Below are 144,179 nucleotides of genomic sequence, written 5' to 3' on the forward strand. Positions count from 1 at the left end.
GCCCTCTATGTGAGAAGCATCGCATTTATGTATTTAGTTTGCATTCCGTTAATGCTTCATTTTCAGCTTTGTTGATCGCTGTTTTAAAATATGAATACTCGTACATGAGAAACAGTTCAAAATTTGTATCTCACACATAAAAGTGATTCCTCAAGATTTGTTGTGAAGAGAATGGCGGAGTTGCGTAAGTCAGCTCATTGAATAAAATGTTAATTGAATGTGGCTTTTCTACCTTATAAGCATGCTAAGGAAATGTGTGATTAGTCCAATCTCTAATCTTGTTCAATAATCCATTTAAACTAATATTAAAGTAGCTTAGTTACTTTGACACAATCTAGCCATAAATATTCGGTGTCAAAATATCTCTCAAGTTATCTGCATTCATCTTTCCAGATGAGGGCCAGTCATCGGATGCCGCAAGAATGCGTGGAACATCAGCAATATTTCTCTGTCTTCTGCAATGTCTGCTAAGCCTGAGTTTTACAAGCCACTCAAGCAGCTCTTTACGCAACAAATTCATTAATTAATCGGATGAATTCCAGTATTTTCTTTACAATATTAGTGTTCAGTAATAATTATTTCAAATCTGATTAAAACCAAACATGGTGGATGGTCGTACGAAGCAGGATTCATTTATTACTGAAAGAAAACGATTGCCATTTCCGTTTAGGTGTTCATGGAAGTGACAGCGATTAAAGTTTTAGTCGTGAACGTGAAATATTTCCACTTACAGAGAGAATATACGGAGTAGCATTTACGCACTGCACTGCCATTTTACTTAACGAGAGGCTTTAGAAACTTCGATTTTAATTTCGCTAAAAGGGTGGTCGTTATGCGCATTATGCAGGCGTAAGCACAGCGCGTTTATTCCATTGAACTTCTAGAGCGCTTTAATATTAAGTTTTCCAAATAACGTGAGCGAAATCCCCCCCAAAAAACTATAAATGGTATCACAGCACTTGATAGTGAATCCATTTTATCCGATGGAAAGTTTTTTTAAAAAGAGAGTGTTGTTAAATTTTAGGAATTCATTACTTAGATCATGATGATCAAAAACTACTCATGAAAATTGTACCGCCAATTTGATGAATCTTATTTATTTTAGCACGGGCATATGCAAGTACGATGGTTGAAATGTGTAAATTTGAAATTTCCTAATATTAATTTTGAATCATTATGAAACTCGAGATAAATCTACGACGGAAATATTTAATAACGTAAACAGAAGAAATGAATAAAGTAATTTCACTGCTAATTTCATTCAAAAATCGGAAAAACGATTTCATCTTGCGCACCAACTTTATTCATTTATTTACTGTGTAACTGTTTTTACGTTTTTCATTTGCACGTTTGTCAAGTCCCGTGCCATATTGTATGATCAACTGTTCAGCTTGTTAATTGGAAAACATGAAGAAAAAAATAAATAGCAATTGGTACTCTAATAATTCGTAGGTTGGAAATCTATAGGGGCAATACGAGTGCCAAGTATGAGTTCTCAAAAAGCTGATAATTTTATGTTGTAAATAAATATTATTACCAGCAGAGATATTCGCTCAATTGTAAATAATCTCTGCTGTAGACATAAAATACCTTTGTGTGGAACGCAGCGAGCTTGTACAAAAGAGTCACTCTAATTGAGCTAAAAATGGAACTGAACGTCAGTGTCTCAAATAGTACATCGAACTGTTTGGGTTGTGTTGTTTTAGAGGTTAAGTTTATTCACATAAAAAGGTAGTGTTACATTATATTGCACTGAATATTTCTAGTTGCATTATTTAATTTTCTTCGTATAGTATAATTAGCTCAACGCGAGTGTTCATCAAAGAGAGTTTCAATTTACCGCCTAATTTATGAATTATTTGTTTTATGAAATGAGGAAAAATGAAAATACAAAATGGCACACTCGTGAGGATTGAATAATTATCGAATTGCCAACAAATATTCATCCGTATAAAAGGCATTTCTTATATTCCTTTTTAAATGTCGTCTCGAATCGTTAAGATTACACCCTTTCAACTTACTGCTACTATTGCTGAATGAGTGAATTTATTTATTTTTATTTTATTTTTATCAGACGGATAGGTGTTTATTGCACTCATCAACTTATCGCATCGTCACTGCTGTGAAGATCATCAGATAAAGGATCAAGAACCAATATCACATTGAGTACCGATTTCATACCAAGATGAAGCCAATTTTACAGCGATGCCGCGATATTGTATAATTTTCTTCATTTTTAGCGCCTTTTCTCATTTATGGAAAAAATGCCCTATTGTGCTCGTCATGTCCGTCCGTTTGTCCGTGACTTCACGTTTTCGTCGACGATAAAATGAGCTCTCTGTCACTCACTGCAGTGAGTACTGAGTTATATTTTTTCACGTATTGAAGAGATATTAATTGGTTTATTTAACAATTCTGATCGTGGCCGTGTTGGAATGAATTAGCTTCAGATAAAAAATTGGATTCAAGGCTTTTAATTTTTCACATGGAAATTATTTGTAAAGTTTGTAATGAAATCACCAAATGTAGGTTTTTCAATAATTGAAACTAATATTTATTCCAAAATTGCTTTACTGAAGTGATGAGCGACATCGAAAATAAAGAATTGCAGACCATTAGAGATGCATGTAATGAATGTGAAGCAATTAACAGCTGTGAAAATCACACATTTCTGAAAGTGGAATATCTAATTTTTTAAGCTCGCACTTTCATTTCAGCGAAATTTTTTAATACTTATATATATAGAAAGAATTTTTATTGCAGTCGAAATTGAACTCATTCCAGCAGCACGACGCAAGTAGGAACTAATTTAGGTGACAAATTGGTTTCTCCAAGCTGAAGATTTAATTTAAATAATTCTCAGATATATTTACTCTAACGATTTATCAAGAAATAATCAAATTCGCTAGTTTATTGGACTTAGTTCGGCAAATAATTTCTTTCGTTCTGTTTTTTTTTCAACGCTCCAGTAAACCTAATTGTGATTTAAGTTGCCGAAATTAAAGCTAATGCTAAACATGAACTCAAAATTATTGTAAGCAATAGTTGACAACGTCAAGTATTGATTCCTATATACCTTAGGTGATGACAAATTTCATGGTGTAACGACAAGATCGTGTTTGACATCGTCACTTGAGTGTCAACTGGAATTGATGTCTTGCTCAACGGCCAGTATTAAGTATTCTGTCATGAATGTTGAATATATGTTGAATCATCGAAGATATATTCTACTTCGCTTTGTCTTGGAACGTTCCGAAGTTGTTGCAAATATTGGAAAAAGCAACGTCGGCCATCACCAAAACATGTTTACTGCACGACGGCGCTGCAGGAAACATTTTAACTGCTCGAAGGCTATCGCGCTGCATGTTTAGTGAAATTATCTCGAGTCAAGACACGTTTGGATGAAGGCAGTGTAGATTATTCCGTTTGATCATGACACGATGTAATTATATCCACGCTGAAATGAAGCTCGGAAAATTCCATAATTAGTCTCAGCGTCTCGAGAGGCTTCTCACTTACAAGCGCAATAAAGTGAATAAAAAGCGCATAATTTTTGTCATCAATTTTCTATAGAATAAATTGCCGGTTTTAATGAGTTGTCAACAAATATTGATGACATTCTTCTTTTGTGAATACTTGAATTATATTGTAATAAAGAACTCCTATTTATCATTACTTCTCATTATAATTGAAACCGATCATCAATAACAACAGGCAGCGATTGTTTATTTTTTGCCATATGTATATCCTTTGCATGAATTTAATTAAAGCAATTAATTAAGCAGCACATATAATAAAAGCTAAAGTATTATTATTATCATTGGAGGTATACGCTGCGATTAACTCAGTTGATGAAAGAATTGATATTATTTTAACAAATTTGTATTCGTCTTCTTAATCATAACTTGGAATATTTTGCTTGAAGCATTTTTGTGATGAAACCGATGTCTCACCGAAATTCTTGATATAGTTATTTCATACGTCAACATGTTATGTAAATGTTTCATTATATGCACTTTTGACTAATATTTGCACTCGACGTGATCTGTCATATTTCATGTACAATGAAACAAATTAAAAAAATTGTTTTGTTTTTCTTGAGCCCCTTTAACGTACGCAGCATAAAATATTTAAGAATTTCATCAGTCTGGGTGTTTGTGTGACGAAATGCAGCGAATTTTGCAAAAAATTTAAGAGCGGCCTTATTATACGAGGATATTATGCAAGAAATAAAAAGTCTAATAATAAAATGAAGTGATATAAAGAATATAGAATTTAATAACAGAAGCATTAGAATATCATGATAAGAGAGTTACAAGCAAATAATAAGTATGATTATAAAAAATTTTAAATTCCAGAAAAACTCGGCCCTGGATAACAGTTCACTTTTTAATTACATGGTCTGCCACAAGTTTTACAGAAAAACATTCATGTGATTTGGAGTCGTTACATTCAACTAAATCGCGAGAACTGCTTTGGAAATTTATTATAATTTCTTTATTATTAAATTTATTGAAAATTTGAAATCGAAGTTTTCAGCTGGAATGAAAATTGCTGTCGTCGTTATCTAGAATAAAAAGAGAATTGGGGTCACTGTTTGAATTTGAATGGAAATGAGCTTCTCTTTATCAGTATTCTTGTCTAATAGTCATACTGATTACTAAAGCTTATTTTGAAGGTTTTTGGTTTTATTTTGTCTGGGTTGTTTCATTAGTATTAAGAAGACTCTTCCATATCAGTATTTTTAAGACAGGACTACAAATTTTCTATGAATTATGACATTATGAATCCATGAATCCAATCTCCCATGAATATATGAAATGAAACCAAAAAATTTATGAAAAACTTGTATTACGCTGAGTTCAAAGTGCATCAACAGAGAATAATGCTATTTTAAGAGCAATTAGATAATATAACTATTCTATCTACAGTGATAGATTGGAAAGAGAATGTTGACGAAACATTATAAAGATCATTAATTATAATTATGAGGTTATTTCATTAATTCCCTAACTCTTGAGATTAAAAGTACCGTTCGCGTCAAAATCAGCACATGAACCAAATAAATGCGCGAAAAAGTTTCGAGACAACTCCAAAGATAAAACATGTGAAAATTCCTGAAATGATGAACCCAGAAGTACCTTCGAATATTGCGCTAAGCCTTGTGGCAGGACAGGAAAAATTTGTTGAACTATATTTTCTAATTTAGATGAAACAAAACTTTGTCGGAATAAAATAGGCTCTTCAACCAAGGCATCAAAACTTTTTCTTAATTACAACGCTGCAGGACTTGGAAATAATTTCATTATAAGCCAAAATCCATCTTCATAAGTGCTTAGTTATTGTTTTCAGTGGTTGGAAATCAAAAATATATTCTGCAAGAATCACGTATATACATTCTATTCAAGAAGCTATGTAATGGTCGCTGTGGCGAGTTCAGCAAGTGGTCGCTATAACTTTCATGTTGAGATTGTAACAATTTTTATGTATGTATATGCAGCAGTCAGATTATTATCGCACATCAACAATCCAATTATCTTACAAACGCGTTCATATGACCCAGTATAGGCTGGTGGATTCTTTGATGTATCGTCAGCGATGCAGTGAATCACAACCTAACTATTTAGGCAGGGATAGACGGACTGACACACTCCATCATGCAGCATCAGAAAAAATATAAAATATATAAACATTTCCTATATATGTACCTCAAATTTAACGCATCACTGTAAATGTTAAATCTTGACAATTAGAAAATCCGCAACTAAAAGAAACGAGAAGCGATTTAAAATAAAAGATACACTGCAAAGTATTCATGGATAATTAGGTACGCCAAAAATAAATTTATAAATGCCGAGCCTTGCCTAGTGAAGCAGATTTGGCTTGCCGAGATTGAGGCTTGGTGCCGCCCATTGCCATGCGAGGGACGACGTGTGAAGAGCACCCGACGGCCGCTTGACTGGACTAAACTGCCTCATTGGGGCCTTCCCCACAGCCTTCTCACTCGCCATTTTCATCGCTACATCATTTCCCCCTTTACACGCCTCTTCACTTCGCCTTTCAATCCCCACATATTAGCCATTTCTATTCCTTTCATTTGCCCCCTTTCACTATTCTAGCACATCCTCTTCACTATCCTCTCACTTCCTCCCCTTAACTTTCCCTCAGCTCGCCATTTCGCTATAGTCACTCCATGCAGTCGCCCATTCACTCACTCATTTCCACTCACCCCTTCACTTGCTCTTCTAATCGCGTAGACACTCACACTCATCACTCCTTGATCGTCTCTATCTAAATTTGCTTCTTAGTGCATTTTCTCATTTATGGAAAAAAAGCCGCTATTGAGCTCGTCGTGCCCGTCCATCCGTCCGTGACTTCACGTTTTCGTCGATTTTAAAAATACTTCAAAACGTGTCGTAATTTTGAAAATGCGCTCTCTCTCATTGCACTGCAGTGAGTACTGATCTAATTTTTTTATTGCGCATGCTTTTATCATCCTCACCAGTCTTCGTCGTTTCTTTCCATGTCTTCGTCGTTGCTTTCCATCCCATTTTGTTTCCCATTTTGTCTATTCATCTCTCGTTGCCCCTCAACCATTTTCGTCGCCCTTCGTTGCCCCCTCATCACTCATTGTCATCCCTCGCCGCCCTCCACTTCAGTCCCCGCTCTCGGACAACAGTCGAAGGCCGGAGTGTTTGCGGCACACGCGGATGTCCGCACTTCGTTTTCTCAAGGATTTTAGGTCCGCAATTCAGGGTCCTCCGTAATTTTATCACGCAAAGACGAAATTCAGTTCACGGCAGCTTCATCAAATGTTGGGACGATTGCTTAAAATTTATTTCAGGTCGGAAATTTTAAAAGGAGATAAAGAGTAACAACAGACTCGCCTGCATCGAGAATATGAAGGATTTCTCACTTTTCACCGGAAGCTTGCTTGAATTTACAGCATATTTGGTTATTCAATAATTTAGTTCTGTACGAAAGCGCTTTACGCATTTCTGATGACGAATTTTACGGTGTGGAACAAAATTTATGAGAATCTACAAGGCGAAAAAAATTTAAACAAAATATACAAGACAAAGTCATCAACTGCTGATAATAATTTTAATCGTTGGAGAAAACTTGGAAAATACTTTACACAATTTTTAAATCAGTTTTTGTCTATGACATTACAAAACTTATAAGAATCACATAGGCTAATTGTTTCTACAAATTGTTTATGTATATATATAAATCTAATATCAATTCGGCACATCTGGTAAAATTAATCCCGAAAAATTAGTACGTTCAACGCCTGAAGGCCTACATTTCGGTAAAATAAATTAAACAAAATCCTGTTCATCTTAAAACAAATAATGAACGCCATATAATGAATACCTGTAAAAGATACAATAGCACGACTTCACCAACCGCGCATGAAGGTAAACTAAATATAACATTTCGGAGTGCATTTAAAATATCTAAATACTTGGTTAGACATGTAGATTTGCGAAGACGTAGATAAATTTGCGGCTTACACAATCACAATCAATTTGCATAAAACTTTTATAGCTAATAATGTGCAAGCTTTTCGATCTGTAGTCTAGTTATGAAATCGAAAAAGTTATCGACAAAAATTCTCTCTTTTACATTTGTAATATCCTAATTATTCGTATGCTCCATTATCTGCCAACTGAGAAAGAAAATAAATTTAAAATTATTTATTCTTTTCAACCGCGAGTGAAAATAAGAAAACCAATAAAATAAATTATCTGACACTTTCACCCTTGCGAAAATAGCTTGAAAATTATTTCTTATTCTCAACCAGTAGATAAAAATAGAAATAAAATAAATGAATTGACAGTTTTACCCTTAATTTCGTTGGACTCCAGAGTGTTTTTCTTACACCAGCAGGAGTCCGAAGGCAGAATCAGCAAGGACGAAATGAGCGTCGCAAACATCGCAGTTTCCTTGCAATTCTCGAGGGGACAGCGAGACTTGCAATTCATTAATGCATATCTTAGGCACGGTATTTTTACAAGCCTTAATTGCCGTCAGGGGGAAAATGCGAGATGGGCGAGCTGATAAAACGGCGGGTCTAATTACCAAAAGTGTTCGTTCAAATCGTTGCATGTTTCAACGAAATTTTACTGAGATGTGGACGAAGAAAAATGATAAATGATTTATTTGTTGGGAAAGAATTGCACGCTGCAGATAATTCGACGCAGGACATTAGAAAAAAATGTGAAAATTTTTATAAAATTTTCCAGATATTTTTCAGAGATTGAATTAGCTAAAATTCTACTATTGGGTGCTAGCGTACAAATCACTGAAATCGACAACTACATATTTTTCAGCATACAATTTCTCCATTGACTTCATACCATTAAAATTTGCTAAAAAATTTGCATAACATAATTACGGTAAGTTAAATTCAATACTTTACCAGATTTTTATAATAATCAATGATTTATAGATCTCTCAATAACTGCCAGACGAAGGATCATCAATAATTAAATATAATCAGATGGAAACGAAATTATAGGAGTTCCTGTTGCACGATGAATTGCATCAAATTAGAACTTTGAATCATAAGGTTCCGTATCTTCGAATTTCCTCGAGAAAAATTTAATTCTATCAATAAAAAATTTTGTGTAACTACAAGAGTAAACTGGGAAATCATTCGAGATAACAATATTGATTTGCAATAATTGAAACTTATTTTACCATGCCGAGAGTGAAACGAATTCTCGGCAGCTCCATCATGTGTATATAGCTATTGAAATATCAGCTGTTTCATTTGAAGTATGAATGAGTAATAGAGTAAAAGCTGTACAACAGTCAAATGAAAATAAAATTTTCAGTAAAATTGCATTGAATTCAGAGCATCCAGTAAATTCAGCATCCAGGAAAGCGTCTGATACACGGTGTGGAAGAACCTCTTGACACTTTGAGAATTCCGACATCGCAAAAATAATTTTTCGATGAATTAATGACAAACTCATCAGAAGTGTATCCTCGTATAGACTTTTTAACTTGAAATTAATTTACTGACTCTAAAAATTAGTCCGTAACATGAATTACCAACGACATTTTCTTTTCTTTTGTTGTATTTACGTGAACGATGGATTCGAGTGCACGGAATATTTCGTGTACGTCTCGGAAATGAGTGCGGAGATGAACCTTTAGTGTGGTGTTGCTGGCCAAGCTTTGATCGAACGTCTCGCGTAGAACATCCCATGATTTAAGCTGAGCTTTCTCGCCACCATGCAAGTCTGAATCCATGCTGATTTGAGCAGGAGGTTTAAGCATATCCTTCTTATATACATTACAATATTTCCCTTGTAAACACAGTGGTAATTTAAATAGATTCAAACTGTTTCCATTTTGGAAGCACTATAAATTTAGAAGACACACAAAATTTTTGTAAATGAAAAATGACAAATGAAAAGTAAGTTAACTATCTTAAATCAACCGACTATTATTGAGAATGCTCCTCTTTACAATTTCACGAGCCCAGTATCATTTTAAAAAAATTTCTTATGTTAGTTGCCATTAGAAATGTTCATCGACGTGAAAGAAAAAATAGAAATGTTCATGGCGTTGCTCTATGCGTGCTAATTCGTGAAAAAATGCCAATTTTACAACAGGTTTCGCTCACGAAAACATTTTTGCATAACAATGGACAACGCAGGCATTCAAAAAGGAAGATTCAAAACGACCACTACAGAAGATCACAAAGACCCAGGATGAAAATCCAAGCTTACTTATCGGTGGGCGTTCGTCGGCCATTCGTAGGCCGCCGATGGGATGGCGATCATTTTTAATGGAGGTCTGCAGTAGCAACAATCAAGTTTTGCTCCAACGCGTTTTTTCGCACATGAAAAAATATTCAAATTTTCTACCCAGAAGATAAGGCTTCACAATTGTAAGCACAAGCACTATGATCATTCTGTAAGGTGCCATCCGGCTGTCAGCAATGCTGTTGCAGATCAAAATTCATGACACCATAATTCTGAATGAGATCCAGCATTTCACGCAACAATCCTCGAACGCGTTTTCATTTCTTGTTTCTATTGTGGACTCCTAGGATAAAAAACGCAAATGTTTGCTCCACAGTTCGTTTTATTTATTTAAAAAAATCATTTTCATTTTCTGCTCTTCAGCACCGCTTGTGCCGTCTCTGGATTCTACGAACTCCAACCAAAGAGCCTCATTTATATTACGATCAGAGAACCAATTTCAGACCTCGCCGAGGCAGATTCGTAAGTGGGAAGCCGAGCCGTATTTATGGACGAGATGTGTTTCGACAGACCGAAGTCTCCTGAAAAATGGACCCACCGATCTCCATTCGAATCACCAGATCCGGCGATCAAGTGAAACGTTGCGTTCCCATTTGCTTCCAAGTCGTGACCAGTCAAGTAAATCTGAGTTTGAGACATGCATGTACATGACGCCTAGAGAATAGCATCAGCTTCGAGCGAAACAAAAATTTTTCGACGACTTGCATAATTATGGAATTGTGGTTCATTACGAATCGTGAGATTGTTTTTAAGTAAATTTGAGATATTGATTTGCTAAATTTTCCCAAGAATCTGTGACCGGAAACGCAAAAATTAATCCAGGCCTCACAGTTTTTAAATGTCCACGAGCTTTGTTTTCAGGTTTGAATTGGCTAAAGTTTCAAAAATTTGTGCTGATGGTGTGAAGAAATTATATGGTGTCGTAAAAAAGTAATAAATTTCAAATAATTTCTCCGATAACAAGAAATATAATCAAAACGTTTAGTTTCTTACATCTCGGTATATTCTAAAATTTTAATTAAAGAAAGCGACAACTTTGAATAAGTTCAAAGGATACACGCAAATATTGGTTTGTCATGATGACTTAACTACTACTGACATAATATTTTTCCATACCTTAACTTGAAAGGTAAATAATAGGATTAAATTAACACGTTCCAGAGAGAAATCTTGCTTTGCGCACAACTTTAGAATAATTAGTGCTCAATTGATGTCGAATTGAATCAAGTACATTGAGGGCTTTCAGTCCTTAAGAGATTTAATAACACGCGAATTTATTCACTATATTCAAAATCATTGCTCATTTATCTATGGGTTAAATTTTTATGTGAAAAGCTTTTTAAATTTAATAAAACCTGCCAAAACATAACTCGTATACATGATCAACCATATTAATATAATTTAGCATCATCAAAGTATTTTTTCGATAACGATTGAAGTTGCAATGGACGTCCATTGCTTTTCATGTAAACGGATATATGATATCATTTGTTGTGCCAATGAATGACAGCCATTAGTTTGAAAAATTACTGGACAAACTCTTTCGGAAAAAAGCCCATTATCAAATGAACTGGGATAGCAAGAGAAAGACTTCACTAAACAATATTTATTTAAGCAATCAAACGTTGATGCCTCAGTTGACTGCTCACCAATTTACTATACATAAAATAATTAACAATCCGAGATTGCGGATGGTTTCTAAAAATGTTATCTATAGGATTATGAGGCTAACGTAACTGTAAGTCCAATACTGAAAATTAAAAAACCAGTCACCGAACGCAAAAAGTGATCTTTGATCCTAAAAAATCTTTCAGCAATTCATCAGAGATATTTTTTGCAAAATTATGCCGTGTCATTGCAGGATCAAAATACACAAATTACTATTTTCATTTAATAGTATAATGTTGTTTTTAATCAATTTCAATATTACTTAAAAGTGGATAATTTTATTAAGAGCCGAGGCCAAAACGCCTTTCTTTCCTAATCCTAACCCTAATCCGCTGAAAAAATGACCAAAATTCATTTCTCAAACACCGCTCAGGAATACATTTTGACTAGTAATAATCATTCGATCAGTCTTATATACACAAAAGTTGACCATTAATATTTGCCTTTATCAAACAATTGTTTCGATGATATTTGAAAAAAATATAGTCCTGGTGCACTTTACAGATTTAATTTCTTGCATATTATATCAGTACACATAATTAAGGAAAGATTTTTGATGAATAGAAGTTATGGCTATGGCGTAAATCATTTCTGACTTTTACAAAATAATCCTTTTATACACAGCTGCAAAATCTGCATTTTGTTTCAACTTTTTACATTTCACCGCATTTCATCTTAACGAATAACATTATCAAATCAAGAATATACATTTTTCGACAGAGGTTTTCAAAAATTTTAAAATTGTATTTCTTATTTGGAACATTCGATCGAAAGCTTATAACTCTGATGGCTATAATAAAGACTACAGGTCTGTGAAAATAGAACACATCCAGTAAATGATTTGAAGCAGTTTTGTTAATTTTCGAATCAACAAGCGCCCCAAATGGCGAGGCTTTATCTTCTGCATTTGAAAAAGCTGTTTCCAACCTCTAAGCCAAATAAATTCTTCGTTTAAACTATTCGCAAAATGATCTAAGGGTTTCGGCCTCAAGCATCATTCAAATGAAACACTCAATATATAATACAACTGGTATAAACGTACGTATAAGTAAATTGTGTTATAAACGGCGTAACATTTCTTCAAAAATGTATACACCAAGCACTCCTTTTTATCGTGTAAGGCATATGACATGATATTTTTTAGAGCTCGATTCCTATTACCGGTATTCGGCACGAATCGCAGCTCCGAAAAAGGCCGTGTTCCGAAGAAAGGACCGTAGTTTCCAAAATACCAACCAAGCGTTCACAACCTCAAGCCACAAGATGAAAAGTCTTAAATAATTTAAGTATATCAGCTGATTAAAGCATGGGTTGATGGAATCCGTCATAAAACTTCAATTGCGATAAAAGAAAAGATTTCGAGAGTTTCTCAATGCTCTTTTGCACAAAGATGCTTGAGTAGAGGATAAAAGTGTCCAACGCATTTCGATGATGACCTGATAATGATGACGGTTCGATTGGCAGTTATAATTTTTAGAAAATACTTGTTGTAACAGTTTTAAAATCGTTCCCCGTCGTTCGTACTCTATTAGGAAGAGAAATTTTATAATTGATTAGCACTCTAAGCAAAAAAGAAGCTCGGAGGGAAACCCTGGTGATGCAAGGGATAAAAATTCTTTCTACTCATTAGATTATTAATTTAAAATGTAAAACAAAGTAAAAATTAATGACGGGCCATGCAGACTAATTCACTTCAAACTGTGTGATGTCGTTAAGGCATCAAAAAAATTTGCTCTATTATTAAGACATCTAATATAAACCTAAAACAAAGTTACGAGATAAAATGGAACTTCTACCAGACAAATGTCTACAAAGTTGTGCACAACCATCACATTGAATCCAACTATTGATCGACACGCAATTTCACATGTTAGATTAGGAATCAGATAGCTTTTGTTTTGAATTAGAATTTGGAGAACCAGATTCTTGAGGAGCTTTGGGCGTTCTTTTTACGAGAATACTTTTAAGTTCAATGGAATTTGGGGTTCCACTTCCAGCACTGCTTAAGCTCGATGTCGGACTGCAGACACTCGGTGCTGACGCTGGTCCAGCAGTCCGGGATGATGGAGGCACGATGCCTACGTGCAAAGGTATTGAGTTTGTTTTACCCGAGGACTGTCGCTTATCATAAGCCGACGTGGTTTTCAGTGCACTTTTCAAAGGTCTTTCTAAGGTACTAATGTCATTTCCAAATTTAGGCTTTTGACGCTTGATAGTTCCTGTGTTTTCTGTCTGATCGAACATTGCTGCGGATGAAGAAGAGGAAGTCGTAGGTGAGGGCAAGGGCTTCGTTGGAGACTCAGGAAAAATAGGTGACGAGAAAGATGTTGTAGGTTCAATTTGTAGGAGGGAAGGTGTTAGGGGAATTTGGTGTGCAGGTACAGGAGGAGGAACAGGTGATACTGGAGACATTCGTCTTGAATCGAGTATCACTGGAGGTGTAACCCGACCCAAAACGGGGTCGCGCCATTTGCCGAATGAAGCCAAAGGCCCTCGTGGACCTCGATTATCGCCAAAAGTTAGGTACGGTTGTGTTGGGGAGAGTGGCAATGGTGATTCAGAATTGCCACGAGAATTCGGTACTTGGTACGGCGCTTGGAATTTTTGGTATTGGTCATAATCATGCCCATCGATTTTGTTAAGCACTCGTGGGTTTATTGCGTGAGGTACCATTGTGGGACCGTACATCAACCCAGGGGCCCGGGCAGGGGCCTCGCCTCCTCCCATGCTGTAGAATGGTTCCGAGCCGCTGTGTTCGCAGGAGTCTGGTGATGTGCGAGAAGGCGGTCCAACGGTGTTTCTGTAGATGTCCTGGAGCTTCTCCAGCTCTTCCAAGTCCCGTGAAGTCAGAGATGTCGATCGCAGTGGAGGAGGAGGGCGAGATCGTGGTAATGTGGAGGACTCAACGAGGTGTGGCTCTGTTGTTACCTTCTGGAAGCTTCTCTTGCGCATTGCCGGTTCTTTCTTGCTTTCATTTTCTACAACAACACTGTCTTGTGCTTTAGGACAATTTACAGGGTTTATCGTATCTTCAGAAGCTGCCCACCCGTAGTTAACTGTGGGTAGGCTTTGGCTGCATGCATTTCTTTTTACATTTTTCGTCGTCCCATTCTTAACGGAATTTCGGGACGTTCCACTTCGATTAGATGTTCGAGATGAACTACTTTTTACCGAAGACTTGGAAACTATAGAAGATGTACTGCGATTAAGATTCTTATCATGAAGCTCAGGAACATCATTGAATTTAACCGAAGGATGCCTGGATCGCGTAGATCCTCTCTTTTCTTCACTCTCCGTCTCTTGCTGCCCCAGCTCGGAGTAAGTTGAATGGTTACTTTTGTTTCTCCTGTGACCTCTAAAATTGTCATTTTCTATTTTGATTTCAGTAGTTTCAGAATTTTCTACTGAGTCTGCACTTTGGCTTCGTTTCCTTTTACGAGATGAATCTCTGGATAATGAAGATGTCCTGGAAGCGCTCTCACCAACGCCGTTGCTGTCACTGGAATTTTTGTCAAGGCTTCGTTTTTTCCTACGGGCCTTCCTTTCTGCATCCAAAGTCTCATTGAAATCTATCAGGTCGACTGACGAGATTTCTGAAGGGTTCACCGAGACTGCCGAATCTGTGTCCTTAATTTCCTCAGTCACGTTGCTGAGTTTATGTTTTCTATAATACATCACGATCAGACCCATGATCACGCAGTTCACGCAAAAGATGAGGACACCGATAACGATGACCATTTGAAATGGGGTTCCTGCCAACGGAACTTCAATTTCTTCAACAGATTCTTGGGCTGTCTCTTCCTCTTTGTCAGATACTGGAAATACAGGCGTCGGCGTTGGCTTCGTTGGCACTGGTTTGATAACTCGAGGGCCAGACTGATAATAATCGGTTCGAGGCGTCGTTTTGACTGGGGCAAACATCTCAGGAAATTCCGGGGCCACCTGCGATCAAGATGAAAGTTTGTGACCATATTCGTAACAGTTAGTTATTTGAGAACTGTTACTTAAATTCGTTGATCACGCATCACTAACCCATATAGTTCCAGTCCCATTTGGAAAAGAGTTGAAGATTCGTCACTGCGAGCATTTAATTATTAACAGTTATTCAATTTAAACTTTTTTAGATTTTTTTTATCAAAAAGTTGAGTTTTGTTATGTGAGAAAATTTCACATCATCCTCATCATGAATACTATAGTGTGATATGACCACTTTTGATATCATTATGATGAATTGAACCAACATGAGAATCCGTCTGAAATCAGATAAAAAATAAATACAAATTACTCGCACTATGTTTTTTCGTATCCTTTCAAATTCAGACTTATAATCAAGCGTCCAGAAGAGAACAATTTGCCACCTCGCTCTATCTATTATAATAAATTCATAATTATAACCGTAACTCAAAGGGCGTGAGCTCTGCATCTAAAATTTTCAAAGTAATGATAATGAGTATTCATAACTATTACTTTGGATAATGATGGTCAGCCATCATCATTATCCAGAGATTCGTCAAAGTAGAATTCGATATGGACATGTAAAATGAGTTTCCGACTATAATTCAAAGCAATTTCTTTGCCACTCGCGGACGATCAGTCTGTTTTGCATGTTCGGTTCAAAGACCCATTTGAAAAAAAGTATCTTTTAGTTTTAGTTCCTAAAGCTAAAATTCCAGCATTAATCAGCGAAGAAAATTGAAGTAATTTCTGCCTTATTATTCCTACTCACAAATGTTTATCATTCTGGATCAATCCAAAACTATACTTCTTCATAAACATTCTAAATTCTGTACAATTAATCTGATTAATTCGATTGTAATTTTTCCTCTATTTTGTTGTTTGAATTAATTGAAGTTAAAGTATATTCTAAACGCGATTCTAAACAAATTATAAGGTTATTTCGACTCTCATTTCCCTTCTATTTAAACGTTATTGCAATGTATTGTTAATTATTGTTATTGTTAAATTAATAATTTAATCCTAATCTTAAATTAATAATAATAAATTATTATTGTTAAAGTCATAAAGTTTATTAGTGTTTTTATTTTCCTAATTTCAACTTAATTAAAGTAAAAGTATGTCCGCACCGTGGGCGCGAGTGTGATGGTGGGGAGCGTCGCCCCCGGGAATGTCAGCTGCTGTCCCCCACTCATGGTCCCTGACGACGACACGAGCTCAGGGATCAGTCTGTTCCAGAGCGCCAACTTACGGGCTCTGAAGTACGAGTCTTTGACCACGTGCGTGTCTGTAACATACGAGCAAACAACGTGCATGAGTTGTTCAGATCCACGGGTGTTGTAATGATATATTAAAAATTATAGAAGAAGTAGTTTCCCTAGGTGTTCAGATCCGCGGGGGTAATAATGATATATTGGAAATTGTAGAAGAAGTAGTTTCCCTAAGTGTTCAGATCCACGGGTGTTGTAATGATATATTGGAAACTATAGAAGAAGTATAGCTTCCCTAAGTGTTCAGATCCGCGGATGTTGTAACAATATAACGGAAACTATAGAAGAAGTAGCTTCCCTAACAAAATTTAGAGTCGCCCCAGCTTCTGGTAATCCAAATCAGAAGCTGCCGCGTCTGTAAATTTTCACTGGGTAACAAAATTTAGAGTCGCCCCAGCTTCTGGTAATCCAAATCAGAAGATGCCGCGTACGTAAATTTTTACTGGGTTTGTGAAGCTTGTTCTCGAGCCATCGGGGTAACCACTTTTCTTCAATAAATAAATAAAATAAGTACATTACTCCGTAATAGTTAGTATTAATACTGTAATATTAGACTGGTGTGTAATAGTAAACTTATAACGGACGCTCTGGACGCATAAAATTACACCAGATCGTTTAGAAAATAAAATTGTTGCTGTCTGTGGCAATGTGAATTGAGTTATAGTGTCGGCCAAGTCTATTTATTGATTAAGTATTTTTTTTAGATTTCGTGCTAATTGCGTATAAAATACAGGGACTCGTAAAATATGCCAAAGAGTTCAAACGTTTATATAACAATGAGTCTATTTGAAAATCGGAAAATTAGAGGTGATAGATTAAAACTATTTGAACTGTGAGTTCAATTCCTACAGTTCACCAATCAGAAAAAATCTCCAAACGTACCTCACACCCAAATTTTTTATACCAGTGTATTTAAAACGTAATTTTTAAACTGTCTTTCTGAATGGAAAAAATCGTCAGATTATGCAATTAATTAAAGATAGCCCTGATTACTATAAATGACAATTATGCAGCCTGATATATTTCACGTGACAATTTATTGCCTTGCTGACATGGACCTGAAAGAACATTTTCCCTTGAAATCCATTCAAATATAGAATTATTGATTATATATATTTTCACGAGAACAATAATAATTTTGTAGGTGACGCTTACCAAGATGAAGGTACTCTTGTTGCCGGCCATAAGGCGGCCACATGGTACGTAAGTTCTCATCCCAGTTAGGGTTGGCCTCGGAGGTGAGGAAACCCTGAGGTGTCGGCAGGTTCGGGTTCCTGCAATGCAGTCATTAAAAGAGTTCATAACATGTTTCTAATGTTTTCTTGGATTAAAAATACTAGAACCATATTTGGATAATTGGATTAAATAACATGTTTTCTTGCATTAAAAATCCAAGTTCTTGTTGTTAACAGATGTATCCGGAATTTCACAATCTTTGATTTTCCATGTTTACTGGAATTTGCAGCAAGAGAATAAGCCTACTATAGACGCAGTGCATTTCACATGAACCACAGAATTAATTTTTAGACCAAAATACTGATCCATTGTTAGACCTTAATACTAAATACCCAAGGATCCAAGCCATTCGGTTCGCTGGATTTGTTTTATTAACTGAATTATTGATTATCCTGTTTCGTTTCCCTTGATTTGTCTTAGTTAAGATATGGTCATTTAATGTATACAGCGTAAGTTTTTCCTTGTATATTTTTATGTATTTTCTTGCCATTTGCTTTCTATTAACCGAAAGTCCTGGAATACTCGTTTTTTATCTTGTAATGATGTTAACACCTTCATAACTAGTTCCTATCATTAACAAGATCATGAACGAGCAACGTAAACTAATGAGTCATGGAACTTTATTATTTAGATGCTAGCTATTTAATTTCCTTCAAATTAAATCATTAAATAATTTCAGCGACATTTATGAGTTTGAAGAAAAAAGCCGTTAGGGCTTTATCTATATCTCATTAACTTTATCTAAGTTGTCTATAGAGCCATATAGAGGCTAGTAGTCTAGTACTAGTAGAGAGACCAGTAAAGAGAATGATTTAATTTGATTTTCAGCGATTTTTTAAGGGAAAAAAGTCATTTTTGTATTTAAGATGACGAATAGAACCTCGTTTGAAATGCTAGCCGAAAGTTGAGTCCAAAATGAATGACGGTTCAAATTATTATGAATTAAATGAGTTTATGCAAAGAAAACTGTCATAGAAAATTAATGAACAGATTCGTAGAAAATGCCTATTTTGAGGAGTTACTCTTGTAAAGCAAAACCGTTTATCAAGCCAGGAGTTGTCTACCGTCAATGCCTATAAAGATGCCACACCAATCAAGTGATCGGGCTTCCATTGAAGCGATCCATTTTTTAAACAAAACTGATCCTCATTTTTTAGCGCGTTTACAACTTTCTTATCATCAAATGGTTATCAAATCCTACAAATCTAAGTAGTATTATATGGAATGGTTTTCATTGACCAACGGAGAAGTATGTAGTGGTGACTTATGTGGCGTTGATGGAAGCCGTTTACCTACTGCGGGTCTGACTTCGCGAATAAGTTTATTGTGTACTCACATTGCAGCTGCTAAATACAATAGGAAAATGTATGCTACAAACTAAGATTAGTTCATCAAGAAAAGTTCATCTTAAGGTATGCTCGGCGAAACATTAGAAACAGTTATTTGCAGTCAATTGGATAGCCACTAAGTCAAACATATCTTAAAAAGTGATATTTTAGAGCCTTCTTTTCCTAGACCACGACAGAAATTTGACGCTGGGTATACTTGAAAATTTTCGAATCAGCGTGCACAATTATTGTTGAAAAAAATTCGCGATGATCGGTTCAAGTTACGTTGTACCAATTTATAACCCCGATTAAATAATTCTGAGCATAAATTCAAACGAAATACTGCTAACATCGTTTCCATAGCAAACATTTAAGTCGTAAATTTTTTTAGAAACCATCAGCTGCACTCATTTCGTAAAAAAACTGGCAACTCAATGATATTTGCAGAGCAAATCAAATGCTATGGGCCCGTTGCTTTAGCTGCGGAAGTTAGCAAAAAGTAGCGGTAATTATAGCTTTAAAATAAATTTTACAAAGTACCCGGTCTTGGCGAAGTTGGTCCAGAGCTTCATGACGAGCTCTGAGAGGTAGACCTCGTCAGTGGAGTAGTTCAGTGGAAAGTGGCTGAAGCCTCCGACCAGCGGTGCCCCAAACACGTAGGCCAACTCCTCGCCGTGCACAGTGCCCTGAGACTAAAAGCATTTGTTCGTGAGAAAACCGAGAAAAAAATACTGGATTAGTTTTTGTTGTAAATATTAGGAAGCTCAAAAGACTGATATTTTTTCTGAACATATATGGTTTCTAAAATACTTGTTTAAGGTGTCAAACTCTTACGAGTTCAAACAAATAGCAATGAGGCTCCCAAAGGAGAAACTTTTTACTTTTCTTCGTTCGACTATCTACAACGAGCAGCAAGAACCATGGTGGAATTGATTCAACCATGGCAAGAACAATGTACACTGTACAGTATGTGCGGCAAGAAGCGTGTACTGCGAACAGACTGTAACGGCAAGCAGCAAGTGCTGTGAGGAGCATGCACAGTGAGCATTGTACACTGTCAAGCGAGCAATTCACATTATCCCGTGGACGCGTTGAAATAAATAGTAGTGACATGGAACTGATAAACTAATACGAAGTGCACGCCTCTAAACTGATTAAAACGCCATTATATTAATCATATGCAGATGATCTCTACTCGAGGGTTAATGATTCATTCCGCGAAATTAGTTTCGTGATGACATGAAACAATTACGTAAAGAATACTTGATAAATATAGACATTACGGAGGGCGGGCTAGCCACCATTCACGGTCAGACTAAAAAATACCCAAAGAAATCTCTAACCTCCGACGACCTTAACTTTCGTACGGATGGTCATCGTTCAAGGATAGACTACAAAATACACAAGGAAACCTCTAACCATCGACGACTTTGACTAACTAGAGGGAAGTTGTAATTTACGGTCAGACTACGGAATACACAAGCGAATTCTCAACCACCGACAACTTTTACTCACGACGGGATAGTCGCCATTCTCGGTCTGATGGTCGAAGACATAAAAGTAGCTCTTGGGGTTGAGGTTCGAGTGAAGGTCCCCCATGTTCACCACCGGGGCCACGATTTGTGCGTCACTTAGGATCTCCAGGGTCAAATCTCTCGTAGATCTTTCGTCTGGCAGCCGTGCACTGCTGAACGTGTCATACTGGTTCAAAATCGCCGAGTAAATGTTCGATGTCTGTGAATAACAAGAAAAAATGAGGAATTAATCAAAATTTCAATGACAGGTACTCTCATTACTTCATCCTTAACATAAAAATGCGGGAAATGTTCTGATTTTTTAATCACGAATAGAACAGCCTTCGACTGTATGAATTTTGAACCGTTAAATATGTGAACAATTTTAAAATATACCATATATTCATAGCAAATATCTCGACGTTGTATTCTTGCGCCATGGAATTACAAGTTCATGATATTCGTGTTAAGTTGCAATCAAAACAATATAAGACCCGATCAACCCTAGAGACAAGCACAGGGTAGGGACAGAGTTGGAGGTCTGATGCTGCGCCAGCTTGCACGACATCAATCAGATGTTCGATACAGAGAATAAATTCCTCTGATGAATTTAATTAAAATGCTAGGCTTTTGATAGAAACGGATTAGCGCATGATTGCAAATTCTTCTTGGCTTTGCTCACTCAATAGGAAACTGCCGGCTCATTGCGAGGTGGAGTTTGAACAAGAGCCTCTATAAATTTACAAGTGACTCAGCTTGACTCTTACACTATCATTAATCACATTATTATTACTGCTTCACATTATGAAACTATAGTGCAGTGATCTCACGAGCGAGGAAAATTTACGTGAACGTATCTTTCGCAAATTATTGATCTTCGGATAGTGCGATTAGAAGTTTGGCTTCTAATTCTGAAGTGTGATAACTGTTAAAATACATTTTTTTAATTTTAAAATTAAATTAAGCGTGATAATTGTTAAATTAATGAATGCAAACAAAACTCTGGCCATTAATATGCAACTCCGTACGATCCATCAGAGCTTTTATCAACAGCCTGCTTTCCTAAGAACTTTGATACCTTAATGTATAATTAAAGGTATGAAATGGAATCAGGTGTCACGAAACAAAATAAACCACCGTTTCGTGGATTTCCCTCTCCAAATATCTCTGCACCTGAACGGAAAAACGTGAAAAGTTTATGATATTTTTAGTAGTAAATGAAAATTTTTAACTATATCATCGAAATTTCTGCTGCTTGTTAACAAGATCTCCTGCCTATTGCCTTGTGTGAGAGCATAAACTTTCGCGAAACAAACACAACGATGGCAACGAAGTACAGAAACCGTTGTAGAAACAATTATTACTCTACATCAATCATCATCTAATTTCTAAGCCAAGACAAATTTCGTCTCTTTTCTATATAAAACGTGAGTAAGAATGCACCAGCACAGATCTCAATTCCCAATTACGCAAGCAAAATTTTGAATGTGCAGCTCGCACAGCAACACGCCTCGGTGCGAGGGATGGGCACAGATGCCGAGGGACAAACTCACATGATGGTTAAAGTTGTTCGATACGTAGGCCCTGAGAAGCTTGTTTTTTCTTTCCAGAGACATGCCGAACTTGACTTCAGCTGCGGTGAACATGTTGTAGCTCTCAGCCTGAGTCACGCCGTATAGTAGTTCGTAGCGACCGAATACTCTCTCATCTTCCGACATGGTCCTGGAAAGTCAGAAAATTTAGGTCGTATTTAATTCATTTTTCTCATGAATTCACTGCATGATTGTATATTGGACGGTAACGGATATTATTTAGAATTTCGATGCATGTCAGAAGAAATCTCATGAATTGTAAAAGTACAAAGCAAAAAGAATTTTTTCCCTGCTCCCAACACACAAAATCGTCAGAAAGTTCTCGCCATGTTCCTCAAAGTTTCTTTTCGGGAAAAAGAAGTGATACCACAAACTCGATTTTTTCGCTCAGCGAGCTAAAGCGAAACTAGGGATGCATTTTTTTTCTTGCGTAACCAAGCTATCAAAATGAAGTCCTGGTGTGATGTGCTCGGCCTGCACGATATTGCGTCGGCATCGGAAACTTGCACAAGAATCTTCCTCGATGTCGCGTCGCGCAAAATCCAAAAGTTAAAGGAAGCTCCGCTTTTGGGGGACCCGTTGCTAAAGGACGTCCGGGGCCGTTGCGCCGGAACGTGTATGCCATCACGAATGATATTTGGTGCGAAGCTAAAAGACTATTAATAACATAAAAGACTAGAAATAATAACCTAGAATCAATATCCTAGAAGACTGTAAAATCCTAGAAGGCCTAGCAGACTGTTAATAACCTAGCGGCACGATCGTGTTTCTAATTATCATAAAAAAGTCCATGAATACCGCGAATAAAAAATTATGATCGAGAGCAAATTCTGCATTTTCTTAAGACACTAATAAACAGGAATGAACTTACTTTCAGCTCTAGATTTAATTGCAGTAAAAAACGGGATTGGTATGGATCCTCCTCAGTGATTGCAAGGAGCTGTAAAAGGAGCACTGTAAAATCACATCGAGGAGCTGTAAAATCTGCTATACTTGCTATACAGGCTCAGGTACAAATATCTTAGATTTATTTAGAATAATATATATTTGGGATAAGATATATTTAGGATAAGATATATTGCACACAACAAATCACATGTGGCAAAAATATCCGAGGTGGCGTTGATCTCGGGAAAGTTTTCCAGCTAAAGTTAACTTTTTCGTGCAGCGTTAAGGCGCTGCGAGGGAGGACGTAACAAGTCAATAACAAGTTAATATTGTGTTCAGTTATATGATGTGGCACGATTATTTTCACCATTATAGTGTCAGCATGATTGAAAAAACTCATAGGGTGCTGTAAGGTACATGCATATCATACAGTATTTTTTAATCGGGCTCTTTCTGATGTGTGAATTTATGGTAGAAGGCAACAAATTATCGTAATTTCAGTAATTTCCTCCGATGTTTTTAACGCATTTTCTCATTTATGGAAAAAATGCACTATTCTGCTCGCCATGTCCACTGTCTGTCTGTCTGTCCGTCCGTGACGTCAAGTTTTCGTCTACGAGAAAATGCGCTCTGTGTCACTCACTGCAGTGAGTACTGAGTTATATTTTTTTATCTATTACGGAAGATTCCCGTCCAACTCCTGATCGAAACTACAAGGTTGTAATCATAAATTTGACCAGAATTTTTTTCACCACCCTCATTTATTTGTAAGAGCGTAATTTATTACAAACAACGTCGTTGTTGGCCTAATCTGTAGCACTTTACTTACTCTTGCAATATAAGATTTTCTCTACTAACTTTTACAATAATAAAATTATAGCAAAAATACTTTTCATTAAGAAAAAAATTGCAGTTCACCAAAACAAATTTTGACGTGGCATGAAACAAGAGTTAATTAGTTCGAATCTCACGCGTAAAAATGCACAAAAAAATTCAAATCTAAAATAGAATTCGATAAAAAATCCAATTCAGTACAACTCATCGTCGTTTTAGTTCGACGTGGTACGAAGCCGAGACGACGAGTTTGAGGCTCACGAGTAAAAATGAACCAAGAATTTCAAATCTAAAATAGGATTTGATAAAAAAAATACAATTCATCACAACTCCTCGTCGTTTTAGTTCGATTTGATACGAAGCCGAGACGACGAGTTTTAGTCTCACGTGTATGGGTCTGTCTTGATGATGACGCCGTCGACGATGGGACCAAGCGGTGTAGTGAAGGGAGGGGTCTGGAGGTGCACGTCTTGCAGCTCGTCGACGGTCTTGTGACGAAGACATTGCGCGAGCTCGTCGCCCCGGTCGACGAGAGGGCAACCTAGGGCCTTGGACACCTGAGGGTGGCGGGACAGAGCGGGACTTCAGATTAAATCTGCATACCGGATGAAAACTTTATTATATTACCGTGTAATTATTTGGTTTGGTAGAAGCTGTATATTAGGCAACGGTCTACGAGAGGGCAGCCTATAGGCCTTGGACACCTGAGGGTGGCGGGACACAGCGTCAACGTTACTTCGTATTAAATCTGCATACCGGATGAACACTTTATCATATTCCCGTCTAATGATTTGGTTAGGTAGAAGCTAAATATTATGCAACGGTCGACGAGAGGGCAACCTAGTGCCTTGGACACCTGAGGGAGGATGGCGAGACGAAGTATAAACGTTAACTCGGATTAAATAATTGCAGTAAACCGGAAGGAGGGTCTAGATTCTAGGATAATTCTATCCAATAATATGGTCAAGAGTGCAAGAATTAATATTAGAAGGCAGAATTAGCTCGTTCATTCACGTTGTTATTTTAATCAAACATATAATTATTTAATCAAATGCATTCTTAGGCCATCAGTCGCACGGGCATAAAATAGTCGAGCAGAGACTGCATTTTAGGCTGGAATGTACAACGATTCTGCCGTCATATGTACGGGATATTAGGTCACATCACACACCTGTACTGTATACTTGGGTGGATCCCGAGTAACGACCTCCACTGACCTGTATTGTGTACTTGTATAGGTTCCGGATACCGGCCCACACTCGCCTGTATTGTATATTTGTATAGATTCCGCATCGCGGCCCACACTCACCTGTATTGTATATTTGTATAGGTTCCATGTCGCTGTATTGTATATTTGTTTAGATTCCGGGTCGCGGCCCAAACTTACCTGTATTGTATACTTGTATGGATCCCACGTTAGCGCCCATTTACTCAAGGCAGACCCGCTCATCAATATCGCTCGCTGGAAAAGACCTGGCAAGAAAGCAGCAAGTTAATTCTTAAGTTGAATATTAGACGTTAAAATATAGGTGCACAATAGACGTATTTGGATATTAGATGTTGATATGCCAAATAAGAAATCGGTTGAGCCTCAACGTAATTGCATTTATTTTCATTTCATTCCATAGTTATATGTAAATAAATTAGTGAAGTTATAATGCGCAAATCAAAATTTGAGACGTTTTGCAAAATAGTGGCTCCATTCGCTAGGCCAGACTTCATAATTTAATCTCTATTGACATCGTCTGCTATTGTTTTGTACGTGTTATTTCGAGCCTAAATAGAGCGCGGGGTAGGCTGTACGATAAAATTTTTTCGCTGAAGTGTATAATGCAATGGGACGTAGAAAAGCACATCTAGTAACGGCACGCGGAACTACAAATTCCCGAGATTTAACATCTCTTGGGGCAATCGTATGGGTTGTTGTGGCATTGTTTTTTGAGAGCCGTCAGTTTTATGATGGAGGCGAGTGTGTAGAACTTCGGCCTAACAGCCACCAAATGAATTTACGAGGAAACTTAGGCCAAACTTGCCACTCTTGCCGACTTTTTAGGTCCATGAAAGGCAAATTAACAGCAGCAAACTCGCAACACTGAAGTTTGCGCCAAAATCGCTTGCTGGCGCGGACGCCAGAGTCTGTACTGAATAAATAATGTGTCTGCCAACACCCCTCCATGTTGGTGCAGTCAGACTGACACCCCTCCATGTTGGTGCCGTCAGACTGACACCCCTCCATGCTGGTGCAGTCAGACTGACACCGCAGTTCGATGATGCTCTCGCCCTGAACATTCAAAATTCAAAGGCGCTCTGCGCCTTTGAATTGAATTAAGGGATTAATTAATGCGCCTTAATTGAAGAAAAATCAAGGACCGCCCTCACCCTGAGACACTTGAGTGACAGGAGAGATGAGGAGCAGGTTGGCGAGGGCGGCTCCTGTGCCGTGACCGAAGATGGTCACCCGCGTAGGGTCGCCGTTGAAGGCCGCGATGTTCTCTTTGATCCAGTGCAGCGCCGCGATCTGGTCCAGCAGCCCGAAGTTGCTGACGCGAGACTCGCTCAGAGCTGGACGCAGGAACCCTGTACTCAGAAGACGAGCATTTAATAACATTTAGTTCTGAGGTTGCTATGTTCAAGGGTTGCTATGTTCAAGGGTTGCTATGTTCAAGGGTTGCTATGTTCAAAGGTTGCTATGTTCAAAGGTTGCTATGTTCATGGGTTGCTATGTTCAAGGATTGCTATGTTCAAGGGTTGCTATGTTCAAGGGTTGCTATGTTCAGGGGTTGCTATGTTCAAGGGTTGCTATGTTCAAGGGTTGCTATGTTCAAGGGTTGCTAAATAAATAAATAAATCAAATTGGAACTTAGAGCTCAGGAGTTTTAATAGCTATAGCTTTTTGATCATGCTGAGTATTGTTAATACAGGAGAGTTCTGGATATATTCCAAATATATCCAGTTCAATATATTCCAAACGCATTTGCAAAGAAGCAGCTTCTGCGTAGGCATACGCCAAATATTATACGCAGCGGCTGCGTTTCTAGGCAACCAAAATTCCCAACAATAGAGTATTTTCTGGGGAGCGCAGCCGTTGACCAAAATTTTGAAACATAAACTTGTCATAGAGTCAACGCTCTGCATAAACACTTGCCTATCTACTACATATGACCTCAGAACTGCGCTACCGTAGACAGCTCTAGAAACATCGCAAGCCAGTTTAGAAAATAATGTATTAAAAAACATAACTCAGTACTCACTGCAGTGAGTGACAGAGAGCGCATTTTCTCGTCGACGAAAACGTGAAGTCACGGACGGACAGACAAACGGACAGACATGGCGAGCACAACAGGGCATTTTTTCATAAATGAGAAAATGCACTAAAAACGGAACAATTAGTATAAAATTGAGTTAATAAATAGATACATGCAATACTGACCGAGCACACCAAGCCTGAAGTTGATGGTTACGACGATGACTTGTCCGTAGGAGGCGAGTGTGATGCCGTCGTAAGGGTTGCCGCTGTTCCATTCGTACGACTCGCCGTGGATGTAAACCAGCACAGCCAACCGCTCTGTTGTACCTGCGCCTGGGGAAATGTCACGACAGTCAGCCCAAACTTTTATTATCCTACATAAATCATAATATCGTTGACAAGATTATAAAGACTGATGATGGTGATAATGGTTCTGTCGTGCTTTTGCCTGGAGAAATGTCACGACAGTCAGCCCAAACATTTGTTGTCCTACGTGAATCATAATATCATTGACATGATTATATATGACTGATGATGGTGATAAAGCCTCCGTACGTTATGCATGTGCCTGATGAAAAGTCACGATAGTCAGCACTTCGTGTCATTGTTATATATCATAGCATCGTTTACATATTTATATATGACTGAAATTTGCCTTTCCAGTCGTTGAAATGGACGGCATGTTGGTGACTAATGATGGTGATAAAGGCTCTGCCGTGACTGCGCCTGGAGAAATGTCAAGAAAGTCAGCACGAACCTTTACTATGCTACGTAAATCATAATATCGTTGACATGATTATATATGATTGATGATGGTGATAAAGGCTCTATCGTGCCTGCGCCTGGGAATATATCACGATAGTCAGCACAACGTGTCATTGTTATACATCATAACATAGTTTACATAATTATACATGACTGATGATGGTGATAACGGCTCTTTCGTGCCTGCGCCAGGGGAAATATCGCGATAGTTAGCACGGCGTGTTATTGTTATAGATCATAACATCATTTACATGATTATATATGGCTGATAATGGTGATAATGGCTCCGTTATGCCTGTGCCTGGGGAAATCTCACGACAGTGAGCACGAGCGTGTCATTGTTTTACATCATAATTTCCTTCACATGATTATACGTGACTGATGATTATGATAATGGCTCTGTCATGCACGTGCCTGTAGCCACCATATGTCACTCAATGTGATGAAGTATGAGCCCACATCATAACATCATTGGAACTAATAAGACCTATAATGGTGATAACGGCATCATATATCAGCCGCAACGTCTTACCTGTGGCAGCCAAACATCACTGTTATGATATATTTTTGTCATTAATCGTAATATCATTGGCAAAAATATGAAAAAAGATGGTGATAACATAATTGTCAGACATTCTACCTGGGCTTTTAGCAAACTTATCGCACTCAGCATAATGTGCTATTGTAATACAACATTGTTGAAATTAAATTGCAGTTGGTATAGTATGTCCTGGAGCTTCAAAGTCAAAATGTTTGAACAATTTCAAGCAATAAACTCAGGCGGCATAATCGTTTATCCTGAAATTAGAAACTACAAAAAAGATAATTATACTCAGCTTAGTTTTTATCGACATGCATAATCGCATGCATACAAATAAATGTGCGATATTGGTCGATATATAAGAAAGACGCGATAGAGGTTAATAAAAATACTATAAACAGCAATGATTAATCGCAATATTTTTCGATGATTAATCGATAAAAAAAGCAATAATTGTTTGACAATGAGGGAAATGATGGTTCACAAGAAGGCTATAATGAGTTGATTGAATGGGCAATAATGTGTCACAAGTGTGCAATAATGTGTCACAAGTGTGCATTAATGTGTCACAAGAGTGCAATAATGTGTCAAAAGTAAGCAACAATGTATCACAAGTGTGCAATAATGTGTCACAAGTGCATAATAATGTGTCACAAGTGTGCAATAATGTGTCACAAGTGTGCAATAATGTGTCACAAGTGTGCAATAATGTGTCACAAGTGTGCAATAATGTGCCACAAGTGTGCAATAATGTGTCACAAGTGTGCAATAATGTGTCACAAGTGTGCAATAATGTGTCACAAGCATGCAATAATGTGCCACAAGTGTGCAATAATGTGCCACAAGAGCAGGGTGACTAATGACCAGGCAGGCAATGAGGTGCCGGCAATACGGTAGACCGTCCAGCCGTGAAATGGCGACCTCGGTCTGCAGTCTTCAGACCTGTGCCTCCGCCGGCAAGTCATTGACGAATGCGGCGGGCATTCACTGCTGATATTCATTGCCATATTCATAGGGAATTTCATGCTAATATTCCTTTCCCGTGATCATCACGCACTTCAAGATAATATTTCTCAAGGAAATAATTGTTCGATTGCAGTCAAATATTCATAGAAAAATTGAAAGGGAATGGCTTGATGATTTTCATCATGCAGGGTAATCATGGCGCATTCAGTCTAATATTCATGAAAAAGTCGGGTATTTAATGCTAATATTCATTAACACATTCATTAGCCATATATTGCAAACATTCCTCGCTCATTTCATGCAATTGTTCATCTTGTTAAGCGCTAGACATATATACATTTCATGATTATGTTCATAGAATTAATCATCGGACATTTCATGCTAATTATTGGACGAGATTTCACTGTAAATACTTAGGATATGAAGACATAAATATAAACAAATAAAACTACTGTGCAAAACATCCTAGCAAAACCCTTTTTCACCGTATCGTTCCACCGACATGCGGAACAGACTATATATGAATGCGTTCATGAACTAACTCGATAAAGCTATGCAGAGTTAAATGTTCAGATTTATAGTGCCTATCACCCCGCGGAAATTTTAAAAACCAAGGAGCTATTTAATTAAACGTCAGTATTGAATAGATACGGTCGAAAAAAAAAACAGGATTTAGATCTTCAATGAACAAGTGGCGAAAATTACACGAAGCACCGACACCACTAAACTATACAATACTGTAAAATATTATACCATACTATAATATAATATACTAATCAATGCTATGCTATACTATACTATACCATACTATACTATAAAATACTATACTATGAGAATACAAAGACAATAAACAGGCACTTGTCAAAAATTTGCCATAGCGTTATTTTAACGAAGATGTCGCTATAAATTTTTCGCAATCAGACAATTGAGCTGAAAGAACAGATTCTGGGTTTATTGCGCACAGGAAGTCGTCAATGGCAAGAATTTTCATTATCTTTGACACGCGACCTTCGCCACGTGTCGTCGAATAAAAATTATATTGCTTAATTGTTTATGAAATATCGTTGTTATTAAGTGAGAGTTTGACAATAATATTATATTTTCAATGGGGAACATTGCTGTTGTAGAAACTGCTGTTCCCAGGTGGCCCAGGAAATGAGGCTATAGTCATTTCCGTGTCGACATAATAACAGCTGCGTTTCAAAGCTTTACAAATTAAGTCCAACACACTGCTCAACAAAACACGAATCTCATACAGTATAAGTAGACTCGACTGAAGACGTCGACAAGAACGTTACGTTATTTTCCGTACGCGCGTTTCCTCGCGCCGTGCGATGTCGGCTTGATACGTGGAGCTTAACAAAGACTTTATTTATCGTGAACTTCCGTAGCCATTCTGGAGCGACTCTTCTTAGAAGATTTCCAGCTTCCGGACGATCTATTCGGAGAGACCGGAACGATTCAACGATCTGGAGATCTCTAAAGGAAACTAGAGCGCGCAGACTATCCTTAACCTTGTTAAAAATTAGTGCCGCGTAGAATTTCATCGGCCGAGCGCCGGCCAGCGATAGTGCGCCTATTATATTTAACAGTTACAGCTTGCCGCTTTTTTTGTCAACAGTTAATGTATTTTGTTCCATGATCAAATACTAAAAAATATACTTGATTAAATATTCAAAATTACAGTGGTCGTCAGTTCTGCGATTGTTTATCTAAAATGAACTTTTGCTATATTTAGATTTATTATTAAAGTTGAATCTAGAATTCACCCGAGATTAGTAACCAAGTTTAATTGTACACCTATTATATTGAGTTGGGAATTATCTTCCGCTTTGGTTCTTACGATTTGCCTACACTTCTCGATCATAAACAGCAATATTCGCGCTGAAACTCCTATTTTCCAGCCCCTATACTCCATGGTATTGTCGCTTACTTATTCGAATTATCGTTCGTGGGCCCACATTCATTTTCATTGGAACGAATTGTCTCGTTCGTTGAACCAAGAAACAAGTTCCTTGCAAAAAACTCTCAGTGAGTGGAATTTTGGTCCTTGTTTTTGATGCACTACCGACAGGGCCTGTTAGTATAACACCAACTGTTATTTTCGGAAGTTTTTCCGAGCATTGACGAGCCTTTGACCTGTTCTTCACCGTTACCTTTCTGGCCCTAAAGCTAGTTCATCATCTAGCCATCAACAGTTAATTATTATTTTTATTTGGTGACTGCGCCGAAAATACGGTTGCAGTGGGTCTAAAGTTTTCTGCACTTTGCAGTGCAAAGAACTTCTGAGTGGAGTGTTAGTAACCAGCAATATTTAGGCTCAGTCTAATTCCCATGCAGCCTCTGAAAACTGTCAGAGGCTATAGAGATTCACACCATCAGCCCGAGTCGAGCGAGACCTCCGACGCTATGGACCGACATGCAGATGATTAATTGCTTACAGCTTAACTATTCGCAATGTCAATGACACCAAATAAATTTATACATGAACGACGAACGAAACTCAGCCCTACATCTGTTATTTGAGGGTAAAAACTCTGTCCTTCACCCGCGAATCCTGAAACTCTGATTGACGCACATTAAATTAATTTCATTAAATTGAATTGCATTATTTAGAGATAATAGTCCTGCTTGTCTTCATTTTGCAGGAAAGTTCATTAAAGTCGCGATTGCTAAAATTTCTGCGTAATTCTAAATTTTAGTTTTGATCTTGCTTGTGCTTATTACAAACGAAAGTAGAGTCCGCGTATAAATTATGCCTATCCTGTCATCATGCTCAGCCTGCTCCATGATTCTCACTCAGTTCAGTCTCCGCTCAAAATCTGTGGTATTGATTCCCTGTCATCAGGCAGACTATAAAGTTTTATGTAGCCAGTTCGAGTCCTGGGACAAGGATTTAACTTGATCCAAACTGCTCGTCAAGAAGATGACGAATCGGTGAGGTGCGAGTGCCTCGATCAAGACTGGACGCGAGGTTATAGGTGTGATGCAGTTACGCGGGCTACCCTCCCAGGAGAAACGGCCTCGCTCGTGACTACGAATCGTGGCTAACGCTTCAACTTTCTATCGGGTTCGCCGCACGCGAATCGTAAGTCTTCGCTTGACGACGAGCTAACCTTGAGGTCCGTGATGAATATCGAAAATATTCTACGGTCTAAAAATTTCAAAGCATATCTTGAAAATTTTGAATATCATGAAGAAGTCATAAGATTTATATTTTTTTAACACAGAAAATACTAACTTTTGTTTAGTTAGAATGTAGGGTGATGATTTATCTCTTGTTCATGGTTAGATAATAAGCATTTTCAATGGGGATAAATTTATTTATTATTACATATACTGAAGGAAAGGACTGAAGAAAGAATCATATAGCAGCAGATGTAAAATATTGAATGAAATTATTGTAGGAAGCGATGGACTATAATAAGTGCTGGATTCTCTCTTTGTAAACTCGTCGACGCGAGCGAAAATGTAATATGCACTACAGCCATACGGTCTACGACGTGTGATGCATTTACGACATGCTATTCACGTGAGAATTTCTGTCTGAATTCTCATCTACACTTACGATCATCAGCATACGTCCGACGAAAATCATAAGTCATAATGGCTATACAGACAGTGATTTGCAGCATTCACCCGAGAACGGATAAATTTCGCGTCGCTTCCTTGATGTATCTGTGATATACTGGTGAAAAATTAATCGCGATTGCTATTAATTCTAATACCACAATACTAGTTTGAAAAATAAATAAAAACAAAGGAAATAGAGAATTAACGATCATGCGTCATCGTATAACGTATAAGAAAACGTAATTTGTATACGACCATCGAAAGAGCTCGTTATAAAACATATGATCACCGTTAGGTAAGCGACCATCGTTGCACTTGCAATAACAGTTGAAAATTGACAGACTAGTGCACCTACCGACTGATTATAAGGGCTGCATGCAGAGGCATGGATTCAGTTCGATTCCTGTTTAATTTTATTAGGGCTAAGAATCTCAAATTGATCATCGGAAATGATGAAAATCAAGTGTGCATTGAATTTCAGTGAGAATATTGTCGTGAATTTGACGTTTTTAATATAAAAAATCATCGACACTAATAGCCGAGATCGACCACCTTTAATTCAGCAGCCGTATTTGTCGGACATTAGAAAACAACATCAGACCACGACTTACACCCATGAAGAAATGTAATATACGTTTTTTCTCAAAAAAACAATAATTTTTCATGAAATTTGATGCTATAAATTACGCAGTTGACTAAAAAAACAATTATAGTTTCTGTCAGCAATAAAAATATGGTTTCCAAGATATTTACAATATGAAAACTGAACGCTCAATAATTATTTCTAGAACATAGGTTCCGCTTCTTTATGAATGTCCTAAGCAACAGGCACACGAGTTAAAAAATACTTAGATAGAAAATAAGCGCAAAGGCTAACAAAAGTATTCGATGTACTGGCGGTTAGCCTTAATCCTATGCCTGCCGTTTATCAAAGTCAAAGATTGCCCTGGGTATGTCAAGCGCTGACACCAGCCCTCACTATCTACGGTAAACTGGATACAAAGTGAATGCCTTGGCAAACAATCTTGGAACAGCAACCCGGTAAGCCGGGCTCCGAGATTGCGGAGCGCAGCTCCAACAAATCCGAGAAATCCGGAAGTTCGGACTGGAGTGAAGAGGGCGATGTAGATCTTTAGTAATTGGTTGCAATAAAGCCTGCAAAATCACCTAAAATCCGCCCGCATTCGTGGAAGCAGATTACGAAGTAATTACTCATCATTCTGAAGAGATTAGTGTCATCGGCGTAGCGCCTCAGTTATGTGCAGGTTTATCAGATCGTCGACACCGTTTGCCAGCAAAAGCTTTGCATTCGGAAAGCTCTTTGCGGAACCATTTATACATGCACAAACCGATCGCGCATCGGGCTTATTCTATTATCCATACGAATTATATCATAAATCGCAGATTAGTGCTTTCGTTCAATAAAAATTACTGAAATTATCTGACATTTAGACAAGATTGAGATAATTAACGAAATTTTCATCGTAATTTGAATGAGTGTAAATCAGAGTTACACGAGTGAAAAGCGCTTTGAGATGCATTTCACTCTCAGTTTTTATATCTCCTTAGTTTTGTAATTTCTATGAAATGAAAACGGTCGTCGGGGACAGAATTTGGTCGCAGATATTGAAAGCTTTTAAAATGATGTTGAGTCTTGAAGAGTATGTACACATCAAATGCTCATCTAATCTATTATTATCGTCTGTATCGATTTCATTAACATTAATTTTGAATGGAAAATTAACATTAGGTGCGCTGGTGCATCGCTTTCTATTTGAAGGGAAACTTCACTATTGGTGTAAATAAAGGTTAATTAATTAGAGGATGACTCGGCTATAACCTTTTACACGATGGCGGCCTCGAGTGTGAAATCAGGCACCTTTACTAAAAGTAATAGTTTTACCCAGAAAGAATTCATGACGTATGTATTCTACGTTACATACCATTTTTCTACGTTCGACATCGTGACAAATGTTACTTAAATAATTAGAACAATGAAGAGGTCCACTTCGTGGGCATAAATTTGTTGCAAAACTTTCCAAATAAATTTTTGTTTGTGATATCTTATTGCGGAGAATCTTTTATGTATTAAATACCTCAATTTCGTGTAGCCGAAACACCGCTGCTTTGGCCTCAAGTAAGCGTGACGGCATCACGGCAGCGGTCTTCAGTCAGCCAATCAGATTAACGACGCCGAGGCGGCCGTAGTGACGTCATCACGGCAGCGGCCTTCAGTCAGCCAATCAGATTAGCGACGCCGAGGCGGCCGTAAGCCGCACCTGATCGCCTGTATTCGCTGTGTTGGCCGACGCAGCGTTTTTATCGCGCCCAGCAGGCGTTGCTCGCTGCGTCTATAGACTCGCTCCAGTCTTTCACAGCCGCAAATTATAAAATTTTGGAAGAATAGTTCGCAAGATGGAGTAAATTTTTATATCTACACACTCTTTATTACTATGATCGTAAATGATGTATTATTATGACTTATGAGATGTATTAAGTAGATCTCGATCATATAATTGCCCGATTGGGGGTCACTAATATTACAAGATGTTCGATCATCGGTGGTCGATAAATGATCGGAGCATGGCTGGTGCACATATTAATTAATGAAAATATTAAATTAATATTAATTCCAAGTGGGTTGTTTCAATGAATTAAATTATTATGTGAAGATTGTGTTCGAAATTGAACACGAAGAAGAGAATTGCACACGGGCTTTGGCCGTTAACAGTGAAAATAAATATTATTATAAATATTTCGATCTTCAACAAAGTTGAGAAGATGCCATTACAAGTTTAACTTTTATACGCGTGTACTTTTTAGTTGTTGAAAATTTCGAGCTTGGGTATTCCCATTCCCGGGGGGAAAAAGAATCCGGAAGCAAATATAGTAGGTTCATACAAAAAATTATAAACGAACAACTTTGGAGTGAGCAAAACAATCAGCAATTTTTTGAAGCCAAAGTTGATGCAGTTCAAGTCGACGATATCAGCACGAACTATCTGTAAATTTGATAAATTTCTTGCCACAATTAAGGACACCGTATTGCGCATGGTATCAGTAGCCTCACTATAACGCAATATAAGATGTAAGATATCAGTAGCCTCACTATAAAGCAATATAAGATGTAAGATATCAGTAGCCTCACTATAACTCAGTATAAGATGTCTTGAAATTCACAAACACCGAGACTACCTCGCGCTCGTAGATATATCGGTCCCCAGTGTTCATGCGTTCTCCTGCATGAGTATTAGTAAGCGGGCAGACTTCACGTTAAGTGGGAATTCTAATACATATATTAGAATTCCCACACCAGAGAATCCCGAGGAATGCTACCGAGAAGGATAATTATAATACAATGAATATTACACGCAAATTAAAATACAACTATTTCTAATGGAAAAATGTTCTAATAGAATTCAAAAGATCAATGCTATTATTTGTAATTGTCAAAAAATGACTGCATTTGTATAAAATTTTCCATAATTTAAAAACGTTAATTTTCACATTGAGGGTCTGCAGAAAGATTTGTATGTCAACTTAAATATCAAATACTGAATCAGTAGAACGAATTAACTTAATATTATTAATATTAAGATTTTATTTTCAATTCCTTTGTATTTTGTCGGCTATACATAGAAACCCGTCCACTCTCTTGATCGTTCGTTGTTTGGCGTGTAACACGTAGCGTGTGGCACCAGCGCACTCCTCCATCAATTGCATTCCATTAAAGCCTTCAATGAAAATCATTAAAGTCGCTCGCTAAGTTTACGCGATTGCAAACAAGCTAAAGGCTTTGCAGGGGACAGCTTCCCGCTGAATTAATTCCCTTGATTCTGTGATTGACTTTGAATATGAGATTGTTGTGCTAGCTGACTTCCTCTGATCGAGCTTCAGTCAAACGAAACCCGAAGTGGGATTTTTTTTTTGAAGCGGGAAAAGCCTTGGCAAGACAAAAAAAAAAATAAATGTAACTCAGTACTCACTGCAGTGAGTGACAGAGAGCGCATTTTCTCGTCGACGAAAACGTGAAGTAGTCACGGACGGACATGACGAGCACAATGGGGAATTTTTTCCCTAAATGAGAAAATGCGCTAAAAATAAAAATAAAAAAATAAGTGATACTTTTCAAAGAAAGGCCGGTGTTAGAGTCGAAAAGTTTCAGAAAATGCAAAGACAAGCATGGTCCAATTAAACGCATTCAAACCGATGCAAAATCGGAATATATGTTTACAATACTTTAATTGTCAAAATTGCCAATTATAGTACATATACGTTCCTCAAAACCTTAAGATCTCGAGAGACCTTAAGATCCCCCCGGGTAATCACCCAGAGTGTTTAGGGACACACACCCAAGGCCACGCTGAAAGCACCACCTCCCGACGGCGACTAAGCGCCGTCCAAGCGACACCGAGAAATTAACTGAGCTTCCCGGGGCTCGAACCCACGCCTAGCTCCTCCATCTCGGTGCCGCCGTCACGTCGTCACATGCGCATACAGTGGAGCCCTTGCCGCTAACCACTGCGCTTGCGCTACAGTGACGCCCATACAAGTTACCTTACTAGTAGCCTTTGTCATTACTTTGAAAGGGGCCACTTGAAGTTCCTTTAGTTACTTTTAACAGAGAACATTGGTTTGCTGGTATTGCGGGACTTGGAGTAGGACCGAACAAAATGTCAATAAGACTTCCAAGTCTTTAATAAATTTTACTTACAGTTTACCATATTTAACGTTTTCTATCAGAAGAAAATATATCTAACATGGACTGAAAAAAATAAAATTGTCATAAGAAGACTCCGTAATTTTTATTTAGTTCGCAATATAGCATAGGGCTACACTACGAAAGAAATAGATACTTTCATCACCCACTAGATAAATTCAATAATGAAAAATATTAATAATTGAAATCTCAACTACAGATTTTAAAGTTTCATCTGTCTCTGATCAATTAATCGTGTGACAGTGTAACTCCATCGTGCTGATCGAAGATCCTATTAGATTGACTATAGACGCTCGATTCAGTCGATTGTGCTGGATTTCTTCTTGAGTTAAATTATATTGTTTCCCTAATTAAATATAACTTTGTAGCTTTAGCTAATAAAAAGTTAATCAATACCTAATGTTTCAATTAATTTCAAAATGAATGTTTTTTTTTTAATGTTTGTTCAAAAATTTTAATTTAACTTAACCTCGGAAAATATTGACTTACTTTAAGTCAGTATTTAAGTCGTTATACTTTCAGATATTATAACCACGACTAAAATAGTAAATATTGTAAACAAATTCACCATTTATTCGAAAAAATAAATAAGTAAACGCTTGATTGATTCTTAATTGATTTAAAAAATAAAAATTTCCTAATATTTGCTTCTAATTTTAAGTAATTATAGCGAAGAAATTTGCATTCTAACCATGTATCGAGCATCATCTTTCATGCATCTCCAGCTTTCCATATTCAGTTAATCATTCTACATTCAGTTTCCGACAATAATTGACTGTGTTAATAAAATTTTAAGTTCAATCTAGCAATTGAAGTTTTCGAATATGTAACAATAAATGTTGATGAACATACATGGTTGGAAACTATGTCATTTTGACATAACGATTTTGATTGAATTCGTCTCAATTAACACTCTATAGGGTTTATGAATTAATTAATAAATAGTAATTAATAATGAATTAATTATTATATATTAATTAGGGCTTACGATGTCGTCTTTTCGTGTCGTCTTCTTAGTTACCTTTGGTGTGACAATGTCTATGCATGATTATGTCTCATCAATAAAATGATAAAATTTTAATGTAAAATACTGATAGCAACCTATTTTTCCGACGTTCCAGATACACGTTGGTGAGGTACGAGGACTTGATGCAGGATATAGAAGGACAAGCATCGCGACTTCTCCGATTTATTGGTCAAGATTTCAACTCCAACGCCAGGAGTTTCATTTCCAGAATGGTCAATGTTGAGGGAGCAAGAGAGGAAGTCCTGAAAAAGTAAGATAAAACATTTTCCCTTCAAATTTAAGCGATAGGGGCTCGAACCCACGCCTAGCTCCTCCATCTCGGTGCCGCCGTCACGTCGTCACATGCGCATACAGTGGAGCCCTTGCCGCTAACCACTGCGCTACAGTGACGCACTCTACTTGATATTGATATTCAGAGCATAAATGCATAAGATAACGAAATATAAAAACATGACACGCCAAATAGTCAAGTGAACTGATCCAATATTCACAGATCTATATACCTGAAGATTCGAAAATTGTATAATCAATTTTTTATAATTACTTACTATCAATAATTATTATAGGATGAAATTATAAAGCAACATACGCTAGCATAATATGTCCTGCGATCCTGGTAACATATATTTTCTTGAAGGATTAATGGTGGAGAATATTCTGCTTTAGTATGGGATTAATGGATTTTAGGGATTAATGGATTTGGTATACATTAAAGGTGTAGAATATTCTGCTTTAGTATGGGATTAATGGATTTATGGGATTAGTGGATTTAGTATAGATTAAAGGAGAATATTCTACTTTGGTATTGAACCATTCATCCTGTCACATGGTTGCAGGCCTGGTGCAACCATGTGACAGGATCCTTTCTATGCATCGCATGACTTCATACGCAGCAACCTCGTGCTTATCGATCATTCGTGCGGTGCGTTTCATTCGTATATACGCATGTACATGGCTACGAAACCTCACGCATGCCACGATCCTAAGCGAACATTCATGCATGGAACTCTTCAGGGAGTGACTCAATGCAATGAATTTATATAGTGGAGCAATGCAGTGCCGCACTACAGTGAAATAATGCAGTATTTGCACACCAGCTAAGTAATGTAATGCTTCACTGCAGTGAAGCAATGCAGTGAATTAATCGATTGGAACAATGCCGCAGTACAATACAGTGAACCATTTCATCACAGTGAAATAGTGAAGTTTTGCACTTCAGAGAAACAGTGCTGTGCTTCACTACAGTGAAGAAATTCAGTGAAGTAATGCAGTCAACCTCTTACGTCATTCTTTTGACGTCATATGCATCGAGGCATGCATGCTGAACGAAGAAGCTATGCTACTTGAGCGAGCTGCATGCTAACATCTCCATAGACGTTACCTTGTATAATACAAATAAATACCACATTCACAAAGAAATTCAGCTTGAAATTCATAGAGCACTGGTATGAAGTTCGCTACTTGATTAGACCAGAGCTGTAAATAGAGGTGCGCGCATTGTGGAAAACGGCTCTTATTGAAACCATCATCGATCAGAAGTGAATGCAATCAATGAAATGGACGCTCGCTAAATTATGCCATGGATATTTTACCAGTTGGTCGATGCTTTAGAGTTCGAATAACTGATAATCTAATTACCTGTTCATAGGCTGGATGAAGGCTATATGATCGCAGACAGAGGCCAGGTCAATGTAACCAATATAATTTTCGGAATTTTAGGTCAAAATTGATGAACCAGAACAATTGCTTCGTGCGAGAAATAACCTCAATAATTGACAACTCCACACGTGAAATATTCGCTGTGAGACTTCATAAAAAGGATTTATGCTCTGTCAGTAAACGTGAGTTTAGCATGAAAGAAATTTAAAAATCTTGGTGAATCACGATGTCTGATTTGTATCGGTCGTTCCATTAAATCGTTTTTGATTGATGATATTTAATGCAGCGAGTTGCATCATGATAATTTAAGACTTTAAAATTAAAGGGTTTCGCTTAGTCATGGCAACAAAAGGTAGATTTAGCATTTATGTTTTATTATGCATAAAATTATGTTAAAAGTCCCTTGCTTTTTTACAAAAGCTGGTCACAGGCTTCCGACATATCCAGACGTACTCATTAAATTAAATGTGTTGCGCTGTTTAAATGAAAACGAGGAATATTTTGCCGTAATTTTTGATCAAATAATGTCGAATGATCCCAGCTGCTACCCTCTACAAAAGCGCGTGATCGAAATTTTTTTTCAGGTGATCAGTATTTATCTGCATGCTGCGCAAAGCGTAGAACATCCAAACAGTTTTTTCCCACGTACCTGAACCGCGCGCTATTAGACGTACTGAATGTAGTAACTCCAAATAAGATAAGCTAGCATTCGTTTCGGTGCCTGCCTTCACGAAGAAAAAAAAAACAGTCATCCAGATAGACATGTGATGAGCGACCATGATAGGCTCGCTCATCACTTAAAAAAATCAATAAATATTTTGAGCGATCATGATAGGGTGAAATGAGAAAAAATGATGCTTTTCACATCTAGTTCAAGGTGCAGTTGCCGATCGGAGGTACTATAGTTTAGAACGTTAATGGTATACATGACAACGTAAAGTATCGTAAAATAACCCGTTTCGTAATATATATTGGCATCTAACTCATGAAACAAACAAAAAAATCACTAAAATGAGCGGAAGGTGCCGACAGACGACATCATTTATTTCAATTAGAGAAGTTGACGCCAAGGTTGGAACAGTCATTCAATTGGCTAAGCATCGACGTGAACATGACGCAACAACCAGCATGATGTAGTGAGACGATCTGGAAGTTGGTACACGTGTGCGTCATACATCACGTGATGAATATGTATCGTATGAATCGGCAACGGGAACGCCACTGTTGTCCTAACGTTACTATAGCAACTCCGGCAGCATATCAAACGTTCTAAAAAGGAAGAAAAACGTTCATCACACTAAAATGACTGTTATTGATTAACACTGTTATTGAGATTTTTTACAAAATTTCCAGGTAAATAATACCCTTCTAACTTTCAAACAAGAAGTACATATATTAGGCAGTCCCACATGCTTCCTTTTCTGATCTGACGACTGCTGGCAACGAGAGAAGACACAAACACTGAAAAACAGGAAACAGTCACCAGTAAAAATGTAAAATTATTCATCAATTGCATATCTAATGGCAATAATAACAACTATATACAACAGTACTTAAAGAATTTACCGTTGTTTGAAAGTTAGTATTAGTACATTGCCAACGATTGTCATAAGTGACCTCAATGACGAGTGCAGTTGTACCGAGAAAGACTCACAGTGAGGAAAGGTTGGCCGGTGGTCTGTGCCAACGTGGTTTTTGTGACGGATTCCGTTTGATATATTTGTCCAATTACTCAACTTAACTTTACTTGCAAGCACACGTTACTGGTAAATATCAATTAAAGAGTACAGTGCCTTGTTATTTATTAAGCTCGTTTTTTTTAAAGAAATGTCGTGACACATACACAGGTACTAGTATTTTCCGTAGCACCAATGCATTTCATCCCGCTAAACATCATTTCCGATTATATTACTCGCAAATAACTGCATATTTTTCTACTTGCAGCTGAATCTTTGAATGTCTCTAGCAGAGTGTAGCCTGTGTAGGTAGCTGATCATGGCGAGACGACGGAAGTTATCCGCCCTTGACATGTTTTGAATGAGAATGAAAATCTGGCAACTTGTGGCAACTGTGCAGTGCAGCCCCCTCGATAGCTCAACAGTTTTCTTCTCAGCCACGCACACTGAAATTATGAACTAAACATTGCGCGATGCTTTATGACTCAATGCTTCATCTAGAATGTACTTTAAATTAATATTTTTATTGTTTGGCGCATGTACTTTTCGATGCGGATGTCTTTTCTATCATTTAAATTCAGGTTCGAATAGTTTGTTCAATTTTTCAATCAAGAAACGTTTTAATACTCAATCAATCATCAATGGTGCGTTGCATACACTTGAAACAATTTCATGCTTACATACGTAGTATAGTTATAGATATAAATTGTTCCACTGTATGAATCATGAGCACGCGCAATTGTTAATGGAAGAATAATTAATATGCCTTTGTTTCTCCAGAGTTGTAGGGCGTGTTCACGATAAACTGAGAGCAATCCAGAAATGCCGCAAGAAATGAGAAATGGTGTTGTTTCGCAAGCTCCTCACATTTCTTTTTAGTTTCAAGTTGTATCCTGAATTTTAATACCCGTAGCTGTTTTAATACCGAGAATCATATTCGGCTATTCACGTTTCGCACACTTACCTATAAAACGTCGTCGAATCGAGTATCCTTACTTGAAGTGTTTGCTTCAACGTTTCTCCACGCGGACACATTGACACAATAACCGATGTGCTTATCATTTATCAAGTCTACAAGAAGTCGCTAGGTTCATGTCAGTTAAAATTGCATTGGGGTATCGACTCAAGCAGCGATTGTTCCAAGCTTTTAAATTATGTTTAACAACTGCCCAAAGTTATTAGGCAGTACCGAAGATGGTAAATTAATGACTGAAGTCGTCCATCTTTCATGCTGTGTAAACGGGAGCGGTCAGCGGTGGACACGCGACGAGCAATTTTGATCACAAGGCTTTTTGTTGGACTTCAATGAATGAAATAATCAATTATGGACGTAGTTCGCAGTGTTATCAATAATTACAATCAAATTTTTTTATGAAAGGACTCAAAGTTGGGAAATTGTTAGGAATTGAACTTACGGTCCTTTTCATATTGCCTGTGTTCTACTCCTCGCGATTGCAGGCTCTGTTCTATCTAGCCTTCGTAATTTCAGCTACCGTATTTTTTCTGGTCCTTGAAAAGGTAGTTTTTGTTCGCACGATATAGCATCTAAATGAAGACTGTACCTTGCATGGCACTGATGACTTGCACTTTCAGCCTTGAGCATCACTAATTTTTTTTATTGCTGATAAATTTAATTCAGTTTCTTTGATTCCCCACTAGAACCTATGCTGTCACGCGGTGTAAAATAAACCATCCGCTATCAAGCAGGGCAGAAATAGACAACTATGACTTGCCTGTTGTTTGACTTATTTACGCGTTTACTTCGAGTTACGCAGCATTTTTATCGTCTGCTGAATTATTCGCGTTATTGTAAATAGAACAATATTTCGAGTAGCCGTTCAAGTTCGTCCTGCGTAATCTGTAGCTGCATCACAAACTACAGTAGCTGAAACGTTTTTATATTTCTTGTTTGATTTGCACATAGATTTTAGTAATTATTTGGGAAACCAAAATATAACTCGTGTTGCGAATCTGCGGTCGTGAGTTATGTGGCGTTACTGTTCTCTGTTTATTGATGATTTCATTGTGATGTAAAATATCTTAATGGACCAATGGCAAGTCTTCATCAAGGGCCCTGAAGAAAATTCAGGCACAATTGAAAGATATTCAATCAATCCGAAGTATATTCACAGAGATCTCATTGCATTCCAATGACCTTTCATTTATTCCTTTTGCTATTGGTCGATGAGGCGCGTGACCTTATATTTTGTCCGGTCTTAAGCCCGAACTCGAAACTTTTCAATTTCATTTGCTGTTGAAAAGAATTTCAAAATTATTCAATTAATTTTTTGTTTGAAGACAACATGAGAAATGTGAAAATCTGAGGACATTTGGAAACCAGACATTCCCGAAACCATGTGAAACCATTTGGGAACCGACAGCCTTGCCATGGTATTTTTTCTCCAATTCGAATTTAATTTCTCGCAAACAGATTTAATGGCTCTGTTGCACCATCGGATGAACCAGGTATTATGGCTGGTCCATCACACCTCAGAATTAATGACGTAAGGTATTGACATTTACTGACCTTTATGACGCGCGTCATCCTGATCGTAAAATTAACTGCCTCGACACTGACATTCAGGGCGATGCCTAGTGACGTTTTTTAGCGCATTTTCTCATTTATGGAAAAAAGGCGATTTTGTGCTCGTCATGTCCGTCTGTCTGCTGTCCGTCCGTCTGTCCGTCTTCACGCTTTCGTCGACGAGAAAATGCGCTCTCTGTCACTCACAGCTGTGTGTACTGAGTTTTATTTTATTTTTTTTTAAGTTTTCCTTTCGTGGAGTCTCATATACGGGACTAGATTTGTAGCGTCATCAGCGGCGGCTGTATAATCTGATTTCCGGAGCTTCTCAAGTATATTTACTCTTATGAGCATCCTCTCTTGTTCTAGGATTTTCTTCTTCTATCACTTGAAGATAATGCATTTGTTGCAGCGCGCAACAATTTTCCTGCTTGTGTGAAGTATGATATGGTAGCGGTAGTCATTTGGGCTTTAAGTTTACGGATGGCAAACAATTCTATTTCTCAATGAAATTTGATATAGATTTGTGCTAATAAATAACATCAGATGATATTAAAAAGGAACTCAAATTATGTAATACATTCTCCCACAAAATAAGTTACTTCAAAGCTTATCTCCTTCTAACCGCCATGTTGGACCCAATGACCGTGGAAATGGGCCTCTCAAGTGCATGCAATCTGCTGGCACTTGATGCATGAGAGCTACGCAATGCCTGCACATGTGGTCCTGTTACGTCTGCAATATCATGCAAGTGTACGTCAATTGATGTCTAAAAAGTGATTGAAATATTCTGATGATATTGACCTACTTGGTTGTATCACTCAACTCGTTCATAAAGATAGTGCCCAGGTTTATATCTATGCATTTCTGATGAGATGGAACTAATTAATAAAAATATGCACTCAATGTAATTTAGGCAATAAAGTTCCTTTCGTCCTAGTGTGTACAGTCATCCCTTTCTGTATCTTTTCGAACTTAGTTGTTCTACACAACCATAATCGGTATTAGTGAACGTATTATTAGAAACACTCCCACGAAGGTGACCTATATATGCACAATACATATAGGCACCAGCAGTATTCAAGTAGGCATTGTTATCTGTCGCTAGCAAGGTCATAGTGATGTTTATGGTGCGTTAGTGTGTGTGCTGACGAATAAACTTGATGTACGACGGTGTGCGGTGCGTGGTCTGTTGCACACTGTGTTGTGATGCTTAATATCATGTCGGCTGTGCTTGATCGCTTTCAGTGTGTATTATAATGTTATATAGTAAAATAAAGTTTACACATAATTTTCGTGTAGGCATACAACGCATATTATTCGTGAAGGCACTCAGCAGGTATCAATCGTTGTAGCGCAGCATTCGTGTAGACACAAATCAAACATGTGTAGGCACGAATCAAACATGTGTAGACACAAATCAAACATGTGTAGACACAAATCAAACATGTGTAGGCACACATCAAACATGTGTAGGCACACATCAAACATGTGTAGGCACACATCAAACATGTGTAGGCACACATCAAACATGTGTAGGCACATATCAAACATGTGTAGGCACATATCAAACATGTGTAGGCACAGATCATACGTGTGTAAAGGCACACAGCACACGTGTATAGGCACACATCATACGTGTGTATAGGCACACAGCACACGTGTATAGGCACACAGCACACAGGTGTTTGCCAGGGATAGGAATAAGGTCAGGCGTCTTGGCCTGTGCAGCAGTTGCAGCAACGCCTCTGTGCCGCGTCGGTTGCCAGCTCACTCACTTCACGACTAGCCGGCTCACGGCCACCACGTCCTACATCTTATAGCTCCCTAGAAACGTTCATATATACGTACACTTTCCCATATATCTGTAGTATACTTTTCTACATGGTGTGAAATACGTGAAAACAATAAGATTTTGTGGCAAAATATTGTTTCGTATTCGTTTGGAACTCGAAGTGTGAATTTTATTTTCTTGTGAAACTGACGAAGTCCCAAGCGCGCGTTTGGTTTTAATCGTCAGGAAATAGTGTGGAAATTTTTCTGCTGATGATATCTCAGTTTATAACAATCAACGGAGTTTTTGAAAACTACGACGCACACGAGCATCTAATTTTTCAGTCTAATAACTCACTTAATAACGTACTTCGTACTTGGTTGAACTGTCAATTGGCCTTCTTTTTCACTCCGTAAGTTTACCAGGGTTAAATGCGGTGATGTAATTGTTAGAGTAGCTGTTACTTGCAGGTTAATCAGTTCGTTGATATTTAATGCTGATATAGCAAATCAACCCAAAGGTAAAATGGATCAATGAATCATGCAAACCTCGTCACTATACCCGTATGATTGTGCGCTTTGACCGTTCAGATCACGCGCACTGTGATGCACTATAATGTGCGCACGCTTGTACGCACTGCTCCCCCAACATACAGCTGGTCCAGAGTCCGATGCCCACTTGAATGTTACATTCTTGGGTATTGATTACGCCCGGGGACTCAACTGTTAGGGTATCGGGTCCAACATCGCGTGAGCGTGTGGGTACGACGGTACAGTATATACCTGAATCAAGAAGGGACAATATCACATTCAAGTGTGAGTTCAATATTCTTTGAGCATGTGGGGTACAAAGGTGCAGTATACCTAAATCAAGAAGGTACAATATCACATTCAAGTGTGGGTTCAATATTCTTTGAGCGTGTGGGGTACAAAGGTACAGTATACCTAAATCAAGAAGGTACAATATCACATTCAAGTGTGGGTTCAATATTCTTTGAGCGTGTGGGGTACAAAGGTACAGTATACCTAAATCAAGAAGGTACAATATCACATTCGAGTGTGGGTTCAATATTCTTAGGGCGTGTGGACAGAATATCGATTGGCTTGGGCATACAAATTTCGACCCTGAGACGGTCTAGGTATCGACGCACCGCAAATTCGCAATGCCCTCCTCTGGATGCCGCGCCACGTCTCGTCTGTGCTGCTGTCGCATTTTATCCGTGCCGGCTACTCTCGGTTGGCCGACATCGTCCGATGTCACCTCATAATGATATGACGATTACACTTCATGCTTAAGTTTCTGTCTTTATTTACAAACGATCGCTTGACTTATCACGCTCTATAAGTACAGATATGTTATCACATTCTACGGTTAATCTTTTATACTAATAAACGACATCGACAATACCATTGATCTAAAATACGTGCATATTGATCTTAAATACTTATAATCGACATCGTCATGCACACGGGATTTGAACGAAGTACTGTAATATAGTTATTCTCATTCTCTCATGAACTGGAATATTTTCTTCTACTGGAAGAAAACATACGATTTTATATTGAGAAAATTGATATCATTTTCACTCATTACAATATCACTGTAACTTAAAAATTCTGCAATACGTTATCGTGTCGACTGTGCCGCTCTATTGTGACCAGTTTCATATTCTATATTTTTTAAAAGATTTATTATAGTTTACCTCGGAATTAATATGGATTGCAATTTTTTTTGGAGTAAGGTTACAACTTATACGTAACTGCAATCCCGTTATTGCCTTTGCTTCAAGACTGACGCGTCTCCGGTTTAATATCACTAAGTTTTGCTGCTGAAAATTACGAAAAAGCTACTCTGAAGTTCGTATATCAAGCTTTGTAAGCTCAGCTTGAACTTCTACTTTACGATTGACTTTACCAGCCTACGAAGGTAAACTTTTCAGGGGTTGAATCTGCCTGCAGGATGGCGGGTTTTACTGTGGAATATCTATCGACTTCCATAATGTGTAATTTTTTAACTTGTCTCGTAACAATAATATTGATTAAAATATTATTGTTGAAGATTACTGCAGTGTTCAGGACGATGAAATGATACATACGTAGTTGCTATTTTTATTTTTGTTAGCGAATAGAGATTATAGAATGCAGAATCTGTTTATAAATGTATACTGCATATTGAGATCGCATAGCTAGTATCAAGTTAGACGCTCAAGAATTTCATTGTATTAGGCGTTATTCGACGTAGCATCTTAAAGCTTAGGGTTTGCTGCGCTATTTCTATAGAAGAGCCCTGGTATTCGTCGGAGAAATTAATTAAAACGCAAGTTCCTGTCGGCTTTCTAGGAAGTTTAGTGAAGCAAAGCCTTTGACGCTCCCGCTGCTTCTCATGTACAATGTGTTCATGTACAAATTGTACATGCTGTGTTGTGTGCAGCTCGCATATTAGTACCTCTTTCGATTATTATCACTAAATAAATAGATTTTTATTAGATTTTATTACGGTTTATAGTGCAATTTAGAAAGTTCATTAAGTTTACTGAATTCAAATGTCGAGTGAAGGATGCCATATTCTTTGAGTCCCATTGTTCGAGTCCTAAACATCTGAATAGAACTTGATTGCGTTCCGTTTCAGAATTTTCGCTCAAATTTACGTACATTGAGTGCCGTAAAATAGTGGGAGTTATATTGAGTTAGGTATACTTACGTACTTCCGTAAATTCAATCATGTATACTTTAATTAAAAACGGTAATTTTTAAAGTTCCTCATAAATTAGATAACATTACAAGCCTTTCTATTATACCATCATGAACGACCACAGATTTTCGCCCCCTTCCCGCACTTAGACGCCTAAATTGTTTCGTTATGTGCGATTTAACAACGATGAAATTCGAGGACGCTGTGGCAAGAAATAAATGTTATCTACCAAATGAAACATTCCATGTGATTAACAACATTAATTAGAATTCTCATTTCTGATAGTATCAAGTTATATCAGGCTGATTACTGGTCTGCTTGATCCTATAGATCAAGGTTCTTTATAGAGGCCCTCCATTGTTATCGCGTTGAGAGTCTTGTCTGTGCTAAACTCGATCGCGTGATCACAGACCACGCTGTCTCCAGTGATTTATCTCGAACTATGGACGTCATACCGCACCTTTCTTCTCGTGACGTACGAATGCTAACGTTTAATATTATATTAGGTTGCTCGCGTGAAATGTTATAATGAAATACTAGCTTCATGGGAGTGATGTGTTTTTAAATCGAACTAGCTACGTCATACCGCACCTTTCTTGTGACGTAAGAATGATAACGTTTAATATTAAATTAGGTTGCTCGCGTGAAATGTTATAATGAAATTTAGCTGGATGGAAATGATGTGTTTTGAAAATACTTCACTTGGCTCTTTCATCTCTTACTTCATATAATTTTTCAAGGGAATGTTCGTATAATTCAGATTGGGTTTGTTCGAGGTATTTATGCAATTTATACTGCATTTATTCTTTTTCTTAATGAATTTGCTGCATACAGATTTTTATTTTCATAGTTTAATAAATTATATAGACTATACACACAGCCAATGAAGTAACAATTGAAAAACGTTGCTGCACTTGCAACTATTATTACGATAATTTTTATTAGTTTACTGTTAGTATACTGTCAAAGGGAAGATGCCTCTTCCTATAGTCGAGGTTCTCATATTCTCATGCACCCTCGTCGCAAGCATCGCTAGGTATATGATATTCACGGTGTGTTATGCGCGTTGCATGAATTAAGAATTTTTTGGTCGTCCTTTATTTATAACCTTGATACCTTGCAATGCAGGGAAAATATTCTGTTTACGTCGAGCCAGTAACGAATTTCCTCTCGATGATTTTGCAAGATCAAATGAAATTTGTACGCTCGATATTATGCCCTGACTTGGCACTGCATATTGTCTTGGATGCAACGACTTGCCCAAACTTGCTGAGAAAATTGTCTCAAATATACTAATGTTAAATCTGCACGTTTGTGACTGTATTTTCGATTATTTTTGTCTCATAGTTCCGCTTTTGTTTCCCGTTTTATTTGAAAATTATAGTACTTATTTCCGAGTAAGTTATGCATCGTTCTGTGTATGCATCGACACGCGCAAGCATAAATTTCTTACACGGGAAAAATTCGAGACCAATTCTTTAGGTGGCTTGTTTTTGCCTTTTTTTTCTGACAAATTTTGTAATGAGTGTACGGACCTTCATGTTGGGTTATTTTCAGCTGACCAGAGAAAATGGGATAATATTAATTTGATTGTAACGTAATATTAATATGATGATATTAATAATATTAAGGGAAATGCAGAAAATGGCCGCCGTATATACTTTAGTAACGACGGATACGTGAAGCGAATCGACGAGGATGTTCATCCTGTCGGAAATCGACACCTTAGAACAAATAGAGCCGAGGCCTTAATTGAGTCGCAATAGCTTTGTTCTGTATCGAAGCAAAATGCGTTCAAATTTTTTAAAATGTACCGTTTAGAAATGTAATTTGCGGATCAGCTTCTTAAGATTTGAGGCTAGAAATTCCGGGTTTGCCGTCCACGTCTATTAGACCATGAACAATTTAAATCTAACCTGACCTGCAGCCAGAGCTGGGCATCGCTACTTTGAAATGTATCGGCGCTACCGCTACTGAAAATGTAGCGGCCGCTACACGTAGCGTGCTACTGCCCACCTCTGCCTGAAGCTGCTTCGCGGCCGTAACCTTGAAGTCTGCTGTCGGCAGCGGGACCGGACGCACTGCAGTGCGATGTTTCCCGTCCTGCTTGCTGCGTAAATTATGTCATCAGGACTAGGTTCTAGTTACAACATGATGTGTTGTTTGACCCTAATCCTCGCTATGACAAGGCTAGGGATGCGGCTAATGCTTAGGAAAGCATCACGCTGACAATATTTAAAATAAATAATCGAATGGTTATTAATCCACGGATTGCTGTAAGGGATGAATGTGTGGCATTTCCAATGATAATAATATAAGCTTGTACAAGGTTACGGTAGAAGCTTGGTGGTTGGAATAAGTTGTTGACTTTTACGTATCTTAATTGATGAGCGTGATGACCAATAGGTTGACGAGTGACGGAGTGACAAAGCGAAAAATGCGACAGCATCTCATTTAAGTTTTGACGACAAGCGCGCAGACGTGCGAGGTGCTGCGAGGCAAAATATAGACCAATATTTTATTGTTTTGTGAGCTCGAGCAATGCTAAGCTAAGTTCGAGCAATGTTTTTTACGGTTATTGAATAGTAAGGAAAGTAATGGTTGTTTGATTGGCTTTTTATTCAGGCCTTCTATCAACGTGCTTTTGTATGAATTAAATATAAATGAAACTCAATTATTTGCGAGATAATTTGCAGGGTGTGAAGATACGTGCTTAATTTAATAAACATTGGCCGTAATGAGTCTTGTGTTGCGTTCTCTTTTTGATAGTCGCATCGATATTTACACGTTGGGGGTAGATGAATTAATTTTTCCAACAATAAGTGACATAATTAAATTTTCAGAATATATGGAATGGAATTGATTGATTTGACGAATAATGACGGCTTATTATTTTACAGATAAGAATGTCTACGGTGCGCGGAGTTCGTGGTGCCAACAACACGTGGCGCAAGGCTGACGACATCGGCAACGAACCCGGCTTACAACTCACAAAACATTTACTCGACAACTCCATCATCACAGTCCCCGCAATACTTCAGTACTCGGGCGATAAAAATGGCGACCAGCCTTGCATGGGCACCAGGACCATAATTCTCAGACATATCGAAGAATCCAAAGGCAAGAAGCTGGAGAAATTAGAGCTCGGTGACTACGTATGGAAGTCCTACAAAGATGTTTATGAGGACATGTTAGTGTTGTCTAAAGGTGTCTTGAGTTTGGGTTTGAAACCTAAATCTAAAATTGCGATGTTCGCGGAGACGCGAGCCGAGTGGTATGTGTTTTCAGTGGCATGTATGAACGCCGGAATGACTATCGTAACGCTTTACACGAACCTCAACGACGACGGAGTTGCACACGGCATCTTGGAGACAGAAGTTGACACTATCGTCACGAGTGTCGAGCTCATGCACAGACTTGCCAAGATCCTGCCAGGGAATGATCAGGTAAAGCGCGTGATCGTGTTAGAGGATCAGCTGGATGGCATCGGCGATGCTAAAGCCACTCTACCGTCCATGGAAGTTTTGTCTTACGGAGAAGTGCGTAAGATGGGACGTGACGCCGACGTACAGAACATCGAGGGCCCGGGTCCTGATGATGTGGCCATCATTATGTACACGAGTGGGTCCACAGGCAATCCAAAAGGCGTGTTGTTGTCTCACCGCAACATTTTCTCAGCCATCACGGCCTACGTTGTGCAGGCGCACTTGAGCCCCGGCGACTGTTACTTGGCTTATCTTCCTCTCGCGCACGTCTTGGAGCTCGCCACAGAAACAGCTATCATTGCCATGGGCGTGAGCATTGCTTATAGCTCTCCCCTCACTCTCACTAATACTAGCCCTAAAATTATGAAGGGAACCGTAGGCGATGCAAGAATGGCGCGACCGACAGCAATGTGCGCCGTGCCTCTCATCCTTGATCGCATTATTAAAGGAGTCTTAACCAACGTCGAGCGACAAGGCAAATTTGCATCGAAACTTTTCTCGGCGTCACTGCAGTACAAGCAAGCAATTAATGGAAACGGTGGCGTTTTAAGCAGGTTTTTAGACACTATGATCTTTAACAAAGTGAAGGCAGAATTGGGCGGCCGTTTACGCATGATGGTTGTGGGAGGTGCTCCGATCTCCAATAGAACGCAACTCATCATCAAGGCGATGTTTGGGTGTACATTACAAGCTGCGTACGGCGCAACCGAGACTTCAGCTTGCGCTACCAGCATGGACGCGGACGATCACACTCTTGGCCACTGCGGACCACCAAATCCACGCACCATCGTTAAACTCGATGACTGGGAGGAGGGCGGGTATCGGGTTGCGGACGAACCCCTGCCGCGGGGGGAGGTCGTCGTCGGGGGAGACTGCGTTGCGTTAGGATACTTTAAATTACCCGAAGAAACCAAGCAATCGTTTTATGAAGAGGATGGTGTACGGTGGTTCCGTACGGGAGATATCGGAGAGATGGATGAGAATGGGTGTCTAAGAATCATCGACCGCATGAAGGACCTCGTAAAGCTACAGAGCGGGGAGTACGTTTCCCTGGGGAACGTTGAAGCTGTTCTCAAAACGCACGCGGTTGTTGACAACATATGCGTTTTCTGCGATAGCAACCAAAACAACACCGTGGCAGTGGTGGTTCCGGCTGCCGAAACCCTGAAGAAAATAGCCGCTGGACTATCCAAGAACGAATCTGATAATCTGAGCGATCTGTGTAACGACGCGGACGTCGTTAAAGCCGTGCTGAAGACGCTTCAGAGTCACGGCCGCAGCCAAAAGCTCAATCGTGCCGAGATTCCCACTGCATTGTTCCTGACTTCTGAGCCGTGGACGCCCGATAATGGCTTAGTTACTGCTGCTTTGAAGTTGAGGAGAAAGCCTATAGTCAAACATTTCTCGCAACAAATAGCCGCCATGTACGCCTCTTCCTAAATGCACTGTGATGGCTTACGTCAAGTGTCTTGCCAGGATGTTGGAGGGCATTCGAGCTCATCTTTTTATTGCTCTTTGTTGTGAAGATAGAGACGATCATCGTAAAGGAGAGCGCGAGCGTTGCCTGAATGTGTCAAAGTTTCAAGTGCTGAAATCTTCAGAAAAATTTACCCAGATGGGCACTCTTTATCCTAAATATTGTTATCCAATGTGATGTGAATTAATACAAAATTGCATAGTAAATTACACGGATTTTATAATAAATTTCTGTTATTAATAGGCCTAATCAAATGATAAATGTATTCTATTATATGAAGGCATTAATTTAACGTACTCTTTCTTTAACGCTTTACTAGAATAAATGTTGATTCAGGGTGCACTTAGACGTAATTACATTGACTATGTGAGGAAAAACAGGGAAGATTACTGCCCTGTTCTCCACGACTGTGATTAGAAAATTCGTTTGTTGCTTGAGTTATAGCACGCGTAGGATGTTGAGAAAGCTTCATTGCTAAATTGTAATTAAAAGATGTTTTAGTAAGGAATAAATGGTTTCTTATAATCTAGGTGTTGTTCTTCACTGTGAAATAAAATTATTTAGAAAACTATATAAATTTCACTACTGGTTATGATTAGGTCGAAAGTGAAACTAAACTATTGGCGACTTCGAAAATACGGATTTTTTGTTTGCGGAGTCAGATTTGAGATAAGAGATTTTATCCACTGATCCAAATTAGAATGAAGGTTTTCATAATTTTTTTTGGAACTGCAACCTTCCACATGGTGAAGTGACCGTTTGTATAAAAACAATTTCGTTATTCAATAATCGCGCGGCTTAGTTTATATTTTGCGCTTATTTCTTGTTAATATTGTTGTTCTATGGAGTATAGTTAGTCGTATTGCTTAACGGAAGTCCTTGTAAGTTTGTACAGATTTTTGTTTGTAAATAAAGTTTCCCGGTTCGATGTTTCTGGCAATAGTTTTTCGTATTTTCCTGATATTCTTCTTACTACCTCAGTTCTGCCTGCTTGCCATTCGAGTAACTATAATATTCTTCAGTTTATTTCTGACTTTATTTCAAGCTACGGAGCGCATTGGAAGCCTGTATATAAGTTCCTGAAACCTCAAGTGCTTCAGATGGAAGGCCTTAAACGCTAAAGTAGCCGCACAAAGATATGTAGCAGCGACGATTTTAATTTCTAGTTGATGGTTTACGGACCTGGGCCTATACTTTCAAAAAAAGTTAAGAGATCGTAAGTTCATCAGCCAATCATTGACGGCCTATCGAGCAAAATCCACCAATCATAGACAAGAAAATAGAGCGAAAGTACTTACGTTCACTTAGCCAGTTTTGAAAGTATGGCCCAGCTGTAATAGGACGCAGGCGAGATGTTACCCGATGACTTTAATCGGGAATTTGCATATTTAGGTGCCTTTGGCTCATATATAGCGTTGACATGGCGGAGGGAAAAATTGTTTGCTGGCTGGCAAAGCTTGAGCTGCATGAACTTTTTCAAACTTTTCCAATATTTCATTTCGAGAAGAAAAGCTTGAATTAGAATTTTGATATTAAATTTTGATTTATTTCGCTCACAACCGGCATCATTGATCCCGTTTACGTCATGTCTTGCCTTCTTTCTGATCTGAATTATTGAGATCTTTTCGTTTGAATTATAATTTGACAATCGTTTTTATGATTTACTTGAATTGTTTTCGTGTTACTGTGCTTCCTCGATCTTCGGTTGCTTGCTTCTCGTGATGGTGTCATTGTACCGCCAGCAACTAGTGTACTTCATTATTAAAGTAAATATAACTCGGTACTCAATGCAGTGAGTGACAGAGTGCGCATTTTCTCGTCAACGAAAACGTGAAGTTACGGACGGACAGACAGACAGACATGACGAGCACAATTGCGCCTTTTTTCCATCAATAAGAAAATGCGCTAAAAAGAGTCAGGATGAGTAAAAACTGTATTAATTTGATCGATTTGAAATAAACTAGGCTGTTCTCAATTTAATTATGCCAGTTTTAGAGAAATAAGTAGAAGCTTACCGAAAATATAGACAAGGTTGATTAGTGGCTGAGGCGATATACAAACTAACGAAAAGCTTTTTGTCGATGATAATTGTTACTGCGATGTTGAATATATAAGTTCTAATAAAAACTATGGCGAATAGTTGGAAATTTTCCGCTTTTCTCAGTAGGTTGAACCTTTACCTCATGGCGGTCAAATTCGACCACTGACCTGGCCTGAGGTTCCAGCTTCTCCTAAGCAAGTTTATTCGAGATTCTTACTTACTTTCCACTTCAATTTACAATATCCTAAATTACGTAAGTTACATTGGCGCGGTTCATCGTTACCATTATATTGCACTCAGACGTCGCGCGCCACACTTCTAAAGACAAGCAGATTTGAAGAAATTTATGATTTGAAGTCTAAGAAATTATGCGATCTGGTACACGCTTTATATTGGAGAGAAAAATCCTTACGAGTATGGATAACAGTGCTTGTCATGCTTGTTGTTATGGCATGCACCTCGCTCGAACTTTTCAATCGAGTTTTTTTTCATGGTAATGTGTATCTTTTTCTTGCCTTTATATGAGCCGGGTTCATACGGAAAGTACCGTAGTACGTAGGTCTCATCGGGATTTAAGATGCGTGACTGGAAGATTCTGATTGTGTTGTACTTGTAGTATTAAATTTTTTTTAATTTTTAATAAGAGGATAAATTCTCAGTTCCACTAAATGTTTGACTATAATTCGCTGACTATAATTCGCAATAATATCATGAAAAGTTTTTTTTTTATCAGGAGTTTTTTATTATCCAAAGAAAGGTCTTGTAATGCTTAGATGTTACGAGATTTTTTTGAATTGTTGTATTTGTATTTTATTAAAAATTTATTGAATGTTGTTATTTTTTTGATAATTTCTGACGCTAACTCTCCACGAAGAGACGTGTATTTGTGTGAAACAATTTTCGTTGACGTTATTAACATTATGAAAAGGCGATGAATAACCTGATCTGTCTACAAATCTTTGATTCAGCTCTGATGTCCCAGTCCAATATTAAGGCCACAGTTATGACTAATGAAATTACACCCCAAATAATCCATGAATCAATGGATTGAACTTGGTACGATGGGAAGTCAATTCTCCATGTGAAGGTTTACAATTTTTTGCCCTATGCAGATTTTTATTTCTGTATTTCAGGCCAAATAATGGCTGTCCCGCATGCAATATATTTTAATTAGGAATAAATTCATTTACGCGGGTTGATTGAATCTGAATAGCTGTTGGTTGTTTTCTACCGAGTTAAATGCTCTTATTTAAATTAAAGATAGCAGACAAATTTTTAAAAAGGGCGACTGAAATCTTGAACATCTAATTTCTAATGTGTAGAGTAGGATCACATTTTATGGAATAAATTTCATAGGTTATTAATATTGTATTAATTTATTGTATTGTATCATGAAATTTGATAGTTGAATGTAAGTTAGATCCCTTAATTAATAATGATTACTAGTTATTACATTTTTAATCAAGTTACATGCACGAAAAATTAATTGTTAATACGGCTGTGACCACAAATCACCACTCGGCTTCCATCTTTTTAAATGGAATTTCGTGTTACCGGCGATGCTCGAAATATAGTGATAAATTAGAAAAGAAAATACGATTCCTATAATATGGAGTATATTTTACAACGCAAAGTATTTTTTAATAGTTACCTCGCCAATAGTCTGGATTGAGCCTATTTTCATGGAAGATTTTAAGCTCTTTTAAAAAATCAAGTCTAGTATGAACATAAGTCTCCTTCTGAAGGAATATGTACAAATTATATAAACTAATAGAGCTTTGATAATGAACATACTATCTTTTCCTAAATTGCATGTACGACTTGCGAGTTTTATTTACAATTCGTACCCTTATTCTTATATTTACACTGTGGCGGACCTCAACTTCCACTCACCAACCAACGCGCATAGCATACAAGTATTGTAATGATGCTCAATTAATGCGTTGATACATTCATACATCTTGCAGCACCCGCAGATTTTGTCATGCACGTGAAGGTAAAATCAACAATTTGGTAATTATAAAATCTTAAAATTTAGGCAGGTTTGAAACTTCGGTTTATAATTATAATGACTATTGTATAGTTCAAGTTATTGTACTATTTATGAATACTTGAATAGCCTTCAATTTAAATTACAACTTTAATTGTGCGGAGCTTGTTTTACACCGTCTGAAAGGATACTACATTAAAAAGGTGCCCCAGGTTGTAATAATTTTTTGAAAAATATTAGCATGTTAATATTCATGGCACTGCTAAGTATGGTGTTTTCGTCTTCTACGAGTGGTAAAATTCTTGCTTTCTTCGGTGTTTAAATTATTGCTGTTTCGTGCGAAAGAACACCGAGACACCAATTTGTGGCTTTTAAAACACTCTAACTATAACTAATATCCTGCTCCTTGACTACTTTATAACTTGCTACGGTAACAATGAACAATTCGTATCACTATTTTTTCAAGTAAGTTTCCTGATACCAAATAGGAAGAGGACTTGAAATTGCTTCAGAACATTTAATAACCTTTCCTCTTGTGCATCTATAACGTACAACTTGGTGATAACTTCTTTGTATAATATAGGCTTTCCGTCCCTGAAATGATACTTTATTCTAATTATGATACATTTTCTTTTCCAATTACTTCGAGGTTGACATATAAATATATTTTTAAAGATTATCTTGTATTTTGTGGACTTTTGTAAACTTTTTGCTTCCCTCTTGGATGTTCTCGTCTACGTGCTCATTGTATGAGTGTGATATTTACTGAGCTTCCTATCCTTGTACATCTTCGATCAATTGACCGCACAATTGTTTGTGATGAAATTCAGTAGTTCATCTCGCGCATTACGATTTATCGTATTCGGTAAATCTTCGAGACTCGAGAGACATCGTCTCGCACAAATTACAGCATCGAAATCAAGTATGGATGTTGAAGAGCTAGTGGCATCAGCATTTATTAAATAAACGTCCGGATATTATAATTTGAATGAACTCAAAACCAGTTAGCGAGAGCCGAAAATGCTGCAAATTTTTTATAGTTGCCTCGGATTGTTGCCCGACGTCCATATATATAGGCTATTCTGGGCATATGCCAGCTCATTTCCAACGACTTCGATATCTTCAACTACGCGTTGCCGATGTGTTTAATAATAATACTTCAAATAGGGATAGGATAGGGAAATACCCAATTTCAGGAGTGTTATACAACATGGCTGATATGTAATTCGCTAATGAGCGTAATAATCCAGTCCTATGCTGAAATAAAAAATATCAATGTTGTTCTAGCAAACATTAACTGGCAATTGTCTGCCAATAGGGTGGAAAAATAACATTTTATTTTGACTTTCACCCTCGTTGGTGACGTGTTGTGACGAGTGACCTTCAACCTTGTTTACAATCGCTGAATCATCGGTCAATTGTCAACGGCTCGTTGGTTTAGCTCAGAAATCGCAATAGTGTGATACCACCATAAACAACACTTCAGAAACCATCATGCACTATTTCAAAATAACTTCCTACGTCATTGCATCAATTGTTTCACTGAAATTTCAATATTGATGATAGATATCTATTAGCATTAACTTATTACAAGCCACGCATTGACGCCGGGCAACATGAAAATTGATCGTGCTGGTGATTTTCATCGAATCATGCATGACATGAACACTCGGTTCAACTTCAACTTCCGTATAGATAAGAAGGTCACGTAGATGTTACTGACGAATATTGAAAAAAAGTTCCATACAAATGATGCGTATGATATGAGCATCGAAACCAAAATTAAACGATAACTTGTTGGAAAAGTTAGACTTAAGCGCCTAACATAAATCATTGCTCGCTATTCAGTTGAAAAGTTTGAGATGTGCTATATATTCTGTTAAGATATGATATATTTTTCAAAACTAAGTAGTGTTTGGAAGAAGATGCAATTTTTAAATATAATATCATTACGTAATATTTTAAAAGGCGGGCTAATTATTAAGAATTCAACTGAATTTGACGTTCCTTTTGTATAACTGATATTAATTTTATCAACCTTCTTATAAAATTTTTTTCATTTTATTATGCAAGATTTTCGAGGTAAATTTACAATTTTTTTATTTTATAGTGCAAGATTTCGAGGTCAAACTAAAATGCCTTCATTGCATGCATGATAAATGTTTTAATGGAGACGATATCATCCAAAAATTATGCGTTTGCAGTGAAAACGAGTATATGTACTCGTACATTGAGAGGGAACGTTATTGATTATGTAAGCATATACGTGCATAGACGAACACTGTCAATGGTGATTGAATCAGTCATGTTGACACAATTCAACACAACGCGACTGAGCTCACTGATGGCCATCGTGCATGTCGTGTTTTATAGTCAGCGGTGAGTGTTGAATGTGGGGTTGGCAACATAATTGATTCAGCTATTGTTTTCTGGATGTTTAGTAAGCTGTCGTTCAATGTTTACTACAAAAATAAATGCAATTATGCACCTATCATGGGCACAAGCATGTGTGCTTGAATTCCTACACATTTATTATACCTTTATTTTGATCAGGACGAAATGTTCAATTTTGTTGCAAATTATCGACGTGATGCTTTCAATAAACGATGTTCTGTGTGCTGGCTGATATTATTACCCTTATTTGTTCCCGGTCATTGTATATCTTGCCCCACACACCCGTCTGTAAAGCATGCATGGTCTGTATTTATATGCTCGTTTATCTTTCACGGAAATAAGATTTAGGATCAGTGCAGGTCACATGACGACCTGGAACTCATAATACGCTGTTACGACGAGCATATTTTCATTGAGACTTTTTGAATAATTGATCGATATTCTTTTGACGTTGCAACTTGAGTTAAAAAAAATATAACTCAGTACTCACAGCAGTGAGTGACAGAGAGCGCATTTTCTCGTCGACGAAAACTTGAGGTCACGGACGGACAGACGGACATGGCGAGCACAATAGTGAATTTTTTCCATAAATGAGAAAATGCGCTAAAAACACTTTGCCATGGCCTTGAGAAATTCTTGTTTGAAGCAAAATTAATCGATTGGCCCTAGTGAATTTTTCGAGGCTCATATTTTAAAATTATTTTTATCGCTGGTACAACATTCGTAAAATTGAGTTCGAAAGTTTCAGAGCGCAAATGTAGTCGAAAATATGTAGGGTGTAAATTTTATGTCTGCCGCTAGGAACTCGTCTGTAAATTATAACTATAAAGTTTATTAACTCAGAACTCACGCGATCATTTCCATATTTTCGAACTTGATTGATAATAAACTTATCGCTCAAAGTTTGCGGAAAATTGGTGATCATTTTGTTCCCGCTAAACCTGAAAACAATTTATAGTTTTAATACAAGATATTCTGCCTGACCTCAACAGTATTGCTTGTAGATAACATATATTATTCCATGTATAATGCCAAATATATTGAAAACAGAAACGCTGCAGAGTGAATTTTCCTCGCAGTGTTTCTGTTATCAATACATTTGGCGTTAGTGCCGTTTCGAATGAATAAATTTTCGTTGCATCTCATAATAAATATTATGATGAAAATTCGGTTAAATAGCAATTAAATTATTTGGGATCTCGCATATATTTCGGTAATTTGATCTGAATTGGTCGCGGGTGTAAGTACCATGTCCTTTCTGCAGACGTAAGCTTCTCTTCATTAACGTATAATCCCTTCGTCTGTGTCAAGGTAAGCGTTTGTAAGCTTACAGAATTCTTATAAAATTATCACAATAACTGAATAATGTTCTGTTCTAATAATTTTTTCTTCACGTGAAGAGAGTTTAAATAAGCCAAAGGATGTCGACAACACATTTTTTCTGTCCAAAAATTTCGTTAAAAATTCAAAATTTATTCGAGTTGCTATGCAGCAAAGTTAGCGCTGAGCCAGCGAGAGACGGGGCTTGAAGCTCCACGGGTTTCGTTCAGAGCTCTAAGATTTTATTCCTATGTCGCCAGATTTTTGGAATATTAGCGCATGTTTGAGGGACTATAAGGTAAGAGACGCTAAAACTAAATTATATTTTCTTACGCAATTTAATATAGTGGCGGCGGCAGATTTTATTTAACTACGCCTGATTGCACTAATATGGCATTTAATAACTAACGCATGTATATGACTTGTTATAAGCTTAAAATTAATGACCAGAGAATGCATTATAATTTTCAAGGAGTCGAACAATTATTTTGATGACGTTAGTAGAGCAGAAGGCAGATTTAGCAAATAATAATAATAATAATATATTAACGACGTTTTGAATGTAGCAACAGTCATTTTCAAGTTAAGAGTAGCATTGAATAGTGAAATTTTGCTGGACATAATTAGTATATCTTGTTATAAATATATACATGAAAGTGCACATTTACCCGGCAAAATGACGTTGAGATGAGAGTAGCTAACGTAACTTTGATACGAAGTTGACATGGGTTCTGTGCACCATTTTACGGGTCGCCTGCCGAAGACCACTACTGCCCTGGATGTAATGGACCATCATGATTCCTGCCTTCCGGAACGTAGCCTTCAACACTTCAAGCCGTCCGTATCTAGGCCGTGGGTCGAACCAGCCCTCGGTCGAACGGTCACTTGTCGACGGACGATAAATTTTGGAACAGAACTATGCTATCTGAAACCTAACCTCAGATGCGGTGAACGTAAAATTACGTAATTTTAACGCCCGGAAGTCATATTTGATCCGCGGCCTGGTGGTGCATGGCAGGTGGTGGTCAAGGCCGGAAGAGGACAAAGCCGAGTGGTGCACGGCTGATTGGTGTAGGTCCGGAAAGATCCAAGGCGTTCGATTCAGGGCTTATTGGTGCACAAAATTGGTGGCGCACGGCTGCGCTCCCCCATTTTACCACGTCCAAGTCAACAACTGTCCCGAGTGACATCTTGATGTCGTAGAACTATGAACATTTTATTGAAAAATTGTAAAAGTATCTTTCATGACTGTAAATTGTACTAGTTTGGACGACGGCAGTGAGGGAAAATAATTCAAAAATGTGTGCCAATAATTTGATTTTATGCGTATAGAGGAATTAAGTATCAGTCTAATGCTAAAATTTTATTTCACAAAAAGAAATCATCGAAATTTTGTTGCTCGTTGATGCTGAAACTCGAACATGATGCAACTCAAGGTAATTCAAAAATTTCAGTCAAAAACTCGGTCAATCAGAATGCATTGGTTTCTGATAGGCCGCAGCTAGTTTGACGTCGATGTTTATGCTATGAGCTTCATTAGTCGCTCTGCACTCACCTTTGAAGCTTCGTGCGTTGGAAATTCTGACGTGAGATTTTTCTATTTATGTACATATTATTTAACCGTCGTCAATGTTAATCGTAACTAAAGTTCTGTTCGGGTTCGGCCGTTTATATAATATAGAATGTAAATATAAATAATTCGAACACTTTAATCGGTTGTGATGCATTTTGTCACTCAGATACTGTTTAGAATTCACGTTATGAACTTATTTTGTAATGCATTTACGGTATCAGAACATACATAGTAGTATTTGAGCATAAGTACAACAAGGGCTTTATAAGCAATATAATGGCTATATATAAGTACATATTATAAGGGCTATATAAATATTATAAGGACTATATAAGTATTATTGGGGTTATATAAGTTTTATAAGGGCTATATAAGTATTATAAGGACTATATAAGTATTATAAGGGTTATATAAATATTATAAGGGCTATATAAGTATTATAAGGACTATATAAGTATTATAAGGGCTATATAAGTATTATCAGAGCTACATACGTGCAATAAAGGCTACACAAGTACAATGAGGGCTAAATAATTCGACCTATATGAACGAAACAAGATGACGACAAAGAGGTTGAAGTCTACAGTTCGTGGCAGCGGCAGCGAGGGCCTCTTGAGCTGAAGAGAGGGTAACGCACTTTACTCTGTATATCAGCGCGCAATCTCTCTCAAGAGCGCGCAAAGATTCTCATACTTTGGCTTTTAGACCGGGGCTAATTCCACGTAATCTTTCATCTTCTTGTTCGCCAAGAAGCCGTTTTGAATTACGAGATCAGTCTCATTTGAGTTAAATTCTCAAATTGTGATGGGCAAGTGGTTCTCTTTTCCAAAATTAAATACGAATTCTTTCGCGCTTATTCCAATTTGGAACTTGAATTTCCATTTGGATTAAAGAATGACTTGATTTGGAGCATTAGTTCATAATTCAGTTTAGAAAAATAAATTTCTTTGTAATTTTTAACCGGATATGGTGTCATCATATTTTCGATGTAAGGTTATGAACCTCAAAGTAAACTTTTCATCGGCCAGCATGCTGTTAATTTTATGCAAATCTATCACTATCAAGCGTCAATTACCTTACTGTTTAATACTCTGATGCCCACCTAAGCTACAATGAAACTTTTGAAAAGTGTTAAACTATTCACAATTAACGTGATCCCAGGTAGGAAAATACAGGTAATATGAATGCATATTTATTTGGTCATCGATAGTACTGAATAGCAATCAACCGAAATTAAAAACAATTTTTTCGAGATTGGTCTTCTATCGAACATCTATTATTTTCAATTCTGTTTTTAAAAATGTTTCTAGAAATAGCCAGGAATAAGGTTGCTTTCCACACATTAGCCGCTATGACAACGGACAGAAAAGCTCTTCTTAAGGATAAAATTTGGCGATTGAGCTCTCCTAATGAGCAGTTAAGTCTGCAATTGTCTGGCCCTGACAGAGAAACGTTGAAATGATCCAAGCGATCAAGAGGCGCCATGCGACCTAGATCACCACGCCGATCACAAAAGATCTTCACCAATTCTCGCAGGGATCAAAATGCTGCAAACTTGGTCGCTTGGAGATCACAAAGTTGCGGCCCGCTTGTAGATGACGGCAGATCTCTGGTAATGACTGCCGCCTAGAATGGCACGCACGGCCAAGAATTTCTGCAATGAAATGCACCAGAAAAAGTCCGTCCTGTCATATTGATCGGATGGGAGACCTAATAAACCTGTAGTATGTCATTCCGGGATCAAACGCGAAAAATTGCCAAAGTAGCGGAAAATTTAGTAGGTAACTAAATTGGGCTTTAAATTTCCGGAATAGAACTGAAATTTCTGTGGCAATTGGAATACGTTTAATAGTGGAATACATACAGTATATAGTGCTCATTAACCGAAAACACGAGAAAAAATAAATCGCTCTTAAAACCTAATTGTAAACCTTAAACGGGAAATCTTCCTGTAAAAAGTTGAGATGGAACAAAAATAACAAAATAATATCAGAAAATCTGTTGCTAATCTTGGGCACTAAATTTGTTATTAACAGCAATAACTTAATCCCCTTGTTCCAAATGAACAAATTTAAAATTTCCGCTTACACGCTTATTTTGGTTGGTCTTCATGCTAGTCATCATATTCGTTGGGGCTGTAGAAATGATTTATATAACACTTGTAATGAAAAAATATACAAGTTTTAGAGCAATAATAACTTGCATGAGCAGGAAACGTTTGGCAAAGTCTCTCATTAACTCGTCATATTTAATTAAGATCAAAAGTGAAAGTTCACTTAGTAAGTCTCCCACTATAAACCGTGTGAGGATATTAAATTTGTAAACAACAACCAACGCATAAAATTTTGTTCTGAATTCGGCCGAAGCAGCAGCAGTCATGGCATAACGACCTCGCACTTTATGTGAACAGTTTATTTTATAGGAATTTCGTATCCCACACATGTTGTCAAGACTGTATTATTCAGGCGAGAAATGCAAGAATCGATGTTGACAAGTCACTCGGGAGTGACAGTGTCTTTATTACGAGTGTAATTTTAGAGAAACATTAGGGAAAAGGTAATTATAGAGACGAAATTAGATAAGTATCGCTACAGGGTTGGGTAGTATCGTGACTGGGTAGGGTAGTATCGTGCCTGGGTAGGATAGTATCGTGACTGGGTCGGGTAGTATCGTGACTGGGTAGGGTAGTATCCTGCCTGGGTAGGATAGTATCGTGACTGGGTAGGATAGTATCGTGCCTGGGTAGGATAGTATCGTGACTGGGTAGGGTAGTATCGTGACTGGGTAGGATAGTATCGTGACTGGGTCGGGTAGTATCGTGACTGGGTAGGATAGTATCGTGACTGGGTAGGATAGTATCGCGACTGGGTCGGAATATATCATTACTGGGCAATCAACGAGATTATCCTTGTATTACAGCGCATCTGAATTGGCGTATTGAGATTTTGATTTTGCATACACAGGTGTGAAACTCTCGTCATACATAATAAAATTATAGTAAATTATCCATATGTTCATTCAAAACGTTTCCAGTGAAGATATAGCGAATTTACATGGCATTTTCTTTGCTTTCAAATTGCCATAACTACTATCCATAGTATTGAGATTAACTTTGACGATTTAGTGATCACTTATTTTCGTTTAATCAAAATTGTTACTTCTGAATAGGATAATATTTATCGAAGTTATATCACGTTTTGAAGTCCATTATAACAGTGAAAGTTCTTGAGTGCTCCGTGTACCACTCAGGTTTGAGTTGTCGCGAAAAACATTTGTAAAAGGAATATGTTTTTTCCAGCGCAATTATCATAAAATTTACGTCTAACTTTAATGCTTGCTCTAATTATCGTATTATTGTTGGCAGCGGGAAATATAAATATATTTTGTTCATTGCCTGTATATAATAATTTAATGACAATGATTGTATTATTCTTGCTTGAAAATAAGTAGTACTGATAACAACCATTGATGGCAGGCGTTCTCCGTGATCTCAAGGCTAGTAAACGAGGGGAAATTTTTAATGCGGAAGCAGGCGGAGGCTTTTGAGAGAAAATTGTCTTATAATAAAAAATGTTGAAAAAAGTTGGCATCAATGTCAGGGTTGAATTAATCACAGTACTGCTCACATTCGCCTGCAAAAATTAGTAGAAGAAACGACTAGCTTAATCTCCCTAAATGCTTTATTCATCCTTCAATGTTGCCAATAAGTTTATAATTCTTCGTTATCTATAAGTTTAAACTACTTCATTTTCTATAAGTTTATAGTACGTCATTTCACAGCATAGCTGCAGGCGATGCTGCCCGCAATATTATTTTCAGTATGAAAAAAATGCGTAGTCATTATTTTTTCCTAAACTAGTCGATTTTATTACCAGAATAAACTCAATGTAGATTTTTTGCTCCTGCAGGCTTTTGCTTTGTTCGTATAAGCCTAGCATGAGCTTTCTCTATTAATATTTCGTTTTTATTAACCTGAACAACGATGTTATTAACAAATAAATAAGCCCATGATTCTACGAACAACGTAGCTGCCAGCAATATAGTCATGAAAATACCTGCTGAATCTTAGATATTTGTACATTTTTATCTCAACTGTACCACGATTTAAACTGTAAGTACTGTACTTACAGCTACTGTACTTAGCGCTGGTTACGCGAACGGCCCGACACAACTTGAAACATTCCCCCCCCCCGGTGAAGTGGTTGTTATGTTTGAACATTGTACGACGGTAGCAGGAGTAGAGTGATGACCCGCAATCTTGTTTTTTGTACGCGATTTTGACGGTCAATCTTGCGCCGTCTGGGTTTACGTGGTTGCGCTGCTGGCCTCAGGACTTATAGACGCGGGCGTCCCGCAGTTGATGTTGCGTTGCCGACACGAAAGGTGAGATACGCTGGAGCTCTGACATGTCGCACAAGCGCCTATAGGCTATTATTAATTATTTGTACATGCTTCATAAGCAAGCTGCTTATCATCCTATCACTCGTGTTACCGAGTTCATTCTGATTCATTAATCGAGCTATTCAAAAAATATATTCTCAAATTTTTCCAATAGTTAAAATCAACATCAATCTCTATATCTATTTTTCAGAAATTCGAAGATTATAGAGAAACTTTTTTTAAAAAGTTTATGAGCCACCTTCATCATTTTGGCAATTTTATGAGCCACCTACATCATTTTGGCAAACGATTTACGGAGTGATATTTTATCAACATGAGTAAAAGATATATTATTACATTATTATCATATATGAGTGTGGAGTACCAAATAAGTTCTTTGATGTTCGAAATAACCAAAAGTTACTGCAGTCACTATTGCTAAAAGAAAACAATGATCAGGAATGCTTCATTTATATTCTTTCTATTGCATGCAACTGCATCAAATTGCTACTTGTTTAGGGCTTTTCGTGATGAATATTTTGTTTTTCACATAAATTCTTCTTTAGTTTATTAAACAATACATTTTCTAGAGTTATGGTCCATCAGAGTGGCTCTGCAGTTCTTTTATAAACTTCAAAAATGTTTTACTGAAGCTCAATACTGGCATCATGTTCATGACCATTTGCAAATATACACATACCGTATGTATGCATGTTCATACTGTACAATATCACTATAGCTCAATGATAATCATTGGGTCTTATCTTAAGCCTCCTCGTTATAGCGATAAGGCGATAACGATTGTGTTATTTGTTATAGTCCGGAATAATTAATTATATTATAGATTGAATATAATGAGGAACTAAGATCAAATAGTTGGTACTAGCACCCTTGACTATATTTTTCCAGAAAAATATTCAGAGGCCCATATTGAAAAAAATCAATCGCTACTTTTTGCAAGGCTCAGTTTGTGTGATTGTTAAGCAAATATTTGATTTATTTGAGGGTATTTTATGTAATTTTATTCATTAGGTAAAATTAAGTTACAATTCATTGTACAGCAGTGAAAAGATGACCGTAATTTTAGTTTGATGTGCATTATTTCTAAATAAACAGGTTTGCAAATGAAATGGAATTTCACAGTCCACAATTTGAACCTAATTTGTGGTGCTAATCGAAACCTTGAACTAAAATAACATACGAACTAGTCGTCTAAAGTTGCCCTGAACGATGCTAGCAGATAAAATTAAAAAGTATTTGTCTGAAAATTATTAATTACTGAAAAACTAATAACTGAATACAAATATTTTATAACTCAATATCTTAAGAGTAAAATAAGCAAACATTGATGAGGGCTCAGTGTAAAGAATATAACTCGTTATACGTTACACTGCAGAAATGTGGCGCGATAATAAACAAAGATAAGACATGACACGGCCGTATAATAGTAAACGTCAAGATGGTGATAAGACAACTTAAAATTAATTATCCTTTGCAACCGGTTGAAGGGTATCAAAGACAGAAGCTAAGTAATATTTTTACGTGGAATAACGTAGAAGTACTAAAGTGAATCGTTAATTTGACTTTTGAAATCATAAACATTTCTACTTGAATCGATTTTCCCGCGAATATCAATTGAAAATCTTGATTACACAAAGTTCGCCGTCAATTTTCAATCTACGTACAAATGCTTTTGCTAATTTCATACAACTGTACGGAATTCCGTACACCTGTACGGAATTGATTGTGTGTTGGACGATAGACACGAAACTTGATATTACGTGATCCAGAGACGAAACTTTTTTTCTCCCAAATCATAGACACGACAGCAAAATTTTCTTGCAATTTTCGTGAGCAAAAGTGGTCTCAATTAAGTGGTCTTCTTTTCTTGCAAAAGTGGTCTCAATTAGAATGCTGAATAAACTGAAGCAATATTAAACTGAATATTCTCAACAATTGTAAATTGTCAACAATTGTTACTTCCTTGCTTTGCACCAATCGAATGTAAAGAACGCATAAAATGATTACCCAATTTATTTTTTATAAGTTTTACGTACTTTAAATTCGCAATTGTTTCAAGCATTTATGGAGGTCGTCAGACCTTGCAAGTCATGGACGTTTCCGGTCATAGACTGAAGGTTATTAATTCACATTAAACTAAATTAAATAATTAATTTTAACTGAATCATATTAAACTAGAAATTCAACTAAACGGCTGAAATTTAACTAAAACATCCACTCAATGACTACAACATATTTAGAAACCCACAACATAGGTAATAAATATGATGAAAAATTTTCGAGTTTAAATTATTTTCGCCTAAAAATTCAATTGATAATTTGAAGATGCTAGCAACATCGAAGATGGCAGTGAAGATTACCAGCTGAAAAATAAGTAATAAGAAGTTTGTAGATAAATGAACGATAACTTGAATATTAAATTTAGCTTTCGTACCAAGAATTCAACTAATAGTTTAACCAGAATAATGATATAAGTAGCTGAAATATTCGATGATGTTTAGAAGACAATAACGTTATTGCAAATAATATTGTGATTCACGAGTGTGCTTTATAGCCTGTTAAAGCAAATCTAAAATATTTTAAATTCTCAGCAATTGAATAAAAAATTTGGGTACAAATTTACTTCAGTGCTAAAGAAATCCCTTCTATTTCAACAGAGGTCACTATCGTTCAAGATGGTGAAACAAAGGTCCAAGAGATGCCCCGACAACACATGGCGCATCGAAGACAGCAACTTACGTAAGGCAGGCTTTGCGCAAGAACGCGAACTTAGCGAAGCGGGCGCTTCAACCCTTCTACATGTCGTCGAATATTCGGCGCGCAAGAATGGACCGCGTCCATGTATGGGTACAAGGACATTAATAAACCGCCAAGTGGAGCACAAAAACGGTTCTAAAATCGAGAAGCTTGAGCTAGGCGAATATGTCTGGGAATCGTACGACGATGTCAAGACGAAGATCGACAAAATTGCGGCCAGTGTCATTTCTATGGGATTCAAGCCCAAGTCCCGCATCGCAATCTTTGCAGAGACCAGAGCTGACTGGTTCACAATGGCCGTCGGATGTCTTCGTGCTGGAGTGACGCTTGTAACTCTATACACTAATCTCAGTGACTCGTCTGTGGTGCACGGCATAAATGAAACCGAAGTCGACACTGTCATTTCAAGCTATGAGTTGCTGCCGCGGCTTTGTGCTTTACTCTCTCAGCTGAAAAGAGTCAAGCGAGTTATCGTGCTGGAAGATCAGCTAGAGGGTATGGGGAACCCAACGAAAATGTCAACAGATGTCTCTTTTGTGAGCTTTTCATCACTTCTCCTGACCCCCAATCTTAAGTGTCTTGAAGAATACAAAGGGCCGGAAAAAGACGATATTGCCATCATCATGTACACAAGTGGATCAACTGGAAATCCAAAAGGGGTTCTCATAAGTCACAAGAACATATTTTGCGGGATCCTTTCATTCCCATATAAGGTTAACGTCAAATCCGACGACCGTTACCTGGCGTTTCTGCCTCTGCCTCATGTCATGGAGCTTTGTGCAGAGACAGTCATGATGGCACTGGGTGTCGGCATCGCATATTCTTCCCCTCACACCTTGACCAACGCCAGCCCTAAAATAATGAGTGGTACTCTCGGCGACGCCCGCGTTGCCCAGCCTACCTACATTAACGCGGTGCCGCTGCTCTTGGACCGAATCATCAAGACTATCTTCACTGCCGTCGAGAAACAGGGCAAGATGAAAGCAAAGATTTTTCACGAGGCCCTGCGCTACAAAATGAATAATCGGAATGGATTTACATCCTCATTGGCAAACTTGTTCGTTTTTAAAAAAGTCCGAGCTGAACTCGGTGGGCGGCTCAGGTTAGTCGTTTCAGGTGGCGCACCTTTGTCTCCGCGTTCGGACAGAATTTTCTCGGCTATGTTTGGTTGCGACGTCAGAGTCGGCTACGGTTCGACAGAAACAACTGCCTGTTCCTCCATGATGGACGTTGACGACTCAGTACCTGGAAGTGTAGGTACTCCTAACAGAAACTGCCCGATTCTGCTGGAGAATTGGGAAGAAGGAGGATACAGAGTTACGGACAAACCCCGACCTCGAGGTGAGGTTCTCGTTGGAGGCGACGGTGTGGCGGTCGCTTACCTGAATTTGCAGCAACAGACAGACGAATCGTTCGTCGTGAGGAATGGCATGCGATACTTCAAGACAGGAGACATTGGCGAGTTTGACGACCGTGGAGTACTCTTCCTGATCGACCGGAAGGGAGACCTCACTAAACTCCAGAACGGCGAGTACGTGGCCCTCGGAAACGTGGAAGCCAATCTCAAAAGTCACGTACTGGTGAATAACTTGTGTGCTTTCGGGGATGAGAACCGCAACTACGTGGTTTTGGTGATAGTTCCTGTTGAGGAACACTTGAGGCTACTCGCTGAAAAAATTGGCAGGACGGAACCATCGACGTTCGAAAATTTATGTCGTGATCCACGCGTGATCAGTGCGGTTTTGGAGGAGCTCACTGAGTACGGCAAGAAGCAAGATCTCACTAAAACAGAGCTCCCGAAGAAAGTTTACTTGAGCACTGACGAGTGGACTCCTGAAAACGGCCTAATCACATCTGCATTCAAACTGCGTCGGAAACCCATTTCAAGACACTACGCCACGCAGGTTGCCGCCATGTATGCGGAGGGCTAAAATAAATATTGGTTATTGCCATATAATGCAGCTCATGAAATTAAGCAGGCTAAGGTAGTCATTAAAAACTGTAATACGTATCTTCAAAACAAGCACCAAACATCAATTAAAATCAGGAAGGCATTTTTTTCTGATTCACCATTGTCATATGAGTAAACTGAAAGCTGAGTTGCATCCAGCAATTTTCTCACTCACGAGACTCACCATTCATATCACTCACCATGAATGGCAGTGTCATGCGCACAAGATACGCTAAACAATAGATACCTGGTACAAAGAGGAATTTTTATTTCCTGTTCCTAAATATATTTACGTTTTCTAAAATTCATTATCTCTTAATGTTGCGGCTGTTGACGTCCTAGTTAATAAGTGCTCCAACACACCCATAAGCAAAAGGTTATTGATCGTCAACCGAACTCTATAATAACGCTACTGAAGTTTCTTAGCGCTCCACTTTTTTCAAGTCGGTATATGTAAGGTCCTAATTTTAAGTTAATGCAAGAGCTTTTGGTCTCTATATATCTCTGCAATGCACTGCTCTTTATAAAGTAGCGCGTTTTGCGTTTTTCAAATCCGTTAAAACAAAAATGTAGGCATTAGCAGCAAACTATTCTGAGGTATAGTGTGCTATGTAATTTTATGTGATATAAAATCAAGTATAGTTTTTTGCAAGACACTTATGCTTTATTATTGTGCTTTAACTCATATTTCTACATCAATTTGTTGAGAGAATTGTTACGATTATAAATGACTTTTATATTACGAGTATATACACTAAATAATAAGAGTATTTTTACCCGTAAGACTTCCTTCAAGTCTCCATTCGAAACTTTTGTTTATAGGAAAAACAATTCCCAACTTTAGACGATGCTATTAATGTGTTTTATGGGAGTTGATTGAATTCAAGGTAAACGTGTTAACTATTAAACACTGTACAAAAATTTTAAATAATACAGCTCAATTGCCAAGCAGAGTATAATTTAAAAAATTACTTACTTGAAAATGAATTTACTTACTGAAAAGCTGGAAAAAAAATTTGTGATACGAGTAGAATGAACCCAGGATAACCGAGGTCTAGTTGGTTAAAATAATATTTGATTTAATTTATTTAAATAATGCAAACTTTAACTACACCGATGCGGTGCCTCCGTATGGCAGAGGAATCCTAATCGGCTCTGAATAGCTTGCTCGGCTAGTAGGTTTATAAATTATTATTAATACAGATCAGCAAGAAATTAATACTTTTAATGCCCATTCGTATGCCGCCCATGGCTCATGAAAACCGGAAAAATGCGAAGAAGGTCGACGATCTCACAGACACTTGAGGCCATAACGGTGCCAAAAATATCAAGAAACCAATGCTGTATCACCCAAGATTTGATCTCGTATTATGTTGAAGTAAAGATTAGTATTACTCCGATACGGCAGCGTCGTCGTTTTCTGATACAAAAGTTCACAATATTCAGAATAAAAGCTCGTTTAATTACATTCTTCAATCCTGAACAATAGGATAAAAAATTCTTCGGATTAAATGTAATAACATTTAAATTTTCAGCAGACCTCTGTAATTTATAACTGGTCTAGCCATTGTTGTACCATGTATCCATAAAAGCATCAGGAAACATGTCAAGGGAACGGATATGTCCGTCTAGAAATTCTAGACGATGTTGCAATGTGTTACCTCACATAGGCTTCTATAGATTATATTACCCACTCCAGGCATAGTAAAAAGCAACAAACTATTAGGCAAAAAATTTCTGGTCAACCCGACCGACTGGTCAACTCGACCAAACTCTTGCTCGATGTCGCTCATATCTACTCGAAGCGCCCAGGATAGTAATTTAGCCATTGCTTCATATTTGGGTACTAAGATATACGTTAGTGAACTAAGGTCCGTTCAATAGCTAATTTTAGCTGACATTTGGTTGAAAACGGCGATTCAATTGGATGTCGTTTATGGTGATAAATTATGATATTAAAAGAATTAATTATCTAAATGACCGTTAGTCGGGTAATCGTATTTTCTCAGCAAAAGAAAAAGCCACAAGTTAAAATTAACAGCGCGGGAAATAATTCAGTAAACGATTACGTTTAAAGTAACATTCAGGCCTCAGTTAAGTTTTGAATCTAATTTCTTATGAACGCTCGACGGCTCATGAAGCCCTACAGCTTCCACACAATTTAGACGCTCATACGAGCCAATGAAGGTACGCAATTTATACATGTATGTGACCGACCATGATCTTGTAATATACATCTAAAACGCAAGACAACGACTTTGCTCAGTAGATGAGTGGAATAGCAACAATGTAGTGCATTTGTGCGCTGGAAGTTAACAACTTTTTTAAAATTCTGGTAGTATCTGACAATATAATTAGCTGAGAAGATTTATGGAAGCTATTTCGAATTCTGTAGACCTATTTTATGGTAGATATGTACAAGTGTACTCATTATCAAAATACTCAATAAAACTTCATGCATTGTTCTCTTTTGAAAAAAATTCCTCAAAAAAAAACGAGTCGAGAAAGTTTTTACTTCCCAACTCGTCATGCTTTTGTCGTTAAATTCTGAATTTTTTCTAAGATATTTATTTTATCTAATTTTGCGTAGGAATTAGATGCTTTGAACAATTTAAGATCGGTTACTTGTGAACATCAAGTTTGGGCAAAAAAATAAGACTTTATACATATAAACTGAACAGCTAGTATTTCACTGCACATTTTCGATTCACCCCATCGCTCTACTTCTTTCTGAAATATTATTAGTGCTGTGGATCGCACACTGATTTTGGACAGTTTTGATTATTCACACAGCAAGAATAGAAGCACTTGTCTTGAGGTATTTTCAATACATTTTGTATGAATCGTTTAAGTATAGTATCAATAGTACATACTTGTCAAGATCTTGCATTCGAACTTGCCGAGAAATTAATGAATAGAGAAATATGAATGAATAGAGAATAAATGAATGACATTAATTTCTCTATTCTCTATGGATGAATAGAGAATAGAGAAATTAATGAATAGAGAAATAATATTTGCTAGGGCGCAGGCCACAGTTAGCGAAATTGCATAACTGCATTGACAAAACAATTCCGTAAAATGTCGCAGTCGAACGCACTTAGAGTTTCATCCAAGTTGCGACAGGCGCACCGGCTTTTTTTCAGGCACGCGTCAACTTCAGGTTAAGGATTTTTTTGGTGCTCTGCTTAATCAAGTCTCTGTCACGGCGCCTCGTGAGACACACTTGCAAAAACGACTTAAGAGGATGACAGCTTCTCGACGAGATCCACGGCTGCTGATTAAATAACCGCCCGTCGTGTTGTCGTTGCTGATCAAATAACCGCCAGTCGTATTGTCTTGCTGATCAAATAACCACCCATCGTGTTGTTTGCTGATCAAATAACCGCCCGTCGTGTTGTCGTTGCTGATCAAATAACCGCCCGTCGTGTTGTTGTTGCTGATCAAATAACAGCCCGTCGTGTTGCTGTTGCTGATCAAATAACAGCCCGTCGTGTTGTCGTTGCTGATCAAATAACCGCCCGTCGTGTTGCTGTTGCTGATCAAATAACCGCCCGTCTTGTTGTGTTCAGAACGACACTATACATGCATGCCTTACAACGGCTGTCCTGATGGGTACATCAGCGCTCGAATAATTCAAAAGTAATAAAAATACGACTTATGGATCTACAATTTTAAACACATTGTTCAAGTTCTTACTGAGTGACAGACGTCAATTGCAGGACAGTTAACGATGTTACGGTTCGTCCAATCGTTGCTATGCTTACCATTTCATTACAAATTATAAATTAAAAATGCATTGCGTGTATCTGGACACGAATTACCATGATAAACACACACGTATATCCATACAATTTCCAATATTCTGAGATATATTACTTCAAAGATCCTAGTTTAATTTAATGGTGCAATTAACTTATAAATTGTCGACCATTTTATGCTTTTCGCAAAATTTAAAACCTTGCAATATTTTGTGGACGACAGCATTAAGAGAATTTGGCGGCTGGCAGCGACAATATGTTTAGCGGCAGCTTTATTGAGTGCGAACAATAGCGCATAAATCAGCCATTCCCTCGGAGTCACCGTGAAATTTGCTTGTCGAAAGTCCGGCGGAACTCGGACGGCGGAAAATCGAGATGCATACAATGGGTAAAATGATAGAAAAATATAATTGATGCGTGAAAGGTTACCCTGCATTGGTTGCTTTATTCTATCAGTCATTTTTCATCGTCTCTAAATCCAGATTAAAAATGAACTCTCGGAATAGGAAAAATCTGTATGAACAAAAAAGAGCATATGAATGCCACTTACTTTTTACAATGGCTGTACATTTTACGAGTACATACAGTGATCGTATATACATCTCATGCCAGCACCGTTAATGTCATGCAACTTATCCCATTTAAATTTAATTTTCATTGCCAACTGCCTTTGCAAAAATGTGTCAGAAAGAAAAAATGTTCTATAGCATTTACTTAACCATGAAACATGAATAAAATTAATTAATCATACGAAAAATTCACTATCATGAACGCTGAAGTAGTTACAACTCAACTTCTATTATATAAAATTTTGTGCATCCTCCTAAATGTAATTAACATGTTTATGACTTACAATTCCACAAACCTGCAGACTCAGGAGTGAGGGTTAATGAATTTTTTTTTTGGGGAAAACGTTAACAAAAATTCGGAAAGTTTATTCAAGAGCGTAACATAAAACTTGGCATAATCGAATTTACGAACAACATTAGAACAGAGCTCTGTGCAGATCAAAACAAATGGGAGGTGATGACCGCGCTCGGCGGCGATACAATCGCTTTGTTGAAATGAAAGTTCCAACACTTTTTCTACGGATACATAAACCTACGATGAAACTTAAACTTAAGGCCTGGGGCCATACTTTCAAAAAAAGTTAAGAGATCGTAAGTTCATCTGCCAATCATCGACGGTATTTGAAGCAAAATTCACCAATCATAGACAAGAAATAGAGCGTAAGTACTTACGTTCACTTAGCGAGTTTTGAAAGTATGGCCCCTGATAACGACTGATAATGACAGTAGACGTACGGGTAACCCATGTTCCACGAATGCATCAATCGTCTTCAATGCTATTCATACCTAACGGACTATTACTGATAGTCACCGTTTTACCCTTGGTACACGAATAAATTAATCGGCGTCAATGCTATTCGTACCCAACGGACTGTTAGTGATAGTCACCGTTAATAGACAACAATTTAACCCTTGGTACATGAATAAATTAACTGCCGGCAATGATATTCGTACCTAAAAAGCCTGTCAATACGAGATATCGTCAGCTGGCGAAGGGGTAAAAGGAATTTAAGCCTCGGTCCATGAATAAATTAACCGCCGTCAATGATATTCGTACCTAAAAAGCCTGGCAATACGAGATATCGTCAGCTGGCGAAGGGGTATCAGGAATACGAAGCAAGTATAAAGGCGACTTGCCCGCGACGCTGCGACGCCGGCACTCCTGCGTATACGGGAATAGAACGCAAGCCTCCGACCCTCGCCATGTGCTCGTGAAGAGCATCACTGAAGTGCGTTACTTGCGGTTGCCTTTGGTATGCTTGCGGCATGACTGCAGTGGAGAATGTCTGAAGTGTGATGCGAGCGTCTGCCTTTGGTATGCTTGTGGCATGACTGCAATGAAGAATAGCTGAAGTGTGATGCGTGTGTCTGCCTTTGGTATGCTGCAGCATTACTGTAGTGTGGTATCGCTGAAGTGCGTTACTTGCTGTTGCTTTTGGTATGTTGCAGCATAACTGCAGTGGGGAATGGCTGAAGTGTGATGCGAGCGTCTGCCCTTGGTATGCTTCGGCATGACCGTGGTGCGGCATAAAAGATTTATGCGGTTGTCCACAGTATGTGACTCATGTGGGGAGCTACAGCGTTTACTCTCTCTGGGTGATACACTTAATAAATAAAATTAAGTATATCACCCTTAATAATTAAATATACTTAATTATTACTTATGTATACCGCAGCGTAGCATTTAGGAAGCAGCAGGATGTGTGTTGCTTACACAAACTATATTGATGCTATGATGCATCATCGAAAAATCCTATAGCTCATGTATGGTCTTTGATATGATATATATTGGTTCACAAGTCCATGGACGCTGGCTATTCGAGATAATTTTCTTTCAAATTTTTTTTTCAAATTAAATTAAATGGAAAGGAATTTCATTTTAAGCGCTTTGCAATTCGTTCTCGTTGAATGTCGCAATATAAATAAATTGAACTTACGACGCATATTAACATGCGCTCAATGCAACATAAATTATATCAAAATTTATATAGAAGTTTGAGTGTATATTTTTATACACTTTTACACACTCAATTTACACTCTTTATTTATATATTTATAAATAAATATATAAATATTGATTTACATATAAATTATATTTTAATTTATGGAAGCTTTGTGATTGGAGACGCCGACCGCCTTGGATGTAAACAAAAGCTGCTGTTGAGGCGTACGTACGAGGGTGATTCTATATAAGCAAAGGAAGATTTAATTAAGTAAGTGGGTGAGTGTGGAAAAAACAAAATTACAATGAGGATAATTGAAGATAAATAAGCAAATACAATTGAAGTTATAAGTCAGATAAATGAGTTAGAATTTGTCCAATTAACGATGCACTCAATTCTTGTCATTGTGTTGGTGATCTTGACACATTTTGACAAGAAGCAATGGTGTGTCAGTGCTTTGTCCGCTCTCAGTCGGTGGTGTGGGTAGAAAGCGTGTCACTATTTGAATAATATGACGCATTTATTTTTCTTTTAGGATTGTGTATGCTGATGTTAATGATGTTAAATATGAAAAATAATGACTGATTATATTATAACGTCGTATACCATGATTTTCATGACAATGAAAACAACAAAAAAAAAACAGGCATTAAAACTTCTATCTTTCGTTAGAATTTAGCTCAAGCGTCCTGAACAACTCGTAGAATTACTAATTAATTAGGATTGCTTATTTAATCTTGTTTGTTATCTCCTGGTAGTTGAAAATAATGCGCAGACGAATGCTAACAGAAGAACAATAAATTATGCAAGGTCACAGCTAAAAAGATGTTAATTTCAATAATAATAGATCATCACTTTTATTTTGATTTTTACATATTATTAATATTATTTATTATATAATATTGGTATAATATTATTTATTAATAACAATAATTTTCTCGCGTAATCGCTGTAAACCCATAAAAAGATTGTTTCATATTTATTTTCAGATTAATGTAAATCTTGCGATGTAAATACGAGCCAAAACGCGAAGATAATCCGACGGTATATCAAGCGTTTCATTATAAAGAGACGTATTTCACTTACGCTCCCGTCAAATAGGCGAGAACCGCGTGAGATATTGCATGGATACTTAACATCACAATCTATTATACACCTCGCGTGATCTCTGGGTGGCCGCTCTCTACTTTGAGGAACTCGTTTATGAGTAATATTCTCATTTGTTATGGAGGTAACGCACCTAACGCGTTACCTGGCGTTACTCTACAAGGTGAAAGAAAAAATTGGGAAATAAAATTCTATGTTTAACTTATGAGAAAGTTATTTTTTTTGTATTTTTTCAAGAAAAAGCCCACAAATATATTTCAAAACAATAAGAAATTTTAGATAATGCTCCAAGAAACATGACTGTTAAGGGGACCGGCTACCCTCCGGAAAAACTTCCACAGTTATTATCCGATCATCATGAAACTTCACATGCATACGTAAAATGTAAATAATATGCGTTTAAAAATTAATTTTTAAAGACAACACTTCCAAAGAATCCAGTATCTCCAATCTTACAGATGTACAATGAATTTCTCATCTAATTTTCGAAAATTAAAAAAATTACCTTTTCAATTTTTTAAATATATATAAAATTTTTTTAATATATAAGTACATGGATCGCAGTAGTATCGTTGGAAAGCTCAGAATGTCAGCTTTAAGATGAGACTAAGCATGTAACTGCAGCACAACTCAAGTATAAACTTTATTCAAAGATTTCAGCAGCTAATTAGTTTATATCTAATTACTTAAAGAACTCTCTCACCCGCTTCCCTTTAAAGAGACGTCATGAACGTAAATATTGGCGTACAGCGATGGCAGTGGTACCATTGGAAAGAGCAGAATTCCAGCTTTCAGATGAGCACAAAAACCGAAAAACGCCAAAATTGAAAATTTTAGGGTAGCCGGTCCCCTTAACTGTAATGCGAAAAGTTTCTTCTCGTGGGAGGATTTCAATCTTTTCCTCAGATTGAGGAAAAGATTGAGGATTCAACTTCAAAGAACTCTCATAGTCACTCCGAGGATCGCAAATGCTTTTTAAACAAAGTATATATGGGTTGTAACATTAAATCCCTGAATACTGCACTGCGTCAAAATATCAATGTGAAAAGATCAGTTCATAAGCGACGAATTTCGCTATTCGGGCTCCTTAAGCTGGACCATAAAACATCATGAAGCAGAAAGACCGTTAAACAGCATAGGTTAAGCACGATACGTAAGCAACAGGTTCATCAACAATCGTGACTGTGAGAAGCGAAAGAATTGCAATACATCAGCATGCAAGTGATAGTTTTAGCAGAATGAAATCGTGTAATTAAGCAGCACGAATCATGACGCATTAGCTGAACGAAAGAAATTTGTGATCAGCATTGAACTGGACTTATGAGCAGCATAGAATAGGACATATTAACAATATGAATATAGGAGTATGTTCAGAACAAATAAGGCGACATATGATCGAGCAGTATGAAGAAGGAAATGCGAGCAGCACGAGCAACGACATATGAAAGCCACACGAATAAGGATATTTGAGCAGCACTAATGCAGTTCACTCATCCCCTCAGAATTTCAAGAGGTGGGCTACGGAAATATACGAGAAGCTTGCACACAAGTAATGTGTCCCGCGTCAGCGTCTGGAGGTCTCGATATCTTTCAAAAGTTGCGCTTCATTGTGCATTTAAAATGAGCACCCGGAGCCAATTCCCGGGATCGAAAATATTCCCAGAAGCGAAGATTTGGGAGCCCCGAGATATGAAACAGTCAGAGATGGCGGCAGATCTTTCTTATTATTGAGATAATTCTTGGGTATCGCTTTTCGATAGTTATTCTCCTTATACACATTTTCAAAGCGACTTTCTCATAAGAAAGTTATGGGATATTAATCGAATATAAGATAGTTTTTAGGTAATATAGTTTCGACGATCGCTGGAAAACGAATGCAGGTACATAATCCTTTGAAATTCAGTATTAAATTTCTAGGAATTAATAATAATAGACATTATATATCTTATTGCCACAAATGTTGTCATAAACATCGGTTCAAAATTCAATCTACCCACTTATCCTCTAACCACATATATGGTAAGTATCAACAAACTTTTTTTTAGCCGTTGAAAGTCAAATTTCCCAACTTACAGTTCAGTTGCAATAATCTGATCTCCAAAACTATTTCAAAACAAACGCATCCCTTGGCCTTCTATTTGCTGTGATGTACAGGCCGTTTACACTCAAGTTAAATCTGAATTATGATTCAGATTTACCTACCTATAAGGACTCACGGTTATAACCATGATTCCTTAGGCACGGAAAATTTTCAACGAAGTAACGAAAAAAAAGTGAATTACAGTATTAGTATGCACATCATATTTATCACATATAAACGGTACAATAATAGATATAATCACCGAGAAACATAAACTCCAGTCTCGCTGCTCCGTAAGTTACGATGCCAACGAATCATTATATATAATGCCATCGCTTCAATAATCTCAACGTTTTCTTGCATAAGAAGTGCTGAATTTTCTGGCTGTTTTCCTTGCTATTAAATTCATGATAAACTTGTGATTTAAGCAATCAAGTGATCTTAATTCTTATATAGAATGATCCTTGGATTTGAGGCGTAGAATGCCTGTTCACATTTGAAACTTGCTTAACTCATAAGTATTCACTATATTCACTGTATACAACTCATATGTATTCATTATAGTAATACTTTGGAGCGCGGCCCAAAGCTCACCATAAAACTCCTAATCAGAAAACTTTTATTACATAGTTACAAAATACCTCTGAGTCCGACCAAAGGGAGCAAATTGCGAATGCAAAAAAGCTTATTTAGGCTTATTTAAACGTTATTAATCGAATGAAAACGATATTAAAGTGATTATTTGATTCATTGAGAGTGTGCACGTCGTCCTGCTACTGCGCTGAAGCCGTGCCAAGTTCAGCTCTCATATACAAACCTGTTTATATTGAGTCTGTTGAGAGCCTAACAGGCTCACAGCAACGGTACTTCCTAGCCCTGTTGAATTTTACTGACCATGCGATGCTGTTGGGAATATTGAGTGTTGCTGACCAATAGTGTAAAATCTGTAGACTGTTGCTGGCCAATACTGTAGGATTTGTTGAGTGTTGCTGACCAATACAGTAGGATTTGTTGAGTGTTGCTGACCAATACAGTAGGATACTGTTGGATCTGTTGAGTGTTGCTGACCAATACCGTAGGATCTGTTGAATGTTACTGACCACTGCTGTTGGATCTGTTGAGTGTTGCTGACCAATGCAGTAAATCCTGTTGAGTGTTGCTGACCAATACTGTTGGATCTGTTCAGTGTTGCTGACCAATACTGTCGGATCTGTTCAGTGTTGCTGACCAATACTGTCGGATCTGTTCAGTGTTGCTGACCAATACTGTTGAATCTGTTGAGTGTTGCTGACAATACTGTTGGATCTGTTCAGTGTTGCTGACCAATACTGTTGACGATATTGAGTGTTGCTCAGGTGACAGTCGTATAGACTTGTTTTAATTAGAAATTCTCATTGTACTCCTAGAAAATCCATTTATTCGTAGGTGTTGTTGTGTGCTCTGTGTTGTTATCTGTGTTGTGTGCTCTGTGTTGTTTTCATATGCTCATACAACAATTTTACCCCCACGCACACCGATCGTAACGATCTCCATCAATTTCTGTCCGTGTATCGGTAAAGGTTGGCGCGAAATGTCTATGTCACTATATACGGTCGGTGAAAAGTATTCAGTCTTCTCTGATCTCAAAGATCCCTTTGCTGATCTTAGATGAGGGATTAATAGCAATAATGAATAATGAAAATAAACTTTTTATCCGAAGCAGGCATACGAAAAAACTGTTTTATCCGGTACAGATATACGAAAACAAACTGTTTTATCCGATACAGACATACGAAAACAAACTATTTTACCCGATACTGGCATATGAAAACAAACTGTTTCATCCGGTACAGACAAACGAAAACTGCGATACGGACAACCTAAAACAAACTGTTTTATCCGATGCAGACATACGTAAAAAAATGGTTTATCCAAAACAGACATTCGAAAACAAATTGTTGTATCAGATACAGACATACGAAAACAAATTGTTTTATTCGATACAGACATACGAAAACAAACCATTTTACCATATAAATTTTCGAGCAACTAGTATTTGTAACATGAACTAACATGAACTGTTTTTGACACGTGGCAAGTAAATGAGGCGAGAGAGACCAGCCATTCAGAGTCCCTTGGGGCGGAGGAGGTTAATTTTATTCCATTTTAAGGGAGCGGCGATGTAAATGATTCCGCGTACTGCAAGGAACGCGAAATATTTGGATTTTTCTGCCATTATTGCATTGCTCATTTGAGTACAATTTTTACTGTCATATTTTAACGGCATCTTTGGGGACGCAGGTTCTTATTGTTATTATAACTAAGCGATTAATTAACTAACATTTTAACTGAAATATTTTGGCTGCTTAAATAATGATGTGAATGGAAATGTAAAAGATAGCCTGCTTCACAAACATGGACACTCGATCGACATAGAATTGTTTTCAACAAATCGAAGATTTATTAATTTTATATTTATTTATGTCAAGTCAATTTTTTACATATAATTTGAAAAAGTTGTCATTATTAATGTTCACGTATAACTTAAATTGACAAAGAAATAATCATGCGTTCGCTTATTTTTGTGATTTAAGAGTTTTCTGTAAAACTCACTTTAGCTAGACAAATTTGTCAAGAATTTCCAAGCCAGTTTCGTTCAACGTGAAGACCGAAAAACTTGACAAGTTAAGAAGTAAGATATGAGTTGTGGTTAATTAAGCTTAGGTTTAATGAATCACAAATTTATACATGCAAAAATATATTCTTCTTGCAAGAATATTTTTACAAAGACTAAAGATATAAATGGGAAATTTCTGAAGATGATTAAAACATAGGTGAACGATACGATGGTTCCAGAATTAAGAAAATGGCAGAACTGAACAATTAGATGTTTCAGTATTAAGAACATGACAGAACTCGGCAACTCGATGGTTTACTAATTTCGATCGTCGAGAACTCGGGCAGACAATTAATGGTTTAAGAATTAGGAATTAATGTAGCAGCTAGCACTCAACGGTACAATGGTCAATAATAACGATCGCAGTTACCGTCATAATCGAATTACCTGTACGCAATCGTAGTTGTGGTCATTAACGACCACAACTAACCACAAAGAACGACCACACTAACGACCACAAAGAATTAACGTTTATCGATATATTAACGAAAAAGAAAGATGATTTTAGATTTTTTTTATGAATTGAAAAAGAAGATTGAAGATTATCACGATTTTTATAAAATACGGTTATAATGAAAGATTATAACGATTTTTATAAATAAGGTTATAATGAAAGATTAAAACGATTTTTATATGTACAGGTTGAGGGAACTCGCGGTAGGCGTTGCTGGGGCGATTGCTCATGCTCGCCTCACTCACCCAAGTGCCCTGCATACAAACTTTACTCTAGAAATATAAAATAAATTACGATTTAAAAAATTACCCCAGATTTTCTGTCCGTCTCAATTTTCTGCTTCTGGTATAAGAAGAATAATAATTATTTTTCGAAGATGCTGTCAAAAACGGTGAAAGCTGCGACGGTAAAATTTTCAAAAACTATTCGAAGACTATGGCGGTCAATGACAAGCGAAGGAAGGGAATTTTTGCGATTGTTGAGAGAAAAATATTATACGTACGTGTGCAGATTATTCTTCTCTTAAGATAATTTTTTAGCAAATAGGGTTAGGGTTCATTATTCATTTAATTTATAATTTCAACAAATGCATTAAGTTTGAGCGGAATTTCCTTGAGACACTAACTCTTGACGATCTCATGATTTTGCTTTGAAATTTGATGTAAAAGATTTTGAATTTTTTTATATATTCTGAATCTTTCGATTCATGCCACGCCAGTCATTGCACGGCCTACATAACCATGAGCGAGCATTGTTAATGAAGTTGCCTGCAATTTAAATTTCTAGCCCTTCAAATCAATGTGGAAATTAAACTTTTTAGCCTAAATTGCATTCGTCAATCACCGCGAATAGTTCATATACTCCTCATTTAATGCCTACAGTATAAACAAATATCTTGCTTGTGATCAATGATATCTAAAAATATATGATACTATATCTTTACTTACCATGGTGTGGGAACAATCCATACATACATACGAAAGTATTAATGTATTTGTTATTGAATAAAGATATTAATTATTCATGTAGTTGAACATGCACTCAGATGCATAAACGTAGGTGATGTTTTATCACAGTTTTGTCCAGGTTTAACAGGAGCCCATGGATATATTCATTACTTGTTCCTACACCAATCTTTGTATCCATTCTTTTTCCTAACCAGTCCAGCATTTAAAAAAACCCGGAATGCTGATCAGAGACGAAAAAACCGAGGTCAGCCAGCAGCTTAAAAAACCTCCTCCCGATTTGTTGTGCGCACTTCTAAAAATTAAAATAAAAACGCTAAGAAGCGCAAAAAGTTGCAAAGCAAGTGAAGGATGTATGAACCAAGCCAGACTTGAATCTCTACAAATTTCTGGAAATGTTCAGGAATCAGGCCAAATTTTACAACATGGACTGTTTTTATTTTGAACAAAGGATGAGTCTGGTTCCGTAAATATTAGAGTATCAATATTCTCTAAATAAGGAGGAAGCGTTAATAATTGTTCAATATTCAAGGTGAGCACGCATACATCAAGATTGCTTAAAGTAAACTTTCACTTCATCGGCATTTAGGATGCCCTCTTACATCTTCAACATTTAGGGTGCAAATCACTTTGTCAACATTTACATATGTCACCTTCTCAGTCTGTCAACATTTATGGACGTTTACCCTATGTCAACAATTAACGTGCATTCTTTTCTCGTCAACAATCAGTATGCTTTCTTACTTAGTCAAAATTTAGCATACGTTCTCACTGTAGCGCTTTTTAAAAGATTGCAAAGTCAATATCAGCGTTCGAGGATTATTATAGTTACCTAGATACGTAAAAATTTTTTCGTGAGTCAGTTAATCTGAAACGTCAATTGGTCGAATTGCTAGTTAGTTTAATACTTTATTGAGCATTTTCAAATCATGATAAGAAGGAATTATTAAGGATGTAAACGCATCATTATTTTGATGCGTCTATTTTCTTCAACTTTACTTGCTCGGTCAATGCAATGCAAATTGTGGCTTCAATACTCTACTCTAGCTTCATTGTTCGAAATCTTTTCATTGTATATTGGATTTCTTGAAAATTCGTTATGATTATTTAAAGTCAGTGAGGATTATCTCATTAATTATGATTGTCTTAATAAATAACATAAAATTTGATCATTTAAAAAAAGTATTTCAATTATTTAAATACAAATAAAAAATTAGTAGATAAGTTTGCAATTAAAACAAATTTATAAAGATAATTTGAAAAAAATAGATTGAGTACCTGGAGGCTCAGATTGAGTACCATACGGTTTAGATTGAGAACCCGAATCGATTGATTTTCGAAGGCTCATCGAATCGCCACGACTGTCGTTCTCTCGTGATCTGCAGCCATTTGCTCACGTACGCAGTTTTTTCGCAAGAGGAAAAAATTATGAGCACAATTATTACGTAGAATATAATAAGTATGAGTTTAATTTGAAGGTGAGCTGCTATCTCGAACGATGTGAGTTTATGATATTTATCTCTTGTGGATATTAAATACATTGTTATCAGGGCCCTCGAATGGCGGTGCCAGATAAGGGGCTTTTTTATTATTTTTTAAAGAACTGAAAATTTGTTTTATCACTGAAGGCTGCAAGTCATATATGAATAAATGAAATATTTCTCATAGTTATTATGAGTAAAATTATCTATAATATTATTGCTTGTGATACAATGCGGTGCATTAATCACCGCCTGTGCTAAAATGCCTTGAATTTTTTTCCGCCAGTGCTTTCAGCCACAAGGTGCAGCCTCAATCTATGAGTGGACTGATTAATAACGTAAATATTAAGTTCCTGAACCTGCGGCGATTTAGCGAAATTGATTTAACTATTAATTTAATAAAGCCAGCTAAGTACAAGAAAATAATCGGAAGTTCATTCCCAAGTTACTTTAGAAATACGTAGAGCATAAAGTATTTCCATTGATCCTCGGTACTGATTGGCGCGGGAAGATAAGAATTTCAAGATGATTGGGAATTTTCCTTTCATTTCACTCAATTTATGAGTTCATGGTCATCTACTGGAATTTGATATGGAGTAGGGCATGCAGCTTCTCCTATGAGTTGTTCTAAAAAACTGACTTCCTGTTCAGCATCTTAGGCACCGGCCAACGACCAGTCTCGGGTCAACGAACTACGTTTACAGTATACTCAGTTATCGTTCATTTATTAATTCAGTAAATTAAAGTGAAATGATGCAAAGTCAGATAATAAAATATACAAATTTAAATAAATAATTAAAAAATTCATAGTAAAAGTAGACTTACTCAATGAATATTTACCCACAAATTTAACTATCGTCTGGACAAGCACTGCCCCAGTTGAGGGAGACGGATTTCGTTATAAAGAAAATCGAGTCCAAGGCGACTAAGAAGGATGCTAATGTTCCGCAAAACTAACACATAATGTTTTACTCTTCTGAAAGCAGATGGAGACAAAACGACTTTTTTACACAAAGAGAAATGAGAATTTTGAGCCCATGGTCAAGTTACATTATGAGGTCAAGCTCTACCGCACTAGTGAGAAGAATTTATTATTCAACAATGAATTTTCGAGGCACAATTTTATGTAAATCTGCTACTGACTCTTTCCAACAATATTGTGTCATTTAAATGTTTATTTTTGAGTAATTCCAACAATATTGTGTAATTTAAATTTTTATTCTCGCATTTGTGACAGCGGTTGATACGTTTAATTTCGAATCTACTTTTAGGACTTTCATAGATTGTCGAAATCGTACACAGCAACAAATGTAATTTCTTCATTTAATTCAGTTTTTACATAAGGTCTTGGCTATGCAATTTATATTCCCACCATTTGCCGTGATCGACAAAAATTTCATTTTATTTTCAGTGCTGATCAATCTACTCTTTTTGGCAAATAGTCATAAGAATGAGCTCGCTAATACAATCCATATACTGACCAAATTCCCGTATGTTTATTTTAAGCGAAATTCCTCGAACTTTTTGCATTTGTATTTCTCTCTACTTTACTTCAAAGAGGAATTCAAATATAATAATTTTTTCGGGTACCAAATAATAATCTTTATAAAGTAGAATCACCTAATCGCAAATGAACACTGAACTAGCTTTCCTTGGTATGAAATATTCCAACTATGTAAAAGCAATGCTAAAGCACCTCAGAAATACGGTCCACAAGCGCAGATGCTGGAAAATAGATAAATTTTTCTATAGAAAATCATTTCAATACATCAATAGATTGGAATGCATTATTGATCATTCAAATAGCTAAACATATCAATTCATTTGATGAATTCATCACTTATTTATTTCCGATGAAGCTTACTTAGTTCCGTCATTATAGTTGCGTGTTTTCTCACAAATTTCAGCGGTTCGAGCTACTCTCCAAAATTCAGCGGTTCGATAATTTCTGCGGTTAGAGCACAAATTTCAGCGGTTCGAGCTACTCTCCAAAATTCAGCGGTTCGATAATTTCTGCGGTTAGAGTACAAATTTCAGCGGTTCGAACTGCTCTGTAAATAATTTTCATCCGCTTCTAAATTAGTTACTTTCTGTCGAGACTCTTGAGCGAACGGCATATCAGGTAAACATTTTTTAACGTAAATGGGGCTTCTAATTGAGAATACTTTGAACTCATTAATGATCATCTATAAGGGAATAAAAATTACCTGCTTGTAATAGGATCTTATGAGGTAGAGTTAAATCTAATTAAGTCAGCGAGTGCTAATTATGGACTGGTTGAAGTATCACTCCTTATTTCAAAAATTTTCCGACTGAAAATTGGACAACGATTCAAGCAGTTAAATTTTTGTAATAAATTAACAATTGCACTTATCCACCTGATGATTCGAGAACTAATTCAAGTTTCTATTGCTAATCAAATCAAATATTTATTTTAAGATGCAATTCATGACAAAACCTACATGTTTTACTGTATGATCACAACTCTCATCCGAACCTTACCGTACCTACGGAAACCAATGTACCGGTCTTGATGATAGCAAGACGTCGCGCCTGTATCTTTTTTATCACCATATCAGACTTAGTCCTCTAAACCTCTCTATGTTGTCAGTATACGCGCCATGTTACAGTTATGTAACACTACCGTCGGCTCACATGTACAGTCTATGATGAACTTGCGTTTTCTTGTGTTGCAATCACTTTTCCGGATCATTTTCCTGAAGCGTAAATTTTAATTGCCCCATAGGATATTAATTCTACTACGATAATTTTCTTGGTAATTTTTAAGAATAATTCTAATTTATTATAGTATGGTTACAGCGCTTTATTTTTTAAATTCAAGGCATTTTTATACAATATGTTTTTCATGCGGAGAATTATAACAAAACTCCACGAATAGGTTTTCAGGCAGCTCATGATGTTAGGTAAAACAAGGGGTTTTAATATCATGAAAAACTAGTTTATTCACTACTTTCCAAATTCCTGACATTTTGAAAAAAATCTGGACTCTTCTAGTTGGTAGTTTTTAAAGTCGCCACGAAACAATGAAAAACTTCCGTGTTCGCTGCGCCGGTGAAAGTCTAACTAGACATGAACCTAGAATTTCGTCTCATGAGTAACTAGACATGAACCTAGAATTTCATCTCATGAGTAACTAGACACGAACCTAGAATTTCATCTCATGAGTAACTAGACACGAACCTAGAATTTCATCTCATGAGTAACTAGACACTAACCTAGAAAGTGTTCTCATTTTGCCGCAGCACTAGATATGCTATCTTCGCAAAGTAAGCAACAATGGATGAATGGCATCGCTAAAAAATGATGAAATATTCAATTATAGTTGGTAATTCCGGCTTCCGGTATAAATATACACTAATAAATTCAGCATTTTAAATTCCAGAATAGACTGACAAAAATTTTTGTTGATAAATGATTGAAAATGCTAATTATTTTTCAAGTTTAATAAGCCATCGACCATATCTTATACAGCCACAGCCGTTTAATGCTTGCTTTACAAGAAGACTTGCGCGACATTGTAAGATTTACATTGTTGATTCAGCTACGAAGCAAGGTTTACACGGTTGTCTTCAACAACGGTACCAGGTTTACACGGTTAATTCAGTAACGATGTCAGGTTTGCACGGGGGATTCAACAGCGATGCAAGGTTTACACGGTTGTCATCAACAACGATGCCAGGTTTACACGGTTGTTTTCAACAACGGTGCCAGGTTTACACGGTTAAACAAGTGAATATGCAAGGTTTACACGGTTGTCTTCAGCAATGGTGCCCTGTTTACACGGTCGAAATAAACGATGCTCTAAGGTTTAAATGGTTGAACTAAGCAACGATGTCAGGTTTACACGGCTGACTTGAGCGCTGCTACAAAGTTTACACGGCTTTTAAAGTAATGCTACAAGATTTACACGGTTGACTTAGGCGGCACCGTGTTACATATCACAGCCTGACAAGGCAGCCTGAAATATTATCCATTACTTGGCTTATTGTGTGGAGGGTCTAACTCTTTATTTTTTGTTCTAACCTAGCCTCTGTGTCGGCAAGTCTCAGAAATGAAAGTTCATTCAAACGTGCGGAGTCACTGCAGTTAATAAAACCAATAAACAAAGCTGAGGTTGCCATGGAGTGAGCAATTTGTTCGAAGATACCGCGAAACTGCAGTTGACCATAAATTTCAAATCAAAATAATAACAAAGGTTGCATTTTATATACTCTTACGATGCTCGACCATTGTTAGACTCATATTGGAGATCAAAATACCGTACTAAACTGCAGCAATTACCACATGCATGCAGCAATAAATTGTTAAAGTTTGCGTTAAGCTATGAGAGAAGGAAAACTTAGCAAATATAAGATTTCCATTAAATTTTAGAAACAATATAAGACAAATTTGTCAAGAAAAAGTCGGAGATTAATGGTAGCATTGTGTCAACCGTTCACGGAGTAGCGATGCCAGTTTGTGTGGTCAGGCGAGAGTAACGAATTTCATGGAGAAAATTCTAACCATGAAAGAATTGAATGAATGAGCAAATTCACATGGTTAAGATGCTATACATATAGGGCTGAAACGGCAGCAAGAATTAGGCTGTAATTTTTATATACCTCCAAATAATGACTCGGCTAATTGCTTTTTGCTCCCCCAAAGTTATTGTTAGCATATATTTCTTTATCTCTTCACTTACCTGAGGTGTGACCACACATATAAAGTAAATAAAAAATATTTTCGCTTTGCATTACAAATATTTTTAGAAATAATAGACAGAATCAGATTCAAAGTAGCTAAGATATAAATACTAAAATGTGCTTAAATGTATTTAAATTATTATGCTGATAAACCTTAAAACCATCACGAGTTTTCACTCAGTTTTCCTCCAAAAATTGCCTAGAAGACTTGACGAATTTCATTGATCGGACGATTGTTGGTACAAAACCTCATTAGAACGAATGACAAATATAAAATAAGCAAAATAATTAAATAATTATATAACATAAGCAAATTAAAAATAAGCAAAACACTGACGAAATGATGCATATATGTGTTGTGATCATGGTTCACAAGATCATAGTTCACTCACCAGAAGACGGTACGTATATGTTGAGGAAAAGACAATCTTCGCTCTGATTTCTCAGCATGGGGATAAGACGCTGCAGATAGTTATACCTTCCCTCGGGCATCTTCTTGAGGGCTTCTCTCCGATTACTAACATCTGGTAGTTTCTGGGGACATACCGGCGGCATGGTTTCAGCCCTCCGCACGTTTGACCAGGGGAATGGAGGAGTAGGAGGCATGAACCTGAGTTGTCCTACAGGCGGAGCCGCGTATGGGACCCCTAAGAAAACCTCCACGTTGCCCAGGCCGTGATGGTTTGGCTTCACTATAAAACCTTGCAAGTCACCATACTTGAGGTTCACCACGCGGTCTGATCTAAAGATAACGCAATGCATTGGCACGAATATGATGAGAAGTATTGAAGTTATCAATGATAATTTTAATGCATAGGATTTCATTTTCAATTGAAATTAAGGATCACCAATAAAAAATTTCAAATGGATTTGAAAGTGAGATTTTTGTTATAGTAAAAAGTACGAAAACTTTAATATCACCAATAACATCAGGAAAAAAATCTTATTGACACATGGAACACAAATTTAGCTGATGAAGCACAATGTATACATAAAAACTCCTTGAGAGTTTTATTAAACGGCAGAACTACTGATGTAAATAATTTTTCAACAGTGCCCAAGGAAACAAAAGACACGCAATTTTTCTACTCAAGTTAATTGGCTTAGCCGGTTTTTTATTGATTGAATTTTCAAAGTTATAAACTCAAATTGTATACACAAGAGTTCGTGAAGTGGCCAAACTTCTCACTCCGCAATTTCAACACATCTTCTTCTCATTGCAAATTACACCGAAATACGAATTTACTGAAGATGAATCTAAACAGAATACAAATTGCATCACTAAATTCGCTTTAATTTTCTGCTGTAATCACAGAAATCATCATGATTCATCACAAAAAATTTCACCCAATCTGTAAATAAAAAGCAATTAGAACTTATTCTTATCTATCAATGTAGCTGACCAAGAAACTAATTTCTAACACATAAAGTTTGCAACAGTTCTGTATGCTTCTTGATCATAATTTTCCGTTTAATATGAAAGAAGCAAAATACGGTACAAGCATCAAATAATGTGTCTACATTCCTAAAAAACGTAATTTTTGCAACACATTTTTTGTGACGAGAGCTCAATAATTTTACGGCTAGAATATTTTCATGGAACGCATTTTCGGCATTAAATCCACTCGCCCGAGAAATCAAAGAATTCAAACCGGAATGTCGACCATTTTGAGACAGCGCTCTGCCGCTATGTTAGTTGAAACTTATATCCGCCGAAATTATATGAATTTGCATACTTTATTAGCATTGGTTTCAGGAAAATTTACAATTATATAAACAATAAATAAATTTACGGATAATATTGTTGACAATTGATGCCATAGGCTGATTCCTTTTCCTTACTGTGTTTTCCAATGTGAATCCAAATTATTGCGTATTTAAGTGCTTAGCTTTGCAGAGTTTGATCAATATAATCATTACACACTGGTTTAAGATACGTTATCATGTCTAAATTATTCATTGAGCCTCACAATAAAGTAAGTTAAATAAATGGATAAAATTGTATTGGGAAGATGCTTGCTCGATCAAACCCATAACGCCTTTTTACGACCAATAACGCATTTTGCAACAAGTTGAACGGCATCTGGAAAGGAGACTCTGAATTCCACCAACGACAACGCTTTGTGAGCAGAAAATCCCTTCAATAAATAAAATATGTCTACATTCAAACCCAGGCATTGTGCTAAAGTATTCAAGCCGTCAAACGGAGCGTGTATTGTTGAGGAACTTATAATTTATTTTGAAATATTGTCATCAACTGTAAAGCTATCAGAAATGTAATGTAAAGTTTAATTTTTATGGCTAAGAAAATGAATGCAATCGAAAAGCTGAAGTAATGTAGTCATCAAATTAGATTTATTTGTTAGGATTCCCTCGTCATTGACGTGCGAAAATGTTTCGATGCGAATTATTGCATCGATTAATATTTAATTTCACGTGTTATTGAAAACTTAATAACTTTTGGAGAATATTTTACAATGCTCACTGGCCGATGCCTACATGATGTATGTATCAGTATGGCTCATTCATCAGTTGAGTAAGTAGGTATATTATAGATTAATTAGTACCTAAATTTATATCATATTGCTGGCGCTCATCCAACTGTTGAGTTAGGTTGCTTCAGTGTAGTAAATGCGGCAGGATAAATCATCGATTGTCTTCAGGATAAATCATCGTGTGTCTTCAAGATAAATCATCGATTGTCTTCAAGATAAATCATCGTTTGTCTTCAAGATAAATCATCGATTGTCTTCAAGATAAATCATCGGTTGTCTTCAAGATAAATCATCGGTTGTTTTCAAGATAAATCATTGATCGTCTTCAGGATAAATCACCGATCCTCTTCAGGATAAATCATCGATTGCATTCAGGATAAATCATCGCTTGTCTTCAGGATAAATCATCGATTGCCTTCAGGATAAATCATCGCTTGTCTTCAGGATAAATCATCGATTGTCTTCAAGATAAATCATCGATTGTCTTCAAGATAAATCATCGGTTGTCTGCAGGATAAATCATCGATTGTCTTCAAGATAAATCATCGAGTGTCTTCAAGATAAATCATCGGTTGTCTTCAAGATAAATCATCGATCATCGATTGTCTTCAAGATAAATCATCGATTGTCTTCAGGAAAAATCATCGATTGTCTTCAAAATAAATCATCGATTGTCTTCAAGATATATCATCGATTATCTTCAGGATAAATCATAGATTGTCTTCAGGATAAATCATCGATTGTCTTCAAGATATATCATCAATTGTCTTCAGGATAAATCATCGGTTGTCTTCAAGATAAAACATCGATTGTCGTCACATAAATCATCGATTGTCTTCAGGAGAAATCATCGATTGACTGCAGACATCTCCTGGTCTGAGTTGAAGTTGAAACAAGTAAGAACAATATTGTCTAATATAAAGCAAAGACCGGTAGTTGAGAACTGAAGAAGAGATGTACATATCTGCAGAGGGTCACGCTCAGTTTGGTCTTCGGTTGGCTGCCAAGTTTATGTTTTGCTTGTTTCTTGCTACGTTGATTCGCTTACACTGATTTAATACACTAATATCTATTTAATATATAATAAATTCAGGATGCATGGATGGAAGTTTAATATATTATATGCTTCTGTGAGGAACTAATAGTGACGGTAAATATTGCATAAAATTTTCAATGAATCCGTGTACTTAACAAATATATTTTTGTGTGTTGTATGAACATATTATCAAAATTCACTGAGATAATTCCGAAAATTTAAAATAAACTTGAAAAATGTGTTCAGCAGAATTCGAGCCTATTCATTATTCGAGCCTATTCAGTGAAAATTTTCGACAACCTTCCCTATATTTTCTCATCTTTAAATTTTTTTCGTACACTTTCGCACCCCGTTCATACATTTCAAATCTATTTCCATTCATGTTATATATTCATTTATTGCATTCTCAAAAGCTTCCATTAAGTTCATCTGCTTGCTAAAAATTAACTAAGGCTTTATCAGAGTCGAGTAAGAATTATTAGGAAAAATGGAACCGATCTTGCTGATTAGTTCATGACGTCATAATTCAAACTGCATAAAATTTTTCTTTTTATTCTACAATTAACCGACAACATTTTCATATATATGCGCTTTCCAATGCAGCAACATTACCGTTCAAAAGAACCTTTCGGAAGTTGAATTTACTTGAATTCACTTTTCGGAAGTGAATTTAGGTACCTCAGTGAGAAAGAAGTTAGAATCGACGGCCGACCATTTGGCCACCGGTAGAAACCCTAATATGTTTTATGAAGTGACAAGACCATCTCATCCACCAGCAACGACGCAAGCTTTACTAGTAGAGCAAAGGAAAAGAATCATTAATGGCCTTTGGAGAGCAGCCAAATCATCGAGTCTCCTACCGCTAAATAATGGAGTCCCGGCTAGTCTGTTCACAGAGAATGAAGTTCTTTTTGCACAGGCAAACCCTCTTGTGTAGATTACGGCCATGTCACATTTGGCCAGAAGTCGGCCATCTATGAAATGCCTAAGTTTTAAATGAGAAATGCCTAACAACGCATGTTAAAATCAGACACTAACCATCGGTGGTGAGGCTTCGGCCGTTCTTTTGCCGCGACGATTCACAATTGCATCGTCGTCGAATAACTGCACAATTGCAGTTATTCTTATGCTTGACATGATTTGCAGAAAAAATATACCATCGTGTTCATGAATATATATAGTGGATAGGTAATCGAATTTTAAGGTAAGATAGGCGACACATTTGTGTCCTTGTTTAGGCAAATTATATCCATTCGACAGGGCGAAAAAATATTAGCGTTGAAAAATTCGAAGTACCATTGAACCAAGAGGACTGGCTGCAATAAACTGTTGATTCATGGCATTTCCAATCGTTACGAGAATGTGAACTTTATTTATTCGTCACTAAACAAATATGCTTCAATATATATTATTTCGAATCACAAACTTTTCATCTCGAAGATTTTAATTGTATTTAAGGTAACTATGCTAAACAATTTGCTTATAAAATGAAAATTTACGCGGAACCCGTCATGCAGGCTGTAAATCTAATCAGAATTTTTCTCAGAATTTGAATAATGATTTTTATTGACAGTTTGAGGCTTTTGTCGCCTTCACTGGAATACTCAGTTGGGGGTCAGTTTATGATGTGCACATCAGGGCTAGAGGCATTAGATTGGAAACCTTAATTAGCCACGCAAATTAGTCGGGATGAAAACAAAATAATTATATGATTCTCATATTATGGTAATTATTAAACTACATCAGTTGATGTGGGCAGGTCCCCCTCATGCCTCGTACTTAGTGTTTTCATTTACTCACGCTGTATGGTTTTGTGTTTACACAGGAGACCGCATGTGTTTTTACACCCTCGTAACACGCTGGCACTCACACCATACACAGACATTTACCATTCATGTACACATTTAGAAACACGGACAAGCTTGTATACCCAGATACCTACACTCAACAGACACACTTACTCGACATACATGAATAATGAATACCTATAATTGTGCACTCTTACAACACCCAGATACGCTCATATGAACAAATAGAAGTTACCAAGAAGAAATGACAAAATACAGAAGCTTACAAATAAAGTTTGAAAGATTAATTTTTAGCCTGTCCTTCAATAAATTAAGCCATATGCTTTGAATTTATCAAGTGAACTTTTAATCATGTAAGCGTTCATAATGTTTTTAAAGTTAAGGGACCAATGTTTGGCTGCCTGCTACGATATCTCATCCTTTGTCTTAGCTTAGCGATTGTCTGTTCTACGTTCCTACGATAATTGTAAATCTCTGATCGCCTGTATGTGTTCCTATAATAATTAAACGTAAACAATTGTGCGTGATATATTTATACTAAAATTAGTACCTCGACGTCCGATTTCGTGAGCGTCTCGAACTGCACGACAACGCAGCAGCGCATTCGTCGGTTACGAAAGTTCACGGCCACGTGCTATTTTCGTGCACTCCCAGGTGCTGGTTTGCCGCACGCTCACGCATCATTTTATAAAATCTTTTGTTGTAGTATGTTTATTTGATATTTACTGAAAACTCCAGCAGTTTATACAATGATTTTTACAATTTACGGACGATGCAACACGCACTCTTTTTCAACTTTTTTCAAATAACAAATGTGGACATTGCAATTGGCTATTTAATAGTATCAATGGAGTGCAACATTAACGAAGGCATTTTTAACCGATATTTTTGTCAAACATTTGGAATAACGGTTCCAATAATAACCATATTTAAAATGCATTTGGTAACCAAAGAAGTTTAGTAAAAATAAGATTGCCGCAACACGCAAAAAAGACAAATAAGATTGCTACTTCCGCGTTGCACGTGTTGTAACAACACGTGCAAGCACCCGAGTGGGATATCTGAAAGCTACCAAGTGTTCATATGAGATTTTTCATTTCATTTTCATTTCATTCATTCATTTTATTATGAGCTGTCACTTCCTGAAGAAATATTCTTATCCACAAACAAATTTCACTTCCACTCCAATTTACGATATGGCATTTTCTCAACAAACATCTATCGATTTTCTCACAATCTTCCAGAAAAATGGTTTCTCTAGAACTCATAAGTGCCTACATCGACATCACGCAGCAGCAGAACTCTTGGAATAAAAGCTCTACATAACTGCAAGAAAATTAGCAATGACTCCACACACAACAATGAATCTGATTAATTAATCCATGGTCTATAACGCCTTTGTATTTTTCTGAGTGATTCAAGGCACACAGCAAGGTTTAAGCAAGACGGCTATTGAATTCACTCTGAATTTGAATTTAAATTGAATTTCCATGCTGTTTATGAGCGGTTGTCAGATGGTTACGATGGAAAACACAATCCACATGAGAAGTTTTATAAGATAGCTTGGTTTAGATGCTGTTCATGAACTGTTTTCAGATGGTTACGATGGAAAACACAATCAACATGAGAAGTTCTATAAGATAGCTTGGTTTAGATGCTGTTTATGAACTGTTTTCAGATGGTTACGATGGAAAACACAATCCACATGAGAAATTTTATAAGATAACTTGGTTTAGATGCTGTTTATGAGCAGTTTTCAGACGGTTGCGATGGAAAACACAATCCACATGAGAAGATTTATAAGATAGCTTGGTTTAGATGTTGTTTATGAACTGTTTTCAGATGGTTACGATGGAAAACACAATCAACATGAGAAGTTCTATAAGATAGCTTGGTGCAGTACATGGCACTGTGGCACTACTGACTTGGCACTGACACATGTGGCACGCTACCCTCACTCTACCCTCGCGGCTGCTGCCACTGCCAAGTGTTGCTATCTTCCTACCCTCTGTATGAACCTTCAACGAGCAGTAATGATCTACAGCAGTAGATACCAGATTTACTTTGATTATATTTGCGATTTTTTTCTCTGCGTTGCCCATTGACTGGAGATTTGTCTCTGATTTATCATCTCATGAACATCATTTGAATCTCTTCCGTTTCAAATGAATAACAATGATATTTCTGTTCAGTCATCTTAGAATTACACGAGATATTATCGCTTGCGTTAGTTATCAATCATAGCAGATTTGGAAGCAAAGGAATTTAATCAAAACTTAACACAATTTGAGCAAATTCATATGCCAGAAGCAAATTCATTGGGTAACATCCACTGTACTTCTGCCAAGACTTTTCAAATTAAAAACTCCTATGTATGAAGGCAATTCATTAATAAGAAACAGTCAAATTGAAATTGTAGGCAGTAAAATGAAGAGCCTTTCATATTCTTATAATATAGTATTGCCATTTATATGACATAAAATTTTTTAGTTGTGGCCTGCAAACTCACAAAATACTAGTGTTACCGTATAAATGATAAGAATTTGATACGGTTATTGCGCTAGTTGCTATTACTACTTTAGTTGCAACAAAAAAGCACCATGAGAGCTAGGGTGGAATACCGACTACAAAATTTCGCGTATCGTTGATACGTCAGCGTCGTCATGCACAAGCCACGCCGGATATTTCCTCTAGCAAGAATTTTTTTGTCTACAGAAGCTTTAGCATTCTGTCCAAAATTCTATCATTTATTGAGTATACATTAATGTAATTTTCATTAACAACACAATGTAACAATGTAATGAGTATGAGTAAATGTGAGTAAATATGAATAAATGTAAATGTAAAAGTATGAGTAAATGTAACAATGTAATTGAGTATACATTAATGTAATGTAAATGTAATGCATTTTCCGTAACATTACTTGAGATATGCATATAATGATAACAGATATATTCTGCTTAATTTTTTTAATTTGATTACGTTAATATCAACTAACTTTTTTTGTGTTTCGCTTACTTTATTATGCTTTTTTCTGATTGAAAAACATTCATAACATTCATTTAAGAAGCAAAAAATGTACGTGGGCTGAAGCAATTTTTTTGCTTGTAATAGGAAGCCCGGAAATGCTCGCTCGTGAGCTTCTGTGGCCCTGCTGTTGCCCCACTCGGTGCATCCCAAATGAATTCACTATAAAAATTACCTTAATGTAATATTTTGAATATTATGATACTGAATAATGATCACTTAATTACATAATAATCAATTTAATCCATCAATTATATAACATATAATAATCTAATAATCGGATTAATAATAATAATAATAATAATAATAATAATAATAATATTTCTTGATAAAAAAAAAGAATAACAGTAGATCCCATTTTAAGAAATTATAGGGGAACGATCTTTCTTAATTCATAATGAAAAAATCAATTAACATAAGCTATCGAGTGTGCTTGCGTAATTAAATTATTAATTATTTATGGTAAAAGTGGATAAAAATGACAAACACCTGTCAACAATTCGCATTTCTTACAATGCGTCCATAATTTTCATGTGTGACCAGGTTGTAACAGAACCTTCGATCTTTCTGAATGCGAAAGAAGGGCAAAAAAATGCACCCAAATAATTTATAGGAATATAAGAAATTAATGGGTGCCCATCACTTACAAACAATCTTTGCAAAAAATGATTACTTTTTAAAAACTGGAATATTGATGCACATTGAATAGATTTTGATAAAATTATATATATTTATGTGAATTATTATCAAACTGAAATCACGTAAAATAATATTCCAATAATAAATAATAGGAAAATTTTTTGAGGAATAGTTGAGTTAAGTCAATGATTGTCTAAGAATTTTTTTAGTAGATTTTCCAGTGTGCTCTAAAGAATCACTGAAGGATTGCACTCTAGGATTCTTCTCAGTAAATCTACATTAATTAGTAGAAAAACCTCGAAATATTCAATGAGCTGAAATATTGCGCTCCAGCGATCGAAATGTCGCCGGAAAACTCCTCCCTCGAGGTTCCGGTAAAGATTTTGATGGCAATTAGCTGAGAGTTGTTTGGTAATTGACATTAAGGGTGGACTGGTAAAAGTAACAGTCGCCATAACGGTCGCAATCGTTCGCGTTGCATTTTGCTACTCGAAACAAAACACCGGACTAGAGAACAAGGAACGAAGATGGCGTGAAGTCGAGGTAATGGATAATAAATTGAGAGAACAATGCAGAGTGGAAAGCTGTTGGTATTGAAAGAGTTTAACTTTTCTCCTGCATTAATTGGAAACAATTTGGTGGAACTTCAGGGAAAGCTGAAAAGTTAAAACAGCTAACTATGTTAAAAATGAAGCCATGAATTGCTTGAAAATGAATTTAATTGTTCAGTCATATTTCGGAGTTTGATGCAAAGCTAAAAATTAGAATGGAACGAAAGTAGAAAAGGAGAATAGGAAGCGCAATTATCTTAAAGATGGAAGTAGGTAACAAAAATTAGTGTATAGATAAATGTAGTTAACTACTAGGTGTACAATAAGATGATTGAAAAATTAATTAACGAAGAGTCAGTCACTCAGGAAATAATTTATGCTTAAGTTGTATTTTTTATCCTCATAATCAGAAAATATTGATAATCTTTATTGTTTATTCTTTTCATTCAATCGTATTGATCTTCCGATTTTCAACCTTTTAAATCGAGAAGTGACAGACAGAGACAGCTTCTGAGACATGAATATTTCAGACGATTTTTAAATTTTTAACTTGTACGATAACCGACAAAATATCTAGCAATATACACAGATCAAAACTTAGCAGTAAATTCAGTTAAGTTCAAATATAATACCTTAACGTATTGCTGCACTTCTGATGAACAAATTTTAGCGTTGTTTTATATCAAAATTTATACACTAACTGATGATGAAACGATGTTTAGTAACTAATATTCCTCGCTATGAAAACTGACCGATTATTTAATAATAATAATAATGGACACTAAATTGGTTCCTTAATTTTATGTTTAATTGTCGAAGTTGGTTTTTATGCGTGTGTTTGTGCGCGGGTTAAATATATAGGAGTTTATGGAGGCGCGCATTCTGATTAGTTATCGTATTGTGGGAAATTAAATTTATATATTAGATGTTAGGATATCGAAATATTAGATATATTAGATGATGGGATATATTAGAAATCGTGTTGGGATATTACCTGGACCTGAAATTTAATTCATAGGGGAAAAATGGGAAAAGAGTGGAGGAAAGGATTGGATTGAGAATTTAAATTCGATTTTTTAATTTAATATATAAATTAAATTTTAAAAACGCAAAATTCAGAAAATGGGAGCCATATTTTTTTGCTGAAGTTTGATATGAAGAGATCTTTTTTTCAGATTAGATTACGTAATTTATTATTATTATTATTATTAATTATTATTATTATTATTATTGTTATTATTATTATTATTATTATTATTATTATTATTATTATTATTATTATTATTACTATTATTATTTTTATTAGAATGACGGGATTATGGATGACAAGACAATAAAATTCCTGGAAATAACGAGACAAATAATTCCTGGATCTATTCTACACAGGCAATGCAAGGCTCACCTAATAACTAACTAATAAAGAAAGCACTGAATCTACACAATTTAAATATATACAACCACTGCACATTTGTGAACATTTTCATCGAATTTTGTAGATATGAAACTTCGTTTGTCGCAGTTATCGGTATATTACCTAATTCTGAAACGACTAAACCTCCATACCTGAAAATTTAACCATCTCTGCGCAGTTGTTAAATTAGCTTATTTCTCTAGTTTGGTAGAGATAACGATAATTTTGTACAGTTATTGGTTAATTATCTAATTCAGAAGCGATTTAGCACACATACACGAAATAAATAAAGTCAATGAGAAAATATGACATTAACATTCGGTTGATACCCAACTTCGTTCGGGGCATAAACCCTGTTTTGGATCCCAATTAACTTTTAAAATTTACTGTAAACGCTGAACACGTTTTTAAATATATAAATATAGATTTCCTAACCTAACTATGGGCAATGTACTGATTCCTAAATAATTAATATTCCTAACCGTGAACACTGTACTGATTCCTTTATAATTAATATTCCTAACCGTGAACACTGTACTGATTCCTTAATAATTAACATACCTAACCGTGAACACTGTACTGATTCCTTAATAATTAACATACCTAACCGTGAACACTGTACTGATTCCTTAATAATTAATATTCCTAACCGTGAACACTGCACTGATTCCTTTATAATTAATATTCCTAACCGTGAACACTGTACTGATTCCTTAATAATTAATATTCCTAACCGTGAACACTGCACTGATTCCTTAATAATTAATATACCTAACCGTGAACCCTGTACTGATTCCTTAATAATTAATATATCTAACCGTGTAAACTCCTATGGCTGCGTATTAACATAAATATTTTCCTGTATATATGCGGTGCGCAGGTTTTTCGAGGCCAGTTTTTACCGACAGCCACATGATTGATGGAGACGTACTATTTTCTGGCGGGCGAGAAGTGAACTCGACCGTAGAATTATCGACGGCTTTGCTGGGTTTCTCCAATTTAAGCCGAAGTTTCCTCCTATTGTCCCGCAAAAAATCGTACTGTATGATTAAGAAAAAACAGTAAAGTGACCGCACCTATAGAAGGTGGGAATTAGTTATTAAAAATTGACTATATTGAAGCTCTAGTGAATTAAGTGTAATATTTCGGTAATCTAAACATTATTTTGTAGTACACATGTTTAGAAAAAACTCTATAAATAAATTCCAAATCGTAACGAAAGTTATTTTTGCAAATAGCTGAAAAACTAGATCCCGGAGCTTGGCTGCTCGAGTTTTGTCCTTACGCACACCCGGACCGGATTATTTTAATCTAAAAAGAACGCAAGAAAAAGAAGGTTTTAAGGATAACTTCAAATCTGCTAACATTCTAAAAACTGTTAAGCTGACGGCTTCGGTCGTGTATACTAATAACTAATAAAGTGATTATAACTTCCATAAACATTTTTGAATATTATATGATTTAATGATTTTTTCATATGTTTATTTTAAGTTCTAACAAAGAGCGATCTATCACCTTTGAAAGAATTGAATAAAGTTAACTCGATTCTTCCGGAACGTGAATTTAGATGCGTCAACTCTCCTGATTCCAAAATTTACTTAATGATTATTAAGACCAAATGCACTTAAAAGACAAACGAAGTCGAAACTTACAAATAAAAGTGACATAGAAAACAAATTTCGGACATCCAGTGTTCAGACATCCAGAAAAAATTAACTTAAATAAATTTAATTGAAATTCATTTCTAGTCTATTTTTTAAGTACATTTCATACATTTTTGTCTTATTCTAAATTACTGTTCCACACTATGATTTCGTCTTCATTTCCTGGCATTGACGAGTCAAATAGTTTGAGATAGTAATTGGCAAATCAGCATATACCACTTACAGAAATTCATTAAATTGAATTCCCTGTTAATGGGATTTTTTATTATTTGTTCTAGAAATTTCTGAACAGTCATCTGTTCTACCGTATTGAACTTGGAAAGTTTAGCCTTTTTAAATAACTTATTAGCGCCATTCCGATGATACCCAAAATTTGTTGAGATTCACTGTCTTAGCTTGGAATTGTTCTTAGCTTAGATACAAGACAAAGTTAATGAAATGCGCTGATATTTGCTCATGCTCCGAAAAGTGGCCTTTTTCCATCTCAATGGTCGAAGCTCCATCCTGTTTGAACTACTGGGGTAGTTCCTATGTTTTTTTACCCATAGTTAACTACATCTCTGCTTCAGCACTCACTTCACACAACTTGAATCCGTTCTTAAAAAGAGAAAAAAATTATGGCTTTCTGCACCCTAGTCCATTGCGTATGACCAGACAACCAATAAAAAATATTTAGTATTTATTTGTTGTTTGGAGTGCTCACTCGTGGAATTACATGCTTTTAATTAATTTCTTTCACTTACATCATTAATCAGTGATAATTTTATTAATCAATAAGTGGTTGAACGATTCATATGCAGAAATAATATTTATGCGTAAATCCAATAAAATATCCGTGATATTCATATCAACTGAAACTTATAATTTCTCCAGCAATATTGGCGTCGGCTTCAGCTTTCTTCATCAGTAAGCCAATATCCATATGAATCAGAATAAATAAAAATTAAATCCCACCGCGCAACAAAGGCGTAAGTTCTAGTTGGGAATTCACTTTGAACAAACAATATAAAAAAAATTGCTTCCAGCCCTGTGAGAAGTTATTACAACTTTTTTCATTCTTCAGAATATAAAAGTTTTGTAAGTTGAAGGGATTTTTTGTGTGCCTTGCCACAGCATCAATATCAGTTTTTTAGTTGCTCATTCACAGTTACCTTGGAAATATGAAAGGCAAATGAATATGAAAGGTGAAATATGAAAGGCGAAGAGGGTTTTTGAAATTTTAAATCAAAAGCCTATTTATTCTCTGACGTTTCAGTAGTGGAAGTTTCGAGCGAATATTCTCCACGGGCTACACAAAAGAACTCAGGTGAAGATGGAGTAAAAAAAATCTTAAATTTTTTATCAGCCGCAATGATTTTCTGTTCGGAAATTACGCGTTTAAAAGCCAACCAGGTAAAACCCACTGGTCTTCAAGCTTGTGTCGGTAAACCCGACCCTTTGATACCTTCAAAAACTTTTGCCTTACATCGTGATTACAATAAAGTAAGATTATTAAAAGGAACTTAAACTAAATTATTTCAATATGAGAACAATGTATATATGTAAAGAAATTGTTTAATGGAGGGAAAATATTGAAAAGAGCAAAAATTTTATGTCATTAGAATGTAAAAAAATTTAAATTTAAAGTTATTTAACGAAATGATTAAATGAAATGAAAAGTTAAATGGTGATTAGCTTATCTCTAAACGAGATATGATTATTCTAATATATTGAATTCATTGATTGAAGATATTGATTTTAATTTTATTCGTTCTTACAAAGAGTTCTGGAAATCAGCATTTATGCGAAGAAGTTTAACGAAAAAATCAGCCTCGTATTTTAAAGTATAATCAAAAATCTTTGAAGAATTTTATGTCAATTATGGCGCGTATGACACCACAGTAACCCTAACTTCTCGGAACATCCGATAAATTAGGATTGAAATTTTACGATACTCTAAAGTCTTCACCGTGTAAATGAGTTTATTATTGACACATAACCTCACTGCTTATCGTTGCTGTAAATGCAATAAATTCAGACTATTATAAATAGAATAAGAAGGATGAATTTTGTTCGTGTAACATTCTTAAATTTAAGATTTATTATTATAGAGAAAAGAACTAAATTACATAATGTTTCTGACGGTTTATTCATGAACCGTCCTCAAAAAAGAATCATGTGGCGATTTACAACTTCGGTTTCATTTGTAGATATGCACGGAATGTTGGATAAAACTTTGTATTTGAATAATTATTTTCTGTGTTTTGTAAGTTTAAATGAATTACGTGTACATTAAATGAATGAATTCAAAATGAATTACGTCTTTGGCAGCTGATTTTTTTGCAACAGCAATACTATTTGTATATTCACAATCATTCCACTGTTTTTTCTTAAACATAAGCTTCTTTAGATTTGCACTCCTGCGTGTTTTCGCATTACATTAATTTTGGTAAATTCAACTATGAATGTGTGTCTTTCGAGTCAATGGCGTATAATATATACTAAATAAAATGTATAAACTCGCATATATGAGGGTTGAATCTTTTCGTTCGTCTATTTATTTTTCTATAACTATGTATATACATCGAATTTTCAAGAGAGCACCTGAAAAAAATCTCCGGGACTTATTTAGTCGCATCACCTTCCATGACCTCCTTATATTTTTTGCGGCATTTTTCTATGGTCTCTTCAATGGATTCGTGCGATGCATGAATGCGTCCAAGGCAGCAAAGTAAATCCGTAGGCGTCAGGTCGACAGCCCGTCTTACCCGCAGGCCACCGGTCCTTGCATCCTGATGTTGTCTACTGAACTAACCTGAGGAAGGTTTACGCGGTAAGAAGTCGTGCCATGGCTGGCATTTAGTTGCGGAGGAAAAGCCTTACTGTAGAAACTGATTGCGTGCATAAAGATTGAGATGAAACAACGTACGGAAGTTGGAAAGTTGTAAGGAATGAGAAGCATAATTAATTAAGAAATTAGCGATTTCGTGGGATACGAGAAACGTATTGAGATACGACAACTTATGGAAATAGTGAGAGAAAGCAGCGATTCTTGGCGATACAAGATACATGTTGAGATACGAGATGGTAGAGAAGTAATTGGAGTAAGTGTAGAACAATGAACAACAGCGATTCTGTGGGATGAAAGATACGTGTTGAGATACGACAAGGCACGAATGTAGAAAAAAACAGCAGCGTGATGAAGAACACTGCAATTCTATGAGATACGAGATACGTATTTAGATACGAGGACGTACGGATGTAGTCGCAGAGCAAGAGGCAATACACGTTCATAAAACAAAACGTTGATAATATCACTTTCATAAATATTGCAGTCAACGTCTAAAGATCAACTGGGAGCTCCACGTTTTTTGTTGATCGGATATTAAAAAACTTTGTGTTTTGGTGGTAACAACTCTAATTAAGAAGGAAAAATGAGTAAACAGTGACTTGTTTGCATCGCTTCACTTCACTTAAGAGATTCGTTTTATTTTAATGAGTGACACTTTCCTCTCTCGTACTGATACTTCCTGAATTTAGTTTTATCATAACATAGTCATGTGATTGTGAAGGTTCTAAAATTCCGCAATCCGCAAATCTCTCCGCAATAGAGAGTGTTCAAAAACGTACAACTAAGATAATTCCAGGTTTGAAAGGCAAGTCCTATGAGGAAAGATTGAAGATTATGAAGCTTCCAAGCCTCAGTTATCGATGTCTGCGTGGGGACCTCATTGAAGTATACAAGTATACTCATGGTCTATACAAGGTCCCTGAAGGGTTACTAGAATTTGAAACAAGAACCAACACCAGGGGCCACGGCTATAAACTAAAAAAAAACTGCGTTGTAAAAAACCCATGCGACAACATTTCGTCTCGCTTCGAGTCACCGACATGTGGAACAGCCTCCCTGATAGTATCGTTGACGCTCCGAGTATGAACATCTTCAAGAACAGACTAGGCGAAGCTATACAGGAGCATATGTTCAGTCTTAAAATGCCTAGCAAATTACGGACCAGGCAATAAGTCCAGCAGCTATCTCAATCAATCGTCAGTTATGGAAAAATCGGGTTCCAAAGGACCCGAAAGTTTTTATGGAAAAATCGGGATCCCTTGTAAATCAAGTCACGAAAAATTCAAGAATCGGCAACAGGCATGGGCCTATTTCTCCAGTGCCGACACTTCTATTTTATTAGGTGAAGTAGGAACACATTTAACACAATCGATAAGATAGTGAAAAACATTATTAGATGATAATGGAAATAACTGAGATAACGCCGGCAGCACACTTGAGATAAAATAAGAACACAATTCAGATGAAGCGGGTACTCAACTGAAATACCGCACGAACACAATTGAGAAGTAGCGGGAGCACAATTGAATGTAGCCGGAACACAATTAAGAAGTAGCGGGAGCACAATTGAGAAGTACCCGGAACACAATTGAGAAATAGCGTGAAAATAATTGAGATGAAGCGGAACACAATTGAGAAGTAGCGGGAACACAATTGAGAAGTAGCGGGAACACAATCGAGAAGTAGCGGGAACACAGTTGCAACAAGGAGGTAACACAATAGAGTTGAAACAAGTACACACTAACAATTCATTTGTTCACTACGTTGTGAAGAGTTCAACTCCGGATTATGCCTCCCGGAGTATTGTTTTGCGACATTGTGTATTTATGATAACGCGTTTTTTTATAGACCGGACGATCAAATTCGATTCAAAAATCTAATTAATAATTATCGGACACCTGTTTAACATAAAAATTACTGTTAAAATAACAAGTACAAACTAATAACATGGTAATTAAATAAAACAAGTAATAAAAAGAAATTACCTGAGATTATTAGTGGTAAGTCGGACAATTGTATATTCTAGTGGCAGTTGCAGGGCAACTTGCCTCGAGATCTCATCTGTAGTTCCTCGGCAAACGAGTGTCCCAGAGACTCAAGTAGGCCGTTACTATGACAATTATTGGGCCTGCGTCGAATAAATGACTCGTCCTGATATTAGTAACGTCTTTAAGTCCCTCACAACGGGGACGTATATTACGGTGACTGGGTCCCGTATATTACGGTGACTTGGTCCCGTAATTCTCGCTATGGCTAGAAACTCTAAGGTAATTGTGACGTCGTGTGTCCACAACTCTGTCGAAAATCCGATTTATCATTGGTATTAATAGTCGAAATACAAGATTTGTGCTTTTCGATCATTGCACCTAAAAAAATTTAATTATTCCTGCAGCTTTAAACCGCTGTTCAAATAACCAAATACAGTTTCTTAAACTATCGATTATTAAAATAGCACAAACCAGGCATTTTATGACGAAATATACAGTTATTTTTGTGTTAATTGATCCTTATGTCATTTAAGTTGCTCGGACTAATAAGAGGCTATCTCAATCAAGACATGGCCTATGGTTTTTTTAGTCTTCCATCAGTGGGATACAGTCTTTTATCTGATAAACGAAATTTTCCAGTTGCAAAAATAAATTTTTTATAAATGGAACGCATATCTTTCATCCGCCAAAGGCAATCTTTTATGAAGGATTCCATCATCCCGAGGTGTATTTTAGCAGAACGCTTCTCAATAAAAAATTCGAACATGAATTATTCTAATGTCTGTCAATGTTAATTGAATGTAAGAAATTCAATAAATACCATCATTCGTTCGTGAGCCCGGAACCATCCCGGACTGATTGATGAAATAATGATTGTCTAGAATTACCAGGAAGGAAATTAGCTTGATTCAGAGAGGCTGGAGATGGAATTAGGCGTGTATTATTGAAGAGGAAGCTGAGTAGCTAAGTCGATGAGGTAAGGCAGTTCAATGGGTTGATCCAGCACGCGTGTTCTGAGTCGGTTTGAAGGACTTAGCAGCAAGCGCTTGCTAATGCCTCTTATCGAAAGCGTCTTACTCCTCTCCATCGACATGGCAGAATCATTCAATCGGCGGCTCTGCGTCGGCCACTAGTTAGCCTCTGATGGTTTTTCTATGTCTTAGCTATTCTTGATTTCATCATTATTCAAAATTATGACCAGGCAAAGGCAGGTCATTATTCGGCCCAAGTCTGTCTGGTTATATAACCTTCCTTCAGCTATTGCAGTGATTTTGTTTCATAGATGTGCATTGAAAGAATCCTTTTTTCAATGTTATTATGACTGGCGATAATTTTACAACTATTCATGTACAAATGAGAAAATCACTAACATTCAATAATGAAGCTGTGTTCTCAGTATCATATGCATGAATAACAATCGAGAAAAGCAAGTTATTGTTAGTAGCATCATGCAATATCAAAAGACTGTAATAAGACTTCGACCTCTGTATAAGCTTCTTTAAGCTGGTGTATTGAGTGCTCTATATGCAAGAGCACCGTTAGGCCGCAATTAAACTCCATAAATGTTGTATGTTGAGATTTTTTGTTCATATCCTCAACCGATCAAGAAAACCTAACGTGACAAAATTGGAAAAGGCCATCGTTCACTTCACTTTCAATTTATGTGCAGAGATCAATCGATCATCGGTTGAGTTTACATTATTTTAATCTAGCCTTAAAATGTTTTGAGAGTCATACTGGTAATTCGTTGGCTTCATATATCAAGGGCAAATAATTTAAAATACCATATTTAGATGACTTTTGATATTTTTGGAAACAAATAACGCGCGGGAAATGTTGAAGTTATATATATTTTTGCATAAATGAAAAACTCGCATGGAAAGGCAAGACGTTAACTCATTTATCCTCATTAATTCAAAGGTTCAGAGGCGATGTCAGCAACCGTGAAAAATACTCAATGAAGGTTTTTCCTTCACATCTATTCATCAATTTGTTTTTTTTTTCAACATCTATAACAAGCTACAATTGAGAGTTGAGATTGAGCAGGTCAAATCAAGATTCACAAGAAATTTCAAATAATTATTATCGTCATTCCTCAATTGCTATACCCATACAAGAATTATATAAAAGTGAATGAACTTTTGAGCAATTCGGATATTTTCAAATAAAAATGTTCAGATGTAAATGAAATTTCTAACTTCGCGCAATAGAGGCACAAATCATCAATACTGGAAGCCCACACTTGTTACATTTTCATTGTTTACTTCTAACATTTCGTTAGTTTCGGTAACTCAAGACACTCGAAGGCCTAATGAAGCTGTACACAGCTACTAAGATTAAATAAAGCGTGTTACTTTAAAGTGCTCTCTTACCATACAATCTAGTTGAATTATTAATAAATTTTGGGTGCAGAAGCCTTTTGGCGAATGCGCAGTAAAATTATCCGAATCTGTTACTTATGAGTAAACAATTGATGAATGATTACGATACATGTAAGAGGTGTTTTCGACAATGGTGAATCATTAGAGAAAAATTTATAGGAAATTCTTCAAATAATCTCAAGCCCATTGGAATATTTGTTTAATTTCATTTGAAGACGTAAAACCTGGCGCGTCAGAGTGCAGCGGCGCGGCACGATTCACATGCAGCGCTGAGACAAGTTTGTCTCGGCTGAGAGGTAAGTTGCAGGCTTCGCTAAGTTGTCTAGGAACTCGCAAACGCATTTCAAGCTCCAACTCGCACCCAACTTTTCCAAGGGATGAGTTACCACACAACTTGCTGCCAGCTTTGCGGTTTCGCCTCATTCACTCTCTTTGGATTTCAACTTTGCTTTTAAGCTGCTCCCACATGCAGCAAATCCGATTTTTCCCTCGAGTGAATTTAGAAGTGAATATGGGAGTCTATGTCAGAGTAAATTGAATTTAATTTTAAATAATTATCGTCGCCATTGAACGATATTTGTCATATGTGAGCCAGAATTGAATGCTATCCAAATCCAAAAAGCCTATATATATGTTTCGTTAACGAACTACAGAATATTGTAATGTCTTATTAAAACTGTAACTTTCACTTCAACGACTGATTCATTCATACCACAATACCATAGAAGTACCCATAGGTTAAACTAATGAATCAACATTGCCTTGAAGTTGACGTAACTTTCATGAACTTGCAGTGACCAGATCATTCACGTTCCGAAAGGACTGAAACCTTCATCCCCGAAGTACAAATAAATCATGAAGTCTTCTCGTACAAATAATATTGTTAACTTCGTAGCAGAAGAAACTTTCCTTCAGTTCCTGAGTGAGGCAAGCAAATAAAGTTTACATTTTTATCAGGCATCATCTCTTAAGCCCCGGAACTCACGAGTCCCAGTCCTAGCACACACACCCAACAAGAGAGTCGCTCGTTGCTTGGCAGTATCTTCAGTTGGCCAGATCAATTTCAAGGGAAAAAGACGACTTCAATTAGTTTGGAACGGGCGATGCCCTCACAATTTCGTCTGAAAGAAGGCCATTCCGGAGTGGCAGACGACTCAACTGACGTTGCTCATTTGGACTTCGGGAGTCTTGAGATTTACGGAACTGGAGACGCGGATCTGGCAATGGCTGCTCCCTTCTCGGGACCACTGCGGTTGAAACAAGACTACATCTTGATGACTATTTTATACTGTGTGCATTTATTGCTATTGCTGACATATTGACAGAGAACATCGGCCATGTCAACAGGGAACAACAGACCAATTGACAAAGGACAGCTGACAGAGCAATGAAGAACATATAAACATTGACGCAGGACATAAAACATGGTGACTTATTACATCAGCCATGTTGACGGTGCACATGATGTATAGTGGCGAAGGGAACCAGACATGTTGAGTGTTGGCAGAAGACATTGAACATATTGCAGTAGAGCATCACCCAAATTGACACAGGAAATCAGACAAGTAGACACAGGACGTATGAAAAAATTTGATGGATTTTTTCGATAGTTTACTGTAGAAATCAGTCGTTTTGACAGGGGAATTTTTACAAAGTGGCATGCACCGTTATGGTTTATAGTAAGTTGTCCGACTCTGATAGAAGATCTGGCAGAATATCAGACTTTCTAACAGAGGGTGTCCGAAATGTTGACAGCAGGTATAAGATATTTTGAAGGAACATATCAGACATATAGATCGTAATCCGTATATCCTAACTGAAGATATCAGTATATGTTGACCGCGATCGACGGGGTGATTAAACAAAAACATAACGCTTACTGAAAAAAATCTCAGAGACTTCGAGAGAAGACTCAAGCTTATTGATCTAGGATATCAGAAATAATGAATGATTCTGGACATCAGTTCATAATAATTACACAATAATTTAACAGAGGAAATGAAGAAAATTGAGAGATGGCATCAGGCGCTGTGAAGAATGAATTAGGGAATATAATCGGAAATAAAAATATTACAGATATACTCCTGAAAGTATCAGAAAATATTGACTGAGGAGCAAACTGTAAATTTCCCCAGTAGGTAAATTTAAATGAAATATTGGAAAGTAACTAACGTCATAACGGCAGTTACAAATAAACCAAATCATTTTATTTATGAAATAATCATTGAGTATTATATAAGCGTAATTTCTATACCTTCGATTACGTTTATTCGATCCTATTCCTTCGATTGTTGTGTATCGTTGAACCCGATAATAGGAAAGGTTTTGAGTAACTGTAACCTCCGGGATGTTCGCAATCGAAGGCTTGGCTTCTGCCGATCGCTGGCTGAAGTTGGTCAGTCGTGTCAGTCAGGCGTCCAAATTCCTGAACTTGGCAGCAAGGTGTCAGCTGCTGAACTCTGATTGTCTGAACGTCGAAACAGCTGACCGCTGTCTTCCAGTATGTTGTTTGGGCGTGCCAGCAGCTGACCGCTGTCTGTCACTCTGTTGCTGGGGCGTGTCAGCAACTGACCGCTGTCTGTCACTCTGTTGCTGGGGCGTGTCAGCAGCTGACCGCTGTCTGTCACTATTACTGGGGCATATCAGCAGCTGACCGCTGTCTGTCACTCTATTGTGGGGGCATGTCAGCAGCTGACCGCTGTCTGTCACTCTATTTTGGGAGCCTGTCAGCAACTGACCGCTGTCTGTCACTCTATTTTGGGGGCATATCAGCAGCTGACCGCTGTCTGCCAGTCTGTTATGGGGGCATGTCAGCAGCTGACCGCTGTCTGTCACTCTATTGTGGGGGCATATCAGCAGCTGACCGCTGTCTGCCACTATTGCTGGGGCGTGTCAGCAGCTTACCGTTTCTGTCGGTCTATCACGGGAGCGTTTCAGCAACTGACCGCTGTCTGTCAGTATGTCATTGGAGAATGTCAGTAGCTGACTACTGTCTGCGTTTTTCTCTTCTACCTCAGCAACGGATGAGAATGCAAAATTTCTTCCCTACACGGAATTTCGCTGGTGAATCAGTACAACCCAACATAAATATTAGAAAATATTTTCGTTCTATAAATCTCGACTGGTTCAATGACTTGAGTCGAATTCATAATTCAGGAATGCATAATACAGGAAATCAATTTCCTTGCTGATATTTGCGCCACAATATTTAGCAACACGAGTTAAATTATGAAAATATTGTGTCATGAGCTGATATTTGAAAAGCTTGCACCATAAATTAAATTTTAAATATGCTGCTCTACGAGTTAATGTACCGAGAAAGAGCGAAGAAATAAAATTTAGTGCACAGAGTTTTCCGTCGTGGATAAAATGTGGAAAAATTGCAAATGCGGAGCTAATGCCTTATTTGAATTTTGAATTTCAGTTTAAAACCGACTGAATATTTTTTCCACAACTTTAGAGGCGCACTGAGCCAAAACAAGAATCTATTAAATTTTATGTAAATTACGTTGCACGGCTAAAAGCGTTGCGTTAAATTGAATACTAGCTAACGTTGCAATGGTACTGTAATTAAAATAATGTACAGCACTTACCCACAGCTTTATTTTTTCACTCATGCCGCAAATCTTATGCAATATCATAGATAATTACATCCTGAACTCCTGCCCGATGATACTCCCCCAGTCCTTCAAAAAAATCTCTATCCGCTTGGAGAATTAGCATTTTCTAATCCTATCGATCTCCGGCAAAGTTTTCCCAATGAAGCTGGGCTCGAAAAACCAGGAACTCAGGAAAACTTAACGAAGTGGGAACACGAACCTCAAAAGAAACGATCAACTTCAAATAAAACTTTATAAGAGATCTCATACTTTAAAGAACCATACGAATCTTTCTCAATTTGAAATCTTGGCCAAATTATTACAGTTAAATATAAATCTGTCCAGAGGCCACCGATGCTGCAAACTATGATTTCCATGTAAAAGCGTAAATTAAAATATTAAGTAAGATTTTCAGTTAAGGATCATTCTTTTTATCAAGGTTTTTGGGCACATTTGATCGGTGTAGATTAAAGAGTTTTGTTGAAAGATTCTCTGGTCAGTTCATGATTGATACATCGGTAGACGTGTTTGATTTAATTTTTTGTAATCTCTACGAATATCGCAATTAAATTAAGGTCGGTATCTTGTCGATGTATTCGTGGAAACTAAAATTTTTCTCTTAAATAATAAGTTTTTGATGAGGTAAGAACTTTTCGAACAAATACTGTATTCTAAATATTTTTCAAAACGGCAGGATGTTTTTTGGGTTTCACAGTAAAGCTACGTTTGAGCGACAATACAGTTTGCCATGTAAATGGCTTAAAATTTATTCACGGATTCCCCACCAGCAACACCGCAACTCTGTTAGAGCAAAAAATGCCATGCCAATTTATTTATGTCACACCTACGCCGATGTTTCGATTGATCGCATTAGTGTTCCATCACGTAATCCAGCGCTATCGTCCAGCTTGATCGAAACTTATACGTTTAGATCAGAATAAACGTATAAGTTTAGTCTGATCTAAACGTACTGTGATTGCCAACACTCTGTGTTGGCAATCACAGATTCAGGCGCAATCTTTCAAATATTTCGCTCCTCTGATATCTACTAGTATAGCAGCAAGCTGTTAATTGCTGTATGGCTTCTACAGATTCGCATTTAAATGACTTAATTCTGTGGTTTTCTTTCCGTTTATTTATCATCATAATTCAGTTTTCAATAATAATTAATACACCAATTTACTATCAGACAATGTAACTGAACATAAGATTCCTTTAGCAAATGACTGGGAAATATGAAAGACATATTCCCCAGCCCAAATACGTGCAAATAACAACGTACGTGAAGTTCCCCCTCTGAAATAGAGCCGACAATTGCCCTGCATATGATCAGGTTATGAAGCTGACCCAAATGGAGTCATTGAAGTTGACTTAATTAGGAGGAAATTCGTGGCTGTGATGATTGGACGAAGCACTCAAGTAATTACCAGTCCTTGTTTGTTAATGAGCGCTGTTGAGGCTCAATGCTGCGCCCAAGGCTAGGTAATAAAATTAATGCAACACCGCATTTTGCGATAACTTTTATCAATTATTAATCCATCTGCAATATTGGTCCTCTTAACAAGAGATGAATCATTATAACTCACGTAACGTCAATTTGTTGATATAAATGTGAATCTAAATTCAACTCGGCATTTGTAATTAAAGACCTAGAACTCGCAAGTCATTGTGGAAAACATAAAAAACAACGTTCTTCACTGTCGATTGTTTGCTTATATTTCAATTATTTTTTAGTTCATTTCCTTGTGAGTAAAAGAAAAGCTTGCATTCCAAATTGAATTTGAAATAAGAAACTCAGCTGCCAGGAGATACAAACTTCATAAGGTTGAAATCTACGGCTTTATTTTGTGAAATTTCGGCGAAAGGATTGAAACTGATAGTTGTCTGTAACTTTCTTAGCTCGCAGTTCGTTTGTATCTTTAGCAGCGACAGGCCACAGCTTGCTTTGAATTTGTATCAATTTAAATCTGGTACTAGCTTAGGCTTTATAATGAATTTCAGAAGTTGATAATCTACCACTGATTATTTGAACATAATGTTTTTCATTTGTGATTATTAAATATTTTACCGTTGAACATAAATTATCCATTAGTGATCGCTTTTGAAAATGTTACATTTATTTCCTGCATTATGCTGTTTACAGAATTTTACTACAGAATTTACTTGGGGAAATTAAAAGTAGAATTTCCGAGATTTTAAATTTCATTCGATGATTCGTCTACTCGGTTCATTGCACGAAGATTTTGACATCTGAGAAGCGAGACTTTTCCAAAATTAGTCTGCCACGAACGTATTACCCATTTTTAAAAATATTGAAAGATCAACGATCAGTAGATTCGCGACACTGGAATCATGAGGAAAATTCATGTATGACGGCGTACCAAAATGAACGTATCAACTGCACGATGGAAATTTTTCATTTAATTTATCGCCTTAACGCTGCCAGTCTCCCGTTAGTCATTCATCTGTCTCTTATAAACCATCGTCAATGTATGGGAACAATGTGCTATTCCGCAGCTTCTATGGCACTTGTTGACTATGGAAGCAATTAGATCGGTTCAGTATGTGGGATAACATCCATTCAATGGGCGCACACTTGCGGAGCCGAAATCAAGCTGAGGTGTTGGGCAGACGGTATTTGGTCTACTCCTGAAGGCTGCAAGCGAGCTTCACGTTTATTGGCGAACGGATCCACGCAAGATTTTAATTATAATTTCTTCCTTCCAGGGTTTAATTTTATTTTCTTCGTTAGAAATTTTCTTCGAAAATTTGTCTTCTTTTTCTTTATGTCATTTTTTTCTTTAATTATTCTTCAGTTAGCTTTCGTCTTCATAAATGGGTACTTAAATTGCATAGTGTCAATGAACGTTCCATCGCAGGAACTTTATTTCTCTAGTTATTATTCGTTTTCATATGCTGGGTTCTTGCATGGTTTAAATGATCAGTTATTCGCTAGCCTTTTTGTTCCTCAATTCATCTTAGTTTTCATTTAACCAAAAAACAATAGCGAAAAGTTGTACCGGTGACGATGAGCGTGTCTCTCCGTTAAAATTCATTGATTGTTGCACGCGCAACAATGTGCTCTCATCAATAATACTGGGCTCTAAGCTATTAAAATTCAATCATCAACTGCCATAAATATTTTCTCTGATGTATAAATCTTTAGCGGTATTACAGTTAATAACTTACATCAAGTTACATGCAATAATAATCAACAGCGGAACAGCATGAACGACCGTTTTGCTTCGATATAACAATCATTAACAGCGAAGTATGGTATGGTCCATTATTGGCATGGTAATAACGACCACTCACTCGGTTCAACCATGAGCAGCATTGCCGGTAATGACTGCGGCGTTTGATTACAAGTGGAAAGCTTGACTGCCATTCATTATTCCCTGCTTAGAGAGTCGATGTAGAAGAGAGTAATTATGCTGAACAAAATTAAACCTCAAAGATCCTTGAGCTATTAACGTTTGAGAGACTTGAAAGATGCGTTATGAATCCCGAACTTTGATGTTATATGAATAGCACGAAGACTTAGAACAAAGTGACTTGTGAGAGGTTGGAAAACTGATGCAGAATTCAATGGCCTTTGTGATGCTCTCTCCTTAGGCCGACGTGATGTTTAGAAGCACATTCCAACAAATCGCGTTTATTTTTTTAAACAAGTCAGAATTTTTCTGTCAGCCTCTGATTCGGCTGACAAGAAACTTAGCGCAGATAAAAATCAGTGAGTATACTTCTAATATATAAAACCGTTCAATGACTCGGCGATCGTTCGAATACTGGTAAGCTTGCTTTAAAGAAACTAAGGTAATAAACATCAATGAATCAGCATTGTAAAACAAAAATAAAAAATCGTAATTTGCAGAGCAACAATTAAAATTAAACAATCTCCGGAAATCCTTTCTTGACTTTAAAAGCCTGTGTTAACTATCCAAACAATAAAAATTGAAATACTAGGTAATGACATGTCATTTTCCAAACGATGCACGCAAGGAATTGTCAGTTTCTTTGAAAAAAACTAAAGAGATTGGTATCCCGAAACAAAATAATTTTATATGAAACACTAGTATGTGTACATATTTAAAAATACAGGCAAGCCACCATTTCCTATAACTCTGAGTCAGATTTTCATCAAAAAGAAATAAAAAAATTACAATTTTCATCTAAAAGAGAAAAAAGTTGGCATTTGTTCGTGACGTGTGACACCGTCTATTTGAGCCGAGCTCTGCGATCTCTTGTATTGGTGAGGTCGACAGCTGTCTCTTTAGATTTTAAATTAAAAAATTATATCCATATCATCGGCGGCCACTGAAAGCCGGCAATAAGTCTTCCAAGATCCTTAATAATGCTGAAATTTGCGCGGATATATGGAAGCAAACGCTTCTAGAAATTATATCCGTACCACCGGCGGCCACCGATAGCCAGCAGTAAGCCTTCCAAGATCCTCAATAATGCTTAAGTTTGCGCAAAAATAAGGGAGAAAACGCTTTTTTAAAATTATACCCGTAACATCGGCGGCCACCGCAAGCCGGCAATAAACCTGCCAAGATCCTCAACAATGCTTAAGTTTGCGCGAAAATAAGGAAGCAACAACCCTGACATGGATCCCACTCGCATTGTCTACAACGAAGAAGCTTTACCACCAATCCCAACAATATCCTTTAGGTCAACGATTACATCTGCAAGACTTGAAGTTTCAAGAGGGTAGCGAGGACACGACGACCAATAACAGCTGATCTTATCGCTGTCATGCAACAATTGAGACAACGAGTCTCTTGCTCTTTCTTTCTGAGACTCGTTGCTGCTGTATGGGGTCGACTCGTTGCAGCTGCATGGGGTCGACTCGTTGCAGCTGTATGGGGTCGACTCGTTGCAGCTGTATGGGGTCGACTCGTTTCAGCTGTATGGCGTCGACTCGTTGCAGCTGTATGGGGTCGACGCGTTGCAGCTGTATGGGGTCGACTCGTTTAAGCTGTATGGGGTCGACGCGTTGCAGCTGTATGGCGTCGACTCGTTGCAGATGTATGGCGTCGACTCGTTGCAGCTGCATGGGGTCGACTCGTTGCAGCTGTATGGGGTCGACTCGTTGCAGCTGTATTGGGTCAAAGCTGCACAAATACATACAAGCGATATAAAAGCGTAGCTTCATTTTCTTCGTCCGTCATTTTGAGAGTAAATGTTTCAATGGCGGTAATTCGGGACGCTTCCTCTGAATGCCGACGTAATTCATCCTAAATTGATGATCGCGAGTTAATTTTTTACGATATTGCGTATCGTATTGACCGTTCAACACGGATGGACGACAGTGCAATTAGAAAAAGTTCCTTCAAGAAACCAAGGATCTTTAAAGACGGAGCTCAATCAATCTCTTACAAAAGATTCCTTACAAAATATATCTCCGTTGGGCCATCAACTTGTTCATGCCTCACTTATCCCAACCACGTGCCCTAAAAAGAATGACTGTGTGACTTTGTTTCTAGAAAATATAAACAAAACGCGTCTGAAACAAACGCGCCCGATCGTATTCATATAATTGAAGAAGTTTTCTACGAAGAAAAGTTTTCTTTCCCAAGTTATCTGTCCAAATTCCTTTATAAACGAAGCCACCAGCCCCCGGAATCCAACAAACCGTCCGACACGAACAACAAAAAAATTTATGATGTCTGAATACCTCGTACGACGATCATTATTTACACTAATTGATTTGAAACTTGATATTTCACATGCTGGTGCGTGTAATTCGGAGGTTATATGCTAAATATGGAACCAAAACATTGAAGTTCGCAAAACACAACATGACCAGGAATAATTGAGATAATTTAGCAGAGTGACATCTCAATGATTGAAAGTGCAGGACTGATCAAAGTTCGGAATTTTTTATAGCAGTTCTATTGATTTGAAGCTCATTGACCGCGAAGTAGTTGCCATGCAACTTGCCTTAGATCTTGAGAACGTACGCTGTTCTTTACAAAGTTGGCCTGTAATAGCAGGTCTGACGGCAGTCGAAAGAATGTTTGCTGTCGTTTTATTTAGATTTTACGATCCCATCACATATTTTAACGATGCAATCATTCCATTCTATTGCCGGCTCTTGTGGTTTCGCTTTTTCGTCGACGAAAGAGCAAGGGGCTTTAGAAACTTTTCGGAGACACGACCTACTTACCGATATGCATTAACTTAATTGATATGAAAATGACGCTAGTTAATTTACTTGGGGGTTAAAGATATCAACTTAGGTTATTATAAAATATCTCTGAATTTACGCCTGTATCAGTTAGTAGCTCGGCGCATGGGGAAAAAGTTAAAGTGACATAGAAAACTGCTCTATCAAGTTATGCCGAAGCACTGCGATTAAGGATTAATGGGTTCGTGCATCTGAAGAATAAGTTTGTTATTGGAGATTACTCAAAACCATATGGAGATAATAAGTATGTTGTTAGAGTGCAGCTTATCAACTGTAATTAGAATAATTTTTTACAGTGAAGTGAATGTCTGAAAATTTTGAATATTACGTTCTTTTTAGTTTGACCTGTGCGGTGTTTCATTTCCTTGAATAAGGATATGGTAATTTTGAAAATAATTAGTCAAGTTGGTCACAATAATATAATGTTTTTCTGAACCCTTTTACCGCAAATAAAGAATTTTCTCAGCATCGAAACATCAATATTACAAAACAATATATGGTAATGATTAATTTTCTGCTATTAGGATGGATATAGCATCTACCAGACTCTTCGACAGGCCTTCCCAATAAAAAGTGGCATGAGAGAAGATAGAATAAATGAAGCATGTTTAATAAGATTCAAACTAGAAGAATATATTATTTAGAAGTAGACAGCAACTAAATGTACAAATTTTTGATTTTAGTGAACCAGTAAAATCGAATGACCAGTTTTGAAAATTGGAAGAAATGAGTCCAGTATTGATTTAGATTTTAACTAGTTAAATTTTTTAGATCTAAAATTGCTTAATATTATCCGGGTATACGGATGTGATAGGTACTCATTTTATATATTTTTAAACTAAATAATTATAACTGAAACTGCAGGTATAATCTATGTCTATTTTTACTATAATTATAGCCAGCCGTTCAGTTTACAAGTAATTAAAAATTTTGATTAATTCTAAATTATATAGTGCCCCGGAACGAACTAGCTTGCCGCTCTTCAATATTGCAGATTCAAAGGGGACAAAAAAGGCCGAATTTTCTGAAGCTCGGCAATTTACATGCAACGAAATATATTGGCTCCCACGTGGAACAGAAAAATCGATGTCGTGGCACAAAAACATGCAAATTACACGTCCAGGTCTCGCATGACGAAGCCTTCAAAAGCAGCGCTATTTCGGCGACACGTTGCACTGCGCATGACCGGATGGCACTCATAAATGCTGACATGAAATTTAGTGGCATTCTTTTAGCGTATTGATTTACGGTAGTTATTAAATACTTACTAAATGACGCTTGTTCCGGGCAAAAGATTTGAACCTAAATAAGAAAATGTGAGCAAAAGTGAGAAAATTTATAAAACATTACTGATTGCCAAGTGTCGATTCACGTGAGATGTAAATAATCCCAATATTTTTAATGCGCTTTTGGAGCTCTCGATAGCTGTTATTATTAATTATAGACTTTAGATATTAATGGTTGGACATACATTAGAATTATTTGAGGAAAACTAAAGCAGATAAAAAGGGTCTGAGTTAATTCGCCGTGGATCTCAGCAAATTCTATTCATTGGAAGCCTTACGAAACATTAACCAAAATGTTCCCTGTTCAAAATTCCGTATCTATTAAAATATTATTAAGTAATCAAGCGCCCTAAAATAAAGTGAGATTTTTCTATTAATTGGAGCGGCAATCTTTGAAGTACAGAAATTGTTAACGACTTTAAGAAATACGAAAAATGTTTGAGCCATTTGAGCAATTTCCGTGTACGAAAAATTTGTGATGATCCCCCGGCTCAAGATACAAATATTCAATAAACAGTTTTCTATATATATTGCTTTAATATTCTTACTCTGAATGCTTGTAGTTCTTTCAAGGCCCATATGGAGTGCAGGGTTTCACCCGATGTCGGCGGCAATCTTGGGCGTTTATTGTTCATTCCTCTAAAACTCGAGCAGAGTTTGTTTTTCTCCTGCGTGAGAAAGATATAATCATTACTCAGCTCTATTTTCAATCCTTATTAATTCATTACTCAGCTCTATTTTGACGTCTTCTTAATAATTATTACTCAGCTCTCTCTTCACGTCTTCTTAATAACCAGTACTCAGCTCTATCTTCACGTCTTTTTAATAATCATTACTCAGCTCTATCTTCACTTGTTCTAAATAATCAAGTTCAAGAGAACATCAAATTGTAACGGAAAATAAATTCAGCCATTGATCGTGTTAAAGGATTGTGCAGCTGATGCATTAAATTTTCGATCAAAACTTCATAAAATTGTTAAGCGTTATTTAAAGTTCTTAATTGTTATGAATGTTGGAAGAATGTGTTTGGAATCCCTGATCCAATAAAATCAGGGAAACCTTTTCTTTGGCAAACTGACGAACAAAAGCGAGCTCCGCTGAAAATCTCATATAAATGTAAAATCATCACACATCAATTCATTATTCATTTATACTAAATTAAGTCATTATCTTATGCTTTCATCTGAATCTATCAATATGAAGCGGCAAGAAATTTTGACGGCTCTATCATTGCCAAATACTCTTCAAGTTTTAATAACTAATTTATAATTTAATAATTTATGATTATATTTATATTTATAATTATAATTTACTTTTATATAATTTAATACTTTTTATAATTATATAATTATAATTTAATATTTGAATTATAAAATAATTTAAATTATTTTATAATTCTTTTATATACTTAATTTAAAATAAAGGAAACCCCGTCCTCATGTCGAATATTTAGGCGAGACCAGACGACGTGGGCAGCGTTATACACTCGGCGTAGCAACCCAGCGAAAATTTATAGACGCGGCAGCTTCTGATTTGGAGTACCAGAAGCTGGGGCGACTCTAAATTTTATTACAGTGAAAATTTACAGACGCGGCAGCTTCTGATTTGGAGTACCAGAAGCTGGGGCGACTCTAAATTTTGTTAGGGAACGTACTTTAGGAAACCTGTTAACTTTGGGAAACTCAATTCCATGCCTCGAGGTGTGAGGGGAAGAACAGTCCTGACCTGCCGACCATTTTAATTAGTTCTACAATAGGCAGGCTCGTGCTGTGGCTACTCTTATTGCGGCGTAAATAACGCGCTTTCTAAATGAGTTCATACGCTCGTAACGCGTATGTATTCAAAATGAAGGTTTCGCACGAATTGCAATTGGCTGAGGAATTCTTGAAATTTTCACTTCTTCCACCACGTTGATTGTTCAAGCAAGCATTTGCACCAAACTTCATCCACCACGTCAATTATCCACTAAAGTATTTGCACCACATATTATCCTCCTAGTCAATTATCCACTAAAGCATGTGCACCACATATTATCCTCCTAGTCAATTATCCACTAAAGCATATGCACCACATATTATCCTCCTAGTCAATTGTCCATTAAAGCATTTGCACCACATTCCATATACCATGTCAACTAATCTCATTTGTTTTAATCTCTAAATCTACGTAAACATTTGTACCAGTCACACTATATAAGCGCAATAGCTACAGCCAACCCATTGCGTGAGGTTACCTTCAGTTAACAAATTTATGTCTCTAGTCCGCAACTGAAGTTCCACGCAGCCAAGCTATTGGAACTGCCAGTCAATTTCACCGGTAAACTTGTTCTTAATGTTTCATTGATCTGCCGTGCAATAATTATGCGAGCAATGTCCCATGTATAGCCGCAATCGGAGTCACATTGAGACGACGATTGCTCGGATTGTCGCGCTTTCTGATTCAACGTTGAATGTTTCAGCAGAGTTGCCAGCCGCCGGATGTGGGGTAAAGAAAAGCAAACTATAAAACGCTGTATAATCAATAAAATGCATAAGCGACTTTTTGAGGTTCAAGTTTCGCTACCATTAAAGAAACATGAAAAAATAGCTCATCGTCATCTAACCTAAACGTAGAGGAAAATTTTATTTCGGTCGAAAAAAAGGAGATTTTTATAGTTAATCAATCAGTTCATCTGATAATCAAATCTAATGCATGTTAATATAGCTTACAAAAACTCAGTAATCAGTATAGTTTACCCATATTGAAAAATTGACTGAAAAAGCCAAGTGAAAACGAGTAATTCTTTTATGTGAACGGGGCGCAGTTGTCTGCGACATTCAAGTTAAATAAATTAACCAACTTCATTAATTTATGACGGGAAGGAAAAAGAACGCAGGCTCGGAGTTTCACGAAGAAAGCGGTCCAGTAAGCTCGGAAAATTACCCACTTAAAAATGTACGGTACGTTTTTTTATTTACATGCGCGCGTGTTGTACTGTATACTAGACACACCGACACACTTCGGACACATCAGACACATACCAGACACACATCTGATACACCAGACACACATCGGACACACCAGGCAGATTGAAAATATACTTGGCACATTGGAAACATACTAGACACATATCTGATACAACAGACACATCAAAAACATATCAGACCCATATCTGGGACACCAGACACATATCAGCTAGACACTCATCGGACACTCCAGGCAGATTGGAAATATACGTGGCACACCAGAAACATACCAGACACACTGGATACTTACAAGACACATCTGGTATATCATCAAACACACCAAAAACATACCAGGCACATATCTGTACACAAGACACACCAGAAACATACCAGACACACTGGATACATGCAAGACACATATCTAGTATTTCATCAAACACACCAAAAACATACCAGGGCACATATCTGGTACACAAGACACACCAGAAACATACCAGACATACTGGAAACATACCAGGCACACTGGAAATATACCAGACACATATCTGGTACACCAGACACATAAAAAATACACCAGACACACACCAACACCAGGCACATCAGGCAAGCAGGTGCGCCTTAAAGAGCGATGCTGCGCCACCAGTTCTACCTGCTATTTCATGATGCGCTTCGGTTACCAGATTGAATATCGTGGCAGGTGTATTGTTATTTCCTGGGTGTGTGACGGCCATCAATTACACATAAATTATCAGGAAAGTGAAGAAAACTTAAACTAGGGGCGTATCCAGGGAGTGGATTGACTATTTGTAAACCTGATGCAGTATTTAATGTGTAAATGCGGGGCAAGCGAATTATTTAATTAGTTTTAATTTAATTTAATGTTAGTGCCCTAAGTGTGAAGTTCTAAAGAAGACATAGAGATGACATCCACGGCAATTAAAAATTGACAAAATTAATAAATTATTGACATCACGGGCGCTGCATCTTTCAATCTCCATTCAGTTCTGAATTTAATCTTCGTATAATTACGTTTTTTATTAAGTGTTATTTCTCTAGCTACTCCAAAAACCACACTGATTCTGAAAACATACTGAGGAATATTAAAAAAGTGTAAAAGTTTATACATGTTTAATCACAAAATTATCAGATAAAATTACGAAAATAATATTCAATCCGTTCAAAATTAATTCATAATCAAACCCGCTGTCGCAGCAGGTGTTGGTTAGAACTACAAGGTTCGAACAACCTAGAGTCGGCCTACTTCTACAGTGGAGTTTGTTTATTCAGAAATTTAACTCGTACTAAATTGCGCTCTCACTTGTTGAACTTCTGAAAAAAATACATCATTCCCGTTTTTATCTCGACGCAGATTCCGTAATCTGCCAAATTTGCTAGTCGGGAAAACGGTTTAGCAAATAATAGTGTATTAAATCCTCGTTGCCATTAAGTAGATTATTTATGAATAAACTACATTTTTTAGCTCGGTTTAGTGATACTGTATTTGCAGTTTAACTTGCCAAAATATTCATATGAGACAAGAATACAAGCAAATCATGCATCTATAACCACATTTCTAGAATTTTCCCAGTATGAAAATATGTTCTAGTGTATATCCATAGGTACACTCTACTATTCCTTAGATGAACTCACACTGAGGAAGAAATTAAGGATAGAAACTTCTAATATTTAGCGATACTGAACTGGCTTTGCTAAATTAAACTATACCACAAAATAAGGTCGAAGAAGCTACGAAGCTCTCATCGTTTGAGAAAAGAAAAAATACACTGCAGATTATAATCAAGGAAGCAAAAAAATCTCCGCTCGAGATTGGTTCGGCGGCAACACCTCGGCGAAGAGGCCACGCATTTTTAGCAAATGCACTCAGGCATTTCGGAACCTTGGAGGAGTCGACAGCGCTGGCAAACAAATATTGTTGTCTTCGGCAATTTGATCAGCGACCTTCGTACTAACCAGTCCATAGAAAAATTTTGCCGATTCCTCGTATGAATACAAATAAAGGTTTATGAAAATACTTGTCATCTTGGGAAGAAAACGGGCTTCAATAACGAAGCGTGTATTAGTGTTACTGATAAAAATATTCTGAACAAGCCATAAGTTCATCAGAAAAGTGAGCAGCATATCTACATGAACGTTAAGTGTTTGTTTGCGATTGTTAGGAAAATCTGAGATCACCTTCTCAAAATATATTTGCACGCCCGGATAGCAGATGAATCAGGTCAGTGTATTATGAATTTATCATACATTGAAAAGGGTAATTTGCCATAATAATATCGTATAATTCGCAGCATTTTATTGTACAGTATGTTGCACTGCTGCTTTATCTTCAATAAATATTCAGTTGTAATAGGTCCAGCGCAAAAATAATGGAAAAAGTGATACATGTGATTGTAACCGTCACTCTATGCCTGTTAATTTTATTTTTATGTTATATCAGTAAAAAATAATTATAACGATGATGAGATTATTTATTATTATCATCAGTCAGCAACCAGTTTGCGGAGGCATGACTCTTGGTAACTATTTACCATTTATTTATATTTATATACTATTTACGAAACTATTTTCTTTTTATTTATTTTCATTTGTCAAAAGCTGCAATTTGCTATAAAAAGCAAATTTAACTCGTGAGGATACACTTAAAAGTCTTGATTATATCAAGCCATGTGGAGCTATGAAACACTAAACTCTACTCATGCTTATATACTAAAGAGTCTTTATTATCTTAAGCCAGAATTCAAGGAAATAACTTAAAAATTCAAGCTCACGTTTCAGCAGCGGACTGAGATTCATTCCCCAGAGTCTGAGCGCGGAGAATTGCTCAGTCCGGTAAATCTTGACGCAAACAAATCCTTGTGAAAAATTTGTACGAGCTTCTCAGAGGAGCTTCAGATTATTTGATTTAGATTTTGCCTTGACTGAGGCTTTCAATTTAAGTGATAGAAGCAGAGTCTCGGGAGCGGCCTTCAGAAAGTTGAAAATTTAACACTAGACAAATTTGATGCCGTAGGAAACGCGATTTTTCTTTTCCGGATATCAAGATTTTTGGCGAGTATTTTTTGGACTCGGATACGATGAACCACTCACAGAGTTCATAATAACCAACACTTTTATAAATATTTAAAGCTGTCGTCCAATAAAGTATTACATGCAGTAATATTTACAATACGCCAGGAAAATTTTGTCGAAAATTTTCAAGAGATGGAAGCGTTCATTGGTTTATGCAAATATTTCTCGTAGCAGCAGAGCGGTTCATATACTTGCTTCTACTAAATGCTTTAAAACATATTAGACCTTGGAGATATGGCAGAGTTCATAAGAATCGTAAAATTTTTTTCGGTTACTTGAATACTTGAATGCTCTATTCCCTCAATTGCTAAAAAAATTTGACAGTATAATCTCTCATTTTACTTCCGGGAATTAGAACAGCGCCCACCTCCAACTAAAGAAGGAATTGCATTACGAAGAATTTATGAAGGCCGTTGGCTCGTGAAAAGTTTCATTCCTAACATACTATTAATACCTGGCACAGTCCGGCAGGAATAGTATCTTTAATATGAGGTTCAATTCATCCGCTTGAGCAGTAATGGGGTTAAAGCCTGTATGAATCGTTAAGGTTCGATTTCTCAGCGCCCGTCTACGAGTGTCAGTGTTTCTTCTTCTTCATCTTCATTTCTTCTGCCCGTCTTATATACTACAACAACACAACTGGTAGGACCATTAAATATCAGGGAGCGGCGTTCGTTTACATCTCCCACGATTTCAGCGAGCCTCTTCACAACCATGGATGGTCCAATATTATCATTTGCTGATTTAATAGTATTTTTTAAAACGATAATTATTGTTTCCTTCAATCTGCGCGGTATTTCGGGATCTAATTATAAAGTTCGGTACGCATAAATTACTTAATTTTCACTTCATCCCCATTTTGTAATAAATCACTAAATTGTTAATTAGATCTAATAACTAGTAATTCGAGTCCAGCCATTTAGCGAACGTCTTTCAAAATAAATTAATAAAAATATATAAATAAAATCCAAATAAAATACTTCCATTTTTGAGCCGGTGCGCAGGTGACGTTGTTGCAATCAGAGATACGAAGTGAAACTTTAGAATGCCATGACGTATTTTTTGCAACTTGAGATTTATATTAAGTACTTGAGAACTCTTCAATTTACAAGTTTCACAACATTTCGTTGTTGATCCACGTAATGAAATTTACGGTGAAAGGTGAAACGATTGCATTTCATTGAGAAATTCAAGTTCCGGGGAATGAGCTTCGAGAACTCGGCCACATTTAAATTATTAATTTCAATTCTGGAACATTGTCTACCTAATATATTTATAACCTAAGTACGCACATGGAATAGCTGAAAAGTAAACTGGATATCATTTTAAAATATAAGTACGTAAAAATAATCCATTGAATGAAAATGCTAAAATGAATGATTCAGGTATACATACAAATGACAAAATATGGAATAAATGCGGATTGGGCAAATAGGAGGGATGAGCTAAATTAACATTAAATAAATTATACAGTTAAATTAAAATTATTAAAGTATACAGTTAAATTTAATAGTTGTTAAATTATAATCAAGCAAGATTAATTGAAGGAAGCTTGTATAGAAAGTGGAAGGTAGCGAAACGGTCCCGGTGTTGGGATCAGCAGTACGGAGGTTGCATGTGTTGCGTTTGAGTGATGGTCTCGGCATTCCCATTCCTGAATTGGAACCGTCTTACGGCAGGGAATATATCAAGTCCCGCTCAATGGTGCTCTCACTGTACACTCTAAAGCAACATGGCTTGTTTAGCTGTTCAACGAATTGAATTGTGTTAACGTAACCCACGGTACGACTCAATGATTCTCAATGTTGTTGTAGTAAGTCTGGACTACACAACAATTTTCGAAACTCATAACTTTTCAGAAGCCTTTTAAAAAATCGAGGCTTAGCTAATTAACAAATTTAGTGACTATATTCACTTCGGTATCTAATTTCTATACGTTTTTTTTATTTTACAACAAAAGATCCTCATATATAGTGCCATAAATGCTCTTCTAATGCCATAGTGCTCTTCTAGAATATAATAGTGTTATTTTCTCATCTTGGCAGAAATTGTTGTTTTAAAAATGTTAATAATTATTACAATAATTGTTCCTTAAAAAATATTTTAAAAATTTTTATTTTAAATTGTGGGCTACTTTATTTACAAATAAGCCCACATTAACAATGTTTGTGATTTCACTAAAGTTCTGAAGTGGCACTTGGTTTTCAATATAATTATACGGAAATTCCGATTTTTTAGTTTCGGATCTAGAAAAACAACCCAACAATGATTTTTCGTCATTTGTCAAATGCAAATCTGAGTTTTTCATTTGAATGAACATCATTTGAATGAGTCACGAATTTGCTGATGTAATTAGCAGTTCCCTAATGCGGGCTCTAAAGTAGCAAGATTTAATTTATCACGGATCTCATTTTTCCGGCTTCATGAATAACTGACAATTTTTGGAAACTTTTGAAAGAACGAGAACGCAAAACGGAACATAATAGGCTTCATTACAGGTGAATTAGTATTTAAACTTAAAAAATTAGTTAAAATTAATTCGTAAGCACACAATTATTTAGCTTGAATCACTTCCCCGACTTTGACATACGTATAATCATTGGTCTTCAGTACCGATAGATCACCCTGCAATATTATGCAGGGTTAGTTTGAACGATGGACCCAATTTAATAAATTCGTATATATTCATGTATAACTAAAAAATGAATAACTGATACCCCTATGAAAACAAAGAGATTCAAAGTTTTTTTTAATATTTATAAATATTCAATGTGTCCCTCCTTTTGCTGAACGGCAAATATCTAAACGGTAGCCAAACTCGTCCCACACGCGAGAAAGCATATCTTCTGTTACTGAGTGCACCGTAGCAGTGATACGGTTCTTCAGATCAACCAGAGTTGCTGGTAGAGGCGGGACGTAAACAGAGTTGCTGGCAGAGACGGGACGTAAACAGAGTTGCTGGTAGAGGCGGGACGTAAACAGAGTTGCTGGTAAAGGCGGGACGTAAACAGAGTTGCTGGTAGAGGTGGAACGTAAACAGAGTTGCTGGTAGAGGCGGGACGTAAACAGAGTAGGACGTAAACAGCTTCCTTGACGTAACCCCATAAGAAATAGTCACATGGGGTTAGATCAGGTGATCTCGGTGGCCAGAAGTGTAGAGTGTGTCTTCATTTCCTATGCGTCCTTCTCAACGCCCAGGAAGTGACTGATTCTAAATGATATACATAAATGTTCACATTTTGAATATTTATATGCATGCAAAAATTAATTATTTTTCCATTGGTGTAAAAATTATTCATTTTGAATTTATACTTAAATTAACACTAGTTTATTAAGTTGAGTCCATCATTAAAAATAATCCTGCAAATAGGTGTAAATTGCATTAAAAGAAGTGTTTCGAATATCATAGTTCAAAGAATAACTGTTTAATAATACTGGCTTGGTTCATGCGACTTTTTTATCCTAGCAGAAGGCTCAAACTCAAGCGGCAGGAATCCGGTGATATATATATATATATTACCTGTCTACAGTAACTTTTAGCCTCCAACGTGTAGAAATTGACCTCACTCGACCCATTAGGCAGTGTGATGGATCAATAACAAGTTAAAAAACAGCTCCTTTGATGATGCACTCCTGAACCATCATTATTGTTGTATTCAAACATCGGGACGCTGCCCTATCGAACTTTTCTACGAAGCGGACAATTCAATTTTGGAACACACGCGCTGACTGGAGGACAGACCGAGAGTAGACGATGGAGTGATGTGGGCTAGAATTAAGTGTGTCGTGTTGATGAGGGAGCTGGGGGCGTGCTGGTATATTGAGACAAATGTATGAAACTTATTCGGTTAGCGATGAATTTTTTGCGATTTCTGTGGGTCATTCTGACCCATTTTGTTCAATCAAAATGACATATCTGTGATACGTGCAAGAAGTGTGCCATTATTTGGACTGTTTCCTTATTTTTTTTGTGTAAAGTCATGAAGGTGATACGAACCTATTTATTGAATACATGGCAGTCATCCGCTACAAAGGGTCGAATAGAATAAAATTGTAAAGTTCAAACACCAAAAAACGTAGGCAGAATACAAATAAAAACAAAAAACTGTATAGGAGTATAGGAATTGAGAGGAAAAGTTTATTCGATAGATGAGCATAATATTTAACATTAAATGCCTTTTTTATAAGAGATGATGTAATTTACCCTAAAAGTATGAAAATGCAACAATGATGCGAATGAGGTGCAAAAAATCTCTCAGATTTTAGGACTCAACGAAAAATACGAAATTACCAGGAAACACATCAGAACAGATAAAAAAACTTTTGATTTGAAATTGAAACACATTAGAACAGACAGATAACTTTTGATTCAAGATAAGTCCACTCCTCTTTGATTATGCAGAATTGTTTATTCCTTGTTAATAATACTGTGTCATCAGCTATACTGAAGTCAATCATCTAATTAGGAATATAACTTAAACTCCCATTTGCAGTGATTGATTAGTTTAATCGTCTCTGGCGATGCAAATGGATACATTTTAAAATCGTCCTGGTAGCCATGCTTTTTCCGCGTGTCTGCATAGTCAGGATCTCTAACATGTGAACCTGTGACGATCGTTCTATGCACATACAAATCACTCTGGAAATCCAGGTTTTAGGTAACACAGAATCAAACATTTGCGAAGGCATTCTATGGCAACGAAGAGAATCCAGATTGAGATCAATAGGCCTTTCAATAACTCGAAGGTTTTTATGCTGTTCAGTGTTCTAATCAATTGATTGGTTTGATATCAATGACAAGCTAGCTTGTAATAAGTGTTCAAGGATTAGGGGACGAGTACGTAATTCGCTAATTAGTGTAGCGTGTATTAGGTATTGATGACGTTCTGTAAAAGACTTCTCATCTCATCGCATCATTGGAGACTGGTATCGTGGGTGATACATCACTGATTTCTGTTATCTTAAATAGCGATTCTTACGGATCAGACCAAAAATTTTTATTGAAAGCACTCCATTGATCAATGATATTACTTCACATAATCCAACTGCTCGCATTGGCGGCACTGAAAATTTTTCTCTTTTCGATTACAGTAATTAAGATGTTGACTTACAACGAATATTTTCTCTAAAGGCCGTCTGTGAAACCTCACTTCTTGTCAGAGGAAGTAAACCTCACTTCTTGTCAAAGAAAGTAAAACCTCACTTTTTGTCAGAGGATGTAAACCTCACTTCTTGTCAGAGAAAGTAAAATCTTACTTTTTGTCAGAGGAAGTTAAACCTCACTTCTTCTCAGAAGAAGTAAAACCTGTGCTGCTATTGCCGATGTTAGAACACCTGCTGTTGTTGCAGGCAATGTAACTTCTTCTCTTTTTGCAGCAGTAAGACTTTTTTTCGCCATTTTCACCAGCATTAAAACTTTTTTTCGCCGGTAGTAAAATCTTTTCTCCGTGGCCCGACATTTAAACACCTGCACCTGCTTTTATTGCCGATATTACAACCCCTCCTTTTATTGCCGGCAGTCAAACTTCATTTATTTTTAGCGCATTTTCTCATTTATGGAAAAAAGCACTATTGTGCTCGTCATGTCCGTCCGTCCGTCTGTCTGTCCGTCTGTCCGTGACTTCACATTTTCGTGAAGTGAGTACTGAGATACATTTTTTTCCGACAGTAGAAGACTTACTCTTTTCGCTAGCACCACAACACCTGCTCATATCGCCGACATTAGAACCCCTGGTCTTATCGCCGGCTGTAAAACCTCTTTTCTTTTCGCTTAAGGTAGAAAGACCTACTCTCATCGCCCGCGTTATAAAACCTGCACGTATTTCTTACCTTAAACAAAGTATGAGGCTTTTCAATAGAGGCTGAATAGCGAACGCAATACTTGGATGTACAGACTACTTCACTGTACTGCCAAACGAAGTTCAAGTCTTTTCTTACCTTAAACGAAGTATGAGACTTTTCAATAGAGGCTGAAAGGCGAACGCAATACTTGTATGTACAGACTACTTCACTAGCTGTACTGCCAAACGAAGTCCAAGTCTGGCGTTCATTAATTAAGGAACTTGTTCTAACTTTAGGATGGGATCAAAACTTGGGAGTTTATCGAGCAAAATTCTCCTAAAGGAGAGCGATGGCCCTTGATTATCTTCAGTAACGATTCAGGCTCCTTAGCCGCATCATATCGCCGACGAGTACGTTAATTGACATGGAGCCCTGAACTTCATTTGTGACAAGACGATTAATTGCAGCCAAATTTCTGCTACTTGATTTGAACGATTGTGTTCACGATTGTGTGCTACGACGATTGTGTGCTACGACGATTGTGTGCTACGACGATTGTGCTCACTACGACGATTGTGTGCTACTTGCTGTGAACAGTGTTTTTGTAACAGGTATTATTGTGTTGTAGGCATTATATTGAGGTCTTATTGTGGTAAAGGCATTATTGTGTTATGGGTATTATTGTGTGACAGGTATTATTGTGCTACAGGTATTATTGTGTTATAGTTATTATTGTGTTCCAGGTTATGATTAGATATATGCAGGTTATGTTATAGATATTATGATGTAGCAGGTATTGTTTGTTGCATTCGAAACGTCGTTAATAAACAAAAACTACTTATGGAAACTTGCCTTTTAATCTCCCGTCATCGGACAAGTTCCACTCCCTGGTAATATATGTAAATCAATGAATTCTCTGGTCATCAATCGCACGTGTATAAACAAGTAAATTATGCCATCTAATACTAATTTCTGCACCCAAGATCCGGTAGCAAGAGATAAAATGATAAGTGTGAGAAGCAAAACTGAACTAATATCGAGAAACATCAAGAGTGAAGTCATAAATATGGAATCTGGAGACTACAAAATGTACATGAACCGACCTCAAAATATTACAATCGAGCAGCTTCATCTCAAGATCATCGATGAATTGAACTGGCTCCGTGACACCCATGACCACAACGTCAAACCCCGGACTATACTGAGCAATGGCCATTGCAAAGACGTGGAGGTTCTGGGAGAGACTGGTGTAATCTGTAAATTTTGCCCGAAATAAGGTTGTAGACTTCTTCATTATTTGGATTGCATTCGGGTGATTGCAGTAACAACTACGACATTGGACAGCCGTTTCTTCTACCACCAGAGACAAACTCACAACCAGACCAGGTCTCCAAGTATTACAATCGAGAAGCATCATCTCAAGATCGTCGATGAATTCAAAAGGCTCAGTGACACCCTTGGCAACAAAGTCAAAACCCGGTCTATACCGAACAACGGCTCGTGCAAAAAAAGCGAGAGTTCTCCAAGAGGCCGGTGTATTCTATAAATTTTACTTCAAAAAAGGTTGTAGACTTCTTCACGTTTTGGATTACATTAGTTTTGTTGGAGTAACAACTGCGACATTGAACTGCCGTTTCTCCTACCACCAGAGACAAGCTCACAACCATAGCAGGTCTCAAAGCATCATCAACAAGCAAGTTCATCTCAAAATCGGCGATGAATTCAACAGGCTTCGTGATACCCTTGACAACAACGTCAAATTCCAAACTAAGAGCAACAAAGGCCTCTGCAAAAACGCAGGAGTTATCCGAGAGGCCGGTGTGGTCTATAAATTTTGCTTCAAAGAAGGTTGTAGACTTCTTCTTGTTTTAGACAACATCGGACAAATTGGACTAACAATCAAGACACCGAGCCGCTGTTTCGTTAGCTACCTTCAACTGGAGGGCAGGTGAACCACACGAGACAATCTCACAACCAGACCGTCACTCGCATTGTGCTGAAGGTACTCACCAGCATCGTGATCAAGCAGTGGCCCGACAACAACCGACCGGCGATAGCTGAACCCCTCATCTCTACAGATTGGGCTCCACCTGAAAGGCAAGATAAAATATATCTCCCCTATTTATATCTCCCCTATTTATAGAAGAATATATATATCTCCCCTATTTTCTGACTGCCGGATTTGTCTGAACTCTGAAAGAATTTTCATAGTAAGTTGTGATCCAAAATTTTACTGTTGTATCCTATTTACATGTATTATGTACTTATTTCCACCAAAATATCATTATTTGATGCTTCTAACATGTAAATGAATCATTGTTGCATTCGAAACGTTGTTAATAAACAAAAATTATTTCTGGAAACTTGCCTTTTGATCTTCCGTCATCTGAAGAAAAGTTCCACTCCCTGATAATAAAAGTCAACGAATTCGCATGTGTATAAACTAGTAAATTCTGCCATCTAATACTAATTGGGTATCTGCATGAATGCAAGCAACATGGAATGTTGTCTTTAAAGTCTCTCGAAGATAACTTGAATTAAATCATCAATCGAAAATGACTCAATGGTAAACTCTACTAATTAAGTAAAATCAAATTACAGGAGCATTTGAAAATTCGTATAATTATTTTAGATTCCAATTTTATTTCTAGAAATTACGGACCGCGAAAATTTTATTTCTCGTTTCACAAAAATGGTTACCTATAAGAGTCTGCAGAATGCACTTCTCTGGACTCAAGGGATTTTTTTTTTCATTCGGAATGTCCTTGCATTCCTCGGCGCAAGTTTCCGATATCCACATGACCTCGAACTTCTCGGCGCCTGTTTCCTATATCCACATAACCTCGATCTCCTCGGCGCCTGTTTCCTATATCCACATGGCCTCGATCTCCTCGGCGCCTGTTTCCTATATCCACATAACCTCGATCTCCTCGGCGCCTGTTTCCTATATCCACATGGCCTCGATCTCCTAGGCGCCTGTTTCCTATATCCACAAAACCTCGATCTCCTAGGCGCCTGTTTCCTATATCCACATAACCTCGATCTCCTAGGCGCCTGTTTCCTATATTCACATGACTCGGATCTCGCATCAAAAAGTTTCACACGTCGGGAAATAGAATTTTAGTGTTCGAAACAATTGTAAAACTGTCGTGATAGAAATTTCTAAAAATGATGATTACATTTATTTCAGTATTAGAAGATTTTCAAATTAGATACTAAAGGTGGATTTTGCGTTGGTCCGTCTATTGTCTACTTGAGAGGCTGAGAAAGCGTTAAATTGCCAAGAGATGGATTGAAATTGTAACCTAAAACCGCTATATCGCACTTTAATAAGTCGTCGGAGTAGCAAAAGATGATTTGAGCGATTGTTATTCAATTAAAAAGCAAATAGTGCAGAAATGGAACTTTTTTCTTTCTGCGAAAAATATTTTTTCCCGGTTAACATCAAATCAAACATTTCGTGTTCCGTCGGCTTTAATAAAATGTTTTTGTGCATTTCCAGACGAGCGCAGACCAACTTGTAGCTCATTTTAAAACCCCCGTATGGCATCATTAACCTCAAAAGGCTAATATGAATAAAGATATTCATAGAAAAACACTATCAGCTATCGTGACGAGACTGTTCTTTGAGGATGAACCTACAACTGTTGTGAATGTGCTTCCTACGGATGGAAAAAATAGTGATGACAATGGATTAAGGTGGAATATTTATAGTCAACTTTTTAGAGCTTGGTTTCAAAATAGTGCGGGAAAATTGTGGATGCGAAAAAATTAATGCGCGCTAACAATTATATATTCATGGCTGAAAAATTACTTAAGTATAATAGTTTTATAATCAATTATAATAGTTTTAGTCATTTTAGAGTGATATTTTGACCATGAAGATGATAGTTGATAGCATGAGGTTTAAAAGTTGAAATACCTATAATAGAGACGATATCATAATGTATTTTTCCTTTTGTGACCCTTGAGTCACCATTTTACCCACATATTTTCTAAGTTTTAGTCTTATTCTCTAATATTCGGAGATGATAAGGATATTAATAGTCTAATAGATGTTAATGTACAACTTAAAACTTTGAAAATTCATTCTCAAACCGGTTTTTATGATAATTTTGTCACTTTGTGATCTTCATAGAAGCTATAGGAAACTTGAAAAATGGCACACATAGCTATATGAAAATTTTATCAAAAAAATTTTCATATATGTGTGCCATTTTTCCAGTTTTTGAAAACTTCAAGCGACCCTCGAATCAAGCAAGAATCATCGTTGACATAGGGTCTAAAATTTTGCACATGTTGTTTTTTTCAGGCCTCCACAAATTTTTCGAACTATTGTGAAACCGAATTCCAAAAAGTTAAAGAAAACCGCTACACTGTACTCCTTGTCCCTACATATTATAGACTAGGCTGTGTGGATTTTGGTTTAACTGATATTTTTAAACTCATTTTACGAACTTCTGAGTTAGTTTACGCAATCGATAACACCAAAGAGTTGTAATAGTCTCAAAGTCATAGATTGTTTGAATATTATTATGTAATAGTTTTATTATTATTATTATGTAATAATTTATTATTATGTAATATATATTATGTAATATATATATTATATTATGTAATAATTATAGTTTTACACCAACTGGAACGACTAAACGCACATACCTGAAGTTAATACAGCCATTGCGCAAGCGTGAAATTAACACATTTCTCGAGTTCGGAGAAAATCCAAGTTCATTTGATGCAGGTATTGGTTATAATTCAGTCTTCGAGAAAAAAAAATTTCAGATTTGTTCTCATAAGTTTTGAATAAACAGGATTAGCTCTTGATACCAACGCGCCAGCATAGCTTTTACAAATGCATATCCATTATAATTTCCAGCTCTTATTTTAGCTGTTGTTAATATAAAAGCAAAATTGCGGAAAAGACCCGTTCTCACAAAACAAACAATCATGCTACGTTATAACCTCCTGAAGAAATTCTCTAAATGTATTATATTTTTTAAATGATGCATATTCTGAGGCTTTGTTTACTTTTTTTATTTTAGCTTACATATACCAGAAAGTATATGTATAGCTAAACATATGCTATCTTATCTTACTTTACAATGACTCTGCAGTGTAGGTCCATTGCAGCAATACGTTAAAATTTTGTAATACGAAGCGCGTATTCAAATATTCTTGCAATGTTTTGGTGACGAATTCTCTGTGGATTCACGCTACGTACATAAGACTCCAGAACGCAGTGAAGTTGGCTTCAAGTCTTGGTGGTTGATGAAAATAATGCTTCAGCATTTACAAGCGTGAGTATCTGCACAGATTGCAATCAGAGCAGCGGGACGAACATTAGAAAATTGGAATATATTTCACGCAAGGATAGCAAGGCAACAGGAAATAGAAGTAGCTGCATATGAAGCTCCAGACGATGCATCAACAAAATGTAAGGTGGGGCCAGAAAAATAGAAATGGATATCATTACTTAATATCCTTACGCAGTGTCTAGTACATAGCTAGCATAACACTAGCTAGACACTAGGAGCTCATCCAGGTGTTAGTCTGGATAGAAAAAATATGAAAAAATTGATCAGTTCTTAATACACACACATTATAATTATTTTAATAAAATAATTGTTATTTTACAACACTTCTCTTTAACTTCACTTCTTGTTTGTCTGTCTGTCTGTCTGTCTGTCTGCTACATATCTTATAATCGAAATTTAACACACTTCTACTTATCCTATCGATCTGAAATTTTGCACACTTTCGTAAAGTTGAAGACAATGCATGAATCAAATGACAAAATAAATTATTTTACAAATTAATTTTTTTTCAGTTTTAAAAAAATTGGAAAAATAATTTTGTCAGCTACAAATCTTATAACTGATATTCGACATACTTTTACCTGTCCAATTGATCTGAAATTTTGCACACTTGTGTGAAGTCGGAGGTAATGCATGAATCAATTGGCAGAAAAAATAATTAAAAAAAATGTATATATTAAAAAAATTGGAAAATTAATTTTTTTAATATTCGAATATAAAATGAGAAATTCATTGAACATCTTTAACATTGGAGACACTGTATTCTTTAGAAGTGTTGTCTTTAAAAAGTAATTTTTAAACGTATATTATTATTTATTACACGCTGTATAAACCTTGTGTTATTTCACCTTTCTCAATTTTTTGGTTGAGAAAAAAATTGACGAGCTGTTGCTATTTTTTTGCTATCTTCTGCATCATCAGAGTAATTATTCTTGGTACTCCGCTTTGAAATTGAAATGGTTGATTTCAATAACTCCTAAAGTATAATTCCACGCGTTTTATATTTTTGTTTTAATAGCAAGAATTAAATAGACGAGTTATGAAATATTGTCCTATCATAAATCAAGGAATTTTTTTCGGTTCAATATTCTTGGGTTTGTTTTATAATTAAATACTTTCGGTTGCATCAGTTCCAATAACCAGTCTGCAGGAAAGCCCACATCAGTGTATCCATGGCCACGCAGTTCATTTTATTTCCTTCCGAAGGTTCGGTCGACGGCAATTCAATAGCAGTACTGCCTGAATACTTAGAGAAACTTGGATCACTTAGAAAATATCGAGCAATTCATCGGGACCGCTTCTTCGTTTCCTGAGTTTTTATTTGGAGATGGTCTCGATGAGAAATTCCTTCTCGAGTCGCCGAATTTCTTGGAACAATTCCATCGCAAACTTTACCCATTATCGGACAATGATTTACGAAGGATCTCTAATCAATGGTTGACAATGGGAAAAGTTCTACCAGAAGGAACGCTTTCATTGGAGCACCAATTGCTTGCGTTACGTTTTCTGTTTCTCGATAGAAAATATTGAATTTGAATGAAGGTATGACGAGAGTTTGTTATGCAACGAGGACTGGTAGTGAAGAAATACGCACGTTAGGCTATCGACAGTCGGCTTGAAACTTGACTTTGTCAACATAGACGACTGGTTACCTCATATCGAGCCTAAGGTTTAATAAAAAATATCAAGACTTTTAGATACATAAAGAGAAATTCAATTTCATTCGTAAGATTATGATCAATTCATTATTTTCGTATAAAAATAGCTGCTAAAAGTATTCTTCTATAAAGAGTTTTGCTGTAAAAAAGTATCACATATAATATTTAAAAATGGAAACTTTGGAATTAGCGTAGATATTCGTTAATGTAATTTGTTATCACTTTATTAAGATTAGAAGCTCATACAAGAATATGTGAAAATATTCATAAATGCATCGTAAGCCAGAAAAAAAGGTTGAAAGTTTCATTTCCTAAATTTATTGTCCGAGTAAAACAGTAAATTTCCGATTCAAAACAATACTAAATTTTCCTCTAATGACAGAATTTGAAAATAATCATTATATCATATCATTATTAACGAATGTTGAATATCATAATTATTAATGTAGTGAGAGACATACTCCTTGGTGTAGACTCCACTATTTAAATAAAATTTCGAGTTCCTTCCAGGAATCCGTGTTAAATAGTAAAGCAAATGTTAGTAGTTAATACCGTAGACTTTTGATAGGAATGTGCTCAATTTCTTTATATTGTACAGGAGTCGAATTTATTAAATTATAACTTTAACAGGAAAGATAGGCTGACGTCTCAGGAACCACGGCAATTTTGATAAATTCGTTCTTGTAAAATCTACTATCATACAAATCTGTATAATACAGTGTGAATATTATTCAATTGATGCTAAAATTTACACAGAGATCACCATTTTGCCCAAGTGTCCCATCAGAAAAGTGATCAAAATTTTTTAACACTCAAACTTCAAATTAGGCAATGATTGCATCAATATCTAGCAATTTCGGCATTAATGGCAATAATATAAAATAATCTAGGCCGTAATTACATCAATATATACCATTTTTAATTAAAAACCAGACTAAATATTTTCTGTGTGTTATTACGATGAAACTAACGAGCCGAACAGATCAATACATCATGCACCCTTTACCTAGACAGTAGTGGGCTTTTTAATTTTATAATAATAGAACCACATAGCTGAATAATTTTGAAATTATATATTAATTTAGTTTATATTGCATTGAATTTCTTTAATGATTCATAGACCCTTTGCACCGGCATCGATAGGAAAATTTTTTCAATGATTCACATCAAAAACCTGTGGTATACGAACCTTCAATCTCAGTACGAGTAGAATGCTTTCCGATCATCTTTGTACTAATCTCTATGGTTTATACAGACACAACTTAATTTAAACTGATTTGAATTAATAAAAAGACAAAGATTTAGATCGAAGACCAGAGTGCTCGTCCGTGTCGATTTGCCGACCAACCGTCCTGGACAGATGGAAGGTGCAGCGGCTGATATAGTTTAAATGGTTTCACTGTATCGCATTTATATTATTCTGAAATAATATGCTTACAAATTTTGTTATTTTTCACTCGCTGATAAGCGAATCTTGGCCATAATGCAGACGCATACAGATTCTGTAATACAATTGCAATTAATGTACATTTATAATTTTAACTGCGAGGACAATGACATAAGCATTTAATTTATTAGTGCCATCAAGAATCAGTTTGGATTATATTTAGGCTGAGTTATAGATGAAAACCATACACATTTTTACAAAAGATATTTATAAGTCACAGTTTAGGGGTAGTCATTATTATATTAGAAGTGGACATCTACCTCATATTGTTCGAAAGTTGTTTGCTGTTAACTGTATAGATCTCACTTTACATTGGTATGATTCATTCTTGCTATTTGTATAATATCTTAATGTTTATACTCTCAACGATGTTCCAAGCCCTGAATTTGGAAATAGTTATACATATTTTACGGGACAGCGCAATTTGTATTAAGTGGGCTCGCGATATGTATGAATCGGTAATAATAAACGAATGACAGTGATTTAAAAAGAATCTGTAAGGTGAAGAAACAAATTAATGAATTTATATTGATTTTACAGTGGACTTTAGAGAACCGTAAAAATGTAGCTGTAAAATATTTAAATGTTCAAATAATTCAACTTTCTACAGCATTGATCGTCGTGACACTGAAGGCAAACGTGAATTGTATGGCAGTGAGCTATTTTAACATCCTAACTAATTCAACTTTCAACTGTG

At 36.7% G+C, this 144,179-nt stretch overlaps 2 protein-coding genes across 3 annotated transcripts; one reads left to right on the plus strand and one right to left on the minus strand.

Annotated features, from left to right (window-relative positions):
- Nucleotides 1–11,373: 11,373 nt before the first annotated feature.
- On the minus strand, nt 11,374–93,173 carry LOC108665696 (neuroligin-4, X-linked-like). The gene is made up of 11 exons (XM_018152480.2): nt 92,731–93,173; nt 27,498–27,647; nt 26,447–26,644; nt 25,455–25,540; nt 24,455–24,624; nt 22,307–22,475; nt 20,755–20,973; nt 19,780–19,931; nt 17,831–17,949; nt 16,535–16,692; nt 11,374–15,392 (listed from the first exon to the last, which is right to left on the minus strand). Exons 1-11 carry the CDS (start codon nt 93,161–93,163, stop codon nt 13,326–13,328), a joined length of 3,921 nt encoding a protein of 1,306 aa, XP_018007969.2. The 5' UTR covers nt 93,164–93,173; the 3' UTR covers nt 11,374–13,325.
- Nucleotides 42,202–55,132, plus strand: LOC108665697 (long chain acyl-CoA synthetase 9, chloroplastic). Of its 2 annotated transcripts, none has more exons than XM_018152481.2 (2): nt 42,202–42,331; nt 52,131–55,132. In XM_018152481.2, the coding sequence occupies exon 2, from the start codon at nt 52,137–52,139 to the stop codon at nt 54,153–54,155; it is 2,019 nt and encodes a 672-aa protein (XP_018007970.1). In that variant the 5' UTR covers nt 42,202–42,331; nt 52,131–52,136; the 3' UTR covers nt 54,156–55,132. The 2 variants fall into 2 exon arrangements, with proteins under 2 accessions (XP_018007970.1, XP_018007971.1); XM_018152482.2 differs by lacking the exon at nt 42,202–42,331 and adding an exon at nt 46,554–46,951.
- Nucleotides 93,174–144,179: the final 51,006 nt, after the last annotated feature.

This window comes from Hyalella azteca, unplaced genomic scaffold (assembly GCF_000764305.2).
Source record: "Hyalella azteca isolate HAZT.00-mixed unplaced genomic scaffold, Hazt_2.0.2 contig5580, whole genome shotgun sequence".
NCBI lineage: Eukaryota > Metazoa > Arthropoda > Malacostraca > Amphipoda > Hyalellidae > Hyalella > Hyalella azteca.

What these genes read in the sequence shown, in the direction of transcription:
- LOC108665697 (XM_018152481.2), top strand. Translation starts at nt 52,137, where the DNA reads ATGTCTACGGTGCGCGGAGTTCGTGGTGCCAACAACACGTGGCGCAAG.
- LOC108665696 (XM_018152480.2), bottom strand. Translation starts at nt 93,163, where the DNA reads ATGAAATCCTATGCATTAAAATTATCATTGATAACTTCAATACTTCTC. An exon ending in CTTCAGGCTTGGTGTGCTCG is followed by an intron (nt 26,645 to 27,497) that starts GTCAGTATTGCA and finishes TTCTGAGTACAG; the next exon opens with GGTTCCTGCGTCCAGCTCTG. An exon ending in CGAACAACTTTAACCATCAT is followed by an intron (nt 20,974 to 22,306) that starts GTGAGTTTGTCC and finishes TGTTATTCACAG; the next exon opens with ACATCGAACATTTACTCGGC.